General features: G+C 37.7%; 5 protein-coding genes and 1 pseudogene across 6 annotated transcripts in view; 5 read left to right on the top strand and 1 right to left on the bottom strand.

Annotated features, from left to right (window-relative positions):
- LOC306760480 (arfaptin-2-like) overlaps nt 1-2,465 on the top strand; it is a 6,143-nt gene extending 3,678 nt beyond the window's left edge. Inside the window, exons 9-10 of the mRNA XM_079246338.1 lie at nt 1-107; nt 1,236-2,465. The exon at nt 1-107 is cut by the window's left edge and continues 68 nt beyond it. Coding sequence (XP_079102464.1) covers nt 1-107; nt 1,236-1,391 — 263 coding nt within the window. The 3' untranslated portion in view covers nt 1,392-2,465. The remainder of the gene's footprint in view (nt 108-1,235) is intronic.
- An 11,429-nt stretch (nt 2,466-13,894) lies between these two features.
- Nucleotides 13,895-29,757, top strand: LOC306760798 (tripartite motif-containing protein 3-like). Its single transcript, XM_079246791.1, has 13 exons — nt 13,895-14,030; nt 22,219-22,389; nt 22,833-23,073; nt 24,047-24,198; nt 24,323-24,503; nt 24,618-25,347; nt 25,639-25,742; nt 25,827-25,994; nt 26,098-26,266; nt 26,755-26,814; nt 27,048-27,118; nt 27,420-27,560; nt 27,650-29,757. The coding sequence occupies exons 2-13, from the start codon at nt 22,244-22,246 to the stop codon at nt 27,800-27,802; spliced, it is 2,316 nt and encodes a 771-aa protein (XP_079102917.1). The 5' UTR covers nt 13,895-14,030; nt 22,219-22,243; the 3' UTR covers nt 27,803-29,757.
- Nucleotides 29,758-31,602: 1,845 nt separating this feature from the next.
- frem2b (FRAS1 related extracellular matrix 2b) lies at nt 31,603-82,541 on the bottom strand (the record flags this gene model as incomplete). The annotated part of the gene is made up of 24 exons (XM_079246985.1): nt 31,603-32,250; nt 33,912-34,058; nt 34,151-34,338; nt 34,848-34,974; nt 35,814-35,948; nt 36,071-36,198; nt 36,356-36,460; nt 36,576-36,768; nt 38,677-39,008; nt 39,252-39,383; nt 39,548-39,851; nt 40,106-40,261; nt 40,386-40,516; nt 40,637-40,819; nt 41,073-41,237; nt 41,347-41,544; nt 41,654-41,863; nt 42,741-42,890; nt 51,475-51,726; nt 52,253-52,378; nt 54,930-55,160; nt 57,738-57,884; nt 76,469-76,558; nt 77,531-82,541. 24 exons carry the CDS (start codon nt 82,539-82,541, stop codon nt 31,747-31,749), a joined length of 9,345 nt encoding a protein of 3,114 aa, XP_079103111.1. The 3' UTR covers nt 31,603-31,746.
- Nucleotides 82,542-100,848: 18,307 nt separating this feature from the next.
- On the top strand, nt 100,849-101,469 carry LOC306760245 (claudin-4-like; annotated as a pseudogene). The gene has a single exon. The product of its transcript is annotated as a claudin-4-like (transcript).
- A 7,126-nt stretch (nt 101,470-108,595) lies between these two features.
- Nucleotides 108,596-120,170, top strand: trpc4b (transient receptor potential cation channel, subfamily C, member 4b; the record flags this gene model as incomplete). Its single annotated transcript, XM_079246043.1, has 10 exons — nt 108,596-108,973; nt 110,058-110,576; nt 117,110-117,461; nt 117,693-117,832; nt 117,999-118,309; nt 118,407-118,602; nt 118,837-119,031; nt 119,264-119,305; nt 119,428-119,517; nt 119,622-120,170. 10 exons carry the CDS (start codon nt 108,596-108,598, stop codon nt 120,168-120,170), a joined length of 2,772 nt encoding a protein of 923 aa, XP_079102169.1.
- A 3,822-nt stretch (nt 120,171-123,992) lies between these two features.
- postnb (periostin, osteoblast specific factor b) lies at nt 123,993-136,172 on the top strand. The gene is made up of 22 exons (XM_079247024.1): nt 123,993-124,136; nt 124,617-124,715; nt 127,336-127,400; nt 127,614-127,771; nt 127,854-128,018; nt 128,138-128,284; nt 128,375-128,516; nt 129,161-129,373; nt 129,499-129,633; nt 130,174-130,322; nt 130,454-130,590; nt 130,779-130,909; nt 131,021-131,151; nt 131,413-131,515; nt 131,625-131,692; nt 132,024-132,069; nt 132,175-132,204; nt 133,812-133,964; nt 134,051-134,098; nt 134,390-134,467; nt 134,552-134,581; nt 135,600-136,172. Exons 1-22 carry the CDS (start codon nt 124,018-124,020, stop codon nt 135,626-135,628), a joined length of 2,376 nt encoding a protein of 791 aa, XP_079103150.1. The 5' UTR covers nt 123,993-124,017; the 3' UTR covers nt 135,629-136,172.
- The last annotated feature ends 8,007 nt before the right edge of the window (nt 136,173-144,179 follow it).

Here is a 144,179-nt window from a genome sequence, read left to right as displayed (position 1 = left end):
TGGTTCGTATTGATATGGCTCAGCATGACTTCCAGGTCCACAGAGAAAAATACGAAAGGCTTCGGAGTGACGTCACCATTAAGCTTAAATTTCTTGAAGAAAATAAGGTTTGTTTAATACATTTCTGCATGTGTGCTAGATTTTATTTTAATTGGTCAAACTCCACTTGTTTAATATTGAGTTATACAAAAATACTGCTTACATGGTATACAGTGATACCAAGATAGCTGATCATAGGAGAACATTTGTACAGTGATACCAAAATAGCTGATCATAAGAGAACATTTGGTTAATTTTGGAGAAAAAAAAATAGAAAGATTGGAGATTATTTTTTTCATTTTTATATCCTCACAGTCACATTGTCTTTATTATAAGTGGTTTCAATTCTAACAAAGCTTTTGCTGAGGCTAAAAACAACCCCGTTTTCTCAATCTCATTGCACCTGATAATGCTGATAAGTCTCCACTGTAGCTCTGTTAACTTTTGATGCTCTGAAGTGCTGACATTGTGACAATAGTGTTGAATGTTTTTATGAATCCTGTACAAAGCAACACAAGTGTAACCACACCCAACTTGTTGGTCATTGACGCTGGTTGTGGTCTGAGTTGAAACAGACTTGTAGTTTTAATTCCAATAAGGTACTAAAGTATTGCATTTCTATATTCATTATAAAACACTTTTGATGCAATTATTCTATTTGAAAACATATTAAAACATGTTGTGAAATTATATTTAGATTACACAGTATATGTGACATATTTACTCTGATTTTGATTAGTTTTGTAGTTCCTTTGTTATGTCAGCATAGCTGTTTGGACTAGTTAGAGGTCATTTTAAAGAAGGAAAGTACCAGTAAAGAGATTTCTGCCATGAAAATACTTATTTTTAGTTTTTATCAAGGATCTAATTTAATTGAACGGATCAAACTGGAAAGAGTAAGCCATTTTTGGTCAGGAAGAACCATAATTTGGTTGCCACAGATTAAAGTAAGAATGCTTCTGATTTGTTGTTTCATTTAGTGTAAACAAGAGATTTTTAAAGGGATAAGATCCACATATTTGTTAGTTATTAACAGAAATTTTAAACAGCATATTTGATGAATGAGGCAACATATTTGTGAAGAGTTCAAGTGAAGATAAAGCGGATTTTTAGGAAAGTATTTGATACTCTCTAAATTCTTTGAATAGTTTTTTTTTTTGTAACAGAACAATGTGTTTCTTTTTTATCTGTTCTAGGTGAAGGTGATGCATAAGCAGCTTCTTCTCTTCCACAACGCAATCTCGGCTTACTTTGCTGGCAACCAGCAGCAGTTGGAACAAACTCTAATACAATTCAATGTAAAGTTAAAGCCCCCAGGAGCAGATAAACCATCCTGGCTGGAGGAGCAGTAATGAGCACACATGAGTTCAGCTGCTTAGCGTATACAGTGGCACCCTGATCATTGAGAAACGTGACATGTGGATAGATGGACAAAAATTAAATGGTTAAAGGAGTATATTGTAGGGTCAGAACCAGCCAGAGATTGCTCTTTTTTTAAATGTTTTCCAGTATAATTTATTACATTGATGACAGGATTTTTTCTTTGTTGTTAAATCTCAGCTTCCTTTAGCTATTTTATTACTCTTTATAGTTAGCACAATCATTTGAACATCATTTATTTATGTACAAAATCATGGTCTTCTGTGGAGATTCCCCTATGCAGGTTTTGCACATGTATATTTTTGTTTGTTTGCATTATTTTTTTTATTTGTCAGTAGATATCTCTGTCTTTTCTGTGTATGTTGTATCGAAGGAGCTCCACAAATTGGATTAATGAATAAATAAGACACTGTTATGAGGTATAGCCCTTATTTTCGAAAATATATTCCCAACTTATTTCCCGAATTTTACTGGAAAAAATATCAGAATATAGCAACATTTTCTAAAATGTTTCTTTGTTTCTTTCAAAAACAACACTTTCTTTTTAACATTAAACTTTAGTTGGCAGTATATTAGTTTTTTCTAAGCACTCATTTCTTAAGTCTTCTAAATTTTGGAACCCTCAGATAGATTATATTGTTACGATTGCAGCAGCATTATGAATATTTGTCTTTTCTTTCGCCCTCCAGATGGAAGCAATGCCTATATTGGAAGTTTTAATACAAATTGCAAAGTTCTTTACTATTAGAAAGATGTTTAAATCTGAACATTGTTTAATTATATTAGAAGGTACCAGTGTGCAACTAAAAAGTCTTAATTTTTCTTTGAGACTTATTCTCCAAGTCTCAAGTGCACATTAGGTTCAATTACAATTGTCTGCGTCTTTCCAAGATAGAATGTATGAGTACATTTGTTATATTTTGTGTTATTCATTCACACGTTTGTAACATAACTTTGTATGTTACTGTTATTTCTTTAAGGTTCTAGTCAGCTGGTTGTATTTATCTTGTTCTGCATATCCAATAAAGTGCTGGATGTTTTGTTTCACCTCAATGTGTAATTGACACAGATTCGCCAGTGTCACGCGTGTATAGTTCACAAGAAACCCAAGCTCATGTTATATGTTGATAATGAACATTATTAAACAATAGAATATGCAGTTAACATTATTTTCTTGAGTTATCATTTATACTTAATTTTTCTGGCATTCTTTTTTTTTTTTTTTTTTTAATAACTCTGGTCGGGTCAAACTAATGTAACTTGATAACTGTTTCACACTGAATCGCACTGATCACTGCACATTATATTTGGGAATATTTGCAGCGGTTTAATTTTGTTGCCCAAGGAAAGACTTTTTACTGACTAACAACAGCACAAAGTAAACTTTAAAACAATGCTAGCTAGAGGTAGAAAAATTGAACAGAAATATATTTGATCTCTCTCTCTCTCCCTCTCTCTCTCTCTCTCTCTCTCCATATATATATATATATATATATATATATATATATATATATATATATATATGTATATACACATAAATATATATATGTATATACACACACACACACATATATATATATATATACACTATTCACAAAAAGTTAGGGATATTAAGCTTTTGGGTGAAATTTCACAACAAGCCTAAAATGCATTCAAACCTGTACAGGTGAACTTAATGTGATCTTCTCTAAGCTTTTAAATGCACATGTCCAACTGTTAAATGTTTCAATAAATTTTGCACAAGTTGCTTTTCTCTAACAAGGAGCTTAACGGCAAAAATCACGGCAGGTGTGTGATCCTTGAATTGACCAATAAATGTCCTGGTTCAATTAGAGCTGGTGTTTAAACAGTTGTCCTCATCATGCTGTTCACATTTTGACATCATGAGACCAAGACGACACCTAACAATGGAACAACAGTCCCTTGCCATTGCGATGCTTCAAACAGGACGTTCTCAGACAGAAGTGGCCACTGAGCTTGGAGTGTCACAGAGTGCCATCAGCAGGTTGCAACAGAGATATGGAGAGACTGGAAGAGTCACAGAAAGGCCTAGAAGTGGACGTCCTTTGGCCACATCCCGTGCTGATGACCGCTACATTGTGAACACTGCCCTGAGAAACCGGATGATGAATGCCACTCAACTCCAGGCACGTTTAAGAGAGGTGAGAGGCACCCAAGTGTCACGTCAGACCATTGGAAACCGTTTCCATCAGCGTGATCTGCGTGCTAGACGACCTGCACGGGTACCTGACCACACCACCAGGCACAGGCATCATCGTCTTGCATGGGCCAGGGAGCATTTACGCTGGACGAGGAACCAGTGGGCCTCAGTGCTGTTCTCTGATGAAAGTCGATTCACACTGAGCAGAAATGATGGCCGGCAACGATGTTGGAGACGTCAGGGAGAGCGCTATGCATCAGCCACTGTTGTCACCAGGCCAGCTTTTGGTGGTGGCGGTGTTACAGTGAGGGCAGGGGTGTCCACTTGGTACAGAACTGCCCTACACTTTGTGAATGGTACAGTGACAAGCCCATACTACCTGAATAACATCATTAATCCAGTGATTGTGCCCCTACATGAACAGCACAGGCCTAATTTCATCTTCATGGACGACAATGCTCCTGCTCATCGAGGCCGCATCATCAGGGAACGGCTGTTGGAGACTGGTGTACCTCAAATGGAATGGCCTGCACTCTCTCCACACCTGAATCCCATTGAAAACCTGTGGGATCAGCTGAGCCGTCGTGTAGAGGCTCGAGACCCTGCAGCCCAGAACCTCAATGACCTGAGGGCTGCCCTTCAAGAAGAGTGGGATGCCATGCCTCAGCAGGCAATAAGTTGCCTTGTGAACAGCATGAGACGTCGTTGTCAAGCTGTAATTGATGCTCAAGGGCACATGACGAGATATTGAGACGTTCAAATTTTTTGTTGTGGTGTAACTACCATTGTTGTTACCTTTTGTGTTGAATGAATTTTTTGAGATGAGGAAATCAGTAGTGCATCCTTCTACTTAAATGTCTTACTTTTATGATATTATATCACTGTAGCATGAACATATTGCATTTTCCATAAATTTCACCTGAAAGCCAAATATCCCTAAGTTTTTGTGAGTAGTGTATATATATATATATATATATATATGTGTGTAAAGGATAAAATTAAAAAGCAACCTGACAAATTTAAACCAGAAAAACGTGCCACTCTTTCCCCGTTTCTCTATCGGTTTCTCTGATGATGGCAAGAATGGTTTTGGATCAAATTCCAAAGCAGATTAGAACACAATCACATGAAAACACCACTGATGTGTTCCTTATTGCTATAAATGTAATCTCTTCCTCTTCCTGTTTTCTATTAGTCTTGTTTCTATCCAAAAACGTGAGAACTCACATTTCTCACAAGTTTCCAGTTTCATTGACTGTCATGGAAAGGCAGGGGAGGTATATGTTTCTATAGGGGGTGAATCTATTCTGTACTTTAAAAAAATGTTGATATGCATGTAAAAAAATCTGACTTAAAGGCACACTTTTTTGTTTTTCAACAGAAAAAAATATGCAAACTACTGGTTCGACATTTACTACTACTGCTGCTGCAGCATCTTATATTTGATGGTTTTTAGGGTTCCTGTCAATATGAAGATAGCTATTTAGTGTCATTACAATGTGCTAATTTTAAAGACTCATTTGGTTAAAAACATCCTCTGGTTCGTGCTACTCATCTGAACAAAACCAAAACAAACAAAATATGTGAAGTTCAACACAACAACTACATGATACTGTCTTAAATGCAGCATTGTTTAGTTTAGCTGAGCTGGTAGCAAATGCTTAAACATTCAAGAAATCAATATTCCTTATCTATCCCTGAAAAAAATCCAGTGGACTGTCCATATAACAGCTGACAGCTGAGCAGAAAATGCAGCGCGGCCACAAACTCCAGCCGACATGCCAGGAAATATCACTGCTGTATAAATGCCAGAGTTCCTCCTGCTGGAAAGGTGTGTTTGTGTGTGTGTGTGTGTGTGCTGTCATGGACATGTGTGATTTATCTGGGCGTGTCGTCAAACCCAGGGATTGTTTCGAAACTCTTTCCTTGCAATATCCAGGTTGATGTAACTGCTTTTTAATTCTACAACAAGAGGACGCAAAGACAAGAAACAATAAGAGGAGCTGGCAATCTTTATTTAAAAGGTAAGTTATCTTTAGATATTCTGATCAGTCACTGAGAATAATGCTTACATTTCTGTCAATTAGGCTAACAGACAGTCTGCTCTTTAAAAAGAAAAACACCAACGATGTACAAGTTAGAATTTCACCCTTTCTGTGAAAAAAGAGCCTCTCAGGCCATGGTCACATGTTTCACAGACATTCTTCATGTCTGCTACAAGTATCAACTTGTGACAAGAATGCTAGATAAAAGAGAGTGACCTGTGTATTGTGGTTTTTAAGGTGGACTGCCTTTATTTGTAGACTTTGTGTTTTTATAGCTGTCAGAAGTTGTTGATGAGGATGTCCTTGTCCTTCTTATCAATTACTAAATGTTTATAGCTCTATGGTGAATGTGGGAATGTTTATAAGTGTGTCCTTACCCTGTTCTGTTTCTTTCAGTCTAAATTCATTATCCTGACTGACATTTTGGAAACGTCTTTTATGTACCAACGGCTGCCTAAAGTCCCACAAACAACTTGTACTTCACAGCAAAGTCTTCACAAGATTATTTCCTGCTTTTATGTGACACAAGGATATTTGTGATTTCCAAACCTGTTGAGACTTTTTATTAGAAGATGCATCCAGGAGGTCCACCACCTCCGCCACCCCCACCACCTCCTCCTCCAGCCCCTGGACTTCTTTCATCCCAACATGAACCCGGTTTCAAAAACCGCCGGCGCTCCAGGATGCGAAATTTTAATTGGGAAACTCTTCCGAAACACAGTGTGATAGGAAAGCACAATATCTGGACAGCAGACAAGCCAGATGGGGAATATGAACTGGACACTGATCACATGGAGGAGCTGTTTAGCCACAATCAGGGGCAACAGCAACACAAGGTTCTGAACCGCTCAAGTGTGAGGGGTTTGCCAGCTTCTGCCTCTGGAGGAGAACTGGTGAGTACAGCCAGGCAGAGTCTCACATGTGAAACTCTAACTAACTAACTAACTAACTAACTAACTAAACATTTGTAACAACAGATTTAAATCTTTGCAGTGTAGTGCTGATATTTAAAGACACGCTCCTTTGACCTGGATTGATTTTTTTTTTTTTTTAACCTTTAGGCATGCATCTGAGATAAATGGGAACTGTTTTCACAAAATTTCTTTCTTCTGAGGTGTACAAAAATTAGGCTACTGCAGCAAACCTTAAAATGGATGTTGGTCTCTTTGTAATGGTATTGATTTCTTTAGTACATGAGAATCTTTTTTTTTTTTTTTTTACTTGTTTTAATCTCTTTCCAAGAATTTCAATAATTTTTTTTTACATATTTTTCATTTTCTAAAGATTTATACTACTGTACTATTTAAACTATAAGACAACAGCATGTCAGAATCACTCAGTATATGGGTGGAGTCCCACTATTCTTCATGTTTGTTTGCTAAAGGAAGGCACACTTGTGTCCTCAAAACACCGGTCTGTAAAGTAGCTTACCTGCGCTCAGTAGTTATGCCGTTGTATATTGTAGATGGCATTTATTTAAAAGACTGCCAATCAATTCAGTTTTGTGGAACAAACGTATATTAAAATGTGTTTGGAAACTTTTACTTTGACCTTTGTACCTTCTTTAGAAAGACATTGAGAAAATGTATCGCTGGTACAAAATAGTATCTTTGTCCAGACTGTTCAATACAGTCAACTCACAGAAACATTAACCTTTGGAACCAGCTGTTTCTTTTGCATGGCTGAGGTCACCACTGAGACACTTTCCAAGCCAATAGTGCAATGATTTGAATTAAATGCTGATTATACTCATCTCTTTCTGCTCCTTTTCTTAGGTTTCTATCCTCAGCTCCAAGAGGAGTATGAACATTGGAATTTTCCTAAAGCAGTTCAAGCGGTGAGTCAGTAGTAGTGCTGTTAAGGTGTAATTGGTTTTGCACAATTATCTTTCCGTGTAACACTGTTCAACTACACAATGAGGCAGGGTGGATTATTCTGCAACGTCTCTGCACCACACTCACAAACCATTAAAAGCCAGCATGTTCAGACAGGTCTGCACTCCCAGTGACCTACCTGTGTATCCAGTTCCATCAGTATCTATCTATCTATCTATCTATCTATCTATCTATCTATCTATCTATCTATCTATCTATCTATCTATCTATCTATCTGGCATAGTATTTTTGTCTAAGTGTTTGTGATTTTTGTAAAGCCGTTGGAGCAGGTGGATGCTTGTTGATTTGAGCAGCCCTATTTTTACTCAAGCTTGTAAAATTGAGGTTTAAACCTGGAGATAAAAGCTAATAAGATGTTTCAGTCCCACACAAACAGTAAAAACATTGTGACTGGTGATGACTACAGGACTGGACCCTTTCTGAGTCTCTACCTCCGTCCACAGGCCTGTAAAAGACATGATTAAGGACATTAAAACGGGAACAGCCCTCCATTTTGGATCTGGAAAACTCAGGGAGTTGTGCAGGCTGCTGCCAGATGAAGGGGAGGTATAACGTCAGCAACCCTTTTATTAATAAAAATCACACATCATTATTTTTTAATCCAATGTTTAAGTAAGTATTTGTGCATAAATGCAGGTGAAGCGGCTGCTTGGTTATAAAGGCGACCTGTCGACTCTCCCTGAAGCAGATCTTTTTATGCTACTGCTGGTCAAGATTCCCTGGTGAGCACACTAAATATAAATCCATGAACTACACACACTGTGTGCGTGGTGGCTAACTACTCCATGTTGTGGTTTGATTGGTGTATATTAGTTATGCAGAGCGTTTGACCTGCTTGGTGCTAAAAGAGGAGTTTTCCCCCCTCATGGATGAAATGAAAGAATTCATTTGCACTCTGACAGCTGCGGGAATAGGTATCCTTAGTTTTTCGTAATATTTCATACAATCTACTTATGAAGCTGAATCGTTAAACCATTTTATTTTGCTGTTAATGTCTTTCTTCTGTTAGAGCTGTTAGAGTGTGAAAACCTCCATTCTGTCATTCGCTTGGTTCTGAAGACTGGAAATTACATGAATGCTGTAAGTGTTTAGATGTCATGCTGGGATATGAATCATTTACCGTCGTGTTTGTACTTCTATGATCTCATAATATTTATTTGATCAAAGGGCGGCTACGCTGGCAGTGCAATCGGTTTCCGGATGACCTCCCTGCTGAAGCTTGCAGATACAAAAGCAAACAAACCTGGAATGAATCTGATGCATTATGTTGTGATGGCAAGTAGCTTTTATTATTTTTATTTTATTGCACTTTGAAGTATTTTTCTGCATTGTAAGATATGCTTGCAAATGCACATGATTTATGTTCTATATAAACTTGTCTGTTTATCACAGCAAGCTCAGAAGGCAGATGTGGCGCTGCTTAAGTTTCCACAGCAACTCAAACACATTGAAGTTGCAGCAAGGTAAACATACTCTCCTAAAAATAGAAGAGCAAAAAAAAGGGATGAGGAAAAAGATTGTCAATATTTTTTTACAACTATTTAATTTGCCAAAGCATAATAAGTATATATACTTTTTTTTTTTTTTTTTTGCATTATTTCAGAATGAAAAAAAGCGAGATTGAAATGGAGTTTGAAAGACAGGTGAAGAAAGTCCAAGATGCCAAAGCAGACACCTTAAAACAAGAAGATCTACGGGCACAAATGGAGGATTTTTTAATGGTGAGGAATAAGAATTCACTCCAGTTTATGTTAAATTCAGTGATGAATACATTTTTAAATGTCTTGGTTTGGGTTCTGTTTAGGATGCTGAGCTTTGCTTAGCTGAAATGGAAACCAGTCTTCAAGAACTGCAGTCAGTAAGCGACTCTGTGGCTGAGTACTTCTGTGAGGACTCCAGCAAGTTCAAACTGGAGGAGTGTTGCTCCATTTTCAACTCTTTCTGTGAAAGGTTTATGCGAGCCATACAGGTGATTAATGTGTTGACACATTTCGTGGGTTGGCCAAAGTGGGGAAAAAAAGGAAAAACACTCCTTGTCAGCTATTAACACTGTGATTTTTTTTCCCATCTTTTTAGGAAAACAAGACCAGAGAGATTACAGAGGTGAAACAGCGACACATAGACAGACTCCAGAATACAGCCAAGCGAAGGTCCACAGCTACCTGCTCCAGCAGAGACAAGGAAATGGATAGTATTGCATTAGAGCACATCCTGCAGAACTTCCTTACTAATCGTGTCTCCAGGAGGAGATCTGGGAGGCCCTCATCAACTCAGGGAAGTCCCACGAATGGCAACCTCACAGAAATCAGTTCTCAGATGAACCTCCCTACAGGAAATCAGAAGCGTGGAGACACATTCAGAGTGAAGGAGATGTGCAATAAGGAGTGGAATTCAGCAACTGAACTCACAGGAAACTTCACAGTAGAGAAAACCCACTCACGTCTTGTAGACAGTAAGGCAAAGCAAGACACTACCCATGAAGCGGAGATTCAGGAGTCAACACACCCAACCAAAAAGGACATCAATATTTTCTCCAAAGACAGATCTTTTACAGCCAACACTGATGATGATGAGGAAGATGTGCAAGATAACAATGAGAAAGAAGCCCAAACATTGCGTGAAGCGTCTAAAAAAGTTCTGCATTTTCAGAACAGCCGTAGTAGTGTTTCATCCGGGGACTTTTCTCTGGAAAATCAGAAATCTCCGGCTGCAGCTGCCACCCTTCGGCGTCAGCTCACCTTTGATGAGGAGACACAAAGGTATCCCGGAGACCCCACCAATGAGGATCTGGTTCGATTTTTGCTCAACACAGAATCCTCTTCAAAACGCAACCTCGGCCGACGACATACTCTACCTACCAAAGTCCCTAAAACTAAGGAAGAGAAAGACAACCTGCAGGCTCATCCTACAGTAACAAGTCACAATCATCTGTCAGATGATAAAAGAACACAGTCAGGAGAGGGAGCTGGAGACACGTCCTCAAAGGCAATGCTGGACGTGACTGACATTTCTCACAACTTAAAAAAATCATGTGGCCAAGACCTGAGTTCTCCATCAGCAGAAAAGAAAAGTAAGCCAAATGATTCCTGTGTCCACGTTTCAGACAGAGGGTCTTTGGAGCAAAGCACAGAGGAAAAATCAATGAAGCACACAGTCACGCACCCACAGACGAATAATGAAAACATTCCCCCCAGAAGCACATGGTTTAAGACTGATACCTCGGGACTATTTTTCAGTTTTTTCAAACGCCTTGGAGATATGAGCAAACAACAGAACAGCAAGGGGACTGTTCATAAAGGCTCCGATTCCAGTGTGTAGACTTCAAAAATATTTTCAAATTTATTAGATAATTATCTATTAATTTAGAGCTCATGTTACACTGTTACCTGAAATCATATAACCAGTTGCAGTAACATAGCAGCGACATTTATAAGTAAGTTTATTTAATTTCTAATTTTAATAGTAAGGTGAAGATGTGAAAGAAAGTTCTGGGAAAGTTGCTGAAGAAGGATCATGCATGTTGTACCAGTAGATGGCAGGATTTACCAGTAAGTTGAAAGAAGAGAGGTCGTGAAAGATACACACACTCACTGTAAGATATTTTGTCTTTATGTTCTCGCCACGCCTATGTCTTGGCAAAGTGTACAAGTTGGATAATTTGATGAAACGCTTACAGTGTGTGTTTTCTGTCAGGATTAACGTATGAAATGTAGAGAGGACGTGTTTATGGTGTTGGGGGTTGAAAGGAAGAGATTTCAGCATGTAGAAGGAAGTTGAACTGTTTTGGTTTTCTTTTTATATCAGATACAAATACTTGTTTGTACTGTAAGTTTGTGTGCAGTGTTGCTAATTTCCAGTTCTATGATGATGGATTAAAAAAAAAAAAGTAATATTGTTAATCTCATTGTGTAATTGTCAACATGATATTTTGGCTAAATTGTGATATCTGTCTAAGTGTAGTTTCCTAATATTGCTGATTGATTTAGCATTATTGCCTATGAAACATTCAAATATAACTTAATCAATCGTGCTATGAGGCTAATGATGCATGATTTCTGATTCTAGTAATTTCTTTCTATTTTTGTCGTAAGGGCGCATCAGAGTTGTGTGGCTGCTTTCATGCTTTTACTGAATTCAGCCATTGTTTTGATCTAAATGGGTCAGTGTTACAAAGACTGCCTGTATCTGAACAGAGCTGAAACGTGGACAGGCTGATCCCAAGCTGACTCAAGATGAGAGTTTTATGGTTGAAAGGCCAACACTTAGTGTCAAGTATGAATCTGCAGCGCAGTTAAATATGTTGAGCTACCAACCTGCCGTAGCAATGGATACCAGACTACTGACATTTAAAGCTCTCATTATGCAACTATGAAGCAATGAAAGTGTTAGGGCATTGTAATCCGAATGCTTTTAATTTTATTTGAGATAGAAAATCTATAAAAGTGAGTTGCATGGCCATTGAAATTCTCGCAGAATATGAACTATTATTTCAGTATTGGGCTGTAATAGTTAATAATAAAAAATAAAAAATAAATAAAAACAATAAAAAAAATTTAAAAAAGGCAATCAACCATTTCTGTTGATATTATGCCCATACATGAATAAATCGCTGAGGTTTCCAGGTAACTCCCCTGCATACATTTGTTTAAATTCATAAAACAAAAATGCACATCTAACTTTTTCCTAATAATGAGGCGTGTTAAACTTCAATCTTTATTTATAAATAGTGATCTATGATGAGAGAATACATGGTATTACAACAGAGGCATTAGTTTGCTGTGATGGATCAGCAACTGGTCGATGGTGTACCTTGCCTTTCGCCTAGTAGCATCACAGAAAGGGTCCAGCCCCCCTGCAACCCTGCATTGGAAATTTCCTACCTACTTAACTCTGGATGGTTTCATCACAATTTTCCTTTTACTTACAATGTTAGATTACAAGAGGTTCTTATATGAAAAGACAGAAGGGATGCGGGTCTCATTTTATTTAAATGAAACTAATTTAATTAAAGTTTACAGTTTTATAAACTGAAATTAAAAAAAAAAAAAAAAAACAGACTATGAATTTCTACAAAATTATCATTCCATATTTTGTTGTGATTTTACAATGTATGAAACAAAATTTAGTGGTGTGATATTTGTTCTTTCAATGTTATTATTTTGAAAACAATGAAAGACATGCAGCTCATTATCTGATTAGATTCCATCATCAAGGTGTGTTCGTCTGAAAGAGTGGTAATAAAAACAAATCTGTTAAAAAAAGGTTCATTATATTGAAATGACTTATTCAAAGTAAATGTGATGTATTGTAATATATGTCTCATGCATTTAAGGAATTTGGACTTCTCTTTATTGATGTGAAGTAAACAATATTTAGAGATCTTAAGGTAATCTTTGTACTGCCAGTGAAGCCTGTGCTATGTATGCGTGCTCTGTCCACTGCTGATGCTCGAATCCAGCAGCCATCTTGACTAAACTGGAAGCAGTCTCCATGGCAACCCCACATTGCAGAATAAAACCCAAAGATGACTGTGTTTGCCCATCATCCTGAGCCCCACCCCCAACAAACTCCTCATTCTGCAATACCACAGCTGCTACAGACACAGCACAACATATTGTATTGTAATGATCTTTCATTCACATGTGTTTGTCTTTAGGGCACGTACAGTACAATGACCACCCCCTCAAATAAACATTCAGAGGGAAAGATGCATTGGCTGAAAGCCTTTTCTTGTTTCTTTCTACAGATTGATTTTTTTTTAAAAAATTTCTCAAGCATCTTTTGTAAATCTAATTATGTTTCCTTCGTTTACATATTTAGTCATAACATTGTATATGCAGTAGACTTATTAAGTGTCCTGACTTAAAAACCTCAAACCACTGCCCAAACAATGCTATTATTTCAAGAAGTAGGGCTCCCTTAGTCAACACACCCCTCCTGCTGCTTTTGCCTAAAACCTCTTATTTCCTTTTCATCATATACTGTACAGAATAATTAGCAAAATGTCTGTAAAACTGATTTTTCGCTGAATTATAGTTTCAAGACTTTTGCCCAGTTGTCTTATATCCTCCTTTTCTCCATAGTCCAACAACACCTTGCATCCTAATGATTCAAAGCTTAAATGAAATAAACTGCATCCTTTGTCCCTTTTAAGGTATTGGGTGGTAACAGAAGAAGCCAAACCCCTTTGCACCAGACACACTTCTCCCTTAGTCAGATCCTGAGATGTCACCTTCTTTGCATATTCCCTGCCCCTTTCAGATGCTATTGGGTTCTTCAACTCCTCCCACCAGGCATCCAACCAATGCAATATGGAAGCTACGCCCCTTCTCTCCTCCTTTCCCTCATTCTCTTCCTTACTGTCCCAGTCTTCTCCCAGACAGACCCTGCCCTTTCCTTTCTGTCGCCCTGTCTGTGGATTCTGTTGTAGGGGACTGGGAGAGTAACAATGGGAAGAGTTCTCTGTGGCCTGCAATGCTGACACCCCAGTTCCTCCTGCTGGGAGTTTATGTGAGTACAATCTTTTTGTGTGATCGCATTTCTGCTTTATTGTCTTGTTTGTGCCTCTATCTGGATTCCTCATAACAGAATGATCATGGTAAAAGCAGATGAATAATTGATTACAGCATTTCAACTAGCATCTGTGCATCTGTAAATCACAGAGGGGTTGTACTTATGTACCATGATGTAATCCTCTTTGTTACAGGGCATTCTACTGTATTATTAAAAGATATACGAAGTGGCAAACATTTAGTGAAAGGATCTCATACCACTGTTTTATGAGAGCAACTGTTAAAACCCTCTGCTGCTCTGATTCTTTAATGCTTCCTCAACCAGCCCACACACTTCTCCATTTTAGCTCTAGTTGAATGCCGGCTGGCTGCCGTCTCTGTGGCAGGTGGGCATCTCTGCTGCAGTCTGAGGGCTGGGCTCAGTAATCAACCATAGATGCTCTTTTGTTTAGAGGATTAGGATCTTTCATAGCTTTTCTGATCTGAATTTGTATGGAGCGTTCTGCTGGGAAGCTCTGGGAGGCACATGTGAATCAGCATCTTGCTTGCTTATGTCGTCTGTGACTCTTGTGTTGCATTGAACTGCAGCAGCAGCAGCAGCAGCAGGTAATGCATCATTTTTTACACCAGTGTGCCAGAGAGTAAGCAGATAAATTTGTGGTTTCATACAGGCTGAACTTTGTTCTTGTAGATGGTTTGTCATATTATCTAGAAATGTTCCTATGGTGTTGGTTTGGCTTGACTACTTGCACTGGGTCACCAAAAGGTTGTCAGACGGTTCTGCACCAGAGGTCAGATTGTGTGCAAAGGTTATATTTACCAGCAGGGCTTCATTAGAGTTTACATACATGGTGTGGTGGTTTTAGACTATCTGCTTTTCTTTTTTTTTTTTTAGATATTTAAGATCTCCAACATGTAAGAACACTGAGATGTAAACAAGAGTGCTATGTCGGTCATACCGCACGGAACATTGCAAAATAGAATCAGTGGATCTTTGTAAACTTTGAACTAATGATTGAATGTCAACAAATTGAAGATCTTGAAAAGCTTATGAATAGACACTGTGCAGCTTTAAAGTACATATTTCTTCAAGAGCAGAGATGTGGTAGAAAAGAAAATGCACCAAGAACTCTTCATGTTGTCAAATCAACACAATTGCACAACTGCAATAGAGACAATGCACAATGCAGAGAGGTTCACAGAAAGGTAAAGGGAATTTTTTCCTTTTCCTTTTAAATTATATGATTATTTTTATTCTAAATCTAGGTGCATGAAGATTAATTTAACTGTTTTGTTATTCACACCTTAAAATCCAGATAAATGTAATTCTAAATGAGTTTTGCTCTTAGATCTTTATGGCACTCCTAACCTGTCTTACATGTCATCTTGTAATCTGTTAAATTCCCCATAAAAATAAAAACATCCTGCTTTATTGTAATGTGGTAATATTGGCCTGTGAAAAAATACATGATTACAAATGCTAAACATCCAGGAGTGAATGTTAGTGAACAAGAAATATGGAAAACCACTTCATAAACCAGGACAACATATATTAAATCTTAAATCACATTGTTGATTTTCAATCCAAGCCCTTTGCACATTTACAAGTTCTTGATTGTGTTCTGTCAAATGACGATTGTCTTCCAGCTCATGAAAACTTGTCTCAGCCATTTTACTCTGTGAAGCCAACTTCTTTTTATTATTGTAAATTTGTCTATGTGCCATAATATAATAAAAAAAGACACAGTTATATCAAACTTTCTGCAATATGAATTATGATAAATTAGATATCACTTTTTAACTCTTGTTGGCTTCACAGCAATATTCAGTTTAAATATCAGATAAATAACTTCAGCCATCACCATCAATGCACTGAGTGTTACGGTGGTGATGTTTTTTCACTTTTTTTTTTTTTAAATTTCAGGACCTAGATTGATTTAATGTTTTATTGAACTGCAGCATGTAGTATGAATGTATGCATACATGTATGTGTAAAAACATACATGTTTCTTTTTCATCTGAACCCAGTTAACCACAATACAATGAAAATATCAGATATTCTTTAAAATGTTAATAATGCTATTGATAAGTTTGTGGAAACCATAAATAACTAGTGCAGAATATTTTTCATCAAACCTCATGACTTTGTTTTACAGTGCATTAATAAGCCAAAATTTAAGACATTGAATTATTCATTCCAAACATTTATTGTCATTCGTTTGTTTCTGTAGCGCAAGGCAATCAATACTTCATATAACACCTACAGAGACTATTCATCATCACCATGTGAAATTGCCAGCATATTTGCACAGAACACAACAGTAATTTGACCATTTGAGCAACAAAATGAGAACACAGATTTATTATGCTGCTCCTGCTGCAAGTGGACAAGCATTGCAGGCATTGTTTGTGCACTAATCGACCTTTTGCAAATTCTGCATTGCATGTTGTGCCTGCAGATGTTCACTGCAGGCATGTTGTGCCTGCAGTGAATATCTGCATCATCTTCTGCTGTTGTTTATTAAAGTAGGATCACAGGGATGCACACTTATATCTCCTGACAGATGTGGTCACTTTGTCACGGTTCCACTCATTAGTTATCAGAGCTTACCAGTTTAATGTCTGCAGAGAAAAACAATGACTGACCATTACCTTCTAAGTTTTTGCTTGGAAAATTGGAGTTTAATTGTACACCTTATAATAGTTTATGATCTACAAGCTTGTAATTTAGTGTGTGATCCTTCAATGCATTTGGATAAAGGAGGTCAGAATAAGGAAACAAAATGAATGATAAATACTGAGCCCAGTTGTCCTTTGTTAGAATAATGAAACTTGATAATAGTGGCTCAAATAGTGTCTTATGCCAAAAGTCCACAGAAGCCTTATCCAAAAAGCAACCGACTGTTTTCATTTATCAGAGAAACCTTACGCTCTGCGCTGGGACCCTTCTTTGAGAGACTGATGCATTGAGACAGATTCCTTCATCCGATGCAGTGAAGTGTAAGAGGAGCTTGTTAGTTTGAATAGAGGTATCTCTGTTTTGTCTTGCTGTCTGTCTTGCTAGCTGCTCAGCTGCTCCTCAATATGCTAAAGAAAAAAAAGTTTTCTATTCCTAAACGGTAGCTGGTTTCTGGATTGTTATTGGTTGCACAGATGAGATGATGCAATCATTTGGATTCCTTCACACTGCATATTGATTTATGACCTCATGAAAAGAACTGAGTGCTTTTAAGTAGTTGAATGTCAAAGAGATGCCATTTTCCCAGCAATGCAGCTAATGTTTGATATTTTCAAGGCAATCTTTGCCATTCGACTGTCTTTGTCAATTCTTTTTCTCACAGTCAGACATGCAGATATTACTTTATAACACACTACAGTAATTCCTAAAACTAACAACAGTTCAGGTTGTAGAAAGAATGGTACATAAGCAAGTGGTTGGAGATGTAAACTACAATCTATATTTCAGCACATCTTGTCAGCATATCATTAAGGGCCAACACGTCTGACCTAAGTTCAGTGAGAGTTTCACCAGTGTTTGTCAGCCAGCTGCTGCAATAAATTGTCCAAAGCCTTCTTGCTGCTCTGTAAAATGAACGGTACAGCTGACTTCACTGGAGAGAAACGAAGCTACAGAGGTCCCATTCCTCATAATAATGTCAGTCATGACTGTGTAACACAGTTCCAGTGAATTGTTCAATATAAACTTAAAGGGAAAGTTCCTGTTGAGATTAAACATACTGGGTTCTTGCTTAAATGCGGGAAGAGGAAGAGAAAATGAAAATACTTTTTATGGCCTTAGAAGCACACACACCCTGGAATCCTGAATACTCACACAAAAGGAATGATATTAACAATCTGCAAATTACACCGTCTCCTTTAAAGGGCAGTGTCCCATTTATATTATTCTCATTTATGAACTTTCAGTGGGATCAAACCACTATTGTAGGCATATGGGCTAGTGTGCATGACAGAAAAAAAGGGTTTCCTTTATTTTTACTACTACTACTACTTTGAATACAGCTTGATTTTATAATATGTATTTGCATGTATTTGGCTTTCTGAGAAAATTTACTTCCAAATTTAATGAACATTAATTTATTTTAATATTTGGTGTTCCTACTCAGCCCATCTCTCATCACACTGGGAAGGAAATGAATTATTTCACTGATTCAACCTAAATCAGACTTTTAAAATCCACATAAACATGTTATTTCAACTAAATAAAGAAAAAAAGCATCTTAAAGCCAGCTTACCCTGGAGTGTAAATGCTCAGCAAGGCTGGACTAAGATCTTGTAGATATGTGCCACAATTCTTATTGTAGAAGCATCATTTGCAAACATGTAGTGTATATTTTCTTAAAAGCTGCTCTCTTTACATTTTCCTGATTGTTCTGTGGTACAGGTATACACATCAGAAATTATAAAAGCAGCTGTCAAGATTGTTAACTCTCAGTCACCTAAAACATTTCCCGACCATCACTTTGCTTTGATAAAATCCTGATTTTATAACAACAGTGTCATCTCACAAAATCACCTTTCAAGTTACATAAACACATAAATACAGTGAATTTGGCCCTATTTATGTGCACAATGATCTCCCACATGAATGTTAAACACAGCAGTGTCTTGAACATGCAGTCTTTACATTCAGTGCATTAAAATAACTGACATACTTTGGCAATAGTATAATTTCCTTCTCATTCTTTCATACTGGGACAAAAGTGACAAGTCCAATTAACTGTCCAAGTCAAACCATAACTGTAGCTCATCCTCAGTGTGCATATAAATGTATTGATTAAGTCAGGGAGACAACTTTTTCCCAGCCAAATTTCAAGTTTATTGACTCGTCCACCTCAGTTCCAGCTCACAACATTTTTATGCCACTGAATGAAACTAAAGAAATAAACAAGTCCTATTAGAATTCCTTTTTGGGAATAACATTTTTGAGGGCTCACACTTGATTAGTTGCTTAAAACATTTTCCACTAAATATAAGGCTACAAAGGATTTAAGTGAAGAAAGTCATTTGTTCAGTCAGACCATTTTCTCATCACAAATTATAACTCAGTGAATCCACCTCAGTTATTACCTTTAGAAAGACTCTGAATGAAAACCAAACATTTGTCTTTGAATTTTGACACTAAATGATCCCTTTCTTTTTTAGCTTTGTGGATTATTTGTCAAATTTAACACCTAAATCGAAGCTACACAAACAAGAAGCAGGCAGATAAGATCTGCGCGGATCCAGCTGAGGACACTGTTTTCTGTAATTATAAGCCCATGTTGATAGAATCCAATTAAATCATTTATGCAAGACATCCTTTTCATCAGGACAGTGCTGAGCGCAGAAACAACTTTCACATTAAGTACATCTGTGCCATATGGCCTAATAAGAATCATTACCTGTCATTTATTATTACTTTATGTGCACATGCAGCTTTTGCTTTAACTCAAATTTGATTTGACTGGCCATGTTGGTGTCATCTGAATCTGGAAGACTCAGTAATCCAGATGGCAGACAGGACCTGACCCTGTGGGTGGACATTAAGCCACTTAGCTGTAATGCATGGTGAGAGTTGCAAGTGATACTTTACCAACATACAGCTGAATTAGCAAACATTCATATTCTGTGGATTTCTGCAGAGGACATCTGTAAGCATGACATATATGGGGCAATGTGAGAAAACACCGTAGCATACTGACGGGATAACTGACCTAATATATGAAGTGCTGATCGTGCATTTCCTGTGACAAAGCCTTGCAGTAGATTTCTAATCACATGATGCCTCAAACATTACAGGACTCTGCAGATACTTAGGGCTCTAAAGCACATTTGATGTTTCAAAGGCATCTTTCTTAGTTTAACACACTGATCATCTTTATTTTCTTTTATGTTGATTGGTTTTTTTTTAGCCGTTTGCCTCATGTGTTACTTGAAATAAATGCTTTGTGGCAAAACTTAGTAAAGCTACATATCGTACCTATCTGCAATAATTTTGTGTTTTACATAATTTGTTTGTCATTACACTTATGCTCTTATAATCAGGCTTTTCTTAAAGCACATAAACACCAACTAAGAACTGCTGTCAGGGAGAGACTGTTTTTAAAGAAAGATCGTCTTTCTGTGGTGAGGCAAGTGGGAGTAACTGAGCCAAGAAGGGCTGCTGGGGGAGCATACTGGCAGGGAGGAAGGGAAGTGAAGGCGGGGGAGACTGTTGCAGTCCTAAAGGCGGCAGCCAGTAAGCCAAGAGGGGAGGAGCTTGAGGGCTTTGGCTCATCCAGCTTCCTCCTGATGTCACTGTTCAGCTGCTACAATTCAGAGTTCATGCAAAAGGAATACAGCACAGGGAGGGGAGGGCCTTTGAGGGGAGAGAAGGGGAGGGGGAGGCATAGAGGGCTGGGCGAGGGCTTGTTGTGTGGACAGTGAAAGGACTCAGCAGAGGCCCTCTAATCATGTGGGAAGCAGCTACAATGGAATCTGCATGCCTGAGAATATCGTCATCTACAAGATGTGTGTGGTTGAGACGAAGCCTATAGATGCTGCGACTACATTAAACAATTAAAAGGAGAAGAAAAAATGGCTAGATAATAAAAGTAAGGAAATAAGATGAATGTGAAGGAAACATGTGGGCTTTGCTGTGAGCAGAGTCGGAATGCTATTGTTAAACCTTAGAGAGAGGGACAGCTGCTGATGAGGCCTCTTTGCTTGTGAGACAGGCAACCCAGCTTACCAGTCCCCCCTCAGTCAGAAAGACAGGTGGTTCCTGAACTCAGCCTGCTAGGAGTTAAGGGAAGGAACTAGAAGGAATTTGGGGAGTGGCATTTTAAAGCTTCCTCTCTCTGCATCCTAATCTCAAAGAAAAAGAACCTTGTCGTATTTTTAAGGCCCATTTGAGAGCTACAAGAGTAGGAAGCTTTTGCTTTTCATGCTTAGATTCAGGCCCATTAATTCACTTCATCCCAGTTCAGCCTGAGAGAACATTTATAAACAGGATAATCCAGTGACGAAATGTTAAAACTAATAGTGAGTTTCAAATAGATCCAACTTTCTTTTAGTATTTGCTGCAGTAATACCGATTTACTTTTCATAAAAGTATCTTATGTCATCAGGATTATGTTTTCTTTGATGTTTTACACTTAGGGAATGAGACACACAACACTGTTTTCAGGACAGGAAGGCATAGCTTCTTGTCACATTCAGATGCTCTCATGTTGATTTTATTACTGGCATTATTTACCTCATTCAGTCTTGGTGCTCTGTTTCTTAGAGGTTCTTGAGCTGGCATCTGTGTGTGATATTAAATTAATCTCAGTTAAACAGAAACATTCTTGTGCTTTTAGATTTCTTAAGAATTGTTAAAAGTGTACACCCTTTACACTTTCTTTTAAAAACAAGATATTCAGACAAGATGTTTCTCACTGATGTTATAAAATGATAAAAAACAGAAAGCGTATTTATATATAAAATGTTTTCTTTTTCTCTTAAACTGTGAATTGGTTGTTATGTGAGCATTATTAAATGTAGTTTGATGCCTTTATAAGCATGCCTACTGATCACATTGAACCAGCATGTTTGTTTTTTCAGAGTTCATTTAATCCTTCATGCGCTTATGTACGACATGACAGATGTACAACATATCATAGGGATGCTGCGGTAATCTGTGATTGACCCAGTGATACACTTTCATCTGACAACAACTGCAGAGCCACCATGACATCCCCTAAATTGGAATTCAAGTAAACATTTAGACTATGTTTGTAATAATATTGCCAGAAATTAAACACAAGATGTTTCTCAGCTTTTTCCATTAGCCCTATGCTCATATAGATCACTTTGAGCAAAAGCATGTCATCTAAAGAGCAGAGTTTCATGGCTGGTAACTCTGCCCTGCAGTGTTGATCACATGTATTCATTTCTTTCTGCCACTGAATTAACTTGTGGAAGATTTTCATTTATAAAGTCAAATGACCTTTGGTTAAGAAGCCCACAGTAATGACACGGCATACTGAAGAAGGACGTAAAATATCAACGGATATGCAATTTAAAGAAGGCTTAATAATGCAAACAGAATTGTGACTCATTTTTCCTTTCATTTGCTCAAGCACAAACACCCTCCTCACCCTGTTTGAGTGTTTCCTCAAGGATATCCTAACCTCTCCTCTGTTTCGCCCATCTCATATGTCCAGGTTAAGTGGTCCCTGCCCCCTTTGAATGTCAGTCATTATGGCTAAGCGTGAGACCGGCAGCACCAGCCCAGTGGTCAGGCAGATAGACAAGCAGTTCCTGGTCTGCAGCATCTGTTTGGATCGTTATCACAACCCCAAGGTTCTGCCTTGCCTGCACACTTTCTGTGAGAAGTAAGTTCTGAATCAATCAATGATGATTTTTTTCCCCCCTTTATATAAGAAGTAATACGGGTCTCTGGTAAACTGGGATTAGTGTAATTAAGTTTGACATAACAGTAAAAGGATTAACATGCAGTTGAAGATAAAAGCAGCAAGATAAGATATTTTTATGCTTCCAGAGATCATGAATCTTTCAAAACAATATCAGACTATTACACATATTCTAACTACTTCTAGGCATCATTGCACCTGAAAATTGGTTCTCAGTAACTTATCTTGCTAAATAAAGATTAATTACATTAATTAGATATTCTTAAATTTACTACAGTATAATATTCAGTTTTTTATTACATTATTTATGAAGAATAGAAATACATTCCTACAATATTTTCAACCTGAAGTACTTATTTACAGTTGTTTTTCTCTAAATGAACTTGTGTTTTATTTTGTTGTAGGTGTCTACAAAACTACATCCCGCCACAGTCTTTGACACTATCCTGCCCAGTATGCAGACAGACTTCTATCTTGCCCGAGAAAGGAGTTGCAGCCCTCCAGAACAACTTCTTTATCACCAACCTAATGGAGGTGTTGCAGCGAGACCCAGAATGCAACCAACCTGAAGCGTGCAGTGTACTTGAGTCAGCCAATGCAGCTACAACCTGTCAGCCCCTTTCTTGCCCCAACCACGAAGGCAGGGTGAGACAAAACAAAATGACTGCGTTAGAGAGGGTCAGATTCATCACATGACCCACAAATTTGTGAAATCTGATTTGTAAAATTTGTGACATCATATATTTTCATTCATTCATTTATTCATTATCCTAACCACTTAGTCCGATGAAGGGTCGCGGGGAAGCTGGAGCCTATCCCAGCAATCATTTGGGCGAAAGGCGGGGTACACCCTGGACAGCTCGCCAGTCCATCACAGGGCCACACAGAGACAAACAACCAGTCATGTTACAGTGGTTACCAAACTGGGGGGGCCCAGAGTTATCACAGGGAGGGGCATAATAAAACTTGGGAAATTCTACACTGGATAAATTTGTAAAAGTATTCATAGGAAATGATGATAAATCAACAAGAGAGACTTCAAGAAATTTAAAAAAAGAGAACAAACTATGATGGAGCATATCTGTCCCTGCTTGACCAGTAATGGTAATAACCAATAGTGGGTAATAATGAGACCGTAGTCTTTTGCATGTACCAAAATATTATCATCTAATATAATAAAGTATGAACCTAAACAAGTTACATCACCACTTTGGGACTTTTCATCCACAACACAAAGAAAAGCCTGCAGGTTACTTTAGAAATACACTATCCAACTATCATATATAGCAAAGTTGTTTTACTAAAGCAGCATCATCTCATAGAAAACTCACCTGAAGTAGTTTGCAGAGATTCCTGGTTTATAATGTTTCACACTAAAGCAGAAGAATGGATAATAATACTGACATGGGTTTAATTGTGGTTACCTAAGCTAAAGATGCATTTCTTAGTATGTTTCTTCAGTTTATGTGACGGGGGGGGGGGGGGCTCGACATTGTTGTCGGTGATGAAAAGGAGGCCCTGCAAAATAAAGTTTGGAAACCACTGCGCTACATCATGTATTTTAAAACAGAAAAGAAATGACATTGTTTTGTCTTGTGCTCCACTGCACCATCTGTAGGTGATGGAGTTTTACTGCGAGTCATGTGAGACAGCCATGTGTCTGGAGTGTACAGAAGGAGAACACAGGGAGCATGTGACGGTTCCCCTGAGGGATGTGCTGGAGCAGCACAAGTCAGCTCTTAAAAATCAGCTGGACACTGTGCGCAACAGGTATCATGTTCAGGACGTGAATTGATGTTCATTTAATAAAGGTTTTTAGAAACTCATGGATGCGTTAAAAGTAGATGGAGCTGAGATTTGAAAGTTTTTCTTGTTTTTATCTTTTGTTTAACAGATTACCTCAACTAACAGCTGCCATTGAGCTTGTGAATGAGATCTCCAAGCAACTAACAGAGAGGAAAAATGAAGCAGTGACCGAAATAAGTAATACCTTTGATGAGCTGGAGAAGGCCTTACACCAGCGCAAGACTGCTCTCATTACTGAAGTGGAAAACATTTGCAGCTCTAAGCAGAAGGTCAGAGAACTTTCTGGTCATTGTTTTGATGGGAAAGACAAAAATGCCGTAATGTTTGACCTTGTAGAGGAAGCTGTACTAACTTTCTTCCAATGTCTGTTTGGACATATTTAGGTGCTTCAAACTCAATTGACCTCTTTGCTTCAGGGCAAAGAGAACATTCAAAGCAGCTGCAACTTCACAGAGCATGCTCTTAGCCATGGCAGTGCTACTGAGGTCCTATTGGTCCAGAAACAGATGGGTGAGAGGGTCAGTGCTCTGGCCAGACACAGCTTTCCTGAACATCCCCATGAAAATGGACACCTGGAATGTCAAGTAGAGACGGATGGATTGAGGCGCTCTATTCAGAACTTGGGAGTCCTCATCACAACAGGAGCGGTTGGCCACACTAGTGTTGCCACTGGTGAAGGCCTGCGGCATGCTCTGGTCGGCCAGCACACAACGATCACAGTCACCACTAAAGACAAAGATGGAGAACTTGTGAAAACTGGGAATGCTGCTCTGAGGGCAGAGATTGTCTCTGCAGATGGAGTGTGCACTGAAGCTGAGGTGGTGGACAACAAAAACGGTACCTATGAGGTTGGATATACCATCCGCTCAGAGGGAGAATTCAACTTCCATTTGCTGTTATATGAACAGCCTGTGAGGGGGAGTCCGTTCCGTTTGCGGGCCGTCAAGCCATCTGATGTCTTGCAGTCACCAGACGATGTGAAGAGAAGAGTGAAGTCCCCAAGTGGAGGAGGAGGTCATGTTCGACAGAAGGCTGTGCGCAGGCCCTCCAGCATGTACAGCACTACCAAGAAAAAGGAAAACCCAATAGAGGATGAGCTGATTTACAGAGTTGGTGAGTGAATAACTGTTATTCATTAGTCTAACCGATCTTTTTTTTTTATCAAATAGGCATACTCAGTAATCAATTTGGATGATTAGATCAGCACATGATGATGTAGAGCAGACTCACAAAATGCAGATGCCAATGCCAGAGTTTTTTTTGTTGTTTTTTTTTTTGCACTTTTTCCTGTTGCAACTAAAGAACAAGCCCATTGAGAAGAATCCCAAATATTATGGAGCAGAATATGTACGTTTTCCCACATACGTGGTGCTAAAGCATTCTGGTGGTTTATTGTTTTGGCAGGAACAAGAGGACGAGACAAAGGAGAATTTACAAATCTTCAAGGTATCTCAACCTCCAGTAATGGGCGAATTGTGGTGGCAGACAGTAACAACCAGTGCATACAGGTTAATGTTTAGTACTTGGCCTAAATACATATTATTCACCAATTTAAATTATTGAGTAAATGTTTTTTTTTTGTTTTTTAATAGGTTTTTTCTAATGATGGTCAATTCAAGTTGAGGTTTGGAGTAAGAGGTCGTTCACCTGGACAGCTGCAGCGGCCCACAGGTGTCGCAGTAGACATGAATGGTGACATAATTGTAGCTGACTATGACAATAGATGGATTAGCATCTTCTCCTCAGATGGCAAGTTTAAGGTGGGAAATGTGATAGAGTAAAAATAGAAAAATAAAATGTGTTTATTATTGAAGTATAAACAGAAATAATAACTTTACAAATCTGCTTCTTTGGCTGCCACAGAATAAAATAGGTGCCGGAAGACTGATGGGACCCAAAGGTGTGGCTGTAGATAAGAACGGACATATCATCACAGTCGATAATAAAGCCTGCTGCGTCTTTATCTTCCAATCTAATGGGAAGCTGGTGACGAAGTTTGGAGCCAGAGGGACTTCAGACAGACACTTTGCAGGTAATTTGCACCGCTACGACTAACTTATGTTGTTTTCATTTTCAGTATTTCTTACAGGAAGAGACTGGGATGGAGATAAAATAAAGCATGTTTAAAGGCATACGATTGGGCCAGATTTACGGACATTTTAAAATTGTTTCCTTTCAGGACTGCACCAATGATCAGCATGCTCCTATACGCTCCTTTAATTTGTGCCAAATTAGTGCGCATGCACAGCTGCTTGTTTACTTCAGCACATCAGTGGATGCCCTTTTATGCCATCATTGAGTTGATCACCTTAAACTGTACACATGCTAACACTGAGCAAAAAATTAGCGATTATTGTAAGTGGCAATTTTCTCACGATTCACACTAATGCATGTACACCCAGATTTAGGAAATTTGCATGTGTTACTGTAACCTCTCCGTGAAGGGGCTTCAGCTACTCAGTGTTAAGTTGAAATCCACCCTTTCTTTAATTTCTCACTTGGACCTTTTTTTTCTTATAGAGAAAAGTGGTGCAAACATTGCACTGGAATCAAAGCTTAGTAAATCTGGCCCTGTTTTCAGTAAGTAATTAATTCACAGTGACTGTAAACTTAGAAAATATATCTGTTCCTTTTACATGTGGATTCATCATCTCTGTCACGTCTGTCGTATTGTCCTTCATCAACCTGCAGAGTTTCTCTGTGACCATTTTCTGTCTTGTTTTCAAAGTCCTAAAATAGTGTGGAACTTTTTGTATGTTGTGAAGCAGTACATGAGTCACAGTTTCCCTCTGTGTCCTCTTCGCTGTTTTCAGGTCCTCACTTTGTGGCTGTGAATAACAAAAATGAGATTGTGGTAACAGACTTTCACAACCATTCAGTCAAGGTATGGCTTGTTGCAAGTATGTGTGTAGACTATTTTTCATAATGAGCCTGCACTTGAAGTATTATGAGTAAATTGTTTACAGAAATGTACAGAGAGCCTATACTGTGCTTAGTCAATCTTGCCATTACAAAAATGTTTATTAATCTGAAGAATTATGGGTCAGATATACATATAAAACAATAAAATGTAACTTTAAAAACCTTAAATTAACTAAACTTGCACTTGTCTCCTTTTCATGTTCATATTTTCCAATATGAAAACTGTGACAGTGTCATTCTCTCGCTTTGTGTCTTGCTGACAGGTGTACAATGCAGACGGGGAATTCCTGTTTAAATTTGGTTCCCACGGTGAGGGTAATGGCCAGTTCAATGCTCCAACAGGAGTGGCTGTGGATGCCAATGGAAATATTATTGTTGCCGATTGGGGCAACAGTCGGATCCAGGTTAGCTTAGCAAAATGAGACTTCTCTGAATGTGTACAGCAGCTTTGTAACAGTATCAGTAACTTAAATCTTGTTCTTTTATGCTATAGGTGTTCGACAGCTCAGGATCTTTTCTCTCTTACATCAACACATCAGCTGACCCGCTTTATGGCCCTCAGGGCTTGGCTCTTACTTCTGATGGTCATGTGGCAGTGGCAGACTCTGGGAACCACTGCTTTAAGGTCTACCGCTACCTGCAGTAAAGACCCGAGACAACCACTTTCACTACTGCAAGCACTGACGACACAACCAATGTATTCCACAGGGTGCAACGATATTCTAGCACAGCCTTTTGACGTGCACATCAGCTTATATCCCAGATATTGTTGTCAACTCAATTTACCTTTGTGACATGTAATGAAGGTTCATTTTTAAGTTTGATTAATGTAGCGTCCTTGGGACAAATGCTGAGGTAAATGAATGGACTGGTTTTAGAAAACTTGCAAAAGGTTTTTTGTGCTTCATACTTATTGAAAATATTATCACACCAGACTCTCTGTGGAACCTGACACTTTAGAAGATAGACTGAAATATTTAATCAGCCATAACTTGACCAGATGCATGAAGTTCAATTCTTTTCTCAATACCTAGGCAACAACGCAGTGTACCCGTCATTTGCTTCTATCATGATCTAGTTAATGCTTACAGTGAAATGAACAGTGCTATGCTTCTTCAGCAATGAAATGTAAAAATTTCTCATTTTCTGGCACCTCACACAAAAACGTCATCACCATCTGTGCATTGATTTGCTGTATCTACTGTATATACATGAATGTATATTGTGTATATTCGATCACTCTGTATGTATGAGCTATTATTTCAAAACAGATTTTTGCCTATTCAGAAAGCAGGAAAAGATGAAGGATTTGGGGATTTTAAATATGTGCATGGCAGCTGTTAAAGAGTGGGCTCTTTAAACACACCCAGCACATGCATTGAAGAAGAGTGTCATTGTATTGCTCATGTAAACAGCACAACGATAGGTTTGTTTATAATAGTTATTTTAAAGGGGAAAAAAACAATGAAAGATGCTAATTTATTTTATTTGTACTTTGTACTAGCTTAGCATTTACAAATTATTTTTCTAATTTTTTCTTTATGTGCTTTGTTTTTTTGTTTTTTTTTTTTTTGTTTTTTTGGAACTTCCCACTTTGATGGGGATTGTTCCTACGAAAGCAGAATTCAGTATCCACCATCACCTTAAAAATGTAGATCAACATTTGTACAGATGAGCAGCTCTTTTCCAATGCTACTACGCCTTCTTTGTTTTCTTTATAGATGCCAACAGAAAAATGTAGTTGTCTTCATTTAGACTCAATGTTTGGCTAAAGAACTGAATGGATTGTTTTTTGTCTTTAACAATTTACTAGCTTTATTCTTTGAAGTGCTACCATCTGACAAGAAATTATACACATATCTCAGGAAATCCATTCAAAATTGAATACAGCACCTGTACAACAATATCAGATATTAATAATTGCATAGGCACATCAGCGTGAGGGTAATATTTGTCACTTAGTGAGAAACTGTTTATTTGAACAAATGTATCTGCATCAGAAAGTGCAGAAATTATGGAGATTGAATACGAATTCTGTTTTACTGGTTGCTGTTGTGTGGCTTCACAGGAAACATTTGCAAATGCATTACTGTAAATTACCATTATATTAGATGACATTGGCTAGTAAATACATCCATGCTTGAGAATCTACTCACAACAATACATCTGTAACCTATCTGTCTTTTCGACCTGAGTTCCTACCTGGGCTGTTGGGCTGCTGTTGCTCTTGCGCCCCCTCATGTTCATTTTATGTAATTTCATTAGAAAACGTGGTGCCACAACAGATGAAAGATTGCTGTAAAGACAGGGTCCTGGTCTGACTTATCCACAGCACCGTGTTTAACTTCATAACACCAACTTTAGCGCTCTACACTGTGGAGCTTTGCTGAGCGACATTACTCGAGTATGACTTGTATATCACCAGTTCTGTCAGCCAGAAAGCTGCTGTCTTTTCATGCATCTTATCTGTTGTTTGACTTGTTGCCAAACAGGAGCAAAGACATCTTTTAAGAGTCAGTTGCTCACATTTTGAGATGTGTCTAAAGTATTTCACCATACCCAATAGTTTGTTTTCTCTATTAATATGCACTGGTAATAAAAGCACATGTTTACTGAACTGCTGTCAATGAATATGATTACCCACTTAATGCTTAATTTCTTTAGAAGGAAATTGTTGCAGATTTTTCCAGTTTGATAAAGTAATCTAAATCCCTGATTATAATGGCGAGGAAATGGTGGGCAGGTATGGCATGGCTTCACTAACACAGCTTAGTTGAAAGCGGGTACAGTTAGGATTTCATAATGACAGAAGTGACAGCCAAGCTTAAGTTAAAAGCCTTCATTGTCTTGCACTGCTTTTCTAAAACCTGTTTATCTTTTGCATTTTTTTTTTGCAGAACATGACCCTTTCAAGCAGTTTTCTTGAAAAATTATTTATTTGCAGACCGTGTTGTGCTTCTGGCCTATGTTACAAATACTTACAGCAAATACAGTATGCATTTTTTAACAATAACCACTCCCAAAACATCCAAATGGTATAATCATATGTAACATATATGTATATACATAAATACATACATAAGTGTGCGTAAAATACTCAGAATGCACTCAAAGCATTATACTGCAATAAAAGAACCACAGTACATGGATACAGGGTCAAATCTAGATCAGCAAGCAGATTGTGCACTGAAAAAAACATACTCGGTGGTAACATCTGATGAAGGTATTTACCACAACTTGCATAGAATTCTTTTTAAGTCTCATGGAATTACAAATAAGTAACATTTGTAGCAATCCGGTGCCTGATATGATAAAAAAAAGAAAAAGAAAAAAAAACACAGATACAAATAAATGGAACGCTTGTATGAACTGCTTCAGTGGGAACATGGCAGGATCATTTTCCAGTAGCGTTATCATCCCACAATGGTCAACATGTTACACAGTTTGGGAAAAAAATATTTCAGAGTATCAATTAAAAATAGTGTATTTAATACTAATTAATCATGGAAAGAATTTCTGCCAATAACAACTGGAGGCAAAACATTTAATTCCCTTTATATGAAATGTGATAAAAAATAAACAGCTTCACAAAGCCTTGTTCTGAAAATGGGTTATAGTTATTTGAGCAATCTACAGCAGTCAACTGTTTAAGATACATTGTACCAAGAGTGAAACTGGTTCCTCTTAGAAATAGTGGATCTTGAACCATCATAATAATGTACACTGCAGACCAGCTGTCTTAAAAGCTTCATTCCTACTTCTAAAAGTTTATCTTCTCTTGTTTGACTTAGTGCTTTAAGTCATTCATATAAGTCGTGAAAACATACAGTGTGTCAACATAAAAATAACAGACAAAATGTAACATTAGCAGTTATTTACTGATAAATAGTGGTGTATACAGTAAAACACAGCAGATCAGACCCAACTGTCACAAGTTCAAATCAGCATTTAGGCTTTTCAAAAACACAAAAATTAAACGCATGCAAAAAATAAAGAAAAGCACACAAAACAATATCAATTCAAATGATTTGTTGTTCATTTGAAATCACAGAGAAGACAAACATTTTACATTATAAAAATCTCAAAATCCTCCAAATGTCTTAGGCACACACTGAATCTAATTCATTTTCTGTTACAAGAGACAGATTTTGTGTGAGCAAATATATGGACAGTATCTTTATGCACTTAAACAAAGCCTGTTATTAATAACTACATCAGTGAGCAACGTATCCAGCTTTTCTTGCAAAACAGAAAATGCCATTCAAGTTGAGAGGGATCTCCTGTAGCACCTTTGGAAATGTAGTTTCACCATTTTGGATCAATTGGCATCAGATATCAATCCACAACAATAAATGAGTTAGACAACTGAATGAGTACCTTGAAACAGCGAACAACACTGCCCATCTCCTACTTAGTGTCCAGATCACTTCCTGGTTGTGGAAGTAAAGGAGTATTTCAAGTAGTTTTGTGAAAAGAATCCAAGCTCTTGTAGTTTGTGTTGCTTTGACAATTTTTATATATATTTTTTTAGCAAAATGTGAGGCACTTGCAAAATAAAAATATCAACTAAATCTATCAGTCTTCCATTTGTTAGACCTCTGAACTGTCACTGTTGCTGAGGCCTCGGGTCATCATAGGCTCTGCATTGCTGGAGGTCTTGGGTACTTCTTTTTTCTCTTGTTTAGACCGTACTAATAACACCAATACAATGATGAGGAGCACAGTGAGGAGCAATCCCACAAAGATGCCAATGATCAACACAAGGCTGTCATCACTGTCTCTCTGGTTGAGTTCACGAGGGACGATTCCTTTGGTGAAGATCTTCCTCTCTGGACTTGTTTTGTGCTGGCTGTTTCGGTCCAGTGCGATGTGCAAAATGTTGGTGCCACGGTTATTGCTCACCCCAATTTCCTCTATTATGTCCAGCACATCACTGGCTGATCTTCTGGTGCGAGTTTGACTCTTTGGCAGAGAATTTGTTTGTTGGCTTATCATGTGATATTCCAGGCTTCTCTTCCCAATGCCACGGTTAGCATTGTCCTTGGAACGGACAGTGTAGATGGTGTGCATGTACCATTCTCTCCCTGCAGCCACCTGGCAAGGGAAACAAAACAGATGTTATTTAGAGAGCCAACATTATGTTAAATCATAGGACCATTTTGCTATTTGTCCATCCAACACATTTCTGCTGCACTCACCATCTTTATCAGGTACTGTCTCTCAGATTGAAGTATAACCTTAGAAAAGCCTGGGTGATATAGTACAGCTGCACAATAAAATACAATTATTATTATTATTATTATTATTAATACTTATAATAATAATAATAATAATAATAATAATAATAATAATAATAATAATAATAATAATAATAATAATAATAATAATAATAATAATAATAATATTTATGGTGAGGTTTTGAGCAGAAGAAAAAAAAATTGATCCCTCTAAAAGAGCCTTTTGGATGTTTAAAAGAATCTCTCCCAAAATACTCTGACACTGGAATTGGATTTTGTGGCCCTGTATTTAGCTTTGCTTTGCCTTTTATCAAAACTCCAAGTTTCTGTCTTAAACCTTTTAACTGAATTTAGAACAAGGAATGTCAATGCATCAGTCCTCCAAGTCCAGGGTGAATAATGGCTCTTGCTAATAAAAACTTATGGGACATTTATTTATGTGGCATTAAAAAGGTGAATTAAGATGCAACTGCTCGTTCTTTGCTGATGTGCCAAACTAACTCTGGGACTCACAATGTAAAAGTGTGAAATGATGACACTTATGACTTATAGAAGAAAAACCAGGACTGCCAATAGAAATTTTGGGGAGCAATTATGTTTTTGTTTCAGAGACCACCTCTGGGGTGGATTTGTGGCCTTTTACATTATATGCACAATGACACGCTACATTGCTGAAAATGAAGGGAAAGTCCTTCTTAAAAAGATCCTTTTCACAATGAAGCAGATCACTGATTTATTTTATTTATGATTATAATTCCCTTATAAAATCAAAAACATAGTCCATCATGAAATCCCTTCTTATGACATTAAGCTTGTGTCTACCATTAGACATAAAACTATTCCACTTTCATAGAATTACTGTTATTTTAAGATACATCATTAAATGTCATAAAATGTCTGTTGTTGTATATTGTTTTTATCTGGTCAAATAAAAACAGTACAGCATTATTTCAAACACATATCATTGTCTGGTTAGGTATAAAAGCAGAATAAATGAGCAAATACTTCCTGTCAGCGGACCTAGTGATTCTTTTTCTTCTTTTTTTGTTTTAACAAGGAATGAAACACAGACACACAGCCTAGAAAAAGTCCTTTAGACAAGAAAGGGTGAAACTATAAGTCATAAGTGACTTGTTGTCAGAGGCCATAGAGAAACCAGCCCACATAGTGGCAGGATTGTTCAATCAGGGATCTTACCACAAGGAACAATAAACTGTCTAGTCAGTAAGTCTTTTTTTTCTCACATTGTTACAAGAAAAAGAAAAACTTAATTTAGAAAATATATTTCTTGTAGTTACGATATGTGACTCAGAATTTTATTTCTACTTGCTCAATATTTAAAAGAACGTCATATTCACACCAGTTTCACAAAATTTACAAGACTGCATTAGGTAGTAAAATAAAATAACCATAAAATAACCACAGGAGTGTGCATAGAAGAGTTGGTAAAATAAAAGAACAAATACTGTTTAAAGGTGTAGACTAAATTTATTTACAGTACTTTGCTGTAATTCTGACCTGAAAGAGAGCCGCAGAATCCATTCTGAAACCATCTGATCCAGGTTGTCTCACCAAGACTAAAGCACTGGGATCATCCACTGCCAGCAAGGCATTAAAGGCTACATCTCCAAATGAGCGAGCCTGGGTTTCTGGCTGGGCTTTATCCTGGAGGGACAAAATCCCACATGAGGGAATAATGACATAACAACTGGAGAAAGGGCACAAGAATAATGATATGACATCATTTTATCACTTACAATGATCTTGAATCTATAGAGTAGCGATGGAGCATCAACTAAACAGCCAAACTCAAAGTTGCTAGGGTTGTATTTGGGGACATATCCATCAGCTCCAGTACAAAGGAACACCTTCTCTATATTACATATAAAGGAATCTCCCAAGTTCTGCACTGGATCCACCATCACTCTGCCGTAAACCGTATCACCTGTTGAAAGAGAAATTCAGTTCACATCACTGCAAAACATACCTGATATTAAAAACATCTATATTAAGTATATTAATAAATGATTAAATCTGTTCCCCAGCTATATTGATAGAAAATCTTGAAACCCCCCGTTTAATACACTTTATACTCCTACGCCCACTAGAGGAAGGCCCTAAGGACTTTTCAAAAGTTCTTTCAGGAACTTTTGGAGAGAAATAAGTTTTGGTCTCCTACTGCTGAGTTGTTTGGAGAAAGGATGTGAAAGAAGTGAATGTGACTCTTCACAAAAGCCAACTTTTCTTTTCACTTTACTTATTGAGTCAGGAAATATTGGAGAACAACCCTGAATGAACAAAAATAAATTGGGAAGACTTCTTTATGATCCACAGAAAGGAGAGAATTCCAAAGGGAGGAGCAACTACCTGGTTATTGAATTTTGGGGCTTTATATTTTCTTTTTTTTAATTCACACTGTGTTTATATGTTGTTGGCCGAAAGCTAATCCTTTACCTTGTGAGAAAGCAGTGTCACTGTCCTGTCCAAAGCCCATGGAGCCATCTGAGAGCCAGAGCGTCTTTTTTGAGAGTAAAATCATTTGTGTGTTCAGACTGAACTCAGCAGCAACTGGGTCGCTAACCTAAAAATACACCAAAGAAAGAACACAACAAGAATACAGTGTATCTAATGACAGGGCAAAGTAACATATATGATAAACTCTTTTTAGAGTCATTTGGAATTTAAAGACATTTACTGAAGTTTGAAGTCACTTAGATGGGAATATGACAATATTTGAGTGTATTAATCTGGTCATCTTTGCGATGATCCAAGAAAATGTATATTTTCATAGTGATACAGTATATACTAAGCACAACCTGATGGACTAAAAGCAGAATGTTGCAATGACAGCTTTTCACAACTTTGGCATGCTTACTAACAGGCAACATTCATTTTCTTTGCTTTGTGTTCACTACATGATCACATTAGTTTACTTCAGATTTACAGCACATGAGCTCTATCTCCACAGTAATTTCCTACACGTGAACATTTGCCCTTTTTTTTTTTTTTACAGATTTCCATGAAAAGGTTTTGAAAGTCAGCCCCAGTCACATGATTTGGAACAGTAACGCAGATTATTGATGCTTTTCTATGTCAGCACAGCTGATTCAATTAAATGGTTTCTCATAAACAGCCTGTTAAGTTCTGCACAACCCTGTCAATGGCCTGTTCGTTTAATAAGATGTGTCAAAGGAGGGAAACATCTAAAATGTACAGGACAGTACCTGTTGACAACCAGAGCTTAACACCGCTGGTTTAGAACAAGAACCATGTTATTTCATGGCATCACCCAAACAGACTGATGATCAAAACTATACAAATAAATACTGCACACCATTCTTAAATTACCTAACTTAAATAGACCTACTTTTTATCTTTTCAGTAAAATTACATTTATTTTTTAGAAAAAGGGCAGCTTACCTGCTGAAAGCGGATATCCAGGTCAAAGGTGAGAGGTTCTCTCGGATTGCAGGCAGGAGGGATGGTGTACTCCAGGCTTGGTGGAGATGTACAGGGGATCAGCTTCACTGTATACAACCCAGAATAGTCACGCACCTGAAATAGGAAATTATGTTTCGAAGGGAATAGGCGTTAAACAACAACAACAGCAAAAAAAAAAAAAAAAAAAAAAAAAACAGAAAAAAGCACTACTAAAACTATTTGACTGCTCTACTCACTGCAAAATCCGAGATGAAGTTCCATTGTTGGACAGGTTGATTGTAGGTCAGCTCACTCCTCACAAGGCTGAGGTTAAAGGTTAATCCAGGATGGTCCGGACACATAACCATGGAGGTGAGGGATGAAGCTGATTGACAAAAAGATCACTTGACAACTAGTACATTTAAGTGTAAACTAAAATACTTCATAACAACTAACAATAAGTCACATATAAACTACACAGAATCTTATGACACACCATAAAGAAACACCATATATATATTATATATACTGGTATACAGTACCTGGGTGTGCAAACACAAACAGGCCTCTAAATCGAGCCTCAGTGCGAAAGTTGACCACCAGCTGTCCCTCGCCGTTTATACGCATGCTGGTTGGGTAAAGGGCACCTACAACAACAGTGTTAGACCAATTCATATTAACTAATATGATCAATTTAAAGAATTCCATCTGGTGATCATGACACACAACACAGCTACAGCCAAATCACTGCTCAAATCTTGCCTTGAAGTTCAGCCTCTGGTGGGCTACCGATACCGTCCCTCCACAAGATGGCAGTATCGTACACAAATGTGAGCCTCAGCTCTGACTGCAAGTCAAAGTGCTGCCAACCTCCTGCTCCCACAGGCGAGTGGAAGACATATGACACATGGAGAGGGACTCGAAGGGTCACAAATGATTGGATGAGATTCAGCACCTGCAGTGAGAAACAGAACGAGATGTGTGTTTGATTCAAACTTCACTTGCTAATGTGCCTGATGTATGTTCTGTTCTGAATAGTGCTTCATTAAGTCAACAGATTTATGGGGCCTTGCAAAACAAGCTTTAGAAAACCTAAATCACAGTTTACTGGGAGCTAATGCATTGTTTCCCTGAAGCAGGTATCATTATGCTCACTGAATGATCCATAACAGGAACATTCAACACTTTTATGCATATGACTAGGAACTCATACCACGAGAGACAAAGTCCTGCATTTTTCTCACTGCGACTATTGATGTGTTGATCTTATGTTAAACATTCCATTCTCCAAAAGATTATCCTGCAATGGCCAAAGTCCTTAGAGGGAGCACATTGGTATCTGCTCTTTCCTTTGACCTGTGAGAGGTACCTGCCTGCACTAGCTTTGTGCTCATGTGGAGATGTGCCTTTGCCTCTGGGCAGTGAGGGCCCAGGCAAATGATTTGCTGAATGGCCTTCTGACACATCCTGCTGGGCTTTAATAGATTCCCGTGGTCATGTTAAGCTGGTCACTAAGCTCTGCACCATGACATGTCACTGGCCCCAGCCTCCACTGAGTTGTCTCCAATCAACCTGCTAGCCTTTTTAGAGGAGTACTTGGGTCACAGAGCACTGACAAACAAAACTTGTGCCCTTTTTGTTGATCCAGTCTTTCAAATCCTGAACCTGTGTAGCTTCACTCTGTGTATCTACATATAGAACCATTTTATGATTAAACTCAATAAAGCTGAATGTATATAATTTCTTTCTTGATGAAAATAAACAATACATAGTTTATAATAACTTATTATAAACATTGATTATGTTTGTTCAAAGGTATCCATGTGGTCACTAATCGGTGAAGTAAAAACACAGTCAAGATATTCATCAATTATTATGTATTCAGTGTTAGATGTTAATGTGTTACCTGATTACAGGCCTCAAGGTATTACTAGTGCCAGAAGTAGATTTGGTAGTACTTGCAGCAGACTGCTTACTTGTCAAGGCAAGTTTATTACGGCTAGATTCATGTTCACATTATGTGGTTAGAAGCAACAAAGTTCCACTTGTTGAGAAAGGCTATTATCACCTGGGTGATGCCTTTATTATGAAACAAACCTGGAGCTATGTAAAATGAGAATCTCGTAGTAAAATGGAAAAACCAATGTACATGTACGCACTTATAGGCACAAGAAGTCAAATTATATTTGCCTGTGCTTCAGGGTTGAAATTAATAATCCTCAACAAGGATTGCAGTTAAAAATTTCCCCATGATGTCTCCCTATATTCTTTCAGAGTTTTTTTTTTTTTTTTTTATCAACTCCTTGCCTTAATTAACTCAATGTGAACTAGGAGCAAGTTTCCAAGGTGAAAGCAAATGTTGAAGGCTGTAAGGCATGTGTGCCAGGGGGTGAGACATTTCCTCCCTCTAGCACTTTGTGTAACATCTGCTGCTGCAAAGAGCACATGGTACATGGAGCAAAGAAGACCAGTAGGGATTTTTATTAGACTGCTGGCTATTGACTTGCTACTTTGACAAGACAAATAACTTGCGTTCCCAGGAACTGAAGTGGCCAGGTGCTGGGTTAGACATTACTGCAGAGGTTAATATGAGTCTAGAGACAATTACTTCTTCACAGGCTTGTATTTACTTTAGGTTCTTTCAAGAAAACCAAGTGGGTAAGTAAAGTTTAATATGGCTGGTAATCATTAATCAGGACTGGAAAAAAGCAAGACTCTATATTTTGAAGAGGCCAGTGACTGCTGAGTGCATGTTCCTATCTAACGTGAAGGGCTTTTCTTTTAACTGAATGGTGTCACCTTGTGTCTACAGATGAATTAAGGGGTCAAAGGTGAGCTGTGGCTCAAAGGTAGAGCTGTTTACCTGTCCGTCAGTACCAATGGTGCCTCCACAGTCGCTGAGCAGCTCAGACATGTCGTAGTAGCTTGTGAATTCCCATAAACAAGCCTCCAAGTTGAGGTTTCTATAGAATCGTAGTGCATTAGATCCCCTGAGGGATGTGCTGTACTGGTAAGGCGCAGTCTCGCCAATCACTTCAGGATTCTTTGTGGCTTCAGTAAGAAAGCCAAAACGGGTCTTGACCTCAGTGTAGTCTAACAAATTGGAGCAGCGATGATGGCCAACGCGGGTGCCGTCAGGGCTCAGTGTGAGTTCAAAGTTAGACAAGGGTCGTGTAGACACTACAGGCAACATTCCTGTGGGAGGATACAAACAGTAGATAAAAATGGAAATGAAGGACTCCTATATTAGCAAAAAATAGTTTAACAACTAAAACATCTACTTATTTCAAGAGTTTGGCTGACTGGTTATGTTTTGAAGTCATATGGAACCAACATTAAATCTTACAAGACTGGGAGGGCTTCGAAGTGACCAATCTGCCTCCATGTTCAGAGATAAAAAAAGTATTCAAAAATTTAAGTGTGCTATTTAATTCTCACCGTCAATATGAGGCATGGTGACAATTAGTTTGATGAGGTTTGGGTGGTCTGTGTCCTCTGTTCCACTGTATCGCAGCTTGGCAGAAAAGGGCTCGGCCCCCACTGTGCCTGCAACACGAGGCTGACACATTCCTGTAACCAGACCAAAAAAACAAACCATACAAATTCAGTTTTCTGTCAGAATAAGGGCAAACACTACTGAAGTGGGAGAAAAAAAAATCTCCTACCCAGCAGCTATGTATATAATGAGCAATGACAGACAAAATAGTTGAAGCGAGGACATGGGCTAAACTCACCCTCATCTGTGCTGATTGACACTATGGGGCTAGAGAGTTCTAGACCTTCATCCCCATTAGAGTTCACTGCCCTTGCAGCACACTGGACTCTGGAGCCAGCCTGGAAATAGACTGAGTCCAAAGTTATGAGTTTTGAGGAGGTGAAGAAAGTGTCAAAGTCGATTTCTCTCATCGGACTGGTGACGCCATCTGGGCCAGTGGGGGCACTAACGAGCCAACGATATCGAGTAAGTGTGTTGTTGATGGCCTCGCTTACACAGATGGAGCCTGTTTTGTCATAGTCTGGATACTTGGGGTTACAAGCCTGGATAGGATCAAATAAAATACATTTGTGAGTAAAATGCACACAAACTCAGAATTACACCTGTTTATTAAAAATACCCCTTAAAAGGAATCAATAGTAAATGAAAGTATGCACATGTGCTGCACCTTATTACTTGTTTTAAACTTAAATGTGGCGCTCATCTTTTTTTTTATTTATTTTTTTTTTTATTCATTAATGACTGATAAGCAAGAAGAATTTATTGGTTAGCCTTTTGTTTATTTGTCAAAACTTACAGTAACACAAATGACAGGGTATCCGGCCACAGGCAGAGAGTCCCTGGCTCTATCGATGTCATCATAATGAAACAAAGAAACCACTCTGGGCACTGAGGGAAATGTCACATCTGCCATGCTGTTGGTTTCCTCAATATAAATGATGGCTTTGTTCGTCTGATGATTGACAAACAAGTGCAATTAAGAACATGTTAAAGGGGATCAAACTTATTTATAATGTAACATCCGGCTGGTTATACACTTGAAAGGTAAATGATATACAAAAATGCTTAATGCTGACCTTTGTTTCTGCCACCATGTTTTCATCGGGCTTCAGGTGGACAGTGAAGGCTTCTCTCATTTCTCTGACACCGTCATATAAAATTTCTACTTCCACATAATGCTCTGTGTCACCCTGTCTGAACACAATTTCTGCACAGAAAAAAAGAGACATAATTACTGTTCACTGTTCAATTTTTCTTTTTTTCTTTTTTTTAGCAAATTTCAGGTGGTCAGTGGTCATTGAAAAAGGAGACTGGCCAAACTATTTACCCTCAGATATGGGATGGTAGTCCTCTCCAGAAGTAGCAGATCCATCTTTGGTATGAACTCGAACAACGGAGACCTTGGAGGTGTCTCCAACACGTAATACTGGAATCTTCACCACAAAGACTTCCCCGTTTTCCTTCGGCTCATTGACATTGAATCTAGCCTTTCCAAAACTAATAACAGGCCCTGCAAAAGCATGTTATATCATTTTCATCTTACTGATGAATTATAAAACATTGCAAAAACACAACACAATGTATTGCAGCTGCAACGGGTGCCACTTTGAATCTGCTACCACCATCTGGTTATATTAGAAACCATATAGTAGATCTGATCAAATTTGAAAAAATTTATAATTTTACTGAAATGATCGACATGATGACTTTAAGCAGAGTGATTTTAACTATCAATAAATGACAAGAAAGCAAAGCACTCTCACTGTCAGCGTCATCTTTTATCTTGATGAGTGTTTCATTCTGCTTTCCAACTGATGCTCCAAATGGGGAGTCACTCTTTGGGCTTCCCAGCACAAGACGAAGCTCTTCCTCCTCCTCATGTTCTGAGTCATCAACCAGCACCAGTACACAAGGCTTTTCAACTTCCCCTGTAAAATAGAAAGTAATGTACAACTGGTGTAGGCTCCTGCATAAATCCTAGCATATGGAGGGATACACAAACAAAACAAAAGGATGTGTAAGGTTTTGCCACAACACCTGGTAAGAAAGTAATAATGGAAGCATCTGTGTTGGGCCTCTCAATGAAATCCATCATGACTTGGGCTGTGCTTTGTCTGCTGTAACAGCGCACTGTAGACTTGTAGCTAATATCACCACTACGGTACACAGTAGCTGAGATCTGGCCAGAGTTTTCCTTGCCCACATAGACAGCATCCCGGAATTGCACCTTTGGCACTGAAACAAAATTATTTTCAAAAAGTAAAAACAAAAAGTTAATCAGAAATTGCAAAGAACCGTTCAATAATTTAAACCTGTTTTAATAGCAACCAAGATTTTCTCTCACAGTCAGAAACCGAGTCATTGATGAGGATTAAAGTTTTGCTTGGCTCTCCAAGGATCCCATTCATAGGCATTCGTAGTACCAGTTCAAACTTTTCTGGGCCCTCTAGTACCGGCTGACCAAGATCATCCAGGATGGTCACGCGAAACATTTGCATAGTGACCCCTGGTGCAAAGTCCAGATTCCGGCTGATCCCCACATAATCCACACCAGCTGCAACACAACAAAATATAGGTCAGGCATTTTGGATATAATGTGTTTTAAAGAGTGTTTACAGGAGTGTTTATAGTGGCTATAATCCCCCACAGACTACTTAGCTTGATCATATTTTGACAGCAGTTTTCCTGCTACTTCACAAATGATCCGTGAATGTCATGCAGTAAGCAAGATAAAGAGTCATATCCTGCGTGCTGACAAAATATTTCATCACACTGTCGATAACCATGAACAGTTGGGATTGTTTCATGATTAAAGGAGCACTGAAAGAGAGTGGACATTTCCCTGAGCACAAACAGGTTCTTCATTTACCATTCTTTGAAAGGTTTTTGAATTGGGAGCTCAACCTTCGCCTGAAGGCCTTTTCACGTATTTATGACCCAGATATAAGTGAAGTTGAATTTCTATCACGCTGAATATGATTAGTTGCTAGTTGTGTTTGCAGTTGAAGCACAGGTAGGAGAGGAGCAAGAATCTCTGGAAGAGGAGATGATTGCCTGGGGGCAGGAGATAATAAAAGCTGTAGGGAAGGCTTGAGGAAACAGTAAGTCTTTAAATTCCAGGAGTTTGCCAACATGCAGAATAATTAGTATGCATTCCTCAAACTTTAGGTGCAGTCAGACTGCCATCAATGTGTAGATCCAGTCCTTATGTGGCACGGTCTCACAGTCATGGCTTCTCTTCCCCTAAACTAAAACTATGTTTACATTCCCCAGGTCATCCACTCAACATATCCATTGTGGGAATCTTCTTGCACAGTTGAGCTTTGGAATACAAAGACTGGCAGGAAGATTACTTAAGCCTATTGTCTTGTGTGGTTTACATTTATCTAAGCATGACCTGTGAGAGAAGTATGTTTATGATGGAATCCTACCCTCAGCTGAGACAGGATCCGTCTTTTTGGAGCGCACTGTGACAGTTCCTCCTTTAGAAAGATCAGTCCCTGTCCTCCACACCTTCACCTCAACAAAGCCATCGCTCTCATCGACGTGATATTCTGTATTGTCGAAGTAGAAAACTGGATCTGAGGGGGAAAAAGAAAAACAGCAGAGGAAGAAAAACAGATGAAGAAAAGAACACAGGAGGATGACATTCATAACACACAACAGGAAATTTGAATGCTTGACGTAATTGCAGAGCTGAATCTTTAATAGCTACCATACTCTTACAGATTATCCCTAATTACAGGAAAGATGAAGCATCATTTCCATGGAATCAGCAGCAGGTAGTCAGCGCTGTAATTTTAGACCTCAAAAAGTTCTTTCTCACTTCCTGGCACAATGTTCTGGGGGTATTTCTAGAACTGCAACAAGGATTAATAGACAAATAAAACAAGCCCTAGGCAAAATTGAATTCCTGGTTCTATTCTGGATGAGCCTGATGGTGGAGCTGACTTTGATAGTGATGGGTCTAAGAGGCAGACAGGAGGCCTGACAGGAGGTCTGGAAAGTGTAAAGTTTGAAGTGCCAGCCAGGGCCTGCCTGACTGCAATTAGCGTTTCTAAGAGCTAAGATTCCACTGCAGCCGAACTCACCCATTGATATATTTAACCTGTAAAGAGCCTTTCTTTGTTCAAATATGTCCATCATGTTATGTTGCTTCTGAAATGGTTGTTTACAATGAATTTAGTAAGTTAAACACCTAAAAAAGCACAAGTTAAAACCAATTCAGGATGTGATCCAACAACAGCTAATTTCATGATGCCTGTTTATATAAATGAATGGTACTATAAACTGCAAAAAAAAAAAAACTGGACTGAATGTGTTGTGTTTTTTTAAAACAGCTGTGACCAAATAGTGAATTAATCAAATGAATGATGATGGCCATGGGCACAGTTGTTGTTTCCATGACAATGGATATCAGCACCTACGAGACAGTGCTTAGCTGTTTTCTCATCACACAGCATGGGGCAACATGGAAAATATGGTACCGAGAGATAAATGCACTAAAACAAATCCATTCTGATGACTGTGTTATCTGGTGAAACCAAACAACAGGGACAAAAAGAGGAGACAGAAACAATGATTAATCATCAGCCAAAAGTGTTGTTCGCCATAAATCCTGGCCAGGACAAAAAATTGTTATCACACGCTATTCAATAATTCTGATTCAGTAAGTAATCTGGGTCTTGAGATGACACTGCATATTTCAATGCTATCTGCTTTAACTATAACAGCTTGATACCATGAAGAAAGTACAAGTTCTACAAGGAAAAAAATAAACATTTTATGCAAATTCTTAAGAGTTTGTAATTCTAAACAAAGCCATATACTATATGCAGTTGAAATAGTGCTACTTCTAAGTTCAACCAAGGGGCAGAAAACTTTTGTGCTTTAATCTGTCATAAGAGGATGCCTGGGACAATAAGTGCGGCACCAAGAGGCCTGCAGCTGCCAGAATTTCTCCCCAGCAAAAAAAAAACTAAACAAAGATGGTTTTGGCTGCCTGCACTGAGTCTACCTGGAGGAGTAATAAGATCTACAAGACTGAGGTTGGCAGCCAGGGCCTGTTGTACGAGTCCAGTAATCAGATAAGGTCTGTGCAGCAGGCAAACAGAGAGCTTCAAAGTCCTTAGACCCATTAACTGAAAGCTAAACCACTAGCACTATCAGATCAGCAGCAGTCTTCAACGCCACAAAGTATATCTACGATTATGTGGATGTAAGTGCAGAAGATCCAATTTTGGACCAAAGTTGTATGGTGTATACTTACATTCATCAAACTAACAAAAAATAGAAAAATAAATGGATTTATTAATGCATAGCTTGCATTTTCTCAGCTGCATATCAGGCCTCTTTACCTTAACTCATTTTAGCTGGTCTTCCATAAAAAATAACTTTCATTCATTTTCTGTACCTGATTATTCCAATTAAGAGTCACAGGAAGCTGTTATCATAGAAAGTTCAGGTACATCGGGTGAGAGAACTCACTCTCACAAAGGCCACATACAAATGCTCTACTTTGCTATGACGACAGCGCTAACCGCTACTGCATCATGCAGCCCTAAATGTTAACTTTCACAGTGAAAGAACACCGTCATGTGGCAAATATGTTGGTCTCTTTATTTTGCAATGCACTTGAATAGAAATGTGTAGAAGAAAACCTTTTATGTTTACATTTGTGAATATAAAATAAAGGACACGACATGAGGAGAGACACAGACTTCCCTGGGGAACTATTATACTCCCACTGACAGCTTGATTTCACTTGAACTTTACATGACATTCCCGCAGTGCTGAGCGTGGCTTCACTAATGGTGGGATTCAATTGAGCTCTGGCAAATGCTTTCTGCCCACTGCAAGACAGACAATTTTCTCCCTTAAAAAGTTCAAGAAGCTTCATATTCAATACAAAAAAGCAAAGCATTTTAGCATGTAATTTTCAAACATTTTAAGACTGCCGTTTCAAGTCAGCACTTTTTTGTTTCAGTGCTGCGGACATCTGTTTATATCAGAGAGAATGGGAATCCAGGTGAGACATAATGACAGTGTCGGCAAGTTTCCCCTCAATTCATGCTGCCCATCCTTAAAGCTGCTCATAATCATACCTTTAAAGCCGGAGTGAAATTTACAGGCAAGTGACACAAGACTATAAACAGACCAGCCAAGTCCTGTTGTACAAGCATTCTCTTGTCTTTCAGTTTAAACCACTAAAATATTTCCCCGGATGCAGAGTCAATATTAAACAGCAATTACCGCTGCATGAAAGGACAAGTTTCTTCAAACCCATTGCAGGCAGAAAGCAGAGTGGAAATTGTAGGGATGTGGCAGCTTGACGGTCTGCCACTGAGAAAATAGCAGGTATTCTAAGGATTGCAGCTGTTGGCGATAATGTAGAATGCACACACAGCTTGTAAACTTTATGAAGTTTCAGCAGGAAGATTAAAAAGCATAGAAGCGTAATTCAGGAGCCAGGCGAAAAAAAAAAGATGTTCACAAGCTTATCTGCTAATTACTTACACTAATTAACTGGACACTTTCCATACATGTCCAACATACATTTTTGTAGGTATTTGTATTTTTTTGTTTGTTTTTCATGCTTTCAGTGTTCTTGTTCCTGGTAAAATGTGCACAAAAAAGATAAGTTGCCACGGATTAGGACATAATGAATAAACTGTAAAATGCATTTTAAGTCCAAATTTTATCTTATAATAATTTCTTTTACACCTAAATATCTTCATAAAAATGATCAATAAAAATAAACATCAAAATACAAATTTCAACCCTCTTTTTAATCTCCTCTAGGGAGGTTATGTTTGTGTACGCATTCATCTGTCTACACAAAAACAAAGTTTTGTGGGTTTTTTTCCCTGAGAATGGGACTTAATGAGATATCATTCAGTTTTGAAAGTGATCTCAAAGCAATTATTGACACAGGAATTGTTAAAAGGATCCTTTCCCACTGTGAGTTAGAGAAAGGAGTGTAACAAAGTTGCTATGTTTTAATAACTATTTGACTATTAATGTTATCATTATTTCAAATGCTAAAGAATTTTTTTTTAGAATCAATTAATCTTTTAGCATAAATAAAATAAATGTAGGTCTATAACGTAAAGTGGGAATCACATTGTGGGTGGAAATGAGCTGCTTGGCAGAAGGGACTTGAGCACTTTCCTTCTACTAATTTGTGTTCCTCCAGATCAAGTGAGAATGGGTCATATTTTCTGGAGGAGGTTAGTTGATATTTTCCCAAAAAACTTAGCAATAAATTTCTGTGTGATATAAGATTCAAAAAGTTTTCATTCCAGCCGAAGCTGATCAGTCTCATTGCTTCTCTGGGTGACTTAGTGTGTTAATTAATGAAATGTCTTCTTTACAGTTATTAGAGGAGATCACTATAGTTTATGTTGGAGGAAAACCTGAAGACTTTAAGCATTTAGCATCCAATTAACTGTCAGATGCAATAAAAACATATCTAATGTCTAACTGGAAGACTGTGTAGACGAGTAAAGAGCACAAACATAAGTGATCTGCATCTAATTTTACTATATATATATATATATATATATATATATATATATATATATATATATATATATATATATATATATATATATATATATATATATATATATATATACATATATATATATATATATATATATGTATGTGTATGTATATATATATATATATATATATATATATGTATATATATGTATATATATAGATATAGATATATCTATATATATATAGATATATATATAGATATAGATATATATACATATAGATATATATATATATATATAGATATATAAATATATATGTATATATAACTGAAATGAATCTTTGTGTAATCATCAGCATGCATTTGAAGAAGCATTTGAGCCTACAGATTCTGCACAGGAGCTGAAAACTCTCCTGGGGAATTCCAGTATAGACATCTCAGGTGGGGCCCAGGTGCTTGGCCATGCACAAACTCATATACAGCGCAGCAGCTGACAGCTATTCTTAAAGAGGGATGACCAAGAAAGATGTGATGCCCCCGTTTACTTAAATATCCATATGTGTACTTAAGGAACAGAACCTGAATTACATTCTTGAATTAAACCAGAGCAGCTGAAGTAAAAGTGGGAATGAATTTCCTGCCGATTCCATTTTCTTTCATATATAAAATCAGTCTGGCTTGCCTCACAGCTATTTACTGTTTACCTCAGCATCAGCGCTCAAGCTTTTTCATTATCACCAGCTTCAGAGAGACATGAAGTTTGACATTGCTGCATGTCCTCTCTTCGTTTTGCATTTAGCATTATTTCATTTTCTGTATCCATGTCATCCTGACCAGGGTCATGTAGGATTAGGATCTGAACGGGATACTCACTGCCATGCTCGATTAAGCATGCATTTTAAATAATTTGTTACAAATTAAAAATGAAAAACCTGGCCAATTACTCAACACCAAGTTGCCATAGCCGGCAAGCAGGTTTGAACCTTTATACTTTTACTGTGAGAATAACAACCAATGTACCATCCCATACAAGCAGCATCCAGCACCAAATCTTACAATTAGACTTTGATATGCCTTCTTTCCGATATATTGTATGTGAATATGTACATTTTGTGTTTATATTTGGGCAAAGGTCATCAGTATAATGCAAGTTACTAGTTTCAGTATGATAAAGGACCAATTATATTTGAGATTTTAAGACAGAAGTATTTCACAAACACTACTTGATGCACAAAATGGATAGTTTTGCATGAGGCGGATGTGATCTGACAGCTCACATCCATGTGGCTTTGACTGGAATTCATCTGCACGACAAACAAATCCTTATTACAGTTAAAGTAGAAATAGGCCTGAGTATATTAAGTTAATGTTGCTTGTTCATCAGATTTAGGTTGATTCTATTCATTGCTGAGTTCTTTTAATAGTGATCAGTAAGGATGATTTCATGAAATCATGGCATGCCTGAAAGTCTTAAATCTGTTGGGTGAAAATACTTCTAAATTTATTCTATAATGAGCTGAGCTTTAAAGCTATAAAAAAAAGTGTTTACTCAGGCAAGTAAACGTTATTAGACACAAATGCTGACTCTCCATAAAGCAAAAATTAATTTTCTCCACAGCTCTTTAAAACTACAGAAATGCACTAACATGAACATGCTGTTTATTGCTATTTGAGCTCCACTGGAAGATTAATTTTTTCAACCATTAATCTTTTGACTTTGTTTTTGTGACACCACTCTCGCAGTTCCTCTTAAATTGGCTTATCTTATTAAATATTTTTTATCTGTTATAACATCCTTAATCTTAATTTTAAGACTAAATTACAAGATGGTATGACAGTATGTGATTAAGCCAGATAGACATGGGAGAAAATAGTCAATTGTGTCTCCAATGCACATGTTGCTGACTTGAGCTATTAGAATCATGAATAAACGACTTTACAGTATAATTTTATCTGCAATGGAAAAGTAATTGCTTGTAATTGCTTTAGAAAGCTAAATGTTGTAAGAACTGATTGAGTCCTAGCAGCTGTTTGGGCAGCTGTTAGGGGCCAGTGAGTGTCAAAAAGCCCTGTGGTCATTCTCAGGTTACACAAGACACAGATTTAAGATCAAGATTTGGCAAATGTCACTTCCTCAGAACCTGATGCAGGTCAAGTTAATACTTAAAGTGTTTCTACCTCAGATCCCACCTGAACAGAAAGGGAAAATAGCCAGTAACATGGCTTGATCATTGTATATAAATATAAATACATACACTACTCACAAAAAGTTAGGGATATTTGGCTTTCAGGTGAAATTTATGGAAAATGCAATATGTTCATGCTACAGTGATATAATATCATAAAAGTAAGACATTTAAGTAGAAGGATGCACTACTGATTTCCTTATCTCAAAAATTTCATTCAACACAAAAGGTAACAACAATGGTAGTTACACCACAACAAAAAATTTGAACGTCTCAATATCTCGTCATGTGTCCTTGAGCATCAATTACAGCTTGACAACGACGTCTCATGCTGTTCACAAGGCAACTTATTGCCTGCTGAGGCATGGCATCCCACTCTTCTTGAAGGGCAGCCCTCAGGTCATTGAGGTTCTGGGGTGCAGGGTTTCGAGCCTCTACACGACGGCTCAGCTGATCCCACAGGTTTTCAATGGGATTCAGGTCTGGAGAGAGTGCAGGCCGTTCCATTTGAGGTACACCAGTCTCCAACAGCCGTTCCCTGATGATGCGGCCTCGATGAGCAGGAGCATTGTCGTCCATGAAGATGAAATTAGGCCTGTGCTGTTCATGTAGGGGCACAATCACTGGATTAATGATGTTATTCAGGTAGTATGGGCTTGTCACTGTACCATTCACACAGTGTAGGGCAGTTCTGTACCAAGTGGACACCCCTGCCCTCACTGTAACACTGCCACCACCAAAAGCTCGCCTGGTGACAACAGTGGCTGATGCATAGCGCTCTCCCTGACGTCTCCAACATCGTTGCCGGCCATCATTTCTGCTCAGTGTGAATCGACTTTCATCAGAGAACAGCACTGAGGCCCACTGGTTCCTCGTCCAGCGTAAATGCTCCCTGGCCCATGCAAGACGATGATGCCTGTGCCTGGTGGTGTGGTCAGGTACCCGTGCAGGTCGTCTAGCACGCAGATCACGCTGATGGAAACGGTTTCGAATGGTCTGACGTGACACTTGGGTGCCTCTCACCTCTCTTAAACGTGCCTGGAGTTGAGTGGCATTCATCATCCGGTTTCTCAGGGCAGCATTCACAATGTAGCGGTCATCAGCACGGGATGTGGCCAAAGGACGTCCACTTCTAGGCCTTTCTGTGACTCTTCCAGTCTCTCCATATCTCTGTTGCAACCTGCTGATGACACTCTGTGACACTCCAAGCTCAGTGGCCACTTCTGTCTGAGAACGTCCTGTTTGAAGCATCGCAATGGCAAGGGACTGTTGTTCCATTGTTAGGTGTCGTCTTGGTCTCATGATGTCAAAATGTGAACAGCATGATGAGGACAACTGTTTAAACACCAGCTCTAATTGAACCAGGACATTTATTGGTCAATTCAAGGATCACACACCTGCCGTGATTTTTGCCGTTAAGCTCCTTGTTAGAGAACAGCAACTTGTGCAAAATTTATTGAAACATTTAACAGTTGGACATGTGCATTTAAAAGCTTAGAGAAGATCACATTAAGTTCACCTGTACAGGTTTGAATGCATTTTAGGCTTGTTGTGAAATTTCACCCAAAAGCTGAATATCCCTAACTTTTTGTGAGTAGTGTATGTAAAATAAAAACTGGTTCTGAGGCTTCAACACTACATTGATAGGAAAGTTTTGTAACTTTGGTCACAATCTTAAATAAAAGAGAAAAATAACACAACTAAAAGGATTGTTAATTTTTATGTGCATAGAGAGCTTTATGAGCTTTTATTGTAATATGAAATAAACATCTCTCAAGATTTGAACTAATCAGAAAAGTTAAAATACTAAGGCTGCCATATTTGAGGGGCATATGGTAAAGGGATTTAATCATGTTAAGGACTTCCCAACTGCCTGAACAATAGAACAATTATAAGAAAATAAGATTTATTTAGCTGTGCATGGAAAAAATATACAGTTTGCAATCAAGCCAGGTTTTTTGCTCAGCTGTTCTCCACTTGCAATCACAGTCTTCACTGTAGAGCGGTGCTTCTAGAGATTGTCAGCGTGATAGGGAAGTGAGGAGAGGTCGCTGGGTGTTGGGAACAAAGAGGCGTCAGGAAGTCATGGGAGACTATCAGCCTTTCAGTCTGATCCTGCAGATAAGAGATAAACTCTCTGCCTTCAGGAAGGACGGCTGCACATACAAATGCTTTTTGACCCTGGTATGAAAAAGCAAACAAAGACCCACAATTCCCATTTGCACCAACAAGTTTTCTGGATGCACACAAGCCGATTCTATTCCTTTAGGAAAACTTTTTCAAAATGAACAGACTCCTAAAATTCAGGTGTGGTAAGAAGCCTCTGTAAAAGAAATTCAGTCTTTCTGATTACTTAAATCAGAATAAAATGGAGAAAAGAACAAAATATTACAATGTGAAACAACAATCAAAGCTTTATAATTTCTTAGCCTGATTGCATGCCATTGCACACTTACAATCAGTGTAACAGCTTCTTACCGTCATCCATATCTGGAATGATGATTATTCTGGCTGTGGGGAATTCTAAGCCCAGGCGGCCCCCCATGGGCATGCTGAGGGTGACATTGAAACTTTCCTCATCTTCATACAATGAGTCATCAATGATCACAACCCGGCAGGATTTCTCTATCTCGCCTTTGTCAAAGCGAAGGATGCTGTGATGGTCCTCAGGCCTGGATATATAATCGGAGTAGGACAGCACTGTGGTGGGGACAGTGCCTGTGGCCGATACTGAGGGGACAAAAAACCAAGTTAACAGAAAACAAAGTTAATGATAAAACCTGTATGACTATACTGATTAAGACTTCCTGTTAATATTTCTTATTCTGAACAAACAAAACAAGACAAACAAAAATCAAATCTCAATTCACTAACATGTAATTTTTAATTAAAAAGAATAAAATAAATAATAATAAATAAATGTGCTTACTTTTTTCTTTACATGCATCTCACCTGCTCCTTGTGAGAAAACTTACACCTTTATTTGAGATGTGATAATGTAACACTTTTAGATACAGAGCTGACAGGACTAGACCAGAATTAACACTAGTTTTTTTTTTTTTTTTTTTTCTTCTTCAATATGCCTCCATCATCTGCTCTGAATGCCAGTCAGACAAATTGAGCCTTTGTGAGATTGTCACAGAAAATGAGTATGAAAGTACTGAGATCTGTCAACTTCGCAGGGCAGAGCTAGCTAATTAACTTCAGAAACAGCTCATCGTCTACATTTCAGCACATGCAGGAGTTTCTGTCTCACCTTGCTGGGTGTAGCATATGACCATGAGCTCTTGACTGACATCTCCACTTCTGCGTACAGGTATAAGCAGCTCACCAATGTCCTCCTCTATGTTGTATATGGCCGATGGTATAAAGACTGTTGATTCTGTGTGGAAAAAAAAAGTTCAGTATTATTCTAAATTTGATCTGAGTTCCTGTATTTGGACATCTTGTGTTAATAGGATTTAAATCGATAAATTAATGTGAAATTAAGTGTACTTAACTAAAAACGGAAAAGTTTCAGAATATTGTATCATACCTATTTTGTACTTCAAAAACCTATCATTTGCAAGCTTGCGTGCTAAGAACCCTGACAGCTCGTGGTACAACTCTGTGGTTGGGCTTCCATTTCATCATTATCATAAGAGGCGCACTGCTGCTTTTGACCTGGCAGTTGAAACAGATGGATATGGAAAAATGCTCACTGTTTCTGCTCTGTGATATGAAAATCAGTGATAAAATGTCTGAGGAAAATCAAATGTGTGCAGACAAATCTGTATCTCTCTTTGTTTAATTCAAGTTTATTATTTTTTTATTTGTGCTTTAACAAAGATGTGTTTTAATTATGTTACGAGTTAAACCACCTATTTCCTCTTCTTCCTCTGCCATTTCCCTGTTTCTCAATCTTTTTTGACATTTAAAAAGTTAAAGAACCTGCAAGATTTTATCAAGAAATTTCTCTAAGATGAGAATTACATTTTGTATTCTTCTCAGTGACCATTATTAACAATATGCTGGTGAGTCAACAAAACTTGACTTGTCCTTTTCTATCTATAAATAAATATTGCATCGGACATTATAGCTACTAACTGCATAATATTTTTAATGGCAGTTGTCCCCAGCCTGTGCTAATTTAGTCAGTCTAAAATAAGATAATTTACCCTGAGATATTTATGATGGCAACCCTTTAGCTATTTGATTATGCTACTCTAAGAAAAGGGAACCACAACATACATTTTCATGAGTGTTCCAAGTTTATTTGACCTTGACAGGCCAAAATATCTTCTAACTTTAGAAAACATAAACAGAGTAATGATATGATAGTAAACAGAACTGTGGGACGACACTGTGTGCCCAAGGCTGCAGCGACACAAATAAAATTTCAGATCTTGGCGAAAGATGGCTGACAGTTTTTCTGATTGCCCTCCAGGGACTGGTGTTTTCAGAAACAAGCTCCAGCTAAACGTGCTAATTAGCATACATGCTTTGAAGTAAATACTTTCTTTTCATCCAGTAAAGTCCTTTGAGATCCTTTTTTTTTTTTTTTTTTAAATTTCTCAGTTCTGTAGCACTCCAGCTGATTTTAACAGCACCTTTTTACCTGTTCCAGCAATGCGTCTTTCATTTAACCACTGTGAATGTTCCACAAGCCCAACACATTTGGCAAACAGATGTTACAACCGTTTGACCATTTCAGCAATATTTTTTTGAAAGATAACACCAGTCTCACTCTGCTGTCTCTTGTTTTTTTTTAACTTTGCAGAAACATTCAGATTCAAAATGCGTTAGCAATATAATTAATTTGCCTCAAATTCATAGTGCTCTGATGCCCTCAGGCAGGTGACTGATGAATTTTCTTGATCAAACATGATTAACTCAGACATGACCGAGGCTTGGATGTGTGTGTGTGTGTGTGTGTGTGTGTGTGTGTGTGTGTGTGTGTGTGTGTGTGTGTGTGTGTGTGTGGGAGGGGGGTACACAAATTACTGTGATATACAGTTAAAAAGACTTTCAAAGGTTGCTCTTTAAACACATAGTCCTTATCCAGTTTTTTCATGCACTACCTGCCAGATAAAAGGTGTAAAATAAACTTAGAATTGTTGGATGGTTCTGAAAGAAGCAAAGTAATTTTTCATTGCTGTATCGGCTCCCGTTTAACAGATAACTGCACGTACAGTTGCACATGTAACGGCAGGAATGTTTACACTTTGTTTGCACTTTACTAACAAGTTTGACTGCTAAGATTGCACATATCTGCAAATATGTACATAAACTATAATATATATATATATATATATATATATATATATATATATATATATATATATATATATATATATACATATATATATATATATATACATACATATACATATATACATACATATACATATATACATACATATATATATATATATATATATATATATATATATATATATATATATATATATATATATATATATATACATATATATATATATACATATATATATATATATACATACATATACATATATACATACATATATATATATATATATATATATATATATATATATATATATATATATATATATATATATATATATATATATATATATAAAGATTTAAAAAAGCATGCAAAATACAATAGAAATAAACAATCCTTATCATAAGAGGCGCTGTAAATATTCTATGACATAAAGCTGAAACATTTTATTTTCCTATTTATCACAAAGACAAACTTGTGTAATTACAATGTATGTATCTATGTTAATTTTATATAATATATTTATTTATTCTTCAGGAATGGTAATGTATTGGATTATTCACTAACATCCACTGAAGTGGTTCTTTAGAAATTATCTTTATTATTGAACATGCAAGAAAAAAGCTTGTAAACAGATGACCACTATGCACAAAAGGGCTCAAATTTATTGTAATTGCAAACTGACCATCATCTGGGTCCAGGATCTCCACAGTAGCAACCTCTGGGAATTCAAGAGCTGCCATCACTGGCTCAGACAGCACAATCTGGAATGTCTCTGACACCTCATACTCGCTGTCTGACAGGATTCTGACCTTCCAAGTGGCTGTGGTCTGGCCTGGGTTGAACTGCACCTGTTTCTGAGACTTCCCCCGGAAATCTTTGTCCTTTTCTGCACTACCATCCTTTGTTCCAATACCTGAAGAAGGACACAGAAAAAAAAAAAAAAGATTATTATATTTATAATGTTAATATGTATTTTCTATGTGTAAATGCATGGCTTTACATTGTCATATATAGTAAGAAGACACAATTTAACGACTGTGTTTTCCCACTGTAAAACTCAGAAATTTCCTAACATCTACCATACTAGTTTCTGTTCAGTTCAGTTCAGTTTCTGTCTCCAATGTTTCAAATAACTTCGCTGGAAATAAAGCCAATTATCCTTCATGTCAGCCTGGTCTTGGCAGAAGTGGTCCGAGGATGACATGGACTGTCTGACCTTCAGCATGTGAGCTGTTTGATGGAGCTCATAGCTGCCATAGCTGTGACTTTGGCAGGCTTCCTGTTGAGCAAGAGTACTGAAGCCAGTGAAATGTCACACAGCCTCTCTTTTGTCTGTGCTAACTGGCCACACAACATGAATCAGTGTTTAGGTGGTAAAAGAAAAAAAACATGACAACACATTAAAGAGCTATCTTGCAAGATGCCATGAGTGTAAAAATATTATAATTATTTTACATAATGAAACATTAAACATGAAAGCAACTGTAACTTAAAAAAGGGAGAACAAAACATAATCTGGTCAGTAAAGTGAGGAAATACTGAAACATTACTGCACTCCAGTTCTTCACAAGTTTTTCAACAGTTTAGGCATATACTTAAATTCTGAATATATACTTTGATTAAAATAAAAGGGAACCTTGATATGCATGTGCAGATAGAGGCAAAATACCTCCGGACATTCGCACTGAGATAAAACAGTCCCAGAAAGGGCCTGAAAGATCAGCACTCTTCAAAGAGCAGCTCTGAACGTAAAAAGCACAATTTGCTTCTGAATTTTATGCCCCAAACAAGACCTGGATTGAATGGCCCTGATCACAGCAGTCATCCTGGGGATTCATGGTGGGTGGGCTGACTGCAGCCTCCAAACTGGTGCCATCTTCAGTGTGCTGGGCAAGAAAAGATATCCTTGTTTTCATGTGAAGGTACAGACATGAATCCAGATGTGTCCACATCACTGAGTGTTATTTGGGTCTGAGGGCATGCATGTCAGTAAATCTGCATATGAGTGTTTTTTTTTTTTATTTCAAAGATTGCAACATGCTAGTGTTACAGGCTAATAATGACATCAATTTCTATTTAGAAAAGGTTTTAAAAAATATTTATCTCAGCTAGAAATCAAAGAAGAAATATTTCCAAGAAAGTGTAAAGATTTACAATACATTGTGGATCAGTATACAATAAAAGAATTGCTGCCTTGTACTTATTTGGCGTGGTGACAAACAGTTTATATAAAATGTTTCATCGTTGGTGTTCAGAGAAAAGAATATGAATGATTTTTCATTGTTTGTCTAAAGAAAAGCTTTGATGAAACAAAATAGTTCTGGGCTGAAATAAGAATTGCACCTGCCTCTGTCAGCTTCTTGTTATGAACAGAATCCTCCCTGATACATAACAAAAGGGCTGCACAATGAAAAAGTTAAGATTTAGATTTTCAAAGGACAAAACAACAATTTAAAACGAAGAAAAAGCCAAACATGAAAGTCTTTTTTCACTTTGCACTGATCACAGTGCATCCACAGTTGAAAGCAGCACTTCCTTTTATGTTTATGCAGCCATAAATAAATCATATCACTGCTCCAGTACATAAAAACACATGATAATTTTTTGATTATTTGCCTTTTTCTCTTATGCTGTATATTATGTTGTTGTTTGACTTTCAGGGAGAATATTCTGAGAGCATCTCGCAGGCATTTCAAAGTTTTTATTTGTTGTTTCTTTTGTTGCTGCATCTTTTCCACATAGCAACACATAAGCATATTCTACATTTTAGTTTTTGATTCACTCTTTACTGTAATTTTTGAACATTTTCCACTATGGCGGATGAAATCTTGTTCTATATGAATATCTCACTGAGGTAGAGCAGCCACACTACGCTTGTGACTCTGTAAAGGTTAGCAGAATTTTCATATCATCTCAGAGATTTTTCATTAGCCCTGAGGCACTGGGGCATAAAAAGATGGGACATGACAGGGAAGGACATTATCCTTTATGGGATTTGACCTTTAACATCAACCCATTTTAATCGCAACTCATCTCCATTGAAAAATAAATGGCAGCACAAAAATAGGCAATTGCTGCTATAGTGCATATTTCTGCTACTAAACAGCCCTAAGAGTTACAATTATTTTAGTTCTGGCTAGTAAACTGCCTCCACAAACATTTAGTGGCACCTGTATGGACACTAACTTCAGGTGACCTTATGCATGTACTTACACACTCCCTGTGGGATTTTCCTGCGCTATTGTCTGATTGGACCCCAAACACTGGTCAGAGGAGAGAGGCTAAAGGTTATGACCTGTGTGACCCTACTGAGTAGCTGGGTTAGCCTTACCATTGTTTTTAAATATATCAAAGGATATGGTTGTCTATCAATGTGCTGATTTCCCAAACAAAATCATCTTTGTTTCTTTGTTTGAAATTTAGTAATGCAACTGAAAATGTAAAAGTCAAGAATTTCAACTAATACTTGTCACCGTAGAAGAGCACTTACTAACAAAAGACGTCTCTCCAAGGTAGCCACGACGTTTGAGGACCACCTCCAGGAACTTCACCTCCTCATTCACCACGTAGTGTTCCTTTTCCAAAGATATCCAAGCCCAGTTTAACCGAAACTGTTGGTTTCTAAGTTTGTTGCCTCCTGAAAACACAAAAGATGAATGAAATCCTTAAATGATTCTCAAGAATAAATCAAACAGCAAAAGAAAACACAGAAGAGAAATTAAACAGCCTAAACCAGACTTAATAATCCAAATATGCTTTGAAAATGAATGCTACTTTCTGTGTCTGGGCTGGCACAGATATTTAATACCCCTTATTAAAGTGATTTCCTGGATACCTTAAGGACTTGATATTGAGTCCAAACCAGCACTCAGTGGGAGGTATGAGGCATGCAAAGCCTTTATGCAAAAAGAATATGGTTTATGCAATTTAATTGCTTCATTTCTAATTAAGATAAAGGATGTCTGTTTCCTGTCAGAACTGGGTTATTTTATACCTGCCTTTTGAAGTTGCATTCAAAGGCGATAGCTACAAATACCAGAGGGCATGACTGCTACCATGTGGCCATAAAAGCTCAAACCATGTGTATAAACAAGCATCAAACACACAAAGACAACACAGACTCAAACATAAAAAAATGTGAAGATACACACACAGTGACTCATATAGAAATGATGCCACACTTTGATATTATAATTTCCAGAGCAACAGCAGTCGAAATAATAACACCCTGGTTAGCAAAGTCAAAGTACATCTATCAGGCTACATTGTGAGGGCTGCTGGCTGCTGCCTTAATGGATGAACGCAGTGAAATCCAGACTGAGCCACTAAACACCTGTCACTTCTGAAAGAGGTGGAATAAAAGAAAGACTGCCAGAAGGATGCGGGGGCATTGTTTACAGGGTTCAGAGTTGCGGTTGTTTATGTTAGGCACAGCTAAGAGTCTCGACTCGACTCACCCTTGTTGTTATGGTCAGTAAATCTGTCACCTGCCACCGGCCACTTTACTGCATTTGTTTTCTTTCTCTGAAACCTACACACATTCATCCTGGAACTCTTATGTGTGGGGAGGAATGCATATATGACTTTGGGAGTCTGAGTGTGTGTAAGCACAAAAGAAACCTTCTCTGTGCCTGTCCAAACCTTTTGACTTTAAAGTACTAGCACATAAATCCACACAGTGTTGAAATTAGGCTTTAATGCTGTTAACATAACCCCCCCTCGCCCATTTTTTTTTTTTTTTTTAACAGAATACTTTGTCTCCTCCACAAGAACAAGGACAAATAATGCTCTTTCTTCCAACCCTATGGAAAAATGAATGAACCTATCAAGGTACTTTGGATCTTAAACCACATAGAGAATCTGAAGATGATGAAACTGCTTCTGCTGCAGACAAATGTCATGACAACTTGGTTTATCTTCAACATTTATTCAAGGGAGAACAAAGGTGACACACACTGATGTTTCCTATGCTTAAAAATCCAAATTGAATAGAGAGAAGTTTAGACAGAAATGTCAGCTCTAACTGAGTCATAAGGTTGTAGAAACTGTAAGGCTTGAGTCACAATTTCACAATTCTTTCCATCCTGCAAAATATCCATCCATCCATTCTCCTCTGTTTTTCTGGGGTCGGATCGCGGGGGCAGCAACCTAAGCAGGGAAGTCCAGACTTCCCTCTCCCCAGCCACATTTGCCAACTCTGCGCGGGGGGGGGGGGGGGTCGAAAGGTGTTCCAAGGCCAGCCGAGAGATATAATCCCTCCAGCGTGTCCTAGGTACTCTTCCTGCAGGGATCTACCCAGAACACCTCACCAGGGAAGAGTCCAGGAGGCATCCTGACCAGTTGCCCGACCCACCTCAACTATCTCCTCTCGATGTGGAGGATGGCCGAGCTTCTCATCCTCTATCTAAGGGAGAGCCCGGCCACCCTGGGGAGGAAACTCATTTCAGCCGCCTGAATACGAGATCTTATTCTATCGGTCACGACCCACAGCTCATGACCATAGGTGAGGGTAGGAGCATAGATTTACTGGTAAATTGTGAAGTTTCTTCGCCAGATCAGCGCAGAGTCCGCATTACTGCAGACACCGCACCAATCCATCTGTCGATCTCACACTCCATCCTTCCCTCACTCGTGAACAAGACCCCGAGATATTTAAACTCCTTCACTTGAGGCAGGACCCCACTCCCGACCCGGAGAGGGCAATCCACTATATTCTGGCTGAGGACCATGTTCTCAGATTTGGAGATGCTGATTCTCATTCCAGCCTGCAAAATATCTTTTTTAATATTTTAAAAGCATGTACTGTTTTACACCTAATTACTATCAATACAGAATTTCCATCCATTTGTTGTCTTAACCATTTGTCCCAAATAAGGGTTACAGGAAAGCTGGAGCCTGTCGCAGCAAACACTGGGCCAGAGGCAGGATACGCCCTGGACAGGTTGTCAGTCCATCACACGGCAACACAGAGACAAACAACCATTCACACTCACACTCACTCTTAGGGAGAATTTAGAGTAGCTAATTAACCCAACATGCATGTCTTTGGACAGTGAGAAGAAGCCGTTGTACCCAGAGACAACCAACGCACACACAGCATACACAACACAGACTGGGCGAACATACACAGAAAGACTTTTGAAAGGTTTGAAAAATATATATGGAAGAGAAGAAACAAAAAGTATAAATGAAAAGCTGCATAGGGATCTGTCTCATATGTTTTCACCTATCCCTTATGGGATACTGTTGAGGCAGGTTTCCGCATTAAAAACAAAGAATGCCATTCCTCGTGTTGCTGTGCATCTCTTCTTGAACATCATGACCATCGCATTCAATCACATCTTTGTTAAGCATGGAAATGATGGAGATTTCCAGCTTTACAATCCAAATTTTTAGCTGCAACCAGACATGTGCCTTTGATTGTCAAGGTCTTTGTAATGTCAGAGAAACCAAAACTGCCAGTTTGCTGTCTAAATGTTCTTCTCTTATGGCGTGTTTTTCTACCACTTTATACTTTTCAGTTCATTGGTCACATTTTTTACTTAAGACGTGAAATGTTTGAAATCTCTCTTCAAACATAAGACCTTGTTATTTAATATTCATCAAACTCTATCTGCTACTGTGACATAGTTATGAAGATTTAGCTTTGAAAGCTGCTGCTCAATGTCTGTCTAACATTACAGAGTTTCACAGAGCGTTATGACACAGGTTATCGGTCCCCTATGTAACTACACCACCAAATAATTAAAAGACAAATGTGACAACTACAGAAAGGAATTCTGTGAAGCAAAGGAGACTTTGCTTCACAGTAATTGGAAGCAGGAGAAGAAATACTTTATTAATCCTGAAGGGGAAATAAGCTCTTCATTGGAGATAATAAGTAGCAATGTAACTAGCAGGTCAGATAAGAAGAACGGGTCCACCTAAATTCAAAAGCAAGGTGTGCAAGGTGTACACTTTATTGAGGATCCTTTCATGCACAACTCAGTGTCTTTAATCCAGCAAGTATAAAGTCTTAAAAATGGATTTATTTAATGAGTTTCTCACATTCTCACAGAGTAGGATTTTAGCTTCCTGTGTGTTCCACATCATTCCTCTGAAGACAGGTGACCTTTCTATGACAGGACCTGGCTGCACTGCTCGGATTAAAGCCAGCAGTGTGGCACTCGTGCCACATGTAAACACTTCATGTGTGATCTCTGAGCTGTGGAGCCTTTCTTCCAATGAGACAACGGTAAAAGAAAAGGTCTTGGTAGGTGCCTGTTTTGACTTGTTAGCCATGACATCGTAATAGTTACAGTTCAGTGCTTGGTTTACTTTACCTCGGGTAAAATTCTATATTAAGTAAACAGATTGTATGTGTAATCAGACACCCAGACAGAGAACAGAGAAGACTAAATTATTTTTTTTTAAAACATACATTTTAATTGAACATTCAATAGTAATCTGCAAAATGTATTCATGATACTAAAGAGAGAAACTGTCCATCAAATAAAGACTGTAAGAGAGTGTTTTGTCACAATAAATCATGTCAGACAGCTATTTGCCTTCAATAATATTTGAAAATATAAACTCACACATAATTCACTTTTCATATCCAGCAGATTCAGAGAGGGACGCCTCCCATAACTACATTTAAACTCATAAACTGCATGTAGTTAATGAGGCTTGGAATCCCGGATAAAGCTGCAGTGATATGGCCTTTAGGGAGCTGGGGAGTGGAGGTGCTTGTTTCCAGAGGACCACTTCACTCCTCCAAATTTCTTTCTAATTAAGATAAGGAAAGGTTGAAGCAAGTCCACTTCAAAGAGGCCCCAAGGAAAACACCATAGTTAATCTTTAACTAGACACACAACACTCAGACAGAATTTAGTGAACAATATTGGTATAGCTTATGTAGATTTGTGCACCGAGGTTCAGCAGATGCTGTACTATTGAACAGTGTTTCTTCCAGTGCAGCCATCATTATTCACGGAATGGATTGATTTCCTGCACTGTCTGCTTTAAACTAACATTTTAACCATTCGTTGTAAAATCCATCTAAATAATTGTAAAATCTAGAACGAACACTTACATGAACTACCTCACAAATCCCCTTGTAGAGTTCAAAAAGTTCTTTTCACTCATATTGAGGATGTGTGATGAGGAACAGAAGCCTTTTGAGAGGCAAAAGAATGTGAGAGGGTGAGCTGTGCCAACTTAGCGCCCCTGTCTCCTCCTTGCATACATGTTGCAGTCAGGCCTTATTTGGTTACCGTCAAGCATCATAGAGCTGTGGTGCCCCATGGACCCTCATCTGTTAATTCAGCCAGGCAGACAGACAGGCGGCCCCTTGCCAACAGAGCCAGCACCGCATTAATCAGGCTGGATAAATGAGTACTAACCTGTAAATACCGCCCAAGTGACACTAAAAATACTTAATGATTGTGTACCCCAGACTGGTTTTCAAACAGTGTATTTGTTGCCTTTATCTAAGCCATTTACAGACATGTAACAAAACATAAATGAGTTTATATCTATCTATTACCATGATGCAATTCAGATAATCAACTTGCCACTTTTGTGTTAAAGTTTCCAAATGTTTAATGTAAGTGATGAAGAAGGCCCCAAAACTGCTAAAAAATTAACTCCTATAATCAGCATATTTAATTTATGAAGCACTTTTCATTCAGCAAGCAATACAAAGTCCTTCACATAATGAAAACAATTTATGCATATTAAAAATCCAACATGGGCCATCACTAACCAGTAGCATAACAATTAAAAAAAAAAACCCTCTGATCCTGTTCTCTCTTTCATACACGCACACACAAACACACACACACACACGTTTCTTCATACCCCATTCTTCACGTCAACTACCCTAGTAACTGAATGTAGTAGTAAAAATATGAATGAAAATAAGCATCTGTTTGAGCTTACTCAACAGTCCGTTGCATTTATGAGGATTTAGTGCATATAACAACATAGTTTTTAGCAAGTTCAGAAAATTATGATATTTACTTCACCTAATGACATTGTTTCCACTGTTACTGATCAGCATTTGGACATTGAGCAAGCAACAGATGGTCAGAGTGCCACAAGGCTGTGGTTTCACTTTATTAATATTCATAGACCAGTTTGATGACCTCGATTGTTATTTGGGGTGAAACCAGCAAGGTTAAAATGTCTCCCTGACTACACTATGACTCATACCAAGTTATTTTATTACTTATTATCATAATGAACTACATTTTAAAGTATTAAATGTATTGTGTTAATGTATTAAAAAAGTCTAAATGAATTTCTGTTCTAAGAAATCAACCTGCAATGTTTATTTTCCCAATGCACACAAACACACGCATATATACATACATATATAAAATAATTATATAGATATATGTACAGTATATCAGAAATGACATGCCTTTGTCCTAAATGTGTATTGACCCATGCCAGCATACTTTTTTCCAATTAAGGCAAAAGTGATATGATAATCCTGTTGAATAAGAAAAAAGCACATAGCCGAGCAGCAAGAGCATGATATGCTCTAATCACCCTAAGCCTCACATCTGCAGTAACGGAGAGCTGGTCATGGCCCGAAAGATTTAGGACAGTTAGATTTCACAGGCACTAAACCCTTTCTACCCTTTCAGGGAACTGCTCTGTGATAAATCTGCCCTCTCCACCAGATCTGTTCTGGCTGGTGCAGCCTCTGTGTCCACTCACACACAGTGGTCACTCTGAGGGGACATCCGTGGAGCCTGAAAGAAAGGCCAGAGGTTCTTCTGAACAAAAGTTCTAGGTCAGAGAGCCATGCAAGGCTTAAGTCAAGCTATGCTTTGCTCTCAGCAGGGAAAAGTTCTTTGAGATTAACATTTGAACCACATATAGAGGTGATTTAACTTTTAATGCTCTCTTCAAATTTGAAATGTAGTGGGCAGCATTCATCCCCAATTCATCCCCAATGACCAGATCTTCAATATATTAGTTAAAGAGGTGTGCTAGTATTCAGAAATTCAATTAGTAATTTGTACTAACAGATTTTATGGTCTTAACACACTGCCTGGCCAAAAAAAAAAAAAAACAATAATTAAAAAAAAACTTACACATTAATCAAATAACCTCCTACTGGATAATTAATGTACGGAGCATTATCAACAAGTTGCCAGCAAGTGATTCAATGAGTAGCTTCTTGTTACTTAAACGGCCATGTTGTGGCCGTGGAAAAGATGTTAGTCTATGAATGAATAGTCTACTCATTGGCACGCATCGATAGAGATAACATGTGAGGAGATTGCAAAATCTACTAAAATTTTATTAAGAGTTGTCCAACATATTATTAAAAACTGGAAGGATAGTAGGTAAGCATTGTTTTCCACAAGGACAGTGATCATGATCGGTGATCACTTATATATTTGGTGAAATCAAAGTGGTGAAAAACACAGTAGAACTCAGCCTATGTTTAATAGTAAAAGAGCATTTCTACACACACATTGTTCAATGAACTCAAGGGTTTGGGAGTTGTGTAGCTATGAGAAAACCAGTAATCAGCGAGGCTAACAACAGAGAAAAGCTTCGACTAGCTCGGGAGCATAAAGATTGAACCCTGGAGCAATGAAGGAAAGTCAAGTGATCTAATAAGTCCAGACTGACTCTGTTGCAGAGTGATGGGTAAGGGTAAGATGACATTCAGATGAAGAGATGCAGCCATCATCCTCAGTTTCTACTGTACAAGCTTGTGGAGTGCAGTGCTATGATCTGTGGTTGCTGCAGCTGGTCAGGTCAAGGTTCATCAATAATATGTGTTCAATGAAGTCAGCTGACTACCTGCATCTACTGAATGAGAAGGTTACTCCATCAATGGATTTTTTCCTCCTAACAGCACAACCGTATTTCAAGATGGAAATGTCTGGATTTAGCTCAAATTGTGGTTCACGAAGCACAGACATTATGTTACAGAAGCTTATCAATACAACACTACAGTAAATGCTGTATCTGTATAATCAAAGCTAAGGGGACTCAACAAAGTATTAGGGTGGGACTCTTGTTTTGGTGGCAACTTTTTATCTTATTTGCCAGGTAGTGTATTTTGTTAGTTGTAATAAGATGTGTGATTAGAGCTCAATTTAGATTAGAGTGGTTTTCAGATGTATAAATAATGAATGTAATTTATTATAATCTATTTTTTGAGAGACGGAAAAGCAAAGACTGAATAATCATTGGTCCTAGTGATTAGATATAAACTGGTAAGTTGGGGGATCGATTCCAGGCTTCCCCTGAAATGCCGAAGTGTCCTAGGGCAAGACACTGAACCCCAAACTGCCCCCCGATGTGCCTATCGGGGTATGAGTGTGTTGAGTGAGTGTGTGTGCAAATGGGTGAATGTGACAAGTAGTGTAAAGCGCTTTGAGTGGTCTGTATGACTAGAAAAGCGCTATAGAAGTACAAGTCCATTTACCATTTACCAGATAAATCACTATAAATATGATAATATAATGATAAAAACACTATCAATCGACATTTGCAGACAGCCAACCAAGACAAAACTGTTCATATATAAAATATTCCCCAGTTTTCTATGCTTCCTAAACACAAACTTTTTAAGCTGAACAGGGACTTTCATCATGTCCACTTTTAATATTTTTTGTTCATTTGTTTTTATGTTTTTTTTTTTTAAGTACAATTTTTTGTTTTTATGTTGTTTTTTTTTTTTAAGTACAATTTTTTTTAAAGAAAGCAAACCATAACTGTCTTCTAGGTTAAAAACAGAGCCTCTTACATGCGTGGAAAGGCAAAGCGGAATTGAAAAAACTCTTATTTCGGATGGGGCACCTTTATTTGTTGCTCAGAGGAAAAAATGTGGCAAAGGAAATACTGTACAATGTGATTATAGGGAAAGGTCACTACGGCCCTGGGAGCCAGCTTCACGGGCCAGTATCCTCACTCACTGCCACAAATAACATCATTTGTCAGCAGAGAAAGGAACACTTTGATTCAAGCCATTACATTTCTGAGATGTTGAAAATTGTTAAAATTCAACTTGTTAAAAAGACAAATAAAAGTACACACTGAAAAACAAGCATCAGATACAGGATGTCACTCACATTTGTCTAGTCAATATGCTAAAAATCTAGGTTCTAAAAAATAACCACATTAACAAATAGCAATACATGTCAGTTTAACTAAGCTATTTCTAAAGGATTAGCATTTATCCCTGACTAACAAATTCCAGAAACATAACTAAAAGAAATCTAGAAAAAAATCTGCTTCAACAAGGACAATGTGTGCCCTGCCAAGAGCAGAGAGTCAGGACCTATCAATGATCATGGCTGGAAAGCAGACTGCATACAGGTCAATAACTTCAATGAACTCTGTTTTTAGAGGGATTTACAATAAATATTTATCTCACCATTAAACTATAATGCACTACAAACCTGAAAAGATGTAGAGTCTAAATCTCCTGTATCTCTAAACTGGACATAAAAGCAACATGAAAGCCGTTGTTGAGGGGTTTGCTTGTTTTAATTGTGTAGGTGAGGTCAGAAAATGTATCCCTTGATTGCCCTTGAATAACACTGCTGTCAGTCAAAGAGGACTCGGCCTCGAGTGTCTTAATTAACAGTCAGCCACATGGTTTAGAGAGCAAAAGCCTGAACTCTCAATAACAAGGGAGTAACAACAAAAGGGTGAATTAGCAGCCACAGGGCTTTTTCAGCACTCACATAAAGGTCATTGTGGATTTAAAATCTTGAGTTTCTCGCTCATTATCGGTCAATTTTGTATCGTGTGAACACCCTGGTGCATAGGTTGCTGTAGCCCAGGCAAATCTACAACAAGCCAGTAAAAACAACACATGAATAAATAAAGAAAAAAAAACATACATGCAACCATAAAGAAAAATGAGTCCTTGTTTTTGTTTTTAAGGTCATCCTAAAAAATAAACAAGTCATACCCTGCCTGACTGAGGAGATTATTAAAAGAAAAGAACAAAAGAAGTAAAATAACAAGGAGATACATGGCTAAGTGTGGAAATGTGAGAGAAAACAAAGCAATATAAGGAAACAAGAAGACAGGACTTGACAAAGGGAAGGGGACGTGCTTTTTCTTGACCCCTGAATGCCCAGTGTTTGCTCTCTTGTCAGACCAAATAATGGTGGACTGTTTGCTGAAAGCAGCAGTGTGAGGCCATAGAATATAAAACCCCATCCTAGTCCCACAGACTCATGCGCTCCATACTAATAAAGCTGGGAATTTGTCGACTCTGCTCTCTGGGCTGGCCGGTGTCATTTAAAACAACATGCTTTAGCTGCATTTCACAGTTGTTACATGCAAATCCTCACATGTAGAAAGGCATTTGCCTGAAAGGAAAATTCTCCCTGAAAAGATGAAATAGTAATTCCTAAATAAGGGTTAAATGACTCCAGCTCCTTTGTTTACGACTGCTGAAAAGGAGACATCAAATACAACTGTGCAAACCTGCATGTTAAAGATAAGAATGCTATTCTACATTCATGAATGACTGAAGAAAATGTCTGAGGATTTAGTGTTGGTATTGTCTCCAGTTTGTAATATTGAACTGAAGATTAGTCTGTGCAGTGGAAGAAGCTCTTGGTTCAAAAATACACACTGGCAACTTAAAAGAGGAGTACTTCTAAGCATGCTCACAAAATTTAATTTGATGACATTCAAGCTGCAAGCATTTTGTTTCATCTGAATCATTGTAAAAACAGCCTTTAGATGTCTGCGCTCTGTACTGGGGAACTTACAATGTCAAAAAATTATGCACCAACGTGTTCCATGCTAAAGATGCACAACCCGTGATTTTATTTCTCAGACATTGAAGACTATTAGCTAAGTCTCAAAGAAATGCATGAAAGGAAGGAGGAAAACAACTTTTCACATTTTTCTGTGCAAAATGTCTCTTTAAATAAATACATAGATCTCTCTTTCAAGTTTAAAACAAAAAAAAAAACTGCTGGCTGAAGTTTCACAATATCTCAACGTCACAGAAATTCCTTAAGCATCTGCTCCTTCAGTGACCAGTGATAACCTTTAAAGCACGACAGAGCAATTTAATGGTAACTGCAATGCTTTAGCCAATTACTTTGGGACTTAAGGAGAGAAATGTGATCAGTGTTTCAGATTTGCCAGTTGTCTAGACGTGCACCCTCTGGCCTTTTTTTCAGACCATCATCCTGTTTGCTCGCTAATATGCAACTCGTCAACCTAAGCCCAAGTGCTGGAAAACTACGATAAGCTCATTCATGGCCTAGTTAATTTTGGTTAGCAAGACAATTCTTAGTATTCTTCAGGAGAGAAAGGTTTATTAGCGCTTTCGGTGTTTCACTGTTACAGAACAAGTTTTTTTTTTTGTTTTTTTTTTTTAATTTTGAGAGGCAGTAATAAAATATAAAAAGAATCAAACAAACATCTTTACTCTCACACAAATTATGCAAAGGTCTTTTGGAAAAATATGGAATATGTGGCATCAAAATACTCCGTGAGCTAAAAATAGCAAAGATGGATGAGTGATTGTACAGCTCCATTAACATTTGAAAAGAAATATGACTTGCTTTTGCATCACTAAAGAGCTCTGGTTTCCCATATGATCATTTTTCTTTTACAGACAGCAACTGGATGCCATCTTTTCTTAAGCATGTTGTTAAAAGTTTTCTTTTCAGAGGTATGTACAGAGTACTAGAACCTTCTTTGATTTAGATAACTGCATAGTTTGAGGGAATCATTCATCTTTAGAAATCTAGGGATGTGAAATACATGTTTTACATCTGAGAATGTACCACATGCTTTGATTACAGCTAATCACATCTTTAGCAAATATCACAATAATATCCATTCATATGCAAATAAAGCTGAAGTCATGCAGCGACAACATTTCAGCACTCAGAACTTGTCAACACAAGCAGGGTTTAGAGTGAAAAGCACATCAGCACATTCATGCCATCGCTACAAACAACAGGAAGCAGCTTGAAGCTTTACCCCCACCACTACTGGGACCAACAAAGTACCTCCATCTTTCATCTCCTCAAACTGCTCTTCCCTCCCATTTCTCAACAACATGACTCCTTATATCCTGCCTATCAGACCACACTTATGGAAAGCAGGTGGTGGAGAGTAAGAGCTTGATCCACAAACAGAATCCCCAAGGGGTTTCATCAGCACCTTTCATGGCATAAGAGTCCTGTCACTCACAAGACAGACACTCCTACCATGTCTGAAAATGAACCTTCTTTGAGATTTTCTACACATTTTTGCAGCAGATTAATTTTACCATACTATTGCATATTCTTATCATACTGAAATGTAGTTAATCTGAAGTTAAAAGACTGTAGTGTTTACCAGGTCTGCTAAAACTGAAATCAAAAGTTACAACAGCTTGAAATCAAAGTCAGAACAGTTTGCTGTTCACTGCAGTTGGTGCAGAGTATCTTTATGGTACATTTGGAAGTGCCAGCAGAAAAAGACAGATGGATTGAAAAGGGTATCCTTTGAGTATGCAGCAGAAATCCCAACTATAAATGCACACAAAAAGGCGTATACTGATGTGGGTTTCAATATCTAAACACAGGCTCGAGGAGTTGTCATGCAGAAGGGCTTAGAGGAGCAGCTCTGACCCACTGCAGAGACTCAGGGGCAAAAAACATATTATCCAAAATGACTTAACAAAACGGTACAAAAACTAGCATGAAAAAAGATGTCACAACAGCAATGAAGGTATTCCTGACACTTTACCTCTCAGAACTTTTTTCTCTGTCCCCAAGTCCCCAAAGTAGTGTTGAAATGTGTTTGTTTTCATACTGCCAGCTGCTTATATTTTATTACAAACAACACACTATTTTCTCTCAATATTAACCACCATCACCATTACCATTACTTGACCATGAGCTGGTCAAGGCCAGGGCAGGATATACTTTTCTTGTCATATTTCTTTTGTGATTATTGAAAAGTCTGGTGTTGATTCATGATTACGGATGTGCTAATACCAGTGTTGGATTTCACTCTAATACTACAATCTGATACCAATGTGAAACAACTAGTGCTGTCAAAATGAACTAATTAATGTAAATAGACTAATCTGCAGAACTGACATGTTAATTTGCTAAGGCATTAATGTTTTAAAACTAAGTCATTATTCTTGCGAATGAGAACAATAACATGGTAATACAAGCGTACTGCTGGTATGTATATGTTGTCCATTAATTAATCAGATTTTTGATAACTGTAACACTGGGGACTGTCCATAAAACATGCCAAAATTTTCAAGTGAGAAGCTTTTAAGTCCTGGAAGAATATTAGTTCTGCTAGACTGATATCCTGAAGCAGTTATGACGACACATATTATCATCCACAGGACAAGTCTGGGCCTGGGGTTTCTATACTTTCGGGAATTTGCCTTTGCCTTGTTAACCTTAGTTCCCTACACTTCCTTTGTCAGCATATTAAGCCAAAGAGAAAGGAATCATCAAGCAGGCTTATCCTTTTTTCCAAAGGGAAAATTAGGGCATAGTAAACCCAGTAAAATAAAGAACTCCTGCAGTTATTATATCATTACAATTCATACTAATTCAATCACACTTTACTTGAACGCGTTATGGTTTACTAGTCTTGTAGAATTAGCTAATCACCACTCATATATACTTGATCACCATGAACGTTGGATCCTCTGTCTTGGCTGAAGCTTCTTTCATACGTTTGGCTTGTCCCTGCAACACTTTCCTGACAAGATCCATTTAATAACCTGTGCCATTCGTATTCTCATATGCAAAGAAAACTAGTTTAATCTATAACGTATAATTCTGTGTTTAAAAATAACACTACTGTTGCATAAAAAAGCAAAAAAAATCAAAACAAAACACTGCAAATATAAATTCAATTGAGACTATGGAGAAAAATAAGAGAAAGCCAGTTACGTAAGTGAAAAGACTCAAATTATTCTCCAATTAAAACGATTAGACCAAACCCTCTTTTTCATTCAGTTTCATCTCGGCAGTGAAGCAACTATTTCCAGAAAAATACCAAATATTTTATTACATCTTTTCCCATAGCAATAAAATGACAATACTTTCTTGATTTATTTTTCTTTGCTGCAGCACTAGTGGATTATGCAGAAAGAAAACAATTGCTATGTAATTTTTTTAAGTTTACAACATGCCTTATGAATGTGATTCATACCACAGAGGTTCCAAGGACAGAGAAATGTTATACCACCCCAAAAGAAAAGTATAGGGTGGACACTTTCATTAATAACAGGATAGAAACACAGGAAAAAGGAAAACTGCAGAGTCATCACCTGAGCTGTGTTGGGGATATTATAGTAAAAACCAGTCACACAATTGCATGTAAGTGCATGTACTTGCTTTTATTGTACTCTAGCACGCTATGGGGAGTAAGCTAATCTCTCCAAACCTGGAATTAAACAGTGGGGGGAGATGGAGTAAGCATTCAGTGTCACAAGCGATTATGCATCAGTAACATGGAAGATGTTGACAACTGTCATATCAGATATTACTGCAGGCCTAAATGGTTTGAAGGATTTACTAACTCAATCTACTCATGGTGACCTGAACTTATCTTGTCACATGAAGCAGAAATAACATATAACATACTTATTGAGGTGGGCTCTGCTGTCATGTGTGTGTGTGGAGAAGAAATTCCTCTTGATTTCAAGGGTTCACAAGAGAGAAAACATGTTCCAGTCAGGAATGTGCCCTACACTGTAATGTGCAGAACCGTTTTGCTAGAAAATAGAATTGTTAACTTGTACATTGCATGGTTTGTATTTTGAGCAAATTCTTACAGACAAAGGGAAACAGAAGGAAACCATTAGTTTGACCTATATAAGTTGGATATTTTTAAGAATTAAGGAACCGATGATCTTTTTCAGTCTCTATGTAACACAGTAAAAGTTAAAAAAAAAAAAAAAAGAAAAGAATTTGGAAGTAAATGACCAGAATGAAAAAAAATCCAAGACAGCATTTTTGTCTTTCATTGACAACATCTGTAATGCTGACTGACTAGCTAGAGGCAGACAGGGATAGAGTTCTATAAACAACTACCTGGGAATGCCAGGGCTTGTGTGTGCTCAGGTAAGCTCACCTGAATGCACTTGAATCCCCGGGGAGTGCTGGAGTCCAGCAAACACAGCAATTAACTGATTTAAAGCAACAAGAGCAGTCTCTTCCCTATCAGCAATACACATGCACACACACATGCATTCACAAAAAGAAAAACAAACACAATTTTTGCTCTACACAAGACATTTTATATGTTCTAAGTAATTAATCAGACTTCTGACCCAGACCTCTCTTAGTGACTTTCCCTCCCCAGTGTCACGTTTCTCCAAAACAGTTAACTGATACTCACCAATTAGTAAGTGTAATTCTAGTCTACTGTGATTTTTCATTCAGGGCTTTGACAAGCTAGACACATACTGAGATGTGAAAGCAGTTCTAGGATAATAAGCTCTGTCATATCCCTTTTGGCAAAATCACCTTAAATGCAGCTTAAAAGGCACAGTGTCAGTTTCTGAAATGAAAAAGAAACAAGGTACATACAAAATGCACAAAGAGCCCCTTTTATGAATATTATGACTAGTACAAATAACAGAATATTTTGAAGTATGTTTTATATATTTTTAAGATGCACATCTCATTATAATTAAAAGCAGATGGGTTTATTTATTCATTCATTATCCTAATTGCTTAGTCCGATTAAGGGTCGCGGGGAAGCTGGAGCCTATCCCAGCAGTCTTTGGGCGACAGGCAGGGTACACTAAACCCATTGCAGGGGCAGATGGGTTTAGTCAAACTTAATCATTCATCATGTATTTTGACAAACACCATCACTAGGTTGTTTAAATTTGCATTGAAAGGCAAAAAAGAAATGTTTTTTTGTCAGTATGTCATTAAAATAGCACAAGACTCAACATAAAAATTAGAAGAGGTAATACAGATATATATGCTGTTCATCCTTCTTTCTGTTTTTTTTTTTTTTTTATTATTTCTTTGTGTGTGATAGTTCTCTCCCCACTGCAGTCTGAATGTGTCTCTGAGGATAAGGTTTATGATCTGTGTAGATTTCCCCATGCCACATAGAATTTATAATACCTCTTTAAATGAAAGGTCTCTGGCACCAACAATTTGCAATACTATAATGTTTGAAAAGCTCTGCCAATCCTATAAGTGTTTAGATGTCGACTGTGATTATAAGTGTTCTTGGTGTCATTTGTTTCTGACTTTTATCACACAGTTTTGTCGGAACGGCAGGAATCTCATTCTATATGTTATTTGTTTTGTGCAAATATCATGTTAAGATAAGGAAGACAAACAGTTTGCATATAAACTGGAATAAAAGAAGACGAAGACAGCATATATGTATAGAAAGGAACAAATAGATGAACTTTCAGAAAATCTCAAATTTGTGTGATGCATTTGTAATTTCTGTTTGTGCCATTTTGTTCATTGGAAAAGGGCTATAAAAGAGCTTTCCTCTATTGATCATAGATAGATAGATAGATAGATAGATAGATAGATAGATAGATAGATAGATAGATAGATAGATAGATAGATAGATAGATAGATAGATAGATAGATAGATAGATAGATAGATAGATAGATAGATAGATAGATTGATAGATAGATAGATAGATAGATAGATAGATAGATAGATAGATAGACAGACAGATAGATAAATCATTTCTCAGTCAGTGCATTCCACCAATAGAATACTGTTCAAGACACTTGACTTTCACGACAAGATCTAATGAAGTTAGATAAGTGTTTTGCAGATTGTAATAGGCCACATTTTGAAAGAGATAAGTCTCCTCATTTGCACTAACACAAGTAATGATTCTAGCTGAAAGCTTAATCACTTATCGCTTACAGCTCTTGTTGCTACTCATACAAATGAAGACATGAAAAGGAAATATACAGAAGTATACACAACTATAGTCAATGTACACTTAGTAACCATAACAGCGGTGGATTAGATTTATACTGGCCATTAATGTGGACGGCATGCGAAGTTCTTACATTTAATCCATTATTCATCCACTCCACGCTTATACTTGGTGATGGTATGTTACAAGTCCCAGCTGCCCTGGGGGCAGACTAACAGAAACATGGCAGCCAATGTGCTCTGACCACTGTCGAAACATTCATATACCAGTGATGTTGACAGTGTGACGTGTCTTGCCCAAGGACACAACAACAGATGACTGGTGTGGAATATGAACCACCAGCTCTCTAATCATTGGACAACCTGCTCCACCACTAGAGCCAGAGTAGTGTACCCTTAGTGGTACACTACTGGCGATGGCAAAATACACATAACAACCAATGTTACCAAGGTCCAATACAGTCTGTCAGAGTTCTTTTTCTATTTAATGTCCTTTTTAATTAAAAAGACTGATCATTTTTCTTTTGCACATAACTAAGAGCTAGTTGTGTTTCACCATAATCACTTTTCAATAAAATGATAACTGGACAAACTGGTTGTGAGAGAAATAACAAACACAACTTTGAACAGAGAGTTGTCCAAATGTCTGACAACTTTATGCAGTTATTTGTATAAAACGCTTTTACAATGACCACCATCCCTAAAGACAGGTTAAAAAGTGGCAAAAATCCTGCACATCAGAACATCAGCACTCCGCACACATACATGGACTGAAAAATGTGCTAAAAATACTTCAACCTTCCATTGTTCATCACAGCTGTTGCAACAAACTCCCGGAACACCACCAAGAAGCCGCAACATGAATGGTAACTTTTTAACCCAATACCATTGCAATGTATAGCTGGTATTTTTTTTTCCAGTGAACTTGAAAATGAGAGCAGGAGCACGTCCCCCTGCCTAACATGATAGAATACAGCTGTATGCCATTTACACAGTTCAGCTCCTCTACAATGCGACTGTTCAAAGAGCTGCAGCGTCTGTCTGGGGATTCAGGCAGCCACCGGCATAGCTTAAATCTCATTAAAAATGTTCATTGCCTGCCTCAAAAGCTGCAGTGCAGTATGTGATGGACCGTCATGGATGGGTTTTGTATCTATTAATCAGTCAAATAAGCCATTTAGGTTAACCTATTAACATTTATAAAAAAGAAGCTTTTTTTTTAAAAAAAAAAAAGCGGATCGTGTCCCACAGTAAGCCTATACTTGTTATTGAGGAAAAATTAGAAACATACTATTTGGAGTTTCTAATAAAGTCAAAAGTATTTTAAAAGAGACAGTGAATTTAATTGCAAGTACTGCAATTACAAATTACCAGAGTGGGATTCAAGTATGTCATCAAGGAAGTGACAGAGAGGGGAGAGAAACCCACATAGATCCATGACAAATAAACAAAGTGAGGTAATAATAGAGGGGCTGAAGGAAATTTGCTCAGCAACAAAGGAACTCTGCCTACACTCAACACTGACACAAGCTCAGGTGAAAAAGAATAACTCAGAGCCAGCTTCTGCTTTTCAGCCATCAGTCATTAACAGTCCATCTACCTGTTGGCACTGATTTCAACCAAAGTAATGCATTTATCCTGAAAAATGGGAAATGACAAAATGGGTTGGGGGCCACTGAGATAGTTGTGGGAAAAGAGGGCCCCCATTAGTGTGTTTCTTTGTACTCACTCAACACAGCTGAAGGGTACTAGAAAGGACACACTGTAAGGCATGCTGCATCCACTAATCGGCAACATAGACATGATTGCCTCAAACCTTTCATTGAGCCTGTGACTGATTACAGATCCATGTTTATAGGAAGTCACTTGCTAATTGCTCTTCTAATTAGTTATTTGGTTAAATCAATAATTGGTTGCTTAAAAGATAATGAGTTATTATGGGTTGAGGCTATACAGAAGGCCTACCTCTGCTGTAAGACTAACATGAAATTTTAATAGGCAAGAAACGTTGATATTCATATTTTAAGTCTGAGCTAGTAGTTGAAAAGAAATCCACAGAGTGCAGCAGAGAAGGTATTTATCTACAGTATAAACAGTATTTCTGTCCTTTTCATTTTGTGCATGCCAGTTTTCTTACTTCTGCTCAAGTACTGCTGAAATACTTCTACTGAAATGCAAGAAACTACTGTTTTGAAACTCTCTCCTATTTTAGAACGCATTTTACATACTGATACGGTTTAATAAGGTAAATTGTGATATGCATGTAAGCCTATCATTTGAGAAATCCGAGATTGTCAATGCACAAATTGAGACACTGCCACTTACCACTGTCCTCAATAGAGAAATGAAAGGTGTCGCTTGTGGCACTGTCGCCATCCTTCAGAACATAGCATATGCTCATGTCGTCAATTTCAGCTGAAAGAAAGAAGGATTTGCATGAATAACAAAACTGATCCTACTAACAAACATGACATGGATTATTTAGGTAAAACGATTACATTTTCTTGTTAGACTGTGTGTCAGAGATAACTCTCACAGCTTCCTTTATAATGCAGACGAGGGTTGTGTGTTGAAATATGTATCCTGATAGTGTCTGGGGCTTTTGAAAGCCTAAACTGTCTGCTAAAGGGGGGTGTGTATCTATTGAATTCATGAATGAGAATGAGCATTAGCGATAGCTTGACTGTTAGGGCTCAATCATTCTAACATCTACCATTCTCATAGCACGATTGTCTGACTCTTAAAACCCTTACTTTTTCAAATATTTGATGGCAATAAATCATGTTTAAAATGGATTGGTCTATTAAAATTCAAATTATAAGTAGGGAGCGTCTGTATCTGTTTACTCTTGTGAGGACTCCTGAAATATTTAAGAGTCTCCAGGGAAAAGGATTCCACAGTAAGTCAGTAAATGAAATGCAGGGAGTACATGGACACTGACAGAAAACTGATGCTGCAACACTGATATTTACTGTTTACCAAAATCCCCGTCTGTTTGGTCTGTTTGACATGTTACTTCGGCACCATCCTATGTTGTTTACAGAACCAGGGATTTGCTTTGGGCCAGACTAACATGTCGCCCATGATTCTATATTCATATTATCTTTCATTACATGCCTGAAATCTGCAATAATTTAGAAATTTAGTAAAACTGAGGGAAAGTTCTTCTTCTAAACTGGCACAGACTTGAGTGAAACCTGAACAAAATTCGTTATGGGAGGATTATTTCTTGCATTACAAGAGGATCACAGATTGCATTACAAGAAAAATTGAAGTGAATCTAAGATTAACAGGAAATACACCTGAGAATAAAAATGTGTCTTTCAATAAAGGATCTGCAGGAGAATGAACAAGATTGCAAAATAGTTTGAAGAGCAGCTCGCTTACCTTGTGTGAAGCGGGTGATAGTCGCATTTCCTTTGTTGAGGTTTATCAGGTAACCATGTTCTGGGGCCACTGTAATTCCAAAAATTACAGAATCCCGAGGGCTGTCTCTGTCTTCTGCTTTTAGGGTCTTGCTTGTGATCACAAACCCCAGGTGACCTGCCTCTAAAACCCGCAATGTCGGGGCACCTTTGTTCACTACAATCTGTGGTGCCCCGTTATCCACAGACAGAATAGAAATCTTCATCATTTGAGGCTTTCGAGTCTCAAACACTGTGTCAGGGAAAACATAGAAGTCTGTGTGTGTGCCATCAGTGACAGTGAAGGAGAAACTGTCCTCTGCACTCTCTGTGCCATCATGTTTGTAGCTGATCAAGTTCTCATTAAGGTCCTGTTTTGTAAAAGAGGTGATCGGCCGGGTGTTATTTAAAAGCAGGCGTCCGTGAAGTGGGATTTGAGTAATGGTGAATTTTAAAAAGCGGTCAACAGTGTCTCTGTCTTCAGCTGTTAGCTCAAAAGGCGTGATGAGTTTGTTTTCTCCCTCAGTGACCACCAGGCTGTGTATTGTCACGACAGGCTTTTTGTTGTCCACATCAGAAATGGAGACGCGGAAAGTGCGGAAGACGGGGTTGTAGCCATCAGTCACTTCAAATTCAAAGCTGTCCATTTTCACCTCATCGTCAGCAGTGTGAATGTAAAATATTTTACTACCAGCCAGCTGAAGCTGCATAAAGGAGGAGATGGGCATCCCCGGAGTGTCTGTGCATTCCAGGTGTCCTCTCATTGGAGCACGGGTGATTGTGAAAACCAAGTGTTCGTCTGGGCTATTAAGGTCACTGGTACTGAGAAGGTCAGTTGTCAAAGTAACTCTCCCCCCTTCTTTAAGGGACACCCCTTTGCTAATCACATCAGGGAAAACCATGTCAATGCCACCAATTGTTACATAAAAATATCTGTCAATTAAAGGGTTAATGCCATCTGTCACGTCAAATTTAATAAGGTCCCGAATTCCCTCTTGTCCATTGTGAAAGTACACAATCAAACCGTGATCAACTTCACTCTGTGTAAAATTCATCCCAACCGTGATGTTTTGAAATGTCCCAAATTGCATCGTTCTTTGCAAATATCCCTGACCAGGTCCATATTTAATTATATAAGTTAGCGTGCTGTCCTCAGAATCCACATCAGTAGCTTTTAAAACATTGCTGTTAATTGTCTTTACATCACCGACCTCAATTTCAAGGCCATCATTGATGGCCATCCTCGGGGTTTCATCATCCACGGGGATAATCATAACTATCACAGTTTTCTCTACACTGAACCTTCCATCTGTGAGAAGAATGTCAAAGCTGTCCTCTGTGGTTTCTGAGTCGTCATGCTCATACACAATACTGGAGGCCTCCCTGATCTGATCCAAGGTGAAGTTAGACACAGGGAGTGTGCCAGTGGTGAGCTGATTGAGAATAAATCCATGCCTGGGGGGTTTGGTGATGAAGAATGTGAGCTGATCAGAAGGGAGATCTGCATCAGCTCCATTCAAAATAGGAGTATCAATGACTACGATCATGCCCTCCATAACTACAAACTCTCTCATGTAAATCTCCGGCTTTTCATCGTTACTGGGGATTATGGAGATGGGAAAAAAGTGCCTTTCAGAGAAATTGATGCCATCAGAGCATCTGAAGGTAAACCTGTCCTCCACTGGCTCGACTCCTTTGTGAATGCTTTGAACATAGTAAATGTGATTCTGTCTGATGTCCTTGATGGTGAAAGCACTAATAGCTGTTCCGGACCTGGATTTTTCTGAACCTGGAGCAGGAGAGATATTTTCCACATAACCTGATGTTGGCTGTACAATAATTGTACAAAGGAGGTCGTCACTGGGGGTGTCAACATCATCAGCGCTTATGTGAAGAATCTGAATGACATTCTTCTCTCCTTCAGTAACAGTAAATTGTGGCCCCACAAAGACCTCTGGAGCCTGGCTGTCCAGGGGAAGAATTGTTACATGCACTCTCACACCTGTGATTTTATTTCCTCCTACAGTCCACTCATCAGACATATCTGTCAAAGTGAGATTGAAATAGTCCTCCTTTGTGTTCAAGCCAATCTCCCCGCTGGTATGAGCATAGAGCACAAAGCCATTAATGATATCAGCTTGAGTGAATGTGCTTGATGGAACTCCTTTCACCAGGATTTGACCAAATGATGGCTTGTCCTCAACAATAAAGGTCAAACGGAGGTCATCAGTGTCTTCATCTCTTCCCTGGATGACATTACTTGTGATTTCTGTGGCTCCATTTTCCAAAACATCTATGTAGGAGCCTATTGTGCCAGCTGGAAGACTAATAGTTGGAATCTCATCATCAATCGGCTTCACTGTAATCTTTATAGTTATTGGAACAACGTGCACCCCATCACTGACGTCTATTTGTATCAAATCCACTGTTGATTCATCTCCATTGTGGACATATGAAATCATGCCATTTCCAATATCCTCCAGACGGAAACTATCTCCTTTTGTCATGTCAGTGAATGTAAACTGGATCTGACCATGTAGTGGAGGTTGTGTAACAGTGAAGGTAATCCTGTAGCTGTCTGTGTCTGTGTCTGAGGTATCCAGCTCAGCCCTTGTAAGGATATGTCTTCCATGCTCCATCACAGTAAAGCCAGAGTTTGTAATTTGAGGTGGTTTGTTGTCCACAGGCTTTAGAAATATAGTGAAAACTCCTTCTACACTATTTCTGGACACATCCTCCACAGTGTACTTAAACTGTAAAACATGCGTGGTAATTCCAAGCTCTAGATCGGGTGGTCTGTAAGCTATTTTATGGTGATTAATTTGTGCCTGAGTGAAAGTTGAGACTTCTGTGTTTGGATTTTCAGTTAGTACCAGAGCTCCCAGTATAACAGGGCTGTTCTCATCTGTGTCTGTTGGTGGTTGGATTATTGTGTATTTGAGGTCCCGATCCTCTGAGTCTAAGTCAGTGTACCGAAGGAATTTCTTTCGAAAGTGAGTGAGCTGATACTCATGTACAGTCATTTGTAAGGTTGTGCCAGGGTACAGTTCAGGAGGGAGGTCGTCAATAGGGTGGATTTTGATGATGAATGAACTCTGGCCTGACTGATTTGGTGGGTCATTGTCATCTTGTACTCTAAATAAAAACTGATCCATGATTGTACTGGTGCTGTGGGGCCCTATGTGCTTGTAGAACAGTTTTCCATCAGTAATATCCTGCTGCAACCATTCAGTCACGACTTTCTCATACATTTCATCCTCCGTATTAAACTTCCAGGTGGATGGGTCCTCTGGTGCCTCAGACTGACGCAGCATCACCAGGCCCACTGTAGAAAAGGGAGGCTCTAATGTGAATTTTATCGTAGAATCTTCAGAGTCGATATCAGCTGCACTGAGCATCAGTGAGGAGATTGGCGTCATTTGGTTTTTGAATAAAACCAAACCAGTGTTTGCATTGATTATGGGAGGTTCATCATCTGTTGGCACAACGGTGAGGGGAAAGAGAAACTCCACCTCATTTCTGCCATCTGTCATTTTGAAAATAATATTGTCACTATACGTATCGCTACCATCATGCTGATAAATGACTACTCCAGCATCAAGGTCGGCTGGGGTGAAAAATTTCCTCCTTGAGTCCAGAACAGTTAACTCTCCATGCCTCAGTCCATCAATAACAGTAATTTTGACATTATCTAAATTGTCCTCATCGCTGATTTCCAGATTCTGTGAACTAGACAAAGGCCTAGACTGGCCTTCATATAGTAACTGTCCAGTATTCCTTGTGACCACAGGGGCCAAGGTGTTCATGGGCTTAACAACAATCATGAAAGCGAAGGGGTCTGACACAGCTCCTTCTGTGTCCACAACCTCAAACTCAATCTGGAAAATCCTGTCAGTGTCTGAATCCACAGCTGGGGGTTTATATGCAATTTTCAATTCTTTGAGGTCTCCTTGATAAAATGAGGTTATTGGTAAATTTCTGTCATCTGTGCTGACTATGTAGCCCTCCTCAAAGGACAGAGGGGATGTGATGTTGAAAATTAATTCGTCAGGATTAGACTCCACATCTTCTGCAGCCAACATGTCCATTGTTATTGCTGTCATTACAAACTGGTCTACTTCCATCATCATCATAGCAGTAAAGCTGGGCTTAGGGGCAGTATTGTCCTCTCCATCTTTTATTCTCACCAAAATCTGGAAAAACTCCTGCTTGAGCAAATTTCCTTCTTTATCATGCAATTCAACAAGCATAGGAATGTAATCTCTGTTTGGAGACTTCAAAGAAAAAGTGTGCTGATATCGTGTGTTCATTTTAATAAACTCATCACATTCCAGCATTGTTCCAAGGCTGTCTTCGTCCACAAGTTTCCCATATCTAGGAAGCACGTGACTACTGGAGAGTGATGCTATTTTGCACTGCTGGGCACTTCTATCAAAGGTAAATTCTAAAATTCTTCCATCGATGGGATTACTTGTGCCGAGCAGTCTATCAACAGTAAGTGGCATATTTTTGGTGAGCACTTCCAGCTGGGTAAACACAACTTCCACTTCCATCATGAATGGGATGATAATTGTATCCGTTTGGGTGTCATACCTGAGCTGTAACCTCACTCGGTCCCTCGGAGGACTCCTGGAGCCAAAGTGAGAATACTTCACGTCGTTGGGGCCAAATTCACATGAGAACTTTTTCGGAGACAGTCGTCCAGGTCTTTGAGACAAGGGATCATTATCCAAAACTGTAATGCTGCATCTGTCACCGGGTTGAACTTGGATGACCAAATCGTTAACGGGATCAATGAAAACTGATCTCCCAAAAGGCACACGGATCCCATTATTAGCAACCAGTATGGTGTCTTCTGAAAGCTCGGACCTCAAGGCGTATGATAATCCATAGCTGTCAAAAACCTGTGCAACTGCATCACCTGTCAGAATCACTGCAAGCAGAAGCAAGGCAGCGGCGGTCCCGTGGAGATGCGGGGAAAGAATCAAAGCCATTTGGAGAGCGGAACCGAAGCGGAGACGCGGTGAACTTTGTACATGCACTCTTATAAACTGCGTACCTCGGTTAAAGTTGCAGGAATATAAGCTCGCCACTGGTTAACGTCACCTACGAGCACGAAGGTGCACCATCCTCACACGGCAGTTGTGCACTGTTCAGCTCAACTTCTTACTCCTGCTTTGCTGGAGTAAGGAAAGTCACGCCCTCCTATCAGACAATTGGTCAATATATCCGATGGAATGCATTTGTCAGGTTTTAAATGGACGTGGCTTGTGTCATTCTGTGCAGGGAAAGAAAAAAATGTCTGCTAGGATAGATTTTTACAAGGTTGACTAAGGGAAAAACATTATGAATAAGGGGATATTAGAGTAAAATACAGCAATTATTTCATCTACAGCCTGCAGTGTTGCTGGAACTGTGTACATTATTTATTCCTCAAGCAAATCAGGCAGTTTCCAAGATGTTTAAAAATACCTAGACTGTTCCTTCAACCTTCCTAAAAGACAAAGGAGAGCAAACAGAAGCAAAGTTCTGCAAACACATATGATCTCCTGTGTTTGGAGATCTTTGTCTCCCTCTCCTGGTGTATACTTTTGGGAGCCTGAACTTTATAAATTACCACAGAATTTTTTTTTTTTAACTCTTTCCCCTTTATGTCTCTTTTGTTTATCTATTTATCTGTCCATCTTTATTTCCCCCATGTTAACAGGCCCCAAACAGCATGTGAAGTACTAGAACTGAGCTAAATGTTTGAGATTAAATGACAGAAAGTGAACATTGTCAGGAACTGTTGATGTTTGTGTTGGTGTAAAGGTAGCGCCTCAAAAAATGTATCCCCACAGGCATTCTGTTTAGCCAAAAACGTGTTGAGAACGCTGCATCTCATTTTAATATGCTTAACAACGTTCACAATGTGCTCCTAAACAAATGAAAGTTTATATGTATTGGACTCGTGCAGTCCTGTTTCTTTATGACCTCAAGGTGTAAAACACCTTTCCAAGCAGAGCATTCTCCTCTGACTCTCGACAAGCTCAGTCATGATCCAACCTCTTTCTGCACCACTTATTGTATGTGCAGAACTGGTGTTGATTAAAAGAACACACACAGAGGTACTTGTCAATGCAACTGGATAAGTCAAAATGACTGCATTTTATCAGCTGTGAATTTGACTGGGACACTAAAAACACTTAAACTTAGCTAAGTAGTGCACATAAAGAACAGATTAAAATATGTTTAAAAGGGAGCTCCTGGTGAGCAGACAGATGAAGCTATGCAAAAATCCTCATTCCCTTTTTTTCATGTATTGTGTTACAATAAAAGATGTTATAAAATAAGGAGAAGGGGAAAAAACAATGTTTTCTGTACAAATCTTTGTATCACAGATACAGCTATTATGAATGTTTGACCAACCTCACAGCCTTTGTGTATGCACACATATACATACGCTCCCCTATAAATGCACAGCACCCCTGGAGCCTTATACCGCCTGGAAGAATTTAACTTTGGCTATGCTCAGTTTCCTTTGATCCCCTGTAGATGATTTTCATTCCATCCATAACCATGCGGGTGCAACCATTGTGTCTGCACCTTCCTTTAGTTCTACATTAATGACAGACAAACCATCTCACAGTTGGCATGTGCTGAAATCAGTACACAGTAGCTGCCACAACAAACGTTGCACTTGAATTTGCACTGGACGCTATTGACAGGGTCCAATTATAAATATAGGCAAGCAAACTGCAAGGCAAAGCCCCTGGGCTTTGACAGCTTCTAGTTACAAGAGAAAATGAAAAAGAAGGGGAATAGAATTTTCTGACAGCAGCGATAGTACAGAGGGAATTGGATCATACCCAAACCTTCAAGCTTATTTTGGAAGCAAGGGGGAGTTTGATGATATTCTGTCATATCACATTTATATCAAATTTATTGTAAATGACCAATCGCTCCTGGTAGATAGAAGTGTCAGTCTGTAAAGAACTCAAGATTGTAATCACACACCTGATGTGCAGAAGATTTATTGTTGAGCACTTATATGTAGTGCAGATGGGACTCAGGGTGAAATATTGCAGTTCAGCTCTCCTTTATGCACCATTTATATATGTCAGAAAAACAAAGGATGACTTTAAGTTGTTCATTCATTTAAGATTTTCTCACCACTGGGTGCTGACACTACAAGACTGAAAGGTATTCTTTTCTTCTTTTTTCCTTCTTTGTGTCCATTAGTGTTCAAACCTTACTGTGTTTTGATTTGTAGTGAATGCGATGACAGCTAACTATGCATTTTGCAAGCTGTATAAATGAAACTATGTCTAGAAGAAAGGAATAAAAGGAATAAAAATAAAGTTATATGCAATGGTGAGCTAAATGTGTTCTGTTTTGCTTGCTGTTCACAGTCTCCGTAGCTTAGAGCCCTGTCTTGTCATCAGTACACAACAAGCACAAACCAAACACTGAAGGACTCATATTTCACGGGTGTCAGTGACACCACTGTTGTTATAACCCTGTTAACAGAGATATGCATCATGTAAGGCGACTTGAGCTTTGAGAGGTGACATCAAGTCGACCTGATGCTGGGATAATGAGGAGCTGCAAGATGGACCATCTGTGTGTTCAGTCTGAGCTTAAATCTACAGCCAAACAAACTCTCCAAATCATCCTATCTTACATCTGTACACTGTCTTTTTTAACACTACAAACCAGTGTGTGTGTATATATATATACTGAACTCTTATATTATTGCCGAGGTTTACTTTATTTATGCATTATGAAAGCAGTATCTTTGTTTCAGTGTTGCTAAAGTAACTAACTCCATTTTGACAACTGCTTGGACTTAGCAGGACTATTTTTATACTTGGTTATTCCCCAGAGACACCGCATCCCCAGTCTCACTGATCTCATTAGGGCTATTTTCACTCATTTCATCTCTGTCACACACAATTCTTCTGAGCTGAGGCCCTATACTAAACTGATTGTAGAAACCTCTCTGATATCTTACCCTATAAAAATAAATTGAGTAACCTATAGTACTCAACACCAAGCCAACCGGCAGCCAAATCCATCTTTTCTAGCTTATTTTACTCCTGGGATGGTACTGCAGAACAAAAAAGCGGCTGAACCTGTCGAGTTTCATCAAATTATTTATTTGCACTTCCAATTTTCCCAAGTGTATTTAGACCTTTGAATTAGGACTATGACATATGGGTAAAGCAATCAGATCACTTACAAAACAAGCTGGTTGTGTAAACAATCCTATTTTCACACTTAGTTCAGTTGCAAAAACTTTGCAGGAATCCACATATAGAAAAAACATTAATTACTTAATTATGTGTGAGTAGTTGGGTTTTTATTTCTTATATCATTAAAGGTTATCTAACCATATATGTCTATCTTAGTCTGTAGGTATACATGAGTCATATGAGGAGATATTTATTGATGAAAATGGGTTATAAGAATAACTGTCTGCAACATATTAAAAGGAAAAAAAAATATCAATCACTTGAATGTATTCGGGCAGCATGTAGCTTTTTTTTATTTCACATTGAATGGTTTATGAAACAAAGTGAAACTATGTACAAAGGATCAGACAAAGAATAACAGAATATGGACTAGTTGCTGGTAAACACCAGAATAAAAGCCAATCTGGCATGGCTTAACTAAATGTGGCTGGTATAACTGTGGTAAGGCTAAAAGGAAATGCGAGCAGGTCTACAGACAGGTGTAAGATTGCAGAGAGTTATGACAGCTAAGAAAGTGCGATTGCCTGGAGGAAAATAGAAGGTATGGAATGTTTCAGATAGCTGAATAAAGAGTGAGTGGCTGTGGGCAAGAATATATATCATCCTGCTCAATGTCAAATACCAAATTCTTTATGTATGTGTGGAATGATGTTAATGTTAGCATGTGACTCAATTCCAGCAGTGACATGTAGCCATTTCATCATGGTTTGTGGTTCAAAATCAAAAAGTTCCTATTTTCTCTTCATACAGTCATCCTCAAATTTATTAATACCCTCCCATTAAAAAGGAAAAAACAGTTGCCTGTGAAGTAAGCTTAAAATTGACTAAATAATAAATAAAAAAATATGGAAATCATTACAGTATTCTAGTTCAACAGAAATATTTTTAAAAGCAAACAAATATGATAAAATAATACATGTTACCGGTTTATATGTCATCACTCAAACTAATATTTTTGTTAAACAATCCTTTTGATGTTTCCACTACAGTAGATGGTTTTCTCTACCTCTTAATCAGACGTCTGCTCCTGTTGTCCCACTGTTTATCAGAGAAGTGATCTAAATCATCCAGGACTGCTTTGTTTGTTTTTGTTGTTTTTGTTGTTGTTGTTGTTGTTGTTGTTGTTTTTCTTCAATTCATTTAAATTAAAAAAAAATTCTAGTTTTTTGAGTGACTGTTGTTAATTCAGCCTTTTTCTTTAATAAAAGGATATGAATGCATTTGTGGATGACTGTACATGGCCAGTTATACAGCATATTTGGGACATTTTTTAATGTGTGGTGAAATTAGCATCCATGATATTTAGTACACAGATCTTAAAGTGTCATGTGTTAGGCGTGTCAGTATTCGAGATATGATATATGTCAATTATCTGATACAAATTACATTTTTTAACAATTACATGAAAATGACTTTCTCCATATACTCATATTGTGCTCTGGTAAGAATACTATGTATCCAAGAAATGTTAATAAAGTGTGATTCAATTCAATTCTATTCAATTCAACTTTATTTATATAGCGTCAAATCACGGCAATGCCATCTCAAGACGCTTTACAGACAGAGGAGAAAACATAATGAAAGCCAATTCATAATAGCCTATATAAGGAAACCAACAGATTGAGTTGAGTCCAACTCAATCTCCCATCCTGAGCAAGCACACTGGCGACAGTGGGAAGGAAAAAAACTCCCCTTTAACAGGAAGGAAACCTCCGGCAGAACCCGGCTCAAGGACAGGCAGCCATCTGCCTCTGCTGTGTGGGGGGAAGAGGACAGAAAGACAACAGACAACAGGAACTGCTACTCCCGGCCAGGGAGACCTGCTGAGACAGGAGACATACATGTTAATGATGCAACACTGTTATGGGGGGGGGGGAATAAAAGAGAGAGATAAAGAGAAAAAGAAAGAAGCTCAGTGTATCAGGAAATGTCCTTCAGCAGTCTAAACCTATAGCAGCATAATTAAGGGATGCTAACCATCCCTAGCTATAGGACTTATCAAAAAGATAAGTCTTCAGCCTAGTCTTAAAGGTGGGGAGGGTGTCTGCTTCCCTAACACTAACTGGGAGCTTATTCCATAAGAGAGGGGCCTGATAACCAAAGTCTCTGCCTCCTGTTCGGCTCTTTGAGACTCTAGGAACCACAAGTAAGCCTGCAGTCTGCGAACGAAATACTCTGCTTGGTATATAAGGAACTATGAGGTCTTTGATATATAGTGGTGCCTGGTTGTGGAGGGCTTTATATATAAGGAGAAGGATTTTAAATTCTATTCTAGATTTAACAGGCAGCCAATGAAGAGAGGCTAAAACTGGAGAAATATGATCTCTCCTGCTGGTTCTGGTCAGGACTCTGGCTGCAGAATTCTGGATCAGCTGAAGGCTTTTCAGGGCATATTTAGGACAGCCCAGTAATAGAGTTACAGTAATCTAGTCTCGAAGTAACAAAAGCGTGAACCAGTTTTTCTGCATCACTCTGAGACAGAATGTCCCTAATTTTGGCTATATTACGTAAATGAAAGAAGGCTGTTTTAGTAACCTGCTTAATATGTGGGCCAAAGGACAGGTCCGAGTCAAATATTACTCCAAGGTTTCTCACTGTAGCACTGGAAGCTAAAGTAATGCCATCCAGGTTCATTACAAAACTGGAAAATTTAGCTCTGAGTTTTTCAGATCCAACGAGAATTACTTCAGTCTTACCTGAGTTTAAGAGGAGAAAATTTCTAGACATCCAAGTCTTTATGTCTATGAGACAATTTTGTAGCCTATTGGGCTGATTTGTTTCATCTGGTTTAAAGGATAAGTATATCTGAGTATCATCTGCATAACAATGAAAGTTTATTCCATGCTGTCTAATAATTTTGCCTAAAGGGAGCATATATAGTGTGAAGAGTACTGGTCCAAGTACAGAACCTTGAGGAACTCCATGACTTACTGTAGTTTGTGAGGAGGACTTGTCATTTACATGAACGAACTGAAGTCTATCAGATAAATATGATTTAAACCAGCTTAACGCTGTACCTGTAATTCCGACCACCTGTTCTAGTCTTTGTAACAGAATGTTATGATCGACTGTATCAAATGCAGCACTAAGATCAAGCAAGATAAGTACGGACAGAAGTCCTTTGTCTGAGGCCATAAGAAGGCCATTAGTAACTTTCACCAATGCCGTCTCAGTGCTATGATGAGCTCTAAATCCTGATTGAAACTATTCGCATAAATTATTTCTGCTTAGGTGGGCATGTAGCTGAGCTGAAACTATTTTCTCCAGAATTTTGGACATAAACGGGAGATTTGATATCGGTCTATAATTTGCTATCACCTCTGGATCCAGAGATTGCTTTTTAAGTAAAGGCTTGATTACAGCAGTTTTAAATGATTGTGGTACATATCCTGTCACTAAAGACATATTGATAAGATTTAATAGAGATGTATCAATTAAAGGGAAAATGTCCTTAAAGAGGCTCGTTGGGAGAGGGTCTAAGATACAGGTGGATGGTTTAGATGAAGCTATTATTTTAGTTAATTCAGAGGATTGGACAGGACAGAAACTATTTAGACACAAGTCAGATCCTGGTTCTAAGGATTTATCAGAGACCACAACAGGCTCAACATTATAGGTAGAAGGAAGCGTATTGTGAATTTGATCTCTAATAGTATCAATTTTATTCCTGAAAAAATACATGAAATCATCACAGCTAAGTGAGAAAGGAATACATGATGTGTAACCCCAGTTGTGGGGGCACCGGGGCATTGTCAAAACTGACTTCATTACAGTCTAAATACCATGACCAGTACAGTGGAAATGAACAACACAAACCATTCATGCGTAATCAAAAACTATGTTTTTGACTGCAGATTCTTATATGTTATTAAACCTCGTAATCATGGGCTTCTTGTGGCGATGTCGTCACCTACATGTCAAAGGTTACATGAGTTAATCGGATTGCTGCCGGATACCCCACAGGCCTTCCTGCTCCTGATGAGTTTTCTAACTAAAAGGCACTTAAGATGTATGCCCACCCTGTGTGCTGATCTTATTGTAACTGCTCAACAGGAAAAAGAAATGAGTATTCACTGTGTGACATCTTCACATTTATTTGTCATAAGTAAAAAAAATAAAAAATACATCTCAGGTTGATTACCAAAGAAAAATACAAATTCTGTAGTGCAGAGATGGGGAGTCTTAAACATTGTGTTTTCATAGTTGCACCCTGAAAGACGTATCTCTTCCTATGAGGAAGTCTGTTGATATATTTATTTCCTTGTATACTGACGATGTTTTGTAAGACGTGATGATTTTTTTAAGTCTCTGGTCTGTAAATGTTTCTTCATTTTTGAGAATAATCAACAGAATTTCAATAAAATCAGAGTATTTTCACTATTTTGTTTGTAAAGTCACTGTGTATGTTGAAGTCATCACATCTGCTGAAATCTAAATAACATTTCAGAAAGACTCATCCATGTGTGTGTGTGTGTGTGTGTGAGAGAGAGAGAGAGAGAGAGAGAGAGAGAGAGAGAGATATTCAGAAAAAGCAAATAAAGAAACATCTTACATCAAGTTTTTTCACAACATCCACATTTTAAAATAAATGTTAAAATAGTTTCTGTTTTGGTGTCATCATTTATAGTATTAATAAGTACCAAAACAGCTTTTAAATTCTTATTTAAACTAAATTAAATTAAATTAAATTAAATTAAATTAAATTAAATTAAATTAAATTAAATTAAATTAAATTAAATTAAATTAAATTAATGTGTTATTGTAAGTGTGAATCTAGGCAAAGGGTTAAAGAGAAACAGGAAAATGCACCATGAATGGAGAATGCTTTTGACTTCCGGTGAAGCTCTCATCCATTTTCCCCCCTTGTTTTTCTCCACGACTTTTAACCAGTTACTGGACATGATGCCTTGTAATCCGTCCAATCAGCAGCTAGCTAATGGCAGAGCGCTGTTTGAATGAAGAATCCAGCATCTCTTTCAGAGAACTAATTTACATCGAGCTGATTTCAGGCTGATGTTCGTCTCGTCGAAACGGAAGGCTGTGGCTGTGTCTCAATCAGCGCACTAACACTACTTCGCGTACTATATTTCAGTGTGTAGTGCGTTTACACTGACTTTTGTGCCAAAAACTCAGTGCACTGAAAGTACTCGGATGCTGCCCTAACCCCGCCCATAAATGCAGTGTGGAACGATGGACACTTTGCGCACTAAATCGATGCCATTTTGCTGACGTAGCGGAAGAGGATGGACTTTCCATCAGTTTACCAGGTAAATAGTGTCGGAGTTTAACGCCGGTCCAGACGGAGATTCATTTGTATAAATGTAAGTATTAAATTATTCCGTTATGATTGTGATGTATACTGCAACCTGCTAATCTATCCCTGACGACAGTTATGGATCTGACCATTTGTCAGATGGGTAGTTAGAACCGTAGGTTAGCACACTGTTAGCAGTTTTTATCCGCTGTAGTGGACGTATACAGGTTATATGTGTTATAAATGATGAATGTTATAGGTTCTGTATGTTCATTCATCCTTGTTGAACGTCCAGATAAAGCATTGTGGTGTTTATAACGTAAACTATTAATACCGATATAGCGCCAGTTTTTAGAGAGCGGTCCGTTACTATGGTTACCACTGATGCCATAAATCTGCATCGTATCGTCAGATCTGAACTGCTAAGACTGAACGAGAAAATATAGATATAAAATAAACATAGTAGTGAATTTAGTTGGTATGATTATTAGAGTGCAAAGTGTGAGGTGTTGTAACTTTCTACATGGCTCCACCTCGTCTGTCCCTGATTGAAAATCGATCGAGTGTGTGTGTGTGTGTGTGTGTGTGTGTGTGTGTGTGTGTGTGTGTGTGCTTAGTTTACGTTGTAGTTGGTGTCATGTAATATTTACTAAATGTTTTGTGTGTTTTGTGTATGGTAATAAATTAATCATTACAAAATATATAATTATATTAGAAAAATGTAAAGAGAAGTTCATTGTAGATCTTCATTATATAGAGACACACAATTTGTTCTCCATTCGCCAAATTATTTATTGTTTAGATATAAATGCAATCGTGATCTGGGGAGTAACACATCATTGCCATCCTCTGCCTCTCATCAGCCTCACAGACGGTTCCTGGAGATGTTGCTGGTTCTCCTGCTGGTTGTTTCCCAGCTGCCCACCTGACATCTTCATCATCATCTGGCTCCAGAAGGTCACCGCTGCTCATGCAGATGTTGTGGGGGACGGTGGACGTACTTCACATCCTTCCAGAGCCTTTAGGAAGACGGACCACCACCTGGTCTTTAGGATCCTTGATGACCTCTCCACACACACCTGGCTTCTGACAGGCAGCAGTTGAAGCGAGCTTGCAGGTGGATTCAGACAGGCTGCCTGAGGAGCGCCATGAGGAAGATGGACTGCTACAAGCAGGGGGAGATTCAATAAAGGATTCAATAAAATGTTTCTATAACAATTTTGCTGCATCTCTGTGTCTGAGCATCTTCTTTACAGCATTACATTCCCTACGTTATCATTTATAATCCGTTTCCCGTTGCCAAATGTGCACAGCATCAGAGTAAACACCAGTTAAAACTGATGTGTTTCATGTAAAGGACATTTTTTCCACTGAAAATATCTTTGCATATTTAAAAGCTGTTTTATTAGTGTTTTGATTTGCACTTTATTATACTAATAAGCATGTGGGAGATATGCAGACACATGACAGTCTGATGTTGCTTTGTATTGTTAACAACTGAGATAGATCACTATAGTGTAGGCCATAATATATGATGATATGATACATGAAGTTATGTTTGCTGGATTTGTTCATTTATTTTTTACAAATTCCTAAAAAGAATTTAGTGGGACGAACCGTCCCTGAAACGATAAGCCAACAATGATGCAAGTCTGGCAACAGGTACGCACTCTGGGCACGTATGCAGGCGGGTCATACACGTTACAAGTAAATAAATATACGTACCAGTTCAGCCAATCGGAGGAGGATCCTTCGTCACCTTTAATGCGATGTAGTTTCATTAGAGAAGCAAATTCATTCTCGTAATTTAGCGCTTTGTTTTACTTTTGGTGGCAGAAGAGTTGTGGCCAAATGCGAGTTCGTCACTACCGGTTTAGTGACCGAGGTAAAGTTAGTTTGATGTTTGATATTCAACAGATATTCGGACACCCAGTCTCCCGACCTCGTCGTGGGGTTAAGATGCACGATGAAACGGTCTTCTTAACTTCATACCTTCCATCTATATTTGAACACCCAGTCTCCTCGTAATGAATTGCCGACCCTAAGCTGCTTTGTCGTGGGGTTGTGACAGCAAATTTCACCGCAGCGGTCTTCACCACCGGCGGATAGTTAGGGACCGTCAACAAATTAACCATGGCAGAATTTAAACATAACTATCTCCGCAACCACTGGGGCTATGAATGTCAAAACAATTTTAAACAGTTTACGATTTATCTGTGAGTGCTACACTGCCTTTATTTTCTCCATTTTCATCTAGTCCTATTTTATATGAATTTTTAATCAATTCAAACATCAATAGGTTTTTACTCACATGACTTACACACCTAAAATCACTGCCTAATTACTAGTCCAGTCCTGCCACACATTGCACAGCCTTTTATTTTCCTCATTTTCATCTTGTGGGATTTTATATGAATTTTTTAAGATTTCAAAGTTCAATAGCTTTTTAGTCATGTGACCTACACACTTCAAACACTGCCTAATGATTCAGCTAGTCCTGCCACATGTTGCACAGCCTTTATTTTCTTTGTTTTCATCCTGTGGTATTTTATATGAATTTTTTAAGATTTCAAAGTTCAATAGCTTTTTAGTCATGTGACCTACACACTTCAAACACTGCCTAATGGTTCAGCTAGTCCTGCCACATGTTGCACAGCCTTTATTTTCTCCATTTTCACCTCGGGTTATTTTATATGAATTTTTTAAGATTTCAAAGTTCAATAGCTTTTTAGTCATGTGACCTACACACTTCAAACACTGCCTAATGGTTCAGCTAGTCCTGCCACATGTTGCACAGCCTTTATTTTCTCCATTTTCACCTCGTGTTATTTTATATGAATTTTTTAAGATTTCAAAGTTCAATAGCTTTTTAGTCATGTGACCTACACACTTCAAACACTGCCTAATGGTTCAGCTAGTCCTGCCACATGTTGCACAGCCTTTATTTTCCTTGTTTTCATCCTGTGGTATTTTATATGAATTTTTTAAGATTTCAAAGTTCAATAGCTTTTTAGTCATGTGGCCTAAACACCTCAAAACACTGCCTAATTGCTCATCCAGTTCTTCCACATGTTGCACAGCCATTACTTTTTCCATTATCATCTTATGTCATCATATGAATTTTTATATTGAACAAGAGAATAGCTTTTTATAAAAAAAAAAATTGTTTAAGTTTTTTATTGATGAGCATGTACATGCATTTCCGAACATACAAACCAAAATACAACCGTATGAAAAAAACAACAAATTATAAAAAAAAAAAACAAAAAAAAAAAAAAAAAAAAAACAGCAAACAGCATATGGAACAACAAAAAGAGGAACAAGAACATCACATGCTTTGCAACTCCTTTGGTTTTCTGAGGAAAAAGGATTGATCAACATTTCAGATTTTCATATGGACCATTTCAAGTATATGTGTCAGTTGTGAAAAGCAAAATACAATCTCAAATTTTTCTTTTAAAATAAAATATATTTTTGAGACTTACACGTCATCAGCAACAGAGACAACACCTCCAAATGCCTTTCTTTAACTTTTTGAGGAGTGTTGTGGTCATCCCAAGGCACAGTTGGTGGAACCATCTTTTGCATGAGTCACACTGGATCTATAAGGTAATTGACAAACAATAAGAATAACAAAGTCTTACTCATACACTAACTTGGCCCAGTCCTGATAATCTAATATCATCCAAAATCTTAGCTATTCTCTGATAATGCAGGATTTGCATTGTTCATTGAAGATCAAGGTCAGATTAAACCTTGCAGACAGTTTTACTAACTGCCAACTGTCGACATATTAAAAAAAATACATACAAAATACTGTTCATGTCTAGCGTTATTTAGATCAATGTGCATTGCATTATATATACACAACTATTTTAGAAAGAGATGTGGTGATAATCACCTTGTTGTATAAAACAAAATAACTAACCCACATTGTCTTTGAGCCACCTCCAGGGGGCTTGTCTGTTGCACACATTGAACAATCTCTGTCTTCATCAAAAACTGCAACAAAAAGCCTGTATATTATCTTTCACTGCAAAGGTTGCAGTGTAATTACATTGATTTTAATATCCTATTTTACTTTTTCTTTTATCTACACACCTGAGCTTTCCAGAATATCAGCTGCCATCTCCTGCCGCTTGGCTGACATTGATTGTTTTGATGTGTCAATGTTAATGTCTTTGGGGATATGGGGGTGGTGTTCCACGACCTTCATGGCCATCTGCTCAGACATACAAAACATATTGTGATTTTCATTAAAAATGTATTATGGACTGAAGTGAAAGAGCATGTGTTTCCTGACTATTTTTATACATGCAATAAACATCTTACTGTATGAACTCACCTGCATCACCAATACACCACAGCTGAATGTGTCCTGTTGTATGGTATGGTTAATGACCCCACCTATCCACTTTTTATCCACCCAGTCACTTTTGCTGTGGCAGGTTCTTCGCATCTTGAAGTATTCCCTCATAAACAAGATATGTTTTTCACAAATTAGTTTTTGTTTGTATGAGCGTAATGGTAAAAAGTACATGGAACACACTTGTATAGCACTTTTATCCAAATAGTTAACAATTTTGCATTCTTTCACCTATTCACACACAAGTGATGGTAAGCTGTCACATAGTGTGCTTGTACAACCATCTGTATTAATTAGAATTGCTATGTGAAAATATATACAAAATAAAATCTAAACCTTAACTACAATTGTATACATGTTGTTGATTTTCTGACTTGAAATCTTTCCTTTTACATAATGTTGCCTAATAAATTATATGTTTTTATGTTGAGCTTGTCATTGTAAACAATGACCATTGTGTTGGTGTTGCATGTTATTGACATAGCAGTTAGTACAAATGATGTATGGGTGTATTACTTAAAAAACTAATGAAACTCATTTACACCACACCATAGAGATATTTAATTTTACCTGAATCTGGTTGCAGCATGATCTGAATCAAGTTTTTCATTTTGTCCGGTAGGATCCACAACAAATACCTGGCTGGTTGGTGCATGCAGAAACTGTGAAAAAATGTTAAGCTTAACAAAAAATTGCCTTAAATGCTTGGATCAATGATCTTTACAATTTATGTAACAATACTGACCAGAAACTTCCAGTGGTTGTTGTTGATGTTTAGAAAACTAATAACTGAAGTGTATTCCTCAAAGTTGACCTATAATATAGCATCTGACATTAGCCTATAAACAATACATCACGGTAAACCATTTGCTACCTATAATCCAAATGTAATTTAAATGTACCTTTGGAAGGCTCTGTTGACGCATCTCAGTTCGTGTCCCATTCATTATCACCCCTGCGCTATAGTGGTTTAATACATAAATACTGTGTCCAGGTCCTTGTTTTTTCAATGCCACTTCAAAGAAGCACTCAATAGTCTAAATAAAATAAAAAAAAAATTAAAAAAAAAAGAAATTATAAAAAATGGCATTTAAAGTGTGGCACTCATCCAAACATATACATACATATATATACATACATACATACATACATACATACATACATATATATATATATATATATATATATATATATATATATATATATATATATATACGTACATATATATACATACATACATACATATATATATATATACATATATATATATATATATATATACATATATATATATATATATATATATATATATATATATATATACATACATACATACATACATACATACATACATATACATATACATATACATACATACATATATATATATATATATATATATATATATATATATATATATATATATATATATATATATATATATATATATATATATATATATATATATATATATATATATATATATATGGGAGGAGTTCGGCGAGGCCATGGAGAAAGACTTCCGGATGGCTTCGAGGAGATTCTGGTCCACCATCCGGCGGCTCAGGAGGGGGAAGCAGTGCTCCATCAATACTGTGTACAGTGGAGGTGGGGAGCTGCTGACCTCAACTCGGGACGTTGTGGGTCGGTGGAGGGAATACTTCGAAGACCTCCTCAATCCTACCAACACGTCTTCCCATCAGGGAGCAGAGCTGGTGGACTCAGGGGTGGACTCTCCTATCTCTGGGGCTGAAGTCGCTGAGGTGGTCAAAAAGCTCCTTGGCGGCAAGGCCCCGGGGGTGGATGAGATCCGCCCGGAGTTCCTTAAGGCTCTGGATGCTATGGGGCTGTCCTGGCTGACACGCCTCTGCAGCATCGCGTGGACATCGGGGGCAGTACCGCTGGATTGGCAGACTGGGGTGGTGGTCCCCCTTTTTAAGAAGGGGGACCGGAGGGTGTGTTCCAATTACAGGGGAATCACACTCCTCAGCCTCCCTGGTAAGGTCTATTCAGGGGTCCTGGAGAGGAGGGTCCGCCGGATAGTCGAATCCCGGATTGAGGAGGAGCAGTGTGGTTTTCGTCCTGGTCGCGGAACAGTGGACCAGCTCTATACCCTCTCTGGGGTCCTGGAGGGGGCATGGGAGTTTGCCCAACCAGTCTACATGTGCTTTGTGGACCTGGAGAAGGCATTTGACCGTGTCCCCCGGGGGCTCCTGTGGGGGGTACTCCGGGAGTATGGGGTACCGGACCCCCTTGTACGAGCTGTCTGGTCCCTGTACGACGGTGTCAGAGCTTGGTCCGCATTGCCGGTAGTAAGTCGGATTCATTTTCGGTGAGGGTTGGACTCCGCCAAGGCTGCCCTTTATCACCGATTCTGTTCATAACTTATATGGACAGAATTTCTAGGCGCAGCCGAGGGGTTGAGGGGATCCGACTTGGTGGCCTCAGGATTGGGTCCCTGCTTTTTGCGGATGACGTGGTCCTGTTGGCTTCGTCTGGTCGTGATCTCCAGCTCTCGCTTGAGCGATTCGCAGCCGAGTGTTAAGCGGCTGGGATGAGAATCAGCACCTCAAAATCTGAGACCATGGTCCTCAGCAGGAATAGGGTGGATTGCCCTCTCCGGGTCGGGAGTCAGGTCCTGCCTCAAGTGGAGGAGTTTAAATATCTCGGGGTCTTGTTCACGAGTGAGGGAAGGATGGAGCATAAGATCGACAGACGGATCGGTGCGGCGTCTGCAGTAATGCGGGCTCTGCGCCGGTCTGTCGTGGTGAAGAAGGAGCTGAGCCAGAAGGCGAAGCTCTCGATTTATCAGTCGATCTACGTTCCTACCCTCACCTATGGTCATGAGCTGTGGGTCGTGACCGAAAGAACGAGATCTCGTATACAGGCGGCTGAAATGAGTTTCCTCCGCAGGGTGGCCGGGCTCTCCCTTAGAGATAGGGTGAGGAGCTCAGTCATCCGGGAGGGGCTCAGAGTAGAGCCGCTGCTCCTTCCCATCGAGAGGAACCAGTTGAGGTGGCTCGGGCATCTGGTCAGGATGCCTCCTGGACGCCTCCCTGGTGAGGTGTTCCAGGCACGTCCCTCTGGGAGGAGACCCCGGGGAAGACCCAGGACACGCTGGAGGGATTACATCTCTCGGCTGGCCTGGGAACGCCTCGGGATCCCCCCCGCAGAGTTGGCAAATGTGGCTGGGGAGAGGGAAGTCTGGGCTTCCCTGCTTAGGCTGCTGCCCCCGCGACCCGACCCCGGATAAGCGGCAGAAGATGGATGGATGGATGGAATATAATGCATAAATATGCAATAATTATATGATATACTGGTAAGCTCATACAATAGAAAAATGCTGAAATATAGACAAATAATAAATAAAATAAATAGTTAAATAAAAGAGATAAATAAAAATAAAATGAATAAAAAAATATCAGCACTTGTTGTGCAATTAGTGTGTTGAGGTAGTGAGGTCACATGACTAAAAAGCTATTGAACTTTGAAATCTTAAAAAATTCATATAAAATAACCCGAGGTGAAAATGGAGAAAATAAAGGCTGTGCAACATGTGGCAGGACTAGCTGAACCATTAGGCAGTGTTTGAAGTGTGTAGGTCACATGACTAAAAAGCTATTGAACTTTGAAATCTTAAAAAATTCATATAAAATAACCCGAGGTGAAAATGGAGAAAATAAAGGCTGTGCAACATGTGGCAGGACTAGCTGAACCATTAGGCAGTGTTTGAAGTGTGTAGGTCACATGACTAAAAAGCTATTGAACTTTGAAATCTTAAAAAATTCATATAAAATAACACGAGGTGAAAATGGAGAAAATAAAGGCTGTGCAACATGTGGCAGGACTAGCTGAACCATTAGGCAGTGTTTGAAGTGTGTAGGTCACATGACTAAAAAGCTATTGAACTTTGAAATCTTAAAAAATTCATATAAAATAACCCGAGGTGAAAATGGAGAAAATAAAGGCTGTGCAACATGTGGCAGGACTAGCTGAACCATTAGGCAGTGTTTGAAGTGTGTAGGTCACATGACTAAAAAGCTATTGAACTTTGAAATCTTAAAAAATTCATATAAAATAGGACTAGATGAAAATGGAGAAAATAAAGGCTATGCAACATGTGGCAGGACTAGCTGAACCATTAGGCAGTGTTTGAAGTGTGTAGGTCACATGACTAAAAAGCTATTGAACTTTGAAATCTTAAAAAATTCATATAAAATAGGACTAGATGAAAATGGAGAAAATAAAGGCTGTGCAACATGTGGCAGGACTAGCTGAACCATTAGGCAGTGTTTGAAGTGTGTAGGTCACATGACTAAAAAGCTATTGAACTTTGAAATCTTAAAAAATTCATATAAAATAACACGAGGTGAAAATGGAGAAAATAAAGGCTGTGCAACATGTGGCAGGACTAGCTGAACCATTAGGCAGTGTTTGAAGTGTGTAGGTCACATGACTAAAAAGCTATTGAACTTTGAAATCTTAAAAAATTCATATAAAATAACCCGAGGTGAAAATGGAGAAAATAAAGGCTGTGCAACATGTGGCAGGACTAGCTGAACCATTAGGCAGTGTTTGAAGTGTGTAGGTCACATGACTAAAAAGCTATTGAACTTTGAAATCTTAAAAAATTCATATAAAATCCCACAAGATGAAAATGAGGAAAATAAAAGGCTGTGCAATGTGTGGCAGGACTGGACTAGTAATTAGGTTGTGATTTTAGGTGTGTAAGTCACGTGAGTAAAAACCTATTGATGTTTGAATTGATTAAAAATTCATATAAAATAGGACTAGATGAAAATGGAGAAAATAAAGGCAGTGTAGCACTCACAGATAAATCGTAAACTGTTTAAAATTGTTTTGACATTCATAGCCCCAGTGGTTGCGGAGATAGTTATGTTTAAATTCTGCCATGGTTAATTTGTTGACGGTCCCTAACTATCCGCCGGTGGTGAAGACCGCTGCGGTGAAATTTGCTGTCACAACCCCACGACAAAGCAGCTTAGGGTCGGCAATTCATTACGAGGAGACTGGGTGTTCAAGTATAGATGGAAGGTATGAAGTTAAGAAGACCGTTGCATCGTGCATCTTAACCCCACGACGAGGTGGCTTCGGGTCGGGAGACTGGGTGTCCGAATATCTGTTGAATATCAAACATCAAACTAACTTTACCTCGGTCGGTTACCGCACCACGTCCATGTTCCATTTGGGACAGCACTTACCCACCGTAGTGCGCACTACAGAGAAAAGTGCGTAGTGCACGCTATGCACTATGCACTAACGAATTGAGACACAGCCCTCAGGTTGGAGGGAAGGAAGTTTGGCTCCACCCATCAAGAGAAAAACTACTTATAACTGCGGGAAGTCTGCACCAGTCCTTATTCAGCCTTACAACCAAAGCTTCTTTGGCTTCTTTGCTTCATTCACCTTCAAGTGATACGAACCTCATCATGGTGTCCATTGGACGACAGATCCTGGGCTTTGCCCTCGCCATCATTGGATTCCTGGGGGCCATCATCATTTGTGCCCTGCCTATGTGGAAGGTGACAGCCTTCATCGGAGCCAACATTGTGACGGCGCAGGTCATCTGGGAAGGCTTGTGGATGCACTGTGTGATGCAGAGTACAGGTTAGATGCAGTGCAAGATCTATAATTCCCCACTGGCGCTACCTCAGGATCTCCAGGCTGCCAGGGCTCTTGTGGTCATCGCCATCATTGTTGCAGCTTTTGGGATCATCCTGGGTGTCGCTGGGGGAAAGTGCACCAACTTTATCGAGGAAGAAATTTCCAAAGCTGCTGGAGTTATCTTCATCTGTGCTGGCGTTCTTGTTCTCATCCCTGTGTGCTGGTCTGCCGACACCATCATCCAGAATTTCAACAACCCTCTCACGATCGACGCCCAGAGGAGAGAGTTGGGAGCTGCGCTCTATGTGGGCTGGGGAACGGCTGCTCTTCTCATCCTGGGTGGAGGCCTCCTGTGCAGCTCATGTCCTCCCAAGGAGAGTCCAGAGTATCCTGTCAAGTACTCTGGTGCCAGATCCACAGCGCCCAGTCAGGTCTACATCTGAGAAATCCATCCTGCTGAGAAAGTCTGTAAATTATTTTAATATGCCAAAATAACATGTTTTGAATGACAACACATTGTATGACCTATACAGACTGAGACATGTTTCTTCTGAGAATCTGGGAATTCTTTTCGGACACGAGGCGAGTGTTTCTTAAGTTACAAGAAACATTACGAAGACGTGGTGTGTATCGTGACCAAGACGGAAAAGTCTTCATAAATCCTGCAGTGAAAGGAGAGTTGCTTGATTTTAAACTTGTTTATTCTCTGAATATCTGCTGGCACATTGAATATGTGACATTGTGGAAGAAAATGTGCAGAGCACCAATCATAAGTCATGAATATGTAAATTAAAGTTTGAAAGAACTGTTTTTGTTAAATTAAAATTGCTGATTTGTAATAAAACATTTACACTGTATTGTTTCTTTTTGAGTCATTTCAGATCAGTCGGGTGAGGGAGGTTACTTTAAGTAAGCATCAGTCAGTTTCATACTGGTTTCACATTAACACTCCTAGTTCAGAGGTGACAGTGAACATAACTAAGAAACTAAATTCAGACTAATTAAAATGGTTCACGAATATTCATATTTGTGAGAAACTTCATCTGGTTGACAATGAAGTCTTGTTTAATACAAAAAAAAAAAAAGACTAAAATTTCTGGTTTTAAGTTCAAACGGGATCTGAGAGCATAGCGGTAAAACAACACACATGCGCATCAGCTCCATCCGAACCTGTTCACCCAGTTTTACTGTGTCAAGCGCAGTGAAAGCCTTCCGCTGGGTTCCTGTGTTGGTTTCAACAAGTGTTGATAAAAGTCAGGTATCCTTTAAATGAGTATTTATAATATATTGACTTTTAAAGGGTTGAAAAATTAGAGTGAATTCAGAAACATTAAGAAGAAAATAATAATCAATTTATTTATTTTTCTATTCTATTCTCTGCGATGGACTGACGAGCTGTCCAGGGTGTACCCTGCCTTTCCTTTCGCCCAAAGACTGCTGGGATAGGCTCCAGCTTCCCCGCAACCCTGAATTGGATTAAGCGGTTGGAAAAATGAATGAATAAATGTTTCTATTCTTTCGGTGCAGTCAGAAACATAAATACCAAACACTGTTTTCCAGTGACAGTGACTGGAATAATTTATAACACACTCACGTAACTAAAAACAAACGCTGTTGTCTAACTTCACCTCTGCGTTGAGTCATTTCCAGCCTAAGGTTCATCCAGGTTCATTCATTATTTTTTAAGGATTCTTCCAAACATAGACGCGAACAATAAAAAATCCTATTTATCAGATTTAATTAGACTGATTGAAAAGTATATGAGTTATGAGTAGTTTATTGTCAAATGCCCTGAAAGCCTAATGGTCATAATCTTATAATGTGGTTCAGAAAAAAGGTTTATCTCATGAAAAATCCATCTGAGCGAACTGAAAGACTCGCACGTGTCCACATCCTCTTCCTCTTTTCTGAATGTTGGATCTTTTTTGTTTGTCTGAACCTGACCAACCCCTAACCTCGCAGCAGTGCTTTCTATCCAAAAGGATCCTGTGTTGTCCAGAGACTGGATCATAAATGCACAGATTGTCATATTGTCACTGGAGCTCCATTTTGGTGGCCTTTATTCTAACATAATGACATTTATGGTTTTAGAGTTGCGGCAGATGTGTGCGTGCCTGCTGTTCCAACATTCTGGGGGAATGTCTCAAATATTTGTAAGTCCCCCTCCGAAGCTGTAATTGACTTAATCTTTCCATCAGCCCCCAGCTGTCATGTGTTAACTCAATGGTTGTAACTTCATCCTTCTTGATAACTATGAGTTTTAGCTATGCAGCTTGAAAGTGATTTTTAACCCACTGACCACAAGACACAAACACACACCTGTTGAAGTATCTCAAAAGTCTAATCATAATCCTCAAAATAACATTCTCCTTTTTTGTTCAGGCGCCTGGGTCCTGCTGATCTTGTTGAGCTGCAGACAAACAAAATAAAAAACCATCATGCCTCTTCACTTATCCACAGGTAGCAAAGGTAGAAAATTAATTCATTGTGCTTGGTCATTAACTTAATGTATGCATACCCTGCACTTCTATGTGTAATGAAGAAATATTTGCTAACAAAAATTAAGCAAGTTGAGCTTATAACATTGACATATAAAATATACATTTTAGCAGTAGCCTATTAGCCAACAACATTGCATTACACTCACTATGATACAAGCTTGCTGGTATTGTTTCATTGCTTTAATCACTGTTTATGGCAATTTGCAACATATCACTAAGAGGCTGCATAAAAATAAATGTAAAAGAAAAACAACAACATTTTACACAAAGAAGGTTCTGTAATTTCATATAACTTACTGAACTGCATACCACAAATATATATAACATATATAGTTCATATAAAATATAAACCAGTCTTGCTGTCTATTAGTAAAGTTAATAACCTCTTGTTTTCAGATTTGGGGGTAAAGAAGTAAAAATAGAGCAGCTATAAAACTTTAGCTGTCGAGCGTTGAGCTTTGTATTCAGTGGCTGTGTTCTCTCATCACTGTAAGACTCTTAAGACTGGCAGACCTAATTAGTTCCACTCCTTATCTAATGACTTTGAACTTTAGCTGGTAGCTTGACTACTGCATCAATGTTCATTTTAAGCAGCAGGGTTGAAACCTGGCTGAGACACACTACATCTAATTGACAGAAAGCTGGACTGCAAAGCCAAATGAGTTCTGCCGCCAGATAGGCCGAGTGAAGGTTGATGAGGTCCTGTTAAGTCAAACCAAGCATGTGTAGCTAATACACAATGCTAAGTCTTAAAAAGGGGCATTTATTTTATAGTTTGAAGCAGCGAAATATATCTTTAATACAGATTAAGCTACAGTTTATATGCACAACTAACATAAACTTAATTTAGATTGTGTAGGGGCAAACGTTTGACTGAATTTGGTATTAACCACCTTGTTCTTGGAACGTGTCCAGAGCTACAAGCTCATCTTTAAACTTTAGCACAGAGCTCTTTAGCACTATTTCTGACAGCATATTTCAACAATTAGTTAATTTCCATCCAGATTAATGACACAAAGTGCTGGTGCAAGACAGAGTAATTTTATAGTGGAAAAAAGAGGGAAAAAAGTATAAAGAAACAACAATCAAAATACAAAAACTGGGTCAAGTGAATCTTTTTCATTATTAACAAACATTTGTCCTACATTTTCTTTCACTCACTAAACAAACCTTTGTGGGAGCTTTGTGTGCATCTTAATCATCTTAACTGTATTCAGTGATTAGAAACCTTCAAAGGCAAAGCTTTCCTGGTAACAGGACAAGAGCCAGCAAGTTCTACAATATCACAAGTGTGAAGGTGTGAAGGATGAGGCACATCAGCATGTTGCAGAAGAAAATCTTGCCATCTAGTGGCAAGAGTTCAGCAACTCCCCAAGCAAATTTATGTGAATTGATGTGTTATTGCTATTAAATGCTCATTGAAGTTTGATCATACTCAATCACAACTTAATCATTTAAAAAGTTGAAAACTTACAGTATATGAGATTTCTAGAGGATTTCTTGGGATAATGCAGTGATTTCCATGACAGTAATGCCTATTAGTTATGCAGTGCTGCTGCCTGAGGGTGCAACGATCCCAGGTATTCTTTGACAATTACCAGCCTCCCATTGGACACTGAGACATCTCCAGATTTTTGGATTCTTTTAAACAATGTGCTGCATGATGATGATGAAATATTCAGTCTTTGAAACATAAAAATTAAGGAATATTATTTTGAAATTTCTCAAAACCTTGCTTGACATACTTTTCTTTTGCAGATTGCTACTGCACACTCTTACTTCTGGGAGATTCTCTCAATTTTAAAGAGCTCTTTTATAGTCTATCATGCTACCAATTTCTATCACTCATAGTGAATATATATTTGGTCTTAGAGAACTGGAAATAATTCCTTTTTTATTTGCATTTTACACAGTTTCCAAACTTATGTAGATTTGTGGTTGTATTAAAAATTAACTAAATTATATTCTTCCAAACACACAAATGGGTACATGAAGACTGCAGCAAGTTCACAATCATGTTGTATTGTGGGTTTGAAAGAGAAATATGTTTTTTTTTAAATTATATATTTAATCTTATATCTAGCTGTTTTTCTCGTTGGCAACATACAATTAAGTGAAAAGTTTTAAAAGTGAGATCCTCAGTGTCTTTTAGGGTTATATAACGTGTTTATTGTTGGTGTATCAATAAATGTGGATTGTGGTTGACACGGACCAAATTTGTTGAATCAAAACAGCCTTCATCTGAAAGACACAAGAATGGACATGTTCACATCTAGCTCATATTTAATGTTTTAGGATCCAAATGGCCAGAAAAAAAAGCAAAATGAAAAAAATCTTCACAAAACATATTAAAAAGGTCAGACACTCAAAACATGTGATTACTAGACATTTTAACAACACAGCAAGTGAGTGATGATAGGTGTTATTGCCCAACTGGATTGTCATGTGTGGTAACTCAAAGACCCAAAAATATTGAGAAAACAAACAAACAAAATTATGTGGCACAGCAAGATTCGGTGTTAGGAGCAAATAATTTGGGGAAGCGACATTCTAGGGAAACCCCTTAAAGAGTAAAAGGAAAGAAATGGATGTCATGAACTGATCAGATTCTGTGGTTTTCTTGGAGACATCTGTTAAATAACCAAAGGGCAATTTGTGGTTAAATCTAACTTAATCATATAATTTGGTCAAATTTCAGATGACAGGGGTTTTGTGTGAGTTCATGCCTTTAGCATCTGCAATGCATTTGTGTCATCCTCATGATTAACGACAGGGATCACATGACATCATGTCAACATTGTTTTATTCATGAATAAACTACCTATGTAGTGTCCACAAGTGCTTTAATGCAAAAAGAAAAGTTTTTTGGATCGAAATTCTTTCTTTGTAAATATAGACAAGCAAGATATTTTTAAACTGTCCTCAGTTATTCAATTAAACCAAAATTTGATAAGGGTAACTATGAAGCACTATAAAACCCTGGGGGAAATATTACATGTACCACAATACAGTGTTTGAGGCAAATTTTTATTTTGACATTTGACAGCAGTAAAAATAAACAAGCAAACAAACAAACAAACTTTTCCAAGAGAAAGCTAACATAAACAAAAATAAAATTAAAATATCTTGAAATGTTATACTTTGTGTGATTGCTAAAAATGTTTTTATACTGCATCTGCTTTAGGTTAATGTTGAATTGTATCTACTGACATGGATTTTAGATCTTCCAGTGTGGCTCAAATAGGGAGTCTTGAATTTGTTAAACTGTACAGGTCATGTTGGTGTGTATATTCTACAGTTTTAACAGAAACTGAGTTCAATGGATGTAATTGCAAGAACTGTCTGTGTTTCCACCACATTTGCCCAGGCTTGCAGACAGAAACCTGAGGTGACTTGGATAAGATCTGCACCTGTAATAATAAGAATACTCTACAAAGTAACAAATTTGAATCAGTTTTGGATAAGGAGAACGACAGTGGAATTCATAACAATGTAAAGGCACCAGCATTGCTAGTGACTGGCATCATGACAACAAGACCTGTACTCACTGCTTATCAAGCCCTGAAAACAACTTGTTGGCTCATATAATTTATTGTAGCTCTGAAAAAGCCTCTAGTTATGTTGCATTAAAATTATTCTCTTTTACAGACCTCCTGGATTGCTTGGTGGTGTAACGGTTAGCACTGTTGACCTGCAGAAAGAAGGTTCCTGGTTTGAGCCTTCCCATTCTGCGTGGAGTTGGCATGGGTGAGGGGAATAATTGTTTTTCTGCAGTGGACTTGTCACCAGGGAGTACCCTGCCTCCTCCCTAGTAGTGGCCAGGATAGATTCCGGCCTTTTGCAACCTGTTATAAGCAAGTATAGAAAAAGGATGGTTGGAATATAAACTCCCCAACTATAGCATGAGTATTTAACTAAAAATTAAAAGATAAGACAACCCACTGTATAGAATTGTTTTTAATAATTATATATGAATTGTGTTGTGTGTGTGTGTCAACCTGCACAAAGAGTGGAAATCAAAATTTTAATTTAGAAACTTGACACTATTATTCAGAGTTACCGTACTTGTGAACAAGTTGTCTCAGCCTGATCAGAGATGTTCTAATGTATTGAGAATGAAAAAATACCACAAAAACTGTGTTTTTAAGGTTGTTTTGGGAATTCTCATCCTCTGGGCATCGAACTTTAAAATGAACAAAAACTGCGCGCATCCCCAAACGCTTGTGCAATAACATCCCCTCACATCTAGTATGCAAGTTTGTGGGAATTGTCTGTTGAAATGATTTCTTTTTCATTTTTATATGAAATTTACTTTATTTACCGTCCTCACGAAGACATTAAATCTAAATAGCTTTTCAAAGTTTTAACAAACAAACTATTGCTCTTGGTCACATGTTACGTATGAAAGCTCAGCAAAACCACGTGGAAAATGAAGGGGCGTTGCTGCATATTCTTTGCGACGGTCATTGAATGTGTCACTTGGACACTACAGGATCAGACGCGTTAAGTGGGAGGGGAAAAGTGTCTGTCGGTAGTTTGAGCTGAAGGGATGGGCATTGCCAACTTATAAGACATGTAAGAGTATCTACGAGGAAGACTTTTGTTCTAAAAAAGGAAGGACGCAGGCGCCGCGCGCGATGCTCTGAGCGATTCTTGTGAAAACCAGAAAGCATCAACAAAGCGGTAAAGTTTTTCTCTTTGTGTATGAGTAAGTTGACCTATTTAATAATAATATCTGGCTTGCTAAAGCGAAATATATAACTATTCCGTCTCCTGTCATAATTAAATGTAATATGTTTGTATACAAAAAAACAAAAAACAAAAAAAAAAAAAAAAAAAAACCTAGTCACTAATAAATCTGATCCACATTTTAATGTTAACTCTGGCATGTTCACAAGAAGCTTGAGATGACTTGATGTGTTTCAGCGACCAAAATATGATGATGATTATTATTATTATTATTTGTCATTTTTGTTCCTTTATGCCAAATGATCCCATCTTAGGCTGAAACCTGTCTTCTCTTTTCATCCATCAGTTTTCAGGTTGGGACTGAGATACTACAGCAACAATGTCCCAGCTATATTACAGGAAAACGGACAGTTCCTCATACAGGGACCGCATCCCACTCCGGATTGTGAGGGCAGAGGCTGAGCTCTCCGCCATGGAGAAAGCCTACCTGGGGGCTGTAGAAAAGGGGGACTATGCGAGTGTAAAGCAAGCTTTGGAAGAGGCTGAAATCTACTTCAGAATTAACATCAACTGCATTGACTCTCTGGGGCGCACAGCCCTCCTTATTGCCATAGAAAACGAGAACCTGGAGATCATAGAGCTGCTGCTCAGCTATAACGTGTACGTGGGTGATGCCCTTCTCCACGCCATCCGTAAAGAAGTTGTGGGTGCCGTGGAACTGCTGCTGAACCACAAAAGGCCACGTGGGGAAAAACAGGTAAGGAAACACAATAACACTCAAACAAACACATAAAGTGGTAAAATGAAGCATGTATTATGGCAAATGTCCCATTGAGTTTATTCTAAATATTCTAAGCTTCATTCTACTCCCACACAGTTTGTAAATGTAAATAAGTTTATCCCAGGGAAAGGAAATAAAAATACTGTACTGCACAGTAAAACTGTATTACACCAACAGAAAGTTTTTTTCTATAATTAATATTCAATAGGCTAGTGTTCACAGCTGTGTCCATAAATGAATTTGTAATCGTTCATGTGACTCCTGTAATGCCTTTTTCTCTGTACTCTGTTACCTTACAATTCGGAGCAAAAACATGAAAGCATGAAAACAGGCAGCAAATATTAATCTCCAAGAATACCACAAGCCATTTACTGTACTCGACTTCCGCAGAAGAATTTTTCAGCAATGTTATTAATTATTTTCAGTAGGATAGAAATAAAAAATTAGGTGGGAGGGTTGCAGTTTGTATTACACATTTGAAAAAACAAAAACAAAACCAAAACAAAAACCTTACAAAACAGCTTGGATTTCCAGCAAATAGTCTGCAAAGCAAAGTGAAGAAAAAGAGAAACACTGTTGCTTCTAAACAGGAAGATAGTCTTGGTTTAGACCAGCTGAACCACAAGCTATTAGCTGTGTGGTTGCTGCTGGTAGACAAGCTTGTCAGAGGCAGAACTCAGATTTGATTAGATCCATTTAAACAGATGAATCCTATGAAGGCTTTAAAACAGGGATGGGCAACTTCAGTCCCCGAGGGTTGATGTCTTGTGGTATTTAGATGTTTCCTTGCTTCAACACTTAATTCAAATCAAATGGATCCCACAGCTTGTTTTCAAGTTCTACACAATGATCCATTCATTTGAATCGGGTGTGTTAAAGTAGGAAAAAATCTAGAAATCTGCAGGACAATGGACATTGAGGACCAGAGCTGCCTTTCTCATGCTGAAAGAAATACTCTTTGGGAACTATCAGATAATATTCATGTATCCTATAAATTATTTTGCCTCATGACTGTATAATTATGTTTTTCTTTTTCTTTTTTCCCTTGCTATCTGATAAGATCCCACCAATTCTACTGGACAAACAGTTTTCAGACTTTACCCCAGACATTACCCCGATCATTCTTGCAGCGCACACCAACAACTATGAGATCATCAAAGTTCTTCTGCAGCATGGCGTTTCAATACCTCAGCCACATGCTGTACATTGCAACTGCGTGGAGTGTCTGTCCAGTACAGACGTGGATGGCCTGCGTCACTCACGCTCTCGTCTTAATATCTATAAGGCCCTTTCCAGTCCATCTCTCATTGCCCTGTCCAGTGAGGACCCATTTCTCACTGCGTTTCAACTCAGCTGGGAGCTGAAAGAGCTCAGCACAGTGGAAAACGAGTTTAAGTCAGAGTATGAGGAGCTGTCTCAAATGTGCAAACAATTTGCCAAAGACCTCTTGGATCAGACCAGGAGCTCCAAAGAGTTGGAAATTATCCTCAACTACCGTGATGACATCAACCCGCTCCTGGATGAGAACACCAATGATCTGGCCCGACTGAAGCTGGCTATAAAATATTGCCAGAAAGAGGTAAGCTTTTTATCTCTTATTAATGCTGTGACCAGAAGTCATATTCCTGATTTGTTTTGTGCCAGTGTTAAAACAATGAAAATAAGATCATTTATCACATTCACATACAAGAAAACTCAGAAAGTATTAATATTAATGTTCATTCAATAATTTTCCTAACCGCTTAGTCCGATTAAAGGTCGCGGGGAAGCTGGAGCCTATCCCAGCAGTCTTTGGGCAAAAGGCAGGGTATACCCTGGACAGCTTGCCAGTCCATTGCAGGACCACACAGAGACAAACAACCACTCATGCACACATTCACATCTAAGGGTAATTTAGACTAACCAATTAACCTAACATGCATGTCTTTGGACGGTGGGAGGAAGCCGGAGTACCCGGAGAGAACCCACTCATAATAGTAAGACTTTCAGTTTTTAAGTGGTTTTCAAGGTCATGGTACAAAAACAAGATTTAAAAAAAATAATAATAAAATACAGGAAAAGAAGTAATAAACACAATGAAAATTGATAAAAATGTAGTAAAAAATGTGAAAACCAGCAAAAATGCACAACCATGGTATTATTCCCCTGCGTCCCAGAACTGCAGGGAAAAACATCTTAAAACACTTTGTTTTAAGATGGGATTTAAAGGACATGAGAGAATCAAAATATTCAATATCCAGTGAATTTCAGAGAATTCCAAAAATGGGGATACAAATAGAAAGTTTTACAATTAAGAATAAGAGACAAGTGTTAGAAGATTGGAACAACATGGATTGGATTATAAGGAAAGTGCCAAAATGAGCTGTAAATGGCCAGAGATGGGCGTAGACATCCTTGGGGACTGTAGAACAACATATAATGGCCTGCCTGGCTTTTAGCAATGCATTACAGTGGACCTCTTTGACAGTCCCATGATGATTAGATAATTGGACATAATGATGGAAGAAGTAATGGCCACTTCCTTAGAATGTTTTTCTCATCATATTTTAATTAGGGAGGGGACCTAAAAGTGTTTTTAAAATGAGTTTTTGTGTATGTATCCACTAAATTCTTTTTGTTATTTATTGTGAAATTAAACTAACTTTTGAAATGTTGCTTGGCTCAGTGAAATTAAATGTAAGAAACGTGACACGTTTAAGAAAAAAAACTGAGAAAACTTGTGGAAAAACACAATGAATGAAGAATAAACTATGTTTCAACTGCATATTACCCGTTATGCATCACTCCTTTTTTCTTTAAATTCTCCCTGGTGCTTATTATTTTAATCCAATGAGGTATCAAGTGGCAACATTGTTTATTTACCCTGGACACTGAAAAAAATATGCATTGATAGAGATTTCAACTTGGTTGCAAAAATGACCTCCCTGAACAGTTGTTTCTTTACACACCCCTCTGCTGATTAATTAATTAAGGCTGACACAGATAATGCTTTGTTTGTGACTGCGGTGTAGTTTTAATAGCTAGAATAAAGGCTGTTACTATGCATTAGGCTGTATTGCAAAGATGAACACAATTTTGGGAGTTACTGGTGCCCTAAACATAGACACTGCTCTACGAAGACACAAGTGCAAAAAGAGATAAAGTGAAGATGAGTCATTAATTCACTTCATGTTGATTAATGTGCCAATATTTGTGGTATAGACCAAGACAGAATTCATTTCTTAAAACATCAAAATGAGAAAATGGTTTTCAAAGAATGCTGTTCGGCTAATACTGTCTACTGCCCAAATTGTCCCAATCGGGCATGTGGTCACGTGAACTAAAATGGCTTATAATCATGTTTTAGGTGTAATCCAGAAGAATCTGTCTCCTCTGGTGTTTGTCAAAACAATGGACTGTGAAATTTAAAGACATTATCCATGACATGTAATGTGACATGTTGTAAAAACAACATATTTCAGACCTAACCGTGCTTGTGTTCCAAGTTTAACCCCTTAACAGTCACCCCCAAAATGCCAAAAATGCTTGAAAAAGACATACCCAAATTAAATTAGATGCTGTTCTTGAACCGTTTGGAGTATATTCAAAAGCATGGTCTCTTTATAAAGATAACACTCTAAAGTTTTACCCTGAGCTTTCAAATGTATTGTAACTGTAACCATCATAAAGTTATTGAAGTTGGAACAAAAGGAAATTTCAGGATTTTTCCCTCGTCTGAATTTTTCTTTTACTTTGTCAACATGCTTCATGGAGAGATGGAGATATGGACTTGAAATGTAGCTGTAGCATTAAGCCTTTCCCATGACCAGTTAAAATTAGCAGCCAAAATTAATATGCTATGAGGGCTTTACTGTAAGTATGTTCGCGTGCTTTTGGAGTCTCCAAATGGCCACTTTGGATAATTCCATCTTCAATAAGCTATAATTTTGGAACACTTCAACATACAGTCATCAATGAGACCTCTAATGAATGGTGGTATCAAGAGGAATCTTGTTGTATATTCATATTTGCTTTCAGTATTATTGAAATTCATCAGGTGATGCATAAACACTAGAAGCTTATTTTTTCTATTGTGCATTATAATGAGAGTCAGAATGAATTTCACAGTCATCATTTTTATATATGTAAACAATATAATGCCATTTTATGTAATGTAAACAAAATTGAATCATAAAAACACCATAACACAATACAATTTACATATTTACGTGAGTGGGTATTTGTTTTTTGAACTATTGTGTGATAAAGAGTGTTTGTGTGAAGGGAGAGCCTACTGGTGCGTCATGCGCAGTTTTATTTAAATAGGACATGTCTATGATATTGTATGAGCGTGATATAAAAAAAATACGGAAAACGGCCTGCAGCCGGGCCGCCACTGGTTAAGGGATTAACTAAATTGGTTTGACATTCAGACTAACATTCCACCTTAAAGTCATTAACTAAATTTCCCGTAACGTTGTAATTATATTCAATGGAGAACAAGCAAAATGAGAGCTAGTGCTGTAGTGCAGGATCTGTGTGCAGTTGGAATTCCCTGTAAACCTTAAAATATAAACAACGTTCATCTGCTTAGCACATACATAAACTGAGTAAAAACAACAAAAATGTTGGTTCAGTTTTGTTATATAAATTACTGACTGACTGATTTAAAATGACATGGATCTTTTAGATCTTGTTTGTATTAAGCAACAACATTGTAGCTGCAGATTTTATGGACTGCATACTGTGTTGTTATGTTTATATTTTATAACTAATGTTACAGTAAGCCACAACACTGGATTTAAGAGTCTGCATGCATTATTGTGCTTTTACAGTTGCATTTTGATAACACACAGTGCAATATCAGATGAAAGATCAATGGCACTATTAACAAGTCTCTGTGTTAATTGGTTTCTGTGACTTTATTGTTGAATTTCAAGCTAACTTGACACTCAGCATTTATTGATTTTGATTTATGAGTATTTATTTTCTGTGCATTTGGCCCTGTGCTATGTAAGTAGATGCAATTTTATGTGATATACATTTGATAGCTTTACAGATCATATCATGTAGTTATTCTGGTTTATTTTCATTGATAATTATAATGATAATCATAATAAATGCAATCTTACTGTTGATTTTGTTTTAAAAGAAAAATGAATAAACCTTTTGTATTAGTTAACAATTAGTGCGTTAATTTTGCCCAACTGTTGAATAGCAATTTACATGTTAAACATGTTAAAATGTTCAACTGTTGCTTTAATACCCAACAACTAGATAACTCAAGTTGTCAGTCTTCTTGGGCTTAATGAGCAAGAGAGCGGTCTGCAGCAGTGTTCAAGTAAGCTGGTGTTGTAAAGGTAAATATCAGAAGGATTTGGAAGCTATGCAAAACAAAACATGTAATAGAAGGAAATAAAAAAGCATCATAATGGGAAAACACATCAAATGTTGAAAATAACATTTTACTATTCCAAGAAAAACACTTGTACATCTTGAATCTGACGATGGCAACATGTCTGAAAAGCTTTGCAGGGCCAACATAATAAAGCAGGACAATAATTAAATTAAGTGTTACTACATGAAATAGCTGAAAGAAACATTTAACAATTTATCAGGTTAAATCATACTACATAAGTACCATGGTTGGGTACAAAAAGAAAACTTTATAGGAGGCAGAGTTTCTTTGAAGCAAAGATTTGTATTCAGCAAAAATCTATAAATTGCACAACAATACCATCAGCGCTGTGAGACTACAGATTTTAGAACATGTTTCTATCCAAATGAAACCTTTTTTGGAAAAAGGCCTGTGTATGTCAGGCAGACAATGCTAAACGGCATACTGCATATGTTACAACAACATGGCTTTGCAGTAGAAGCATACAGTTGCTGGAAAGCCTTGCCTGCCTTTGTTGACATTTACCTCAGTGACACATTTTTGCAACTATAAATTTACATGCACGCTAGACACTGCAAGTCCAATAACTAGACTTTGGGTTACAATGCATGTTGAAAACTGACAGAGCAGGCACCTGATCATGTGACATGTTTGGATTGAGAATCACCTATTCCACATGCATTTAAAAGAATACATCGGAGGAACATCATAAGACATTTGGATAAACACTACAAAACAATGCATGTTTAATGTTCTCATCCACCATTAAGAGTTATTTTACAGACAAAGCTCACGCTACAACTGTGTAAGCTAAAAGGGATTAAAGAGTTAAAGGAAGAAGGATGTGGAATGGACATTTGTGGTGGTCAAGTAGTGAGTTGGTCAGGGAGACTCAGGATGGTGGCGCTGTCTCAGATCTTCGGGAGACCAGCTTATGTAACCCCTGAAAGAGAAAGAAGAGATAGGAAGATTAAAAAAATTAAGATGAAAGAAAAGGAATGAATGATGTTTGGGACAAGTACACAGGAAAGGAAGAAAAATGGTAGAAAAGAAAGAAGGACAAAAGTTGATGGAAGGAAGAAGAGAAAAAAGAAGAGGGTTAGGGACAGGGAGGAGCAATGAAGAGGTTAACAGGATTATGGGAGGCTGAACAAAAAGACTGCAAATAGGAGTGATGGGAATGCAGAACAGAAGATGTCCAGAACTGGTATGGGAAAGAAAAAACAAGACAAACAGGAAGTAGAGGAAGTGAGGCGAGTATGGGCTTGCCAGGTGATTAGAGGTGTAGTTGAGGTGTGGCCCTGTTCCTAAACTCGATTTGATACATTAATTCCATATGAATACTGCATCTTAAAGACAGCTTTAAAGTACTTGGATATTTTAAGAGTCTTTTAATGGTCTAGGACTCACATATTTGTCCAACCTGCATCCCCTCTCGTTCCCTTCGGTCAGCTGACCAGATATAGCTGGTAATTCTTAAATCTAACCCGAAAATGAAAGGTGATAAAGTTTTTCTGTTGTGCCCGCAAATCTCTGGAATGAACTTCCTTTACACATAAGATGACCTTCCTCAGTTGATGGATTTAAATCCAGTTTAAAAAAAACATCTTTATTTGTTGGCTTTCAACATAGGGTGAGTTTGACATAAGTTCTACCATCTTTAGATTGAATTGGATCTTGTTTGTGGTGTTTATTCTAGTTGTGAGGTGTGGTATATTTTATTCATGTTTTACCTGTTGTGTAACACTTTGGTCCACCATGTGTAATTTTTTTCATGTTTTAAGTGTTATATTAAGAAAAAATGGTATGGTATGGTATGGTACGGTACAGTTATGGTATGGTATGGCATGGAAAGGCATGGTATGGTATGGCATGATATGGTATGGTATGGTACGATGGTATGGCACAATGAGTTCAATTTAATCTAACACTGAGTATAATTGATAAAAACTGTCTCTCTTCGAAGTCAGTGGCAGAGGGGTGGTATTTACTGTCAAACATCTGATTAAATGATTAAATATCAGTTTCTTTAATTAGTTTGGACTATACAGTATTTGTCAGTAAGAACAGGTATCAAAACAAAGGTGACACTTACAGTGTTATGTACAATGTAGGCAGTTGTTTGAAGCCTGTTACTTTCAGATGCCATCTTTTGCCTTCAGTCACTGCGTGTCTTCTCAAAATCTCACATGAAATGCCAAAATAAATTACAGACACAAATGTATGACCTCATCACCCATAATTTAATCGTATATACTGTAGAGCCATTATGGGGATCCATTTGGTTATAACTCTGTTAAATTGAAATTAACATCCATCTCCATCTACCAGTGTCCATCTGAGGTTTATATCAAATTTCAGTGGACAGAGAAAATGAGCGTGGGAAGCTGGTTTGACATAATTCCTGAAAGTGATCACTTCTAAAAACTAGTCTTGCATTGCTACTCATGGCATATGTTTCTGATCTAATTTCAGTGTGTTATTAATCATACACCATGTGCAGTTACAGCTCTTACTGTAAATTGGATTTTTACAATAAAAATAAGATAAGCCACACAAGCTATCGCTTTTCTCAACATTCTTTTCTTAGTTGTATGGTGGTTTCTATTTCCAATGAGGCAAATATTTCTATATATTCTTTTAGAATTATATTTTGAAGAATGGATAAAAGAGGATTTAATTTCGGGTGAAATGTTTTATGTATTTGTTTATATTTCTCTCTCTCCTTCCCTTAGTTTGTTGCTCAGCCTAACTGCCAGCAGCTGTTGGCATCTCGGTGGTATGATGAATTCCCAGGCTGGAGGAGGCGTCACTGGGCAGGAAAGCTTATCACCTGTATCTTCATTGGCCTCCTCTTTCCACTGTTATCCATCTGCTACTTGATAATTCCAAAGACTCGCTATGGCCTGTTCATCCGTAAGCCCTTCATCAAGTTCATCTGTCACACTACTTCTTACCTGACCTTCCTTTTCCTGCTCTTCTTGGCCTCACAACATATTGACTCTGGTATCCCCAACTGTCGAAAGCAGGACTTTCAGGGCCCAGCACCCACCACAGTGGAATGGATGATCCTCCCCTGGGTGATTGGTAACAATGCCCACAGACACTCACAGCCTGCTCTTTACCCTGTCATTAGCATGCATTTTTGTACATCAGTGCTCTGCATAAAAGCACTTTTTTTTTTTTTAAATGAAAAGTAATATATGGCTACATACAATATGCAATTACATGTGTTTTTTATATAATTGTTCATCTTGGAACATTACAAGCTTGGAAATGTTACAGTGGCATATTACTTTTGCTCATTTTCTCTCCAAGGCTTTATATGGACTGAGATCAAACAAATGTGGGATGGTGGTTTTGAAGACTATATGGATGATTGGTGGAACATTATGGACTTCATAATGAACTCCTTATATCTTGCAACTATCTCTTTAAAGATAGTTGCATACTCAAAGGTAATGTATATTGACGCATTTAGAGACATTTGACTAGATATTTAACATTTAAGATGTTGCAATTAATTTAGAAATATTAATCAGTCACAGCATATCTGGAGAATCAGGAACTTTGCAGAAACTTTACTGATACGTGCTATTTATCAGTTATTCCTATTTTGAACAGTACCATGATTACAAAGCCAGGGACAGCTGGGAAACATGGCACCCAACTTTGGTGGCAGAGGCATTGTTTGCCATTGCCAACATCTTCAGCTCACTGCGCCTCATCAGTCTCTTCACTGCCAACTCCCACCTGGGTCCTTTGCAGATTTCACTAGGCCGTATGCTTCTGGACATCCTCAAATTCCTTTTCATCTACTGTCTAGTGCTGTTGGCCTTTGCTAACGGCCTCAATCAGCTCTACTTTTACTATGCAACAAATGAAAAGAATTGCACGGGTATCCGCTGCACTCAGCAAAACAATGCCTTTTCAACGCAAGTCAAAGTTCTTTAATTAGTTGTTGTTGAAAAATTTATACAACTAATAAGTCTATTCGCTAAATTAATTAATATATTTCTGTTTGCTTTTCAGATTGTTCGAAACATTGCAGTCATTATTCTGGTCTATATTTGGCCTGATTTCCCTCTATGTGACCAACGTGGAGCCACATCATGAATTTACTGAGTTTGTAGGCTCTACTATGTTTGGCACTTATAATATCATCTCCCTGGTAGTGCTTCTAAACATGTTAATTGCAATGATGAACAACTCCTACCAGCACATTGCTGTGAGTGATGTAGATAATCCTTTTGTATTTGAGTTAGTTTGTGTTTTCTTTTGCATGGCGGTTTTCTTTTGGTTGTGTGTGTGTGTGTGTGTGTGTGTGTGTGTGTGTGTGTGTGTGTGTGTGTGTGTGTGTGTGTGTGTGTGTGTGTGTGTGTGGTGGTGGTGGGGGGGGGTATTTATACTGCAGTTGTCTACTAAAAGGTTCAGTGAAGTGAATTGTTTGTTTTCTTTTCAGGATCATGCAGATATTGAATGGAAATTTGCAAGAACCAAATTATGGATGAGCTATTTTGAAGAAGGGGGAACGTTACCATCTCCATTTAATATAATACCAAGTCCAAAGTCAGTTTATTATCTATTTGGATGGATAAAAACACATGTGTTTAAAAGACCAAACAAAAAAAGACTTGAAACCTTTGAGACTTTGGGGGTAAGCAGTTTCCTGTGATTTAATCTGATCTGTCTTGTCACTGCAGCATTTCGTTAGTACTCACCGTCTCATAGTGCTTGGCTCCAAACAATTATACATAAATTAGATTGCGTTTTCTCCTCAGCAATTGAATAGGCTGTGTTAATGTGCATCATGAGGTCTTCTGTTGAGAAAGGGCAAGTACTATACAACTGTCAAAATAAAGCCACTTTTGTTTTTACTTTAATTCTAGGTCCGTGCAGCAGAAAATGTCAGATTAAGTCACGAGTATCAGGTTTGTCATGTGTGAAGTGCAGAAATGACATTTGTGCCATGAATGACATGTTTTGTTTTTACTTATTTAGATGTGTATCTGTGTTCGTGTCTCATAAAAACAACACAACCATATTATTATAGGAGGTTTTAAAGAGCCTTGTGAAGCGGTATGTGGCTGCAATGATCAGAGATGCAAAGACAGAGGAGGGGTTGACGGAGGAAAATTTCAAGGTAGTGTGAAATGATGCAACATTTAAACCTAAATGTACTTGTTTGCTTTTTTAAGCAATATAATCATTACTTCTGTTTAATCTATGGTTTTTTATAATCATTAGGAACTTAAGCAAGATATCTCCAGTTTCCGCTATGAAGTTCTTGGTATGATGAAAGGTAAACCTCATAGTGGAGTAGCAGGTCAAGTTGCAACCACCTCTTTGGCTTACCCTGGAAACCCATTCAAATATTGTCCCAAATTCTCTGCTGATGAGCATCAACAAAAGCTGAACGAGCATCATGTGATCACCAGCACTGCTACATCAACCCTGCAAAGTGAAGCTCCCAACACCACCAGCTGTGTTTGCTTTGATAAGCCAGCTAATGGTTCTTATGATTCATCTAATGCTGAAGACACGGCCAGTAAAATTTCAGATTTAAATGCTGGATCCATCAAGAGACAGAGAAAAGTCACCTTTCAGAAATATGATGAAAAATATCCATTTTCAGAAGAGGATATGTCTAAATTGGATAGCCAAGATGAAGACGAACCTCAAACTAACAAAATGGAAGTCTCAGAGAATGTAGAGATGGACATTGAGAAGGCAAATCTTCCTTGCGCTGTCCATTCTGAGAAAGTGGACAATGGGCCGAAAGTATATAAAAATTAATCTGGCAATGATTGAAATATTTCAGTAATACAGAGAAATATTTCTGCTGCTGTTTTGCTACATTTATCTTTGCTATTGTTTTAATTGAACGAAAGTCTTTTATGAAAAGCAGTACACTAGTTACATTTAATATTCGGTTTAAATTGTCTGGCATCATGTCAGCTACGCACTGCCTGGCTGAAAAAAAATCGACACACAAAGAAAATGTCATTAATATTTTGTTGAGTAACTTCAAGCTTTGATTTTAGCAGCATTCACTGTAGCGTAATTTCTATAAGCTTCTGCAATGTCACGATGCATGAAGTAATCACCCAAAAGGCTTAAAACTGTTTGCTCAGTTAAATCCAGGTGGCAACTTTTTTTTAGCTAGCCAGTGGTATAAAAGTGTCTCATATGTTGTGAGTGAAGATAGTGCTCACTTGGTGCTAAGGGAATAGTGAAACGTGTTCGTTATTCATGCTTTTCTTTGAGCAAATAATTCCAAAGAGTTCTAACATCATCCTGCTTCATCCACACTGACATATCTTTTTACAGTGATATGCGAAAATACTGTACATCAAGTTTTTTCCCTTATCAACTCATCATGTGCTGCTGTTGTTTTGTTTAAATTAATTAAAAGGGGAGATCTGGAAAATCAAGACTAACACTGAAGATAAATATAAAATCAAAATTAAATTACATTTATTTACATAGCACATTTAAACAACAACTGAAATCGATCAAAGTGTTTAACTATTGTCAGAAGCAAATGATAAACAACAAAACAAAGCAGATAAAATAATAGTTTTTAAAAATTTAGAAATAGCTTATTACTTTAGTATTTGTGATGGTCAAGTAAGCATTATTTGTAAGCACAGATAACACAACATATGCTGGCCAAAGTGCTGAACAACTAGTAGGGATAAAATGCAAATAAAAGGGGAAATAAAAAACCAAACAAAAAAAAAAACTGATATAAAAGACACAGAAATGTATAGTAAGAAATATCAAAATCTTAAAAAGAATTAGTGTTTCAACAAGATTTGCAAATGTCCACAAAGAGGTGTGATCTTAACATCGACGGGAAGGCTTTTCTACAGGTTTGAGGGTGACAACAGAAAAAGCTCTATTCTACACAACATGAACATACTTTTCTCTAGCCTAGTGGTGGATACCAGGAAGCAGAACACTACACCACAATAAACTTGATGTGGTAATAAAACTACACCAAAAATTAAAATGTTTTTTTTTTTTTAGATTTTGTTAAAGGGCTAATCAAAGACTTAAGATGAAAAATACTTTTCTCAGTTCTTCTTAGGTCAAGATAAAAAGGATTAGAGACTTAAGAACAAACAATAAAATCTTAAAATCAACACTAAAACAGGGAGCCAGGGCAAAGAAGTCGGGACAGGTGTGACAACTTTGTACCAGTTAGCATCCAGGTGGCGCCACTGTTGCCCACTACAGACAGTGCATAGAGGACTGACCCACACTACTGCAGTACACAAGTTTAGAAGATATACAAGTGTGAATGCCTTTCTCAAAATAAAAAAAAAAAAAAATTGATTTGTGCCTGAATTGTAGCTAGCGCCGACCACAGCCTTTACATGCATGTCAATAAATTTTCAATATGTACTGAAACTTCTCTGACAAAAATAAATCCAAATCTAACATCTGAGTATTTCTAACATTTCTTGGACCCACCTACAGCACACTTCAATTTATAAATAATGCACTGTGACTTTAGATTCACTTCAGTGATAAAAATTTCTCCTCTCTTTCCTGGAGGAAATATATGTAAATAGTTTACCATTGATGTGCAAACAAAGTGCACGAGATGTGCAGTTTAAATGTTCCTTTTTGTCTGGTGCTGTGTGGCCTATTAATATTATCTGTGGCACACATAATTAATTATGCTTTGGTGCATGATTTTCCATTCTGCCTCCTTAGTATGCTAACTCTGCTTTTAGTGGTTGAAAAATTAAACAGCCAAACATTTTCCAGCTAACATGCATCAAGAATTCTCTGTGACCATTAAACTATGAGGATATGTAAATAACTGCATCGCTGCTCAGTGGCTGTTGAAACTCATCTTATTGACAACTTCTAAAGTCGTGAAAAAAATAAGATAAAAGCTATATTTAGATAAAGAATGATGTACCTAACCTATAAAAAAGGTTTAGACTGACATACTCCATTACTGCTGTAAGCACGTTAGTAATATTCTGAAGAGTAATTGATCTCATGCAACTTGTAAAAATCCTTTGTTACATAAATAATGTTTATATTGGAGTGTCAATTTGTCTGTGATTCTGCATCTGAAGCGCAAAAGTGATGCTGCAAATTAAAACCTAAATTAACCAAGTGCCATTATTTTTGTACAGGACAAAACATTAGAGCAAAAAGTTCTCCGTCCCATTTTGTTACCACATAATTGGACCCTGGGTTCTGTATGTCCTTGTTACACTGGAAGCTTCTGGCTGTAACAACATATGTCAGTCTGTATAATGTAGATTATGCCACTTGGGTGTGCTGTGACTAACAACTAGTAGATCATATGAATTATCTACAGACAAAAACAAAATGGTTTTGTGCTTGAAATGAGTATTTTTGCTCACCAAAACAAAATAGCTTTTATTTTAGAGAATTCAAATAAATTAAAATATGTTAGCCACTTACATATGTTTGACATGTGTCGTCATATCCAAAGCTTGCCATTCATTTCATGTCCTTACACCACAAACATATAGGCCTACTCACACACAGAAACACACACACACACACATCTCAGATGGTTTGTTTATGTGATACATTATGTGCTAATACATCCGGCAAGATGTAATCAGGATACTATTACACAAACATATAAGTGTACAATTGAAAACAATTTGAAACTGGTCTGATTTGTGTTGATGTAAAATTCCATATGGATGTTTACTCATTTAGAACAGAAAATGCAAACAGATCTGCTTAACTTGGAAGCTAATTGTGTGTTTTTGTTGTTGTTGGCATCCATATATTTCTTTCTTTCTTTTTTTTTTTTACCACATCAATTATTCTGTGTCCAGTTAAACAATGATTTTGTAACATTATCATTCGTGTGTAACTGCAACGTGATCCAGAGCCACCGTAGTTTTGCCAGTAGAGGGCGCAAAAACCATTCTAAAAAAAAAAAAGTAAACGCTGTTCTCTGCCATTTTTCTTTCTTTCTTTCTTTCTTTCTTTCTTTCTTTCTTTCTTTCTTTCTTTCTTTCTTTCCGACCGAATTCACACTAATTCACATATTCTTAGATACAGATCAAAACGGAAATTTCCATCCAAGTACCTTATCTGCTGAGCATGTCAAATCTAAAATAGCTTAATCATTTTAAATGTGCTATCATGTAAAAAGGCATAGCTACATCTGCTAAAAAGTCTAAATAGAACAATATACCTTGCATTTAATTTGACCCAAAACATATTTAATGTCTCAAAAAACCATCCTCAAAGTGGTATAAATTAGTAGGTCTGAATGTTTTAAAGATTATTCCTGTTTGCACAAATGCATCAAAACTGTATCTTGAAACTTGCTCAGTTGAGAAGTAGCAAACACTTTTGTAATTTTCTTAAACTATACTTTACAAATCTTTTTATAAATGTAAACAATGGGATTTATTTATTAATTCATATTTATTAGTAAAAACATTGAAAAGGTTAGAAAGTACAATGTTCAAAGAGAAATGTGCCATTTCAAATGCTCTGGGTGGTCCTTACAAGTAAGAAATTTTGCCATCCTCTTGGAGTGGAGAGTGAGACTCGTGGTATATAAACTGTGGCTGTTGGTCTGCTCTCACTACTCTGGGACTGGAAGGGCTTGTTGGAGTCAAAGATGAAGCTCCTTTTTGTGGCTGCCTTTGCACTCTTTGTGCTATCTACATTTGACTATGCTGATTCCTCAGCTTATGACAAAATTGTTTCCCACAGTCGTATCAGGGCAAAAAAAGAAGGGTAAGGCCATTTAAATTATTACTTTATATTTTGTCTTTCTTTGTTTTGTACTTTACTATATGTGCTATTTTCTTTTATTAGCTATGCATGATTCTTCAGCAGAAGGAGCATTAGTCCTAATTATTTCAGACTTGTGTTTGTAACATTTTGCATAAAACCTGTTGCAATGCAAAATGTCGCAAAATAATGTTTTTTTAAAGAGTTATAAACTTGTGAGCTAATATTTTGTGAGTCATTACTCAGAATAGGCTAATTCAATGGACAATAGGCACAGAGTTCATTATTCATAACTGCCAGATTTCAGAAGCAACAAGGATAGCTGCCAGATAATTATTCAAACTTGACAGTCTCAAGTCTTACCCAGCAGGGCTGTTTCTCACATAATCATTTACATGTAAGTCATGTTTTTTCAGGACATTCTTGCCAATTTCATACCAGCTGAATAATGGTTGTCCCTTTTCCTCCTACAAATCTCATTAGACCCAATGTCTGTGCACTCCAGCAAGTCATGGGTACCAAGAAGAAGTACTTCAGCACTTGTCGTAACTGGTACCAAGGGAACATCTGTGGAAAAAAAGCGTAAGTGTTTTCTTGCATCAGATAATTTGTTTTAAAGACATTACATATAAATTCAGAGAGCATAGTAAAAAAAAAAAAAAAAAAACAACAAAAAAAACCTCAATGTACACTTTTGTGAGTGTCTAAAAATGTTTCCTTGGTCTCTGTCTGCTTCCCAGACTTTTCCTACTTTGTCTTCATGATTTTCATGGAAACTTGGATGTTTCATACAGATAGACATCTGTTATCTTACTTTGAATTGCACTACAGCATGAAATGAAAAACACATTTATAGAGCAAGCCTTTAACTCTTTGCATTGAAGACAATCCTGTTTGATCCCATAAACTGCAAAAGGATTTCCATAGTGTTTGAAGACTGGTTGGACATCGTTGGATGCCACAGTGGTGAACCACTGATTCCAGGATATGATGTGGCGGCAAAATGTTGACTATATTCATGAATGGAAACACATTCAGCTCAATCATTAAAGCCTCTTTTTTCTGTTATTGTTCCAGCTGGCTCAGCAGTTTTAAGTTTAAAGATGGATCTCAGCCATGCCTACTTTTGAGTCGCCTACTCTTTTTCTCCCTCTCAGATGCATGAAGCACAGTGAAGTCCTTTAGTGCTCAACTGCACTAAAAGGCACGCATTGCTTCCTAAATAGCCTTAGTTATTCATGATGATTACATTCTAACCACTGAATCTGTCAAGTGATAATATTTGGCCTTCCTAAAATGGTTGTTGTTTTCTGTCATAGTTTTATTAAAACTAATAATCATCAAATAAAATTTAGTTCATATTCCATTACTCTCATTTTAACATCTCAAATTGTTTGGTTGACTTGGATGATTCACTGTAGCATGGCTAAATGTTCCAAAACACACTAGCTTCATGCAGCCAGCCAAACCTACCCCAGTGAACATTTCTGGTTTTAAAATGGGACTGGGTCCAAGAAAATGTTGCTCTACCACACTTCCATACTGCTTATTAGTGATGTGTTGCATTAGAATAGAACCACATACATGGCAAACAACATACTTTATAAACTTTTATCAAATTTTGTGGTGGAACCAAACTTCTATAAAGTTGCTGACTGTCAGAAGTTTCCATTTCCAAGGCCAAAGACAATCCTTCAGTGTGGGAAAGCAGTATAACAAGGTTTTTGCTGACGCTGCCCCAGTAGGCCTTGTGTGATCTCATCCCAGTCTCTGCAACTCCATTCAACCTTGATTCAAATACAGATGTTGTAGACATTTGACCTTGATTCAAATACAGATGTTGTAGACATTCAACCTTGATTTAAATACAGATGTTGTAGACATGCCACACGTTATACCTTGTCAGAAACATCAGCAGTGAATGAGACACAAAACAAGGTGCCTCTGTAAACTCTCCTTGTGAAGTCTCCACTCATTGTGAAATAATCTGTTCCTGACGCTGTCTGACTGTTCATGGTGAATCTGCTTGATATTTTCTTTCTGCATAATTACGTGTATGTAATATTAACCATAGACATTCCACACAATGGCACACAGAGTTTTTCTTGGTATGCACATTTAACATAAAACTGTCAGTAAAGAACTAACTCTGAAACATAGCATCAGTTCACATTTTGTAAAACCAGGATATCACAACCCATCAAGTGCTGCTTGTCCAACAAATTATTTCAGTGTACACAATGTCATTTGTACTTCAATTTCTACATTTTTTTAACTACTTGCCATGATTGCTTTAATTATGTGGAGCTGGAAGCTGGAGCAACTTCTCTAACAATAAAAACGAAATAATCTATCCAAATGAACTCCCCATGGCCAGCTCTGAGCACATATGGTATTATTTATCCCTTGCAGCTACATCTGGGCAGTTCTTTACGTCTTGCGGGTCTTTTTTTTATAGTTGAATACCTGCTAGTTATTTAGGGTGAAATGTACATCTCCACATGTTTCATTTTCCCATTACAGAAGTGTTGTAGTTTCAACATGACCAAACGAGCTGATGCAAGTTATATTTTTACATCATGCAGCTGCACTTTAATTTTACAGTTTTCCCCAGGCTATATTGTCAGGCAAAACAAATATAAAGCACTGGTTTCTACATACTTTTCAACCAAGTTTAAAAAAAAAAAACTTTTATTAAATTTGATCAAATTGATCAGTTTCTATTAAAGTTTTTGTAAGAAAAGAAAATGTAAAAAACAACCAAATAAGAAAGCTACAATCTGGTTTAGAGTCCATCAAAAGCCTTGAAAGCCCTAGAGATCTAAAGATGATTTCCAAGCCCTACTTTTGCTAAAGTTTGTTAAGTGCAAATAAGAAGCCAAACTAACTGATTGGCTTGAAAAGAGATCTAATACTTTGACTACTGAAATAGTAGCATAAGCCTCAAGGCACCATTTCAATTAGGTTTTGGATGAGATTGCTGGACCACATGGTTTTCCTGGAAAATGCTGTAGATAATGAGTAACATCTGGGACCCCCCAACACACACAAACACACACAACAAAAATCATGCATGCCAAGGAAAGATTTTTCAGCAAAAACTGTATAATAATAATAATAATAATAATAATAATAATAATAATAATAATAATAATAATAGCATTTACAGCACTCAGCTTTGACTTTTATGTTTGGACTGCAGGACTGTGCTGTATGAGTGCTGCCCAGGTTACATCAAACTGGAGGGAATGCGTGGTTGTCCTGCAGGTACAGTTTGTGCCACACTGCATTTGTTACACACAGGTTAAATGAGGCTAAACCCTGCATATGTAGACCAGCTGTGTGGCATTTTTCAAAACTGTGCAAATTAAAGCAGGGAGCAATGCCATAGCATACTATTTGAATACTTGACACTATCTTAACTTTTTCAACATGATTTGAAGACATGCTGGTATCTAATAATATTTATTTGGTTTTTAGTTGCCCCGCTTGACCATGTTTATGGCAGTTTGGGTATAGTGAAGGCTACATCGACCCAAAAATATGCTGATATTTCTAAACTAAGGCCTGAGATTGAAGGATCGGGATCCTTTACTTTCTTTGCTCCCAGCAATGAAGCATGGGACCTTTTGGATGAGGTAAGTCTAGGCTAAACAAACAAAAACATCTGTTTTCTTCTCAGTTTACCATTTTAATTATTTTATTTTCATCATCTAACAGACAATAAGGAATGCACTGGTCAGTAATGTCAACATTGAACTGTACAATGCCCTGCATTACCACATGGCCAACAAACGCCTCTTGACCAAAGATTTGAGGAATGGAATGACAGTCACTTCAATGTACAATGACCTTGGTCTACATATTAACCATTATTCTAATGGGGTGAGTATTGCCATTTAGTCTTACTACAGCTACCCCATTGCCGTTGTACTAAGGGAAAACAATCTAAAGGAAAATAAAGCTTAAGTGTGGTGTAGCATTAAACTGGATGTTATGTGCAGGTGGTGACTGTAAACTGTGCTAGGATTATCTATGGCAACCAGATTGCCACAAACGGAGTTGTACATGTCATTGACCGTGTAATCAGCGCTGTCGGAACCAACATCCAGGATTACATTGAAGTTAATGATGACTTGTCAACCCTCAGCGTAAGTACTGACGCAGACAAATGTTTATGCTTTGTTTTATTTGTGTTGAGATTCACTCAACATAACCCAGCTGGTGAAAACATCCTTTAGGACATGGCTCAAACAGCTGGACTGTTGGAGAAATTGGGTCAGCCAGGACATTACACTCTGTTTGCTCCCACCAATGAAGCCTTTGATAAGCTTGGGGGTGATATGTTAGAGAGGCTTCAGGCTGACAAGGAGGTCCTCAAAGGTAAATGGATCTATTCTTCCAACATTTATATAACATAAACTAATTGTGGCATTTCCACTTCTCTATCTCATGATAAAGTCATTGGATTTTCCATCTTTTACATGTTGTTTCTTCAAGTTCAGAACATGTGACATTACAAGAAATCCTGGAGGCTAGCCTCATTAGGTTTTAAATGTGAATCCTGTGTCACAATTCAACACACTAATTTTTGTCTTCATTTTGTTGGGCAGATTTAGAAAAACATGAAAAGCATAGATAATATTCTCATCAGCAGAAGCTAAGCTGGAGAAATAAACTTTAAAAGTGTACCTTGAAAAATAAATAAATATGTTTAGCATCCAATATTTCACATGTGACTACAAGGCAGGAAACAGCTGCCTCTTTAAACAAGCTAAGGAACTTGGCAGCATCTCAGCATTTTATTTCTTGCCCTGCTAGAATAGAACCACTTCACACAGAGTTAAAGCTCTACATCTCAAGTCACACAGGGACCTCAGGGATCCAAGGGGTCTGCAGGTTTCCTGGGCATTATTTCTTCAGCTGCAGTATAACATGAGACATAACATAAAAATGTCAGTGCATCCAATAAACATCTAACTATACAACTCAACCACACAATAACGTAAAATGTCATCTTGTTTCAGCCCTTCTGGGTTTCCACCTCCTGGACTCAGTCCAGTGTTCTGAGGCCATCATGGCTGGAAGTTCTTATGAGACCCTGGAGGGAAACAATATTGAAATCGGCTGTGATGGCGAGAGTTTAACAGTTAATGGCATTAAAATGGTGCTCAAAAAGGACATTGTCACCACCAATGGCGTCATCCACCTTATTGACCAAGTACTCATGCCAGACTCAGGTTAGACTCTCATTACTCCTTCTTTCCTGACTTGAGCAAAATTAGCTAATTACTGAAAAATGTCAAGTATTTTTTTTTTGTCAGTCAAATTTGAACCTTGTCTGGAATGCCTGTCCCCCTTTAAGCTAAACTGGTAATGGAATTGTTGGGAAGTTCCCAGTCAACTTTTGGTGACATGGTGTCCGAGCTGGGACTTTCTGCTGCCATGAGAGAAGACGCTGAGTACACTTTGCTGGCCCCTCTAAACACTGTCTTCACTGGTGAGTCTCAAACAGCTCATTATATGATGAAATGTCATCTGTTTTCCACTCAGCAGGTCGCTGAGTATGAATGCTGGCTCGTCTCATTAAGCTGCACTCTAGAGTCAAAGAAAATATTTTTATTTATTGTGTATTGATGTATATATTGCTGTATTTATATTTTTCACATACAGTGCATATGGTGCATATTAAGATTAGTAAATGAAATTAAAATTGAAATTTACTTTTATAATTTTGATATAGGCTGTTCTAATTAATACAGCCGATACTCTCATGACAGTCAGTTTATGTTCAAATACAGCTGCTCTTACAAACACAAAGTATATTCTTCTGAGCTTAGGCCCTTTTGACCTGCAACCAAAGGAGTCATATCTGAGAAAAAGCCAATCTACTATAGAAGCATGAACTCACTGAGAGCTGAGAAGGCTTTGTTTATGATATTGCTGCTGCTACTTGAGTATTGTTTCCAAAATAATAAATATGCTAAAACATTAGTTGCAAATATATAATGATAAATACAAAAACATCTCTCCTTTGAAGATGAAGTGATGAGCATCGATCAGAGTTTCCTGAAAGTTATCCTGGAGAACCACATCTTGAAGAGTAAGATCGGCCTGGGACAACTTTACAATGGCCAGCGGCTGGAGACCATTGGAGGGAAAATTCTTCGAGTCTTCATTTACCGCACGGTGCCTCATCGCCTGAATTTGTGCCTCAAATTATGCTATCAAGCACAATTTATTACCCTGTCATTTACTCATATTATATTCAAGACATTGCATTGATCCCACTGCGTTTAACTTGTGTATTTTGTCTGCAGGCTGTTTGTATTGAGAATTCCTGCCTGATAAGAGGCAGTAAAGAAGGAAGCAATGGGGCCCTTCATCTCATGAGAACTCTTTTGAAACCTGCAGAAAAAACTATGTTAGAGGTTTTGACAGAAAACGGAGGTTTCAAGTAAGCACTGGACAATGTTGATTAACATGGAGTTTTGTCTTAAAAAGTAGCTTATTATCAAACCACATCTTCCTGTGTCTTTCAATTAAATCCACATGGCACATGTGGGAATGTGCTGTCAGCAGAAATAATTAGTTCTCAGTGGTTTTTATAACAGCTAAGTTACTAGTTTCTGCTCTGTACTGCAGGATCTTTTTGTCTCTCATGGAAACTGCTGGTCTGACTGACCTCCTCAAGCAGGAGGGAGATTTCACTCTCTTTGCCCCAAGCGATAAGGCCTTTGCTGGTCTAAGCCAGAGAGACGTGAACCTATTGAAGGGTAGGTCTACTTCACTGCCATTATTTTAATATTTTGGGTACACATTTTGCGAGTTATACAGTTAATTAACAGATTATATGTTTTTTTTTTGGTTTTTTTTTTTTTATCCAGGTGACGTGAATGCTCTCAGAACCATTCTTTTGTATCACTTCAGTCATGGTGTTTTCATTGGTGGTGGTTTGGAGGCTGGTGTGACAAACCTTCTTAAATCTCTCCAAGGCAGCAACCTAAAAATGATTTTTGTGAGTATTTCATTTAGAGGCTTTTATCTAAATGAATTCAGACATGATAACTTTTCTTATTTTCAGGTAGCATCATTCACAAAAATGTGCTTTTTCACAAACTATCATTAATTGTTAATGAACAGTGAGTCCGCTAGTCTCATGAAATCTCCTCAGTTCAAAACCAGAACAAGCTAATGATTTTTACTGGAGCTTAGGATTAATTCCTATCACTCACGCCACACTTTGCTGTCTATAATTGTGTTTAACTTTCTTCCTCAGGCAAACAGCACGGTGAAAGTGAATTCTGTCCAACTCCCAGAATCAGATATCATGGCCACAAATGGTGTCATTCATTTTGTTGACCAAGTTTTGTACCCTGCAGGTACAGACATTTTCATATTTGCCCATTGATAAATCTGTCAAGACATGCTCTTGCTTTTATAATTACATTTAAAGTCTAATTGTGCGTAACGCCCTCTGCTCTCATCCAGACATCCCTGTTGGAAGCCAGGAATTGCTCATGGTACTGCAGAGGCTCATTACTTATATGCAAATTAAGGTGAGGATTGCCTTAGGTAAATTCAATCGTTATGCCTTTCATTATCTGTAAGCCTAAAGGAATAAAGAAATGGGCTTTTAATAATTACCAGTTGTTATTAAAGCTCCGGTGCTTCTGAAAGAGCAAGGTGTAGTCCGGTAGAATATATGTAACTCAGCATAAAATACAAGACAAGTACGTTCTTGAAAACCTCATATCTTCTCAGTGTTTTGAACATTTATATAAAGTACTAGGCAGTACTTTTACAATCATTAAATTCTAAAGGAAGTAAATAGAGTTCATATGTAATCCACTTCTGTGACTTTTATTGATTTATTTACTATTTTTGCAGTTCATTTCAGGGTTTAGATATCAAGAAATACCCCTTACATTTATGAGTAAGTATTGAAATCATTATGCCACTTTAATCTTTTTGGTGCTTTTTATTTCTTGATTGGCATATTTCACTGTCATTAATGATTTGCATGTCTTGTTGTGTTTAGAGAGGATCATCACACGTGTTGTTGAGGAAGGTAATAATGATTTCTGCGATTTTCCAATGTGCTGTCTGAAAATGTCTGCACCCATTTTGGTATTTTTCCATTTCTGTTTTAATTAATATGAAATGTATGAGTTATTAGTGTTTTGTGCGACATGGAGACTTTAGCATACTCTTGTTTGAAATTTGGTGTCTGAGAAACATCCATGTTGTGACACATGCTTCAGCTGATAATGGCTGATGTGAAATTGAGATTGGATTAAGTAGTTTTGTATGGTACAGCTGAAGTGTTACTGCAATACCAAAGCCACGTCATGATTTAAAGTAGAGGATATGGTGGTATGTATCCCAATTTGTGAAAAGCCTTCTGCACAGGATTGACCCCAGATGGGCCACTCCAAGCAGATAGTAGGGACACATCTTCAGTTGTGTCATCAGCTGTATTTTTTATAGCTAATACACTATGTTGGGGCTGGGCCACAACAGGCTTATAAGGGTTGTTGGTAAATACAAGTAGCACAACACCTAACAATTGACTACAACACAACACCAAGCTGCAACAATAGTTAAACTGCTTTTTTTTTTCTTCCAAATTTAAACTGCACATAATGAATACATGACATAGAAGCAAGCAGGTAAGTAAGAAGTGAGTAAGAAAAAGTAAATGTGTGTGATGTGTGAATAAAGAATTAGTAGTGGATCAGCACCATTTTACTGCCCAATGGCTTGTTCATCTAACTGCTTTTAACCACAAGGGTGGATAGAAAAAATCAGAATGGATTTGCAAATAAACTTAGAAAATGTTCCAATTTTTTAAAAAAAATGTGGGTGTGCAACGTTCAGTAGATAACTTTGCGTTAATAACATCCCTATAACAACTGATTTTATGATTCTTTTCAGCTGCTGTAGGCAGCAAAGTTTTGTTCCAGTCCTAGTAATTGGCCTTATTTGTTATCAGACCATCAATACACTTTTCAGACTACAACATGACAGAGATACATGCAAAATTATGATTTATGACTAACTTTTTATTGTGTCTATGATCCGTTCTGCCTCTTGTTTTGGCAAAGCTTTCCACTGGTTTTCTCACCTCATTTAAGTGGCAAACTCTTCTTCCATTGCTCGGCCTCACTTCTGCCTTAGTCAGTGCTCGACTGATCGTAAAGGAGCCTGTGGCTTTACTTTTTCTGTTGTCTACTTCGTGTTATGTAAATTTCAAGAAAGAAAGTTCTATTTAAGTTCTATTGCTGCTTTTGTGTTTTTTGTGACTACTTGTAGAGTGTTGTTGTTGTGTATTGCAGTAACATTTTAGTATCACCTGTAGGATTTGTGGGTATGATTACTCATATTTCACTAATTGATATGCCCCTCCATCACATACTAAATTAGATAAGTAAATGAATACAAATCTCTCTCAAGCCTCAGACTCAGGACCATTTAAGGAATACATAAATAGTGATCCTGTGATATACAATAATGGGCATATTTGAACTAGTTATGTTCATTTCCAAGGTAACTGATGACATCAGACCTCTTCATGAACCCTGACAGTTTTTATAATGTCACTTCAGTGGATTGTCTGCATCAAAGAGCACTGCTGTCAATTCAATTTTATAAAATATTCTCTTACTGTTTTTACAGTTCCTGAAGTAACCAAAGTGACAAGAGTCATTGAGGGCCAGCCTACTATCACCAAGGTTACCAGGGTCATTGAGGGCGAGCCTACCATCACCAAAGTTACAAGGGTCATTGAAGGTGAACCCACCATCACCAAAGTTACCAGGGTTGTCTCAGGTAGAATTTTGTTTTTCTCCAGTTCACCGGTCAGAAATTTTTCCTAATTGATTTTCAGAAGAGTTCTTGATTTCTTTTGTTTCCAGGCCCTCAGTACTCAGTCAGCAGTGGTACCACAAACATCGACTTGGAGGGTAAGTGAATTTGAAAACATTTCTGTGAGGTAAGTGAAGCATTTCAAGCATAAGAGCTGATTTTACTAGCTTGCGTGAGAATAATGTTCTAAAGTGTTTTACAGTTGGATTTATTGCCCTTTAATCTCTGTTTAAAAAATTGAATATTGACATTACCAGTACATGTTTGGGTGTATAATCTAAACAAAACATCATAAGGAGGTCACAGAACAGTGTTACATATTAACTATGATTACTGTCCCTGCACAGATAATGCAGATTCTCTAATGGGAAGTTGTCTTTTTCCAACAGGAGTTGACCTTTCAAAAATTACCACTATTGAAGGGGATGCAAGCCTTGACTCTGACCAACTTACCAAATTGATCCAAAGTGAGTTTTGTCTTTTTGTACATCTCAACTACTGAGAAAATGAATCCATGAATAATATGTGTACAAATTTGCTTACCTTCATAGGAGGAAGAACTCCTCCCCGAAGAGTTTTAGGTAAAAAGATATATTAGCCAAAACTAAATAAAATCCTGTAACGCAGAAAATTTTGGCTTTCAATTAAAATCGCTACCTGCATTTTAAATGGCGTATGCTGCATCATATGTACACCCCATAAGTCATGGTTGGTGTAAATAAAGGAATAGTTGGACATTTTGATAAAGTTGCTCGAACTGCCCACTTTCTTTCTGAAAGTTAGATGAGAACATTTATAACATAGTTTGTGTATGATAAATATGGAACGAAGTACAAAAAGTAAAAAGGAAAGAGGCAGAAACAGATTGGTACTTTATGTTTAATGATACCGTTGAACATTTGGACCTCATAAATTCTCACTTTTTTTATCCTGTTAGTTTAATCCCAGGTGGACATTTTTAACTTCTTGCAGTTTCTCTGTAACTTCAGTGAACTAAAGTTCATAAGAATTCTTGCAAAGAACTTACGCATTTAACCTCTTGTGAAACCACATTGAGTTTCATAAACTAAGCAAGCAATCATTAATAAAGTTTGTATAAATGGGATAATGTTGTACTTGGATAAAATTCCTCTTTTCCCACCAATGGCGCTTAATTAAGCCAAACTATTAGTGATTAGATAGTTTCACATTTTTCATCCAGAGTGGTGGAATCAATCTTCTCATCTAACGCTCAAGAAAGGAAGTACAAGAGTAAATTTCTAAAATGTCCACTGGTTCCTTGATGTCAGTCGCGGGCGCTTCACTGGCATGCTTGCTGCTACAATGCTCATCTGAATGCTATGCTGACATTTGCTATGCCTCTGCAGCTGCATTTCGTATCACTTTTTCATGAGGCTAGGTTCTGAGTCAAAACACTCCTGTAGGGGACATTATAATCATCACTCCCACTCTCTGCTGTGCTGAGTTTGGCATTTCCATATGGGGAGTGATGAGATCAGAGCACAGACGCCAAGCTTTGACACAGTACATATCTCACATTTAGACAACGATCAGGTCTGTTTGAATGACATGTGTTCATTGTTTTATTTCTTTTGGCAGCTGGCACCAGGCGAAGGGGAAGAGACTGAACATGGATGGATGAGACTATCTCCCTTGTAAATGCAGAGACAGACTTCAAACTCTGAGAGTGAAAGTGGTGTTGTAATACCGTGGATACAACTCGAGTGTCAGTTTTAAAAGAATACATATTGACAATAAATGAGAACAATCTGTTTTGTAAACAATTTAATGGTGCTTTAAATATGTATATATATTGACTTTTTAGTTCAGTATATATTAACAGCTCAGATGGATAATTTTGCATGAATTAAAAAACGGGGCAGGTAAACATCCAGACATTAGTCTAGTCATCTAACATTTTTGTTCAGTGCTTCTCTGTGGCTTTGCTAGAGGTGAATGAGATGTCAAGAGCTATTGGGGAATAGTTCTAAATCTCAAGGATTGAAAAAATAATGTATTTTCTCACTTTACATTATTTTTATTTCTCTGATACTAAGTTGTTTAAGGTGCAAATATGTTCTCTGCTTGTTTTTTGGTGTAATGTACCCAAATCCAGGCATTCTTCTGTTTTACAGACATTTCCAATAAAGTGCTTTAGTTCAGATAACGATATCACAAAGACTAGTCATTTTAGTGTCGTTGCAAAGTTGTTAAGTTTTTCTATTTTACTTAAACTGCCCCAAATATCTCATGTTAAAACATATTCAAATAAGTGTCCAACATTTCTGTAGAGTGATCCAGTCATTATCTGTGTCATGAGGGAGATTGGCTGGACTCTTTAGAAAACATCCAGAAATACAGAAAACATTAATCAAGCTGGGATCAAAGGAGGCACTTTTCTTAAGAACGATAAGTATCTCAATTTAATCCAATGAATTAAACTTGCATCTTAAATCACTTCTAGTTGCTAGCAGAAGTGTTTTATGATATTGGAACTCTGAGGTCATTTTTGTGAAGAAAATCTGATGAGCTTTTCTGTACAGACACTGTGGTCATGAAAAGCTCTTTATTTAGTTTCTCGTGCAAAATTTTCAGTGCAATTTATGGCTTCTTAAGTAAAGCAAAATTGGTGCACATTGCTATTAATTGGCAATGTTTCCACATGCATTTACTGTATATTTAAATCACGTCTAAAGCAAATCATTATGTTCAATCATCCAGCATGCTTCATATAAACCTCTTAACTTAATGGTGTTTTCTGTATAGTAAAATCAATTGTCATTCAGGTTTTTTAAAACCAATTCACTGTACTTAGACCTATTTCATATGTGCTGCAAAAGGCTTACTTGCTTTACAACATTTCACTGAAGTCATATCTGACTGAAACAGGGTTGGCAGGCATGGATGTATAATGATGTAAAGCATAAAGTTCACTCAGTTTTTAAAACCTATTTATAGTCTTTAAAAACCTTTCCTGTTCTGGAAAATATATATAAAAAAATCTAAACTAATTTAAAATAAGTTCTTTTTACAATTCATTTGTCTTTTATTATACTGCAGACAGAAGGCAAAATTTTTTATGTTTTATTTTGACAAATTTGTTTAATTTTTCAAAAACTTTGTTTCTATCTATTGTTTAGTATCTCAGGATAAAATCCCATTTAAAAAAATAAGTTTGGGATAGTGCAATTCAACTGAGTCACCAATCATTCATTGTTCAGCAATTTAACTGCTGTCAAGTGTGCAACGAGGGCTTAGAGTCGGAATTTCAGTTCAGCTTCACTACAAAGTGGTCTTATGTTAACCTTCATCAGAGACATTAACTTCTGTGGGATTGGAGGAATCTGGGATGGACCATCTCACAGTGGAAATGCAGCAGGATCAGATGCAACCAGGAAGAATTGGTTTCAGGCTACTGGAGTTGACACATTGTACAACTTGTTGCATAATGAAAATATTTTCATTTAATTCAGTTTAGGGCTGCAGTTTTGCTTTTTGAAATGACATGGTCTCAATAACTTTATAAAGCAGCAAACTCTTCAAGGCACTGTGGTAGTTTGCAGTGTGGGAAGCAGCCAAAACAAGAAATAGCTCCTGTGAGTCAGGCCAAAACAAAGGTATTATTGCCCAGTCTTGGTTGGAAGTAGGTTTGTGGCCACATATCTCAGGGTCTTCTTCATGAGTGAGTGTTGGGCAGAGTGGAAGATTGACAAGCAGACTGCAGCTGGATTTTCAAAGACGCCATCTGTTGCAAAAACAGGACTGAACCAAATGGTGAGACAGTTAATTTACTTGTCAGTCTATTTTCCAGCCTTCAGTCCAGAGCAATGGAAGCAACCAGAACAATGAGATCCCAAGTATGAGTTACACAAAAGAGCATCCTCTAAAGGGTCTCTGAACATGCCTTTGGAAAGGATGTGGAGCTTTCTTTCTTTTATTATTTTTTATCACAGAGACAATCAGAATGAGGTTGGTTGATGTTATTTCCTGGGAGAGGCATTTTACCTGGAAAAGACCTGAGGGTAGCTGAAAAGATATAACTCTTACTGGCTTGGGAACACCTTGGCAGCCACCCTCCCACGCCCAACATAATTAGAGGAGGCTGAGTAAGGGAGGCTGGAAAATCTTTACTTAGATTACCCTTTCAGGAACCCCAAATCCAATTTGTGATAAAATATAGTTTGATGGCTCAAAATCCATAATGTATGAATGTTTGGGTTTTTTTTTTTGTTTTTTTTGTTTTTTTTTTAAGCATTTAGGCTTAGATAAAGGCGTTGTTGATCTGACCTACAAATGAAAGAACTGAGACATGACTTTAGATTTTAACTGGCCCTTACTAACCATCTATGCATTCCAGAAGCACACACTGGTCCCATAAATGTAAGTTGTAGTGATTGCTTTGTGTGCAGCTGCATATGACTCATCATTTGAATGCAACATTGGCTCCAAAGTGCTGACATGTTTCTGGCACTCTGGCCTCATGCTTGATATCTGATGAGTTTCCACTGTGGTGCCATCATGTGTACAAGTAATGATAAAATGAAGATGAAATAAAAATCTGAACTTACCCACTTAAGCTGGGAAGTGCACCTGAACATTATGTACCAAAGCAGACTGAGTGGTCCTGGTCAGAGATGTGTTTCTTTTTTCTTATATGGCAGCAAAGTGAATGCTTGGCCTTTAAAGCGTGACTTAGGGCACATTCCCACTGCTGCTGTTTGGTCTCCTGCAGACCGTGGTCCTCTTCCAGGAATAGTACAATTTGTTTGGTACAGTATGAACAACAACCAGAATCCATCGAAATCCAATATGATGACCAAACTTGACCCACTGATACCTCCTATTGAAATCTGGATCCGACCCATTTATGAATAACCTAACCAACAGCTCATTATGCTGCAGAACTGATTTGATGCAAGCAGTGAAGTCAGAAGGTGCAGGTCTCAGGAATCAAAGCCTATAGCATTTAAAAAATCCAGTTTCCAGGCAGGAGTGTTTGTCCCAGTTTCCACTCTCAAATCCTCTGCAATGTCAGTGGATCACATTTCAACCGGACGAAAAATTACTCTTCATTTCAACAGGTCAATTTTGTGAGTAATTATTTGTTTTTGTCTATCATTGGTTGCCACTATTTCCAATGGAAATCAGGTTCACTTTCAGTAATGTCTGAATTTTAAAAGCAAAGTTATAAAGTTTGTCGTCAAAGGAAGCGTATAATAATCCAACTGAAACCAATTAAACATGTTAATTATTTTGGATAATAAGTATCCTGTAGATGTTAGGGATATGTGTAATTTTTCCATTTTTGGTAATAGCGAAAAGTTATCTCAGAAGTTGCGTAAGGAATAATTGTCAGAGTGACAACTTGAAGCCTAATAAATAATAGTTTTATGCTCCGGCAAGCTCATTCATCACATATCTTTTGCCAAGACTTTTGTGTATACTTTTTATCTATATCACCTAGTGAACAGAATTTGGAAAAAAAAAAAAAAATCTCACGACTGCTGCTCAGCCAGAACCTCTTTTTCCTCTTCAAGCTCATCTGCTCCACCTGAGCATACCATCTTCACCTGCTAAATAGTCTGTAATACTCACCTCATTGTGTCCAGTGTTATCGCTTGTCCACTGACACTGACAAACTCATAAATATTTCAGAAAAGATCCTCAATGAAATTCTGAATCTGGTCACGGTCATATTTAAGTAAATCAAGAAAAACAAAGACACAACGTGACATTATGTTTCTTTTTTACTGAAAAAGTGATCAACACAATCTGAAGTTCCAAATTTCTTCCAACCATTTTTTTTTGTGATTTAAATTTTTTTCATTTTATGTAATTTAAAACATGGTTACTTTCATTTGCATGACTTTAAAATGAATTCTGAATACTACATTTAATTCATACCAAGTGATTGACCTGATAGTTAGACCCCAGAGTTCCAAGCATGCAGGACATATGCAGTCATTAAACACATAATTGTGTTGCTATTCTTAATATTCCTCTTTTTTGTGCAGTGAAATGAAATTCTGCTATGTTTTAATTATTTCAGCATGTCTACGATTACAAAGTTTTGGCTCCAGTATTTGTAACTGCATAAAAAGCTATTTTAAAAAAGCACATGTGGATTAAATATTATCCTGAAAAAGTAGTAATTGGCACACAAATCTCTTCATATTGCCTTCCAGCCACATCCACCTGACAGATCTTTGAAATGAATATGACAAAAAAAAAAAGAAATGAATATGACACAACACCAGTAAACAGAATGGATTACTTATGGTTGCTTAACCCAATTAACTTCAAATGTTCAGTTCGAGCTGGAATCTGTAACGAATGGTAGAATATTTTGGACTATGGCCAAATGGAACAAATAACTCATTCAGTAATATTTGAAGAACAAGCTATTCCTGGATTCTTTTTGTGGTTCTGGATTAAAGGTTTATCTAAATCATGTCAGAATGACATATGATGGCATGAAAAATTATGAGATGTGCAAAGGAATTTGTAGAAATGTTGTCATGTCAGCTGGAGGCTGCCGAGTTGTGGAAATTCTTGCACCGAATGACTTCCAGAAAAATGTGTTTTTCACTGTGATGTTTGAATTTTAAGTTGCATGTCTTTCTCAGGCAATTTGCAGTTTGCACTTTAATACCAAAATGTAACTTAAAATGTGTGGTTTATTGGAAATCTTAACGAATTTATTGATTTCTAAAACAAAACCCAAAGTGCACTAGTTCAGTACATTGTTGGTGGTATCATTTCCAAGTTCTTCTTGGTTGCACTGATTATTTATACTTCAACTAATTGTAATGTATTACTAAATATGCAGGATTAAATATTACGTTATGGACAATTTTTCTTCTGTGAAAGTTGTTTTTTAAAACCGAATATTTTAGCCACAGGTCATGTTTCTTTGTTCCACATCATCTTTCTTCTAAACTGTACTTTCCAGCTACAGAATAATCTGTTATAAAATGTTCCATGTATATATCAGACTGTCTGACAGTAATATACTTCTAAAACCTTTAATGTCTCAGTGTAAAAAAACAAGACATTACGGACAGTTTTACCACCAGCAGCTGCAGTCTCATTGCCTTCCCAAATTCCATGGCTACGTCAAAGGATGGGAGTAATCAGCAGCATACAGCTACTTCCGAGAGTGTCTCCAACAAACGCAGGTGGATGTTCGGTTTCTGTGAAAAATGCATGAAGCTTTATGAGAGTAAGAACTCCAATCTCTAGTTTTGGGATCACTTTATTGCACAGCATGCATGTGCAAAAAACACCACCATCAGAACGTTCTGGTTTTTTTTTTCTCCCCTAAAGCATTTTGGAAAACATTATATAACAGTCAGCAGTACATTTGACCTGACAACTTGGTTTGATTTATAATCTGACAGCAGACATGGACCTGAGGACATCAATATTCATATCGCTCTTGTTTGAAGCAATATATTACTTCAAGGTTCAACACATTTCAATATGTGGGCCAACCCAAATACTGTGAAATATCATAAGCCCTGGCTTGTAAGACAGCTTGCATGACATAAAGAGGATTTAACTCTTTAATGACTCTGCTAATATTCAAGAGGAATAATTGACTTTGTTTAACCACTCAGGACCACTCCACATTTTATTCATTAGGTTTGATTTTTTTAGACTTTTTTAGAATGTCACTGTTGTAATAAGACTTTTTTCTTAGTATAGTACCACTGAGAAAGGGTTTTTATTGGACATGAGCTTTGTTTGTTTTTGGTTATGGTGACACCATGAAAGAAATTGTGTTAATATAGCAAATTGAATAGCATAATAAATGGTATATAGAGGTCTATGGGGTGGTCCTGAGAGTGCAGCGATCCACTTGAAGTGTCTAAATTGAGAAGTTAAATTAGACTTCCAGAATTTCTATGATATACTGCAACCTGTGAAAAAACACAATGAAAAAGTCAATATTTGTTAAAGAAAACTTGAGGTATGCATGAAGGGGTGTTAATTTTGGGTTATGGCTCAACAAGGTTGGTAACCACTGCTACACAGCCATGTGAAAAACAGTGTGTTTCTGTTTTTTTGTTTTTGTTTAGCTCATTTAATTTCTGTTGTAGTTTATTTTTATTTACTGGTCTTGGTTGTCAGTAAATCTTCTGAGTTATCTTGTTTCCTGACACATTTTGTAATCAATACCTTTGTGAATTTATTCTGTTGCTTTACTTCCTCCTCCTAATTATGTAGATTAATTGTCACACAGGCTTCTTATTTTTAATGAGTATTTATACACTCGACAGTCCTTGATGCTGGTTTTGTTATGTCGTTGGTTTTGTTCTGTTCTGTTTGACATTTTTTAATCATTTTATATTTCATCCTTAAACATCCATTTTGTTACTTTACAAAAAGCCTTAAATTTAGTTAACTTCACAGTCTCTCCCCTTAGTTCCACATTCGAGTCATATTTCATTATCACATCTCTATGAATCTTCATACCAATTTGTTCATCACCACCAGATTACTGGTACACTAATTCAAGGCTCTATAAAAACCAGAAAGGAATGCCTCGATAAAATGAACTAAATTTACTGCACATTTATGCTCAATAAAGTTAAATTGTCTTTTTGTGAAAAACAGCTTAAGAATAATTAAATACAACCATTTTCTTACAACTCTCATTTAAGCATTGTCCTGTTGCTTTTTTTTTTATTTATTTTTTTTTATAAGAATCTGTCAGAAATTGTTAATGAAATGCTAAGATGCCTAACATACCTAAGACTACATGTCAGCTTGTGGTAATGTAAGGCAGTCCAGATTGCAACTTTGCTGTAAAAAGAAAAAAAAGGCTAATTTTATAACCACAGCACAAGTATAAATTCAGCGCAACTTAACATCTGTTTAGAAGGGAGACAGGTGGTACATATATAATGTGCAAAGAGGCTCATTTTCACATAATCCTTTAAGAAAAACAAATATTATTTTTGGATTGGAGTTAATCAATTATGACCACCACAAATATATCAAAAAGAAAAAAGATTAAAAAGGAAAACTGAAAGAAGATAAGATTATTTACTTTCTCATGCTCTTTGTTGCAACTGGAATCACAAAGCATGGAGTGAGTGGAAATGCCAAACTTTTGATTTTCTTAACTTTCCCTCCAGGTTAAAGTATTTTTCCATTTCTTTCTTTTGTTTCCCCCAAAAGAAAAATGCAGATACGTAAAAATAGTAATGGCAACATCCATTGTGTGAAGGTTTGTTTAGTCTGAGACTGAGTGATGACACCAGAGTTATTTTTCTGAGCTTCTGCTCCATCACTGTCCTGTTAGAGCTCTGAGGTCTGAAGACCAGATGCTTCTGATTGTCCTTAAGACTCGACTCATGACGAGTGAAGACAGAGCCTTTTCTACAGCAGCCCCCAAACCCTGGAATGGTCTCCCTCTTTCTGTGAGGTCAGCTACTTTAAGTGGTTTTAAGTTTCTTTAAAAACTTGTCTTCTCACATGGGCTTTTAACTCCAGAGAGCACAACGACTAGGTCTTTTCTGTCTTATTTTGTCTTTTAAACTATTTTATTGTCTTTTTAACTGTTTTTTTATGCTATTAATGTTAATTTATTTTATTTTACCTGTACAGCACTTTGGTTACCTTGTGGTATGTGAAAGCACTCTATAAATAAAGTTTTGATTTGATCTTATCTCAGTTCTGGAAACTAACAGGAAGCCTGTATCGATTGTATGGACAAAAGATATGCTCTAATAAGGTAGTTAATGCATGATTTGATTCACAAGATAATCATTGTCAGATAGTAGAAAACTTATAAAAGTTGCATTCGTGCTATAGTCACAAGAGTGGAGAACAAAACTTTACTCTTTTCCTTTAAGATCAGTAAGCTACTGGCCAGCAACATCCCCCTCCTCTCCTTAATCATTTTCTGGGAATCATGAGCCACGTAGATGGGATTCCCTGTGCTTTTGTGGTCCAGATCTCTAGTCTACGATTTCCTTTCCTTTTTCCTATCCAAACAGTGGGGGCCAACAACTCAGAGTCCTGTCTGTTTCCTCAACACCGTCAGGAGACACCTACCCATAAAATTGTGAAAAATATATATTTTGGCAGCCATCTGCATGTAATGGAATAATTTGTTCTATATCCTTACACAAGTCATATTCATAAATTCCATGCAAGTTGTTTTCTCTG

Source organism: Telmatherina bonti (genome assembly GCF_933228915.1).
Source record: "Telmatherina bonti genome assembly, chromosome: 9".
NCBI classification, from domain to species: Eukaryota; Metazoa; Chordata; class Actinopteri; order Atheriniformes; family Telmatherinidae; genus Telmatherina; species Telmatherina bonti.
Note: the sequence above shows the minus strand (reverse complement) of the source record. Positions and strands in the feature narration are given on the sequence as shown.

What these genes read in the sequence shown, in the direction of transcription:
- LOC306760798 (XM_079246791.1), top strand. Translation starts at nt 22,244, where the DNA reads ATGTCAGTCATTATGGCTAAGCGTGAGACCGGCAGCACCAGCCCAGTG. An exon ending in TTCAGACAGACACTTTGCAG is followed by an intron (nt 26,267 to 26,754) that starts GTAATTTGCACC and finishes TTTTTCTTATAG; the next exon opens with AGAAAAGTGGTGCAAACATT. An exon ending in TTCACAACCATTCAGTCAAG is followed by an intron (nt 27,119 to 27,419) that starts GTATGGCTTGTT and finishes TCTTGCTGACAG; the next exon opens with GTGTACAATGCAGACGGGGA.
- postnb (XM_079247024.1), top strand. Translation starts at nt 124,018, where the DNA reads ATGAAGCTCCTTTTTGTGGCTGCCTTTGCACTCTTTGTGCTATCTACA. An exon ending in CACACGTGTTGTTGAGGAAG is followed by an intron (nt 132,205 to 133,811) that starts GTAATAATGATT and finishes CTGTTTTTACAG; the next exon opens with TTCCTGAAGTAACCAAAGTG. An exon ending in ACTTACCAAATTGATCCAAA is followed by an intron (nt 134,468 to 134,551) that starts GTGAGTTTTGTC and finishes TTACCTTCATAG; the next exon opens with GAGGAAGAACTCCTCCCCGA.